Here is a 144179-nt window from a genome sequence, read left to right on the forward strand (position 1 = left end):
CAGGACCCCTAAGAGGAAGGCAACGTTGCCAGCTGAGTCTCCTGAGATCCAACACCTCTGACAGTGGCCTCAGGCGGCTGGAGAGAGGTGGGTGAAGGGACTTCTTAAGGCTTCAGGGAGCCGGGGGGCGGGGACCCGGTATGACGTGGGGCCACAGGCAGGTTTTGGCTGGAACTGCAGCCACCGAGGTCCCACACCAGGCAGCCAGAGGGCGGGGCGGGGCGGGGGTAAATCCTCTGCCTCCCCTCCCGCCCTGAGGAGCGCTGGTCAGGGCTCCCGCTGACAGATTCACTCAGCCGCCAGAGGACAAGGGGCCCGGGGAGGCAGCCTCCAGAGCTCGGCCTCCGGCCACACAGCAGCCCAGAGGAGCGTGGGGAGGAGACCCGCATGTGAGAGGGTGGGGCGTGAGAAATGGGCGAGAACCAGCGCAAACCCACAGCAAGGAAGTAGATGACAGGCTGTGACCTGGTTGTGGCCACAGAACTTGACCCCGAGCGAACCTCCTTCTGTCTGCAGCTGTTGGTAGGAGGGTTGCAGGAAAAGACTCGTGCTGCTGGGTGGTTTTATGAAACTGTCAAAGGATGGTGCTGTGGACTAACTGTATCCCCCAAATCCAAATGCTCAAGCCCCAACCTTCAACGTGACTGTATCTGGGGTGGAGGAAAACGGAATATGTCACCCCAAAATATGCCTCCTTAACATAAGAATTATTTTGAGCTAAAGGAAATTAAGAAGCATCAAATGCAAGAAAAGCTCTCTTTACCTCCCACTTCTGTCTAAAGATGAAATTATAAATGCTTCTCCTTTCCTGGAGATGATCTAGACTTGTTTCACAGCCTCTGGACAAGACCAGAGGAATCTGTACACAAACCTCCCCCCCCCCCCAGTTTCTTCCCCTGTATCTACCCTCCCACAGTCGCCTGCCCTTGTAGACCTGAAACCGCTTTCCTTGTTCTGTCATTTCTCCGCAGTTACCAGACACTCTGGGGTCCCAAGCTGCCTCCTTGAGCTACTCACCTCTGGGGACTCCCGTGTGTAACGTGCCCTTCATACACGTTAATAAACTTCTGTTTGCTTTTCTCTTGTTAATCTTTTCTTACTGGGGCCCCAGCCAAGAATTAGAAGGATGGAAGGAAAAGATTTTTTTCCTCTTCTACAAGAGACAGGGCCTTTTTGGGTAATTAAGATTTGCTACGGTTTAATGTATATGTCCTTCCAAAATTCATATGTTGGAACCGAATGCCCAGTGTGATAGCATGAAGAGGTGGGGCCTTTTGGGAAGTGATTAAGTCCTGAGGGTTCTGCCCTCATGAATGGGATTAGTGCCCTAATAAAGAGGCTCCAGAGAACTGCCTGGACCCTCCCATCTCTTCTCACCTCTCTCCTGCCGTATGAGGACACAGAAATCCCCCTTCCAGAGGATGCAGCAACAAGGCCCCATCTTGGAAGCGCAAACACCACACACAGAATCCGCCAGAACCTTGATCTTGGACTTCCCAGCCTCTATAACTGTGAGAAATAAATTTCTGTTCTTTATACATTCCCTGGTCTAAAGCATTTTGTTATAGCAGCAAGAATGACTAAGATAGGTTAAATGAGTTCACAAGGGTGGGGCCCTGACCCAGTAGGATTAGTGCCTTGATGAGAAGAGGAAGAGACAGACAACCAAGACCTATCTCTGTCTCACAGAGGAAAGGCCCCGTGGGGACACAGTGAGAAGGTGGCCATCTATAAGCCAGGAAAGGAGCCCCACCACACACCAGCCCTGCCAGACCTCCACCCAGGGCTCTGGCCTCCAGAACTGTGACAAAATAAATGTCTGTTGTTTAAGCCACCCAGTCTGCGGTATTTTGTTACGACAGACCAAGCTGACTAAGGCTGATGGAAACTCCCTAGAAGGGCTCAGACATCCATGTAGGAATTAGCTGGAAGTTGTCTACTGGCAAAGCGATGGAGAAAGAAGAGCCTTTGTTGACAAATCCTTTGGCTAATTCTCTTAAAATTCTGAATCTTCTCTCATTCTTTAAAAGGAGACTTAGAAATGATTTGGGGCTCGGCAAAGAAAAAAGGATGCGTTCTTTGACCTTGGTGAAGATTTCCCTAAAACAGGCAAAAATCATCTTCAGGGAGGGAAGGATCCAGGCACCCTGCACTGGGTCTGGGGCATCCCTGGTGGACACAGAAAAGGAGCTCTGGTCAGGTGAGGGCTGGGTGGCCCAAAGGGTCACTGTGACCCCATGAGAGGAGTGACCACCAGGGCCACCAGCTGGTATGAAGATGTCTTGGCCATCAACTCCCAGGTGCGGCTGTGGGGTGGTGTGGCAAGGAGCACGATGGACAGTCCATCCGCAGGGCCTGTCGGATCTCGAGCCGTCTGGAGGTGGCCATGAAGGCATCCTCGACGGACGGCAGCACCGGGTTGCCTGGGGAGGAGTGGCTTGACGGCTAGTTGGTACCTGGGCACTGGAACCGCCTCTCTTGGGCCTTCTTATTTGGGCTCATGTTTGAAACAGTGTCGATTTGAACTATTCACGATGTCTTGATGATACAGCAGATTTCCGCTCATCGACAGTCATTTGGGCCTCTTACTTTTACCCCAGAGTTTGTTACTGTGGAGACAGTAACTGCCCACCTCCTTGAGGTGCCCCTGAGTAACGTACAGTGACCCATACATGTCCCCAGGACCAGACATACCGATATAGCCTCCAAATTCAGTGAAAAAATGACTGCTTGCACGTGATGCAACAACAAAAGGATACCATTAACTTTATTCATATAAATTCCCTGTGATAAAATTCCCATGACAACTCAATTTGGGTTGGATATGCTATTGTTTTAATAGAGTACTTAACTCTTTTGCTAGGAGTCTATTTAGGATGTTTGCTTCTATATTTGTGAATGTGATGAGTGCAGAGTTTCCTTTTTTGCATTGTCTTAGTAAGCAATTGGCATAGGAATTGTGTTAGCTTTGTAAAATTTATTGACCTACGTGAAGAAAAGCTGTAAAACTTCACTGAGGGATAAAAAAGTTAAAAAAAGATAGATTGAGATATCGAATACCGGATGGGAAAAATATTTAAAACGTGTTAATTCTTCCCAAATTAATTTTTTAGATTTCACCATCTCGTTGGAATTACACTTTAGAATTTGGTAAAATAATTATAAAGTTCACATTGAAGGGAAAAATACAGATAGGAGTGATTTTGCTATGCTGGGTTCCCAGGGTATTTTCTAATGGTGCAGTAAGTAGTATACGAATTTTTTTTGTTTAACTTACAGGGGTAAGCTTTCTCTCCAATGCAAACACTATGTGTCAATTCACACTTGAACGTTTGGTGTAACACACACAGAGCCCCTCCCCACCTGGCACATGCTATATTAAGTATAATTTCCATTTTATTTTTTTTCCAAAGGGTAGCTTTTCCTCAGTCGTCAGGGCCCCAACTCCTTGCATGGGCTTTGGTGGAGGTCGCGGGGCAGCCCCCGCGGGTCTAAACCGGGTGGGGTGTCGGCCCGTGCGGGCTTCCTGGGAAGGATTCCTGACTACCTCGCGGCGACTGGCACAGGAACGCAGCTTCACGGACGGCTTGGGAAGCACACAGGCGTCTAAGACAGTCGCTTCAGGAATGTCCCCGACGGCTGTGACCTCCCCTGTGTTCCGAATGACGAAATTCTTTGTAGCTTTGTCTCTAGGCACGCACTGGGCGCAGTTCATGCCGTGAGCGGGTTGCACGTGGCCACGGCCCTTTTTGGCACGACCGTTGTTCCTTCTTTCCTTTGTCATCTTGGAAGTGAGGATGCCAGAGAGGGCGGACTCGACTTTTTTAGCAAATAAGTTTTGTTTGTTTGTTTAGCCCTTGTTACTAACCTCACCGTATGCAAGGCCACTGCGGTGGTGGTCAGGGAACGTGACCTGTGAAATGTCTGCCTTGGGGAATTCGATGAGTTCTCTTTGCAGCCAGAAGACGGCACGTTTATCCATGCTCCTTTGTAAATTCTTGTAGGTAAAGGGTTGGGGTTGTGGTTACACAGGTAGTTTACTAATTAGAAATTTCAAATCTGTCATATTCCTATGTATGTCCTTTCTACTTGTAGGACAGTGGTGTAGGAACAGCTTCCACTGCCTGGTTTCCATCCGATTTTCCTTATGCCTTTGACATCTTCACTGCATGGCTCACGTATTTAAATGTAAAACTCTATGAGGATGAGCCCTTCTATTTATGTCAAATCCTTTACTAATATAAAATTATGTCTTTTGACCTATTTGATTCTTTTCCCTGTATCCTCTTTTGCCCTTTTTTTGAACATTTCAATTCCTGCATCCTTTTCACTTATGTTTGCCGAATATATCTTTCCCTTATTTTTTGTTTTTAAAGTTTCTGAGTCATTTTATTTTTAGATGTGTCTTATAGCAGAATATCTTTAGGCTTAAAAAAGATGAATCTATGTTTGCCCTTTTAACAGGAATTTAATCCATGTGCACTTATCATAATAAAAAAATACATCTGATCTGTTTTTGTCATCTTTATTTTTTACTCTTTTTAAGGTATTTTGATTGGACTTAGATTTAAAATTTTTGGCAAACGTAAACGATGTTTTGTTTAATTTAATAGTCTACAGTAATTTGAAGGTTGGCATCCTCATTTTAATTGTACCCGTCAGGGTCCTTGAAGAGAAGTGGGAAGGATGTTTCTTTAATCGACTGGAACTTCCTGCGACTTCTACTTCAGAGGTTCGGAGACCCGGGAGAGCCAGGATGGGTGGGGGAGAAGACGTTTTGAAAACTTCCAGTTGGATTATGGGTGTGACCAGCGACTCCCCTCCCCCTCCTCTGGTCTCTGCACATGGGCACCTGCCTGCACTCTCCCGGGACAGGTGGCTTGGCTGGCCCCTTGCACTGCCCTCCCAGCACTGTCTAACAGGGGGCAGGACAGGCTTCCGTCCCTCCCGCTGGCCCTGATCCAAACTCCTAAGTCATGCCCGGGGCGGGGGAGTAAGGGGGGCGGTTAGAGGAGTTTTCAGAGCAAGAAAGAGCCCAGGGCTCATGCCCAGCTGCCAGCTCTGATGTGTCAGCACCTGTGCGCTCGCGGCTGTTCACGGAAGCCACTGACCCGCAGACACCTGTGCTGTGCTGGAGACTGCAAATCCGTGACTGGAAAAGCATTGGCACCCTTGGTTTTCCGGGGCGAGGGGATGGCCATTCAGTCTTTCTCTTCCAAAAGGAAGGAGAGGAAGGAGGCGGTGGGGGGGGAGGGGGAAGAAGAGAGGGAGGGAGAAGGAAGGAAGGAAGATGAAGGAGAAAGGAAAACACCAAAGTGCGGGACAAAGGCAGACATGGAACCGGCCCACACGCAGCAGAAGCGGGTGCATATAGCAGGGGAGCACTGCCTCCCAGCTTACGGGATCCGACCCGCCCCCAGGGAAATTCAAGTTTGGGCATCTAAGAGAAAAGGGTGCGAGCACGTCCCGGACCATGTGCCTCACCTCCAGGGCGTTTTCATGGAGACGGCTGGCCTTGATTCCCAGCCTGGCGTTACCATGGCAACCGAGCATCCTCTTCTGGCACTGAGAGGAGGAACGATGGCCACGGAGCTGCGGGATGCTCAGGAGGTTCACAGCACGACCAGGCGCGAGCTTGCGGGATGGGAATGAACTTCTCCGAGCCCGGCTAGCGGAGAGCATTTGTCCGAGTAGCGTTCTCAGGGTGATTTCCCAGAGGGAAGAATTCTCACTGCATCCTTCGTCTGAGGAGACAAATCCTCTATGAGTCTGCTTTCTCCATGTGTCAGAATAGCATGTTTTTCGTTCATATATAGCTAGGTGAAAAAAAGGTTTAAAGTAATTCTTTTGTAAATACAGAGTGGTGCACTGGTGCCTGATAATTGTGGAAAAGAATCAAAAGACTACAAATAAATAAATAGGATGTAAACATAAAACACAGGCGCCACCCCACCACACCCACTTCTGCACACTGCTCTGCAGAGCCCAGCTGTGTGGTTGGAGCTCTGCGATCCCCACTTCTGCCTTGGGGGGTTTGGCCACCGACAGGGCCCCAGGAGCCCGAGGGGAAGCAAAACGCTGGCCACCCACAGAGGCAGGAGCTCAGCCCAGGAACTGGAAGGACAGTGGGGTTGGAAGAAACAATCTTTTCCCCAGGGACTCTGAGCTTCTCTTTGCAACTGCAGATGAAGACCTCATGCCCTGCATCTGCAGCTCACGCCTGCAGCACTGGCCGCTGGGACAGACCCTGGGAAGCTCCTCCTGCCCCTCCCCTTCCGCTCCTCCCTTCGGCGGCTCAGACCATCTTCAGAACAGGGCTTTCAGCTCTCGTTCCTCAGGTCACAGACTTCTCCGTCCATGAGCAAGCCCTCCCCACGTCCCCAGCTCTGCAAATCTGTACAGACGAAATTGAGGACAATGAAACACAGCTGCAGCCCCTGGGGCCTGCGGTGACTCCAGGGAGGAGACCACGGCAGCCTGCAGAGCCTAAGCGGGTTCTCCTGGCTGCTGATAGCTGGCAGGATGGCAGAGGCTGGGCACAGGTGCCTGGGGCCTTGCTCTAAGGGTGGGCGCTCTGAGGAGGCTGCCCCCGGAGGCTGCTGTGGGGAGAACATGGGTTCTACTGAACAGCTGGGGAAAGGCGGGAGGTGCAACCCTCTACGACAAGGAGGGTTTCAGACTACACCGAGTGGTTCTGTGGAATAGATCAGAAAGCAGAGTGTGTTGGAGACGCACTCATAGGACAGGCAGGACAGACAGGGACAGTGCTTCATCTGGAGGGGCTTTGGTTCGAGACCCCTGCCCAGAAGGGCTGTCCTGAGCTGGTTGGAACCCAACTGCAGCATGTCTTGTCAAGTCAGTTTGACACGCGGGAAGTCTCTGTGACCTTCAGATTAGAGTAACTAAGATGTCCACCGATCGATCACTTTATCCCCCAAACAGCGTCAGGCCTCCTGGCATGTGACTGCAGCTGGAATATTTTCAGGGCCATGAGCTAGGTCCACAGATAATTGACAAGAAATGCAAATCAGGTGCCAATTCACAGTGTTCAGAAAATTTCCATTTAAATTGCTAATCAAGCGGAATCCACTTGCAAATGCAGAAATCAACATGTACATAAATTATCTGGAAAACCGCAAAGCTCTGTAGAAGACCTGGCGCCAGCTAGTCCGTGTCATATGACAGAGACATCACAATGTCTCTGGATACGGTAACCCCCCCCCCAACACCATCCAAGCGTGTTATTGTTGAGCTCTCTAGAAAGCCTGGGGGGCCGGCCCTTCCAAAATGTATTTCTCAGAATGAAGATGCTCCATGGGATGGTTATTGGTAAGTGTCTTACACACGCGCTGAAGGAAATCTGAGAGATACAGCATCCCACATCCCCTCTAGGAAAGTCAGAATACGTAACGGTGCATTCCGGATTCCGAGAAGCCCTGCAGGACAAAACCCGACTGGCCCCGGTTGATCTGTTGCCGTGTTTCCGGGAGGCAGTAGAGCGGGGAGGGCGCCTTTCGGGTGACGCGCCTGTTCCCGCCGTGGGCTGTGCACGCTGGGAAGTGCCGCTCTACAGCCAACTGTGAGTTTTGCCATCACCAGTGTCATTGCTTACACTGCCACGGGAGACGACGCCCACACCAGCAAGTAGGGAAACAAATCACAGCTGCTCCTCTTTAAGCCGACACCCCATTGCAAACAAGCAACTGCTTTGCAGGCTTCCCATCTGTTGTCTGTTCACGTTGAAATGAAAACCCCCCGTCGGACTGAGAAACGGATGGTCTGTGTTCAGCCCCTCTAAGAATGGCACTGAGTTGACAGCAAACACCATCCCTGCCCTGCTCCACAACCCTCCGTGGCTCCCCATGGCCCAAGAGGGCACCTCGTGATTCTGCCTGTCCTGCTGCTTCCCCACCCCTCCTGCCCTCGGGAGCTTCAGTCCGACTGCGCTTCTCACTGCCCCTCCACCGTGGGCTCCTCTGCTCCTGCAGAGCAAGCGTCTCTCCTTCCACGTACCCACAGCAGGGTCAGCACACTTTCCCCAGAAAGATCAGACAGCGAATATTTTAGGCTCCGAGGGCCATAGGATCGCTTCCAAAACTCAGCTCAGTCATCGCAATGTGAAAGCGGCCAGCGGTAATACGTCTACAGATGGGCACGGCCGGTCCCACTAAAGCCACTCACAAAAACAGGCTCAGGGGCTGTAGTTTGCTGACCCTGGTCTATACGACTGTCCATTCTTCAAGGATGGTTCCTAGTCTTATTCTGTGACCCTTTCATCCATAACTTTGCCAAACAGCCTTCGTTTTACTTTCTCACTGGTCATAAGGAAGGGGCAGAGATTTTAAAGCGTGCACCTACTGTGGTCTAGTTTTCACATGGGAAATGCTGTTGAATTCTTCCAATAACTGTTTTTTGGGTTTTTTTGAGACAGAGTCTCACTTTGTTGCCCAGGCTAGAGTGAGTGCCGTGGCATCACCCTAGCTCAGAGCAACCTCAAACTTCTGGGCTCAAGCGATCCTCCTGCCTCAGCCTCCCGAGTAGCTGGGACTACAGGCATGCGCCACCATGCCTGGCTAATTTTTTCTATATATTTTTAGTTGGCCAATTAATTTTCTTTTTATTTACAGTAGAGACGGGGTCTCGCTCTTGCTCAGGCTGGTTTTGAACTCCTGACCTCAAGCGATCCTCCTGCCTCGGCCTCCCAGAGTGCTAGGATTACAGGTGTGAACCACGGCGCCGGGCCTGAATTCCCCCAATAGCTATTATTCCTGCCTTAGAGATGACAACCTAGGCCCAGAGTGACATGTCTATGAAAAACAGACTCATCTGCATGATTCCATGCCCCGAGCGTCCCCCACGCCCATCCTCAGGTCACCTCCCTGTGCTGGGCGCATCCTTCAAGTGCACTCACAAACACCACCTTGTTCGAAACCTACAGCACCCCAGGGGTGTAGGGACTGCCCTTAGCCCCATTTGCAGGTGTATAAAGCGAGGCTCTGAGCTCACCAGCAAGACTGCCAGGTCACACTGCCAGCTGCCAGCAAGGCCAGGATTCAAATAACATCTTTAGTCCCCGGAGTTGATTTCACTGCGTTGTTTTCAGTTAGCCCAAACAGCCTTTGGTGTGAGATTCAGAGGTCAGAGGCATTTAGTAACGCTTTCCAAAACGTGCTGAACAAATCAATTTGCAGCCTGACCGAGGGGCGGGGTGGTTAGGACCACTCAGAGGAGATTCATTTGCATTCTGATTCCTAATTTAGGGAGATCACAGAGATAACTTTTGAAAAAAATCAAACCTGGGCTTTCATCTTCAGGAAAGTGCTGGAGAGTACTAATTAAACAAACACACTTTTCCCAGTTTTATGTTGACTGAGCAGACACACGAGCCCGAGAGTTGTGTAGACATTACTGATGAAGCTGCATTAGACAGCTCCAACATCCCTTTCAACCCAGAACTTGAGACTTTATTACCCTAATCAGTTCTTCAGGCACAGGCAGCAAAGACGGAACAAAGAGAGCAAAGATCTGATTGTGTCTGGCACGAGAAGAACTTACTGGGTCTGTTTGCTGCAGAAACTGACGCCCGTGATGCCCTTGGTCCCACGGAGTAGCTACAGCCATGGCTGACTTTCCAGGGGGTGTTAGGCTTCCCCTAGACTAGTCCCTCAGACTAGTCATTGAGCCTTCCTTTGGGGAAGGTATAAAGTGTGTGTGTGTGTGTGTGTGTGTGTGTGTGTGTGTTTGTGTGTGTGTGTGTGTGTCAGAGAGAGAGAGAGAGAGAGAGAGAGAGTTTGTGGGTGCTCCTTCTGAACTGATAGAGGGAACAGGAAATAGGAAGCCAGGGGAATAACAGTTTCCCCTTGCATCAGTTAGCTATCACTAGGTTCTGCTGTGTAACGAGCAGCCCCTCACATTGCAGGACTTACAAGGACAGAGAGTTATTTCTCATGTAATTACATGTGGGTTGGCTGTAGTGCTCTGGCTCCATTCTTGCCCATCCTGAGATGCCTAAGGAAGCAGCCCCTTCTTGGTTCCTTGGAGGAAGGAGCAGATCCAGAGGATTGGTAAAAAGCATGTGTGTGTCTCCATCAAAGCAAGTCACGTTGCCAGGCCCCGCATCGATGGGTGGGGATGGCAGCCCTCTTACAGAAAGGTAAATACTTGGGGATGATAGTGCAGTCCACGTCACTCCTTCAAAGGAACAAATCTGCATTAAAGTAGAAAGGAGACAGGAGGCCCTTCCTCTATGACAAGACAAATTGAGCTGTATTACTTCACTTTCCCAAGAAATGGATTAATGATTAATTTCAGACATGTCAGGAACCACAACATTTGCTATGTCTATTATAAATTAAGGTGACTTCTGAAAGTCTCTTAAATCTGTCCACTGCCATTCATCGCAATGCCCTCATCTTGGTCCCTCTCACTGGAATCTATCTCTGGTTTCCCCTTTAGGTTAGCGCCTCCAACCCAGTCTCAGTTCTGCAGCCACAGTGAGCTGACAACTGTCTGGTCTCTGTGTAAAACCCTTTTATACCTGCAACTTGAACTAAAAAAGTAGAGCTAATACTTTTTGCACTTACTATATTTCAGCCATGTCTCTGAGATAATATTGTGTTATTTTATTTAATTTTCACAAAACACCATTCAATACTATGGTTACGACTAATACTAATAGACTGACTTAATGGGACGCAGAGATCCAGAAAGATCAAGTAAATTTTCCCTGTGAAGTATGAGTTTTGAATCTGAAAAGAGACTCCGTGGTAGCCAGAAAAGGGAACGCTTGCACACTGTTGGTGGAAAGGTACAGCCATTACGGAAAACAGTATGAAGATGCCTCAAAAAATTAAAAATAGCACCACCATATGATCCAGCAATCCACTAGTGGGTGCGTGCCCAGAGGAAATGAGATCAGTATATTGAAGAGGTGTCTGCACCCCCATGTTTATTGCAGGGTTATCCACAATGGCCAAGACATGGCACCTAAGTGCCCATCGGTAGATGGACGGGAAAGGGGAACGTGTATACCCACAGTGGATGCTATTCGGCCTGAAGAAAGAAGGAAATCCTGTCGTTTGCAACAACGTGGGAGAGCCTGGAGGACACTGGTAAGTGAAACAGGCAGGTACAGAAAGACAAACGCTAGGTAATCTCACTGATGCGTGGGATAAAAAAGAGTGAATTCATGGAAGCAGAAAGTAGGATGGTGGTTTCCAGAGGCTGGGGTGGGGTGGGGATGGAGGGACCTGGTCAAAGGACATAAAGCTTCACTTACGGGGAATAGCTTTGGGGATCCATTGCACCGCGTGGTGACCGTAATAACGCATTGTGTATTTCAAAATTAGTAAAAATGTAGATTTTAAACATTCTCACCACACACAGAAAAAATGCTATGTAGGTGAGGTGATGGATATGTTAATTAGCTTAATTTAATCTTGCTACAGTGTATACATAGATTAATACATCACATTGTATCCTATAAACACATACAATTATTATTTGTCAATTAAAAGTTTTAAAAAAACCATCATGTTGTACACTATAAATATATATAATTTTTTATTTTTAAATTTAAAAATTAATTTTAAACTTAAAAAAAAATATCAAACATGGGCTGATCAGCAATAAAACTGAAGGACTCTTCTTCAAAATAAGACTTAGTCCTGCCGGGCAAGCCCACCACGTGTTCCCGGGCCCCTCTGCTGGCTCCTGGTGCCCGTCCCTGAGCAGGTCTCGTGGCTAGTTGACAGTGCGCACCTGGGCACAGGTGCACTTGCTTGTAGGACCCGCCGTGACGCTCCCTCTCAGGTGAACAGTGAAACTTCCCTGAACTCAGCTTCCTTCCCATTTGTGCTTGTTGGATGCATCATGTAGCACGTGATAAACGCTAACTTAATATGAGTAGTTATAATCTTATTAAAATCTTTATTTGGGGCAAAATCTAAAATCTTAACATACTCTTATCGCCTTTTAGATAATATATTCCTGTATTCCATAAGGTGAAAATATATTCTGAGTGTTTTAGAGTATCTTAAAAAAAATAACTGGGTTTTGTTCCTGTTCTAATTTCATCCCAAACCTTGCTGACTTTTGCCCGGCGTGTGACTGCTCTAAACAATGGCAGACATCAACGCACTCTTTATCAAGACAGTCTCTTTCCGTCAAACTGGTTAGCAATTAATACACTCGTTTCTCAGTAGCCAGACAGAGACGCGATAATGGAGATTTAAAAAATAGTTTTGTCCCAAAGCACACCAGTGACACTCATCTCGCTACAGATCTCACCATCTAAAGGAGTTCTCCCTGGTTCTGCTGACACGGCTCCTTTTTAATGGTCTTAGTCACACATGAGTGTCAGTGACGAATGCCATCTATCAGGGACTGCCCTGCTTCCTGTTGGTTCCGCCACGTTGGTGCTAGGGTCTGCCAGGCACCAGGCATCACTACTTTCAAATCAGTCGGTGGTTCCCCAGATCATTCTGTGGCGCGTTCGAGAGGAGATGTTCGTGCAGCCAGGACGCTGCACCTGAAGACAGTCCGGGATTTCCAGGCATGAACACGTGACGGTGGAAAACGCATGCCAGGGACTTCTTAAGGATTCAATCGTATCATGATGTTCTGCAGCCTTTTTGGAAGACAGAATGATGTCTCTTTGTCACCTCTTAGTGGAGGAAACTCTCCCGGAGAAACTTAAGCAGAGCCTGTTAGGGTCACTGAACTAAATGAGATCAAGGGCCCTTGTCACACACTCCAGGAAATGTCAGCGCCCTCCTCAGCAGTTCTGTCCTGTGAACAAAGTGGGGCTGGAGGGATGGGCAGGAGCTTCTCCAATCAAGGCTTTGGGTATTTCTCGACATTGTGCACTTTTCATGGTGGTCTGTGGAGGTGATGTCCCAGGTATGACGTCTGATTGAAGAATAATGATAAATAATTCATCCCCACCTTCAGGCCCCAAAGGTGGGGACGATAGTTGGGGGGACAGTCAGAGGAGAAACCACGGTGAGATGCCATCAATGGTGGGTAATGTGTCCTCTAAAAAGCCAAGTCGAGGAGATGGGTAACAAGGTCAGCTGACAGGGATTGACAAGCAGGGCCAAGTATCATATTAATAGCTCTGGACACCGAGTGCCCACACCCTGTGTGACCAGGTGCTCCTTGTGTGCGTGGCTGCAACTTCTGACCAAGTCAGGGTGGCCCTTCAAGGCATCTGACCAGGGACAGTTGCCCTGGCTCGCTCCTACGCCTCCTCCCTCTCACCTACTCCCAGTGGGCCATCCACACCACACCTTTGTGCTTTCTAGGCTATTCCATACCACTCTGCCTTTATTTATTCAACAGTCCGTAGGCACATACAACCGTCTTACTGAACAGGTACTTACTGAGCACTTACTATGTGCCAGGGAAGTTCTCTAGATGCTGGAGACTCATTGGCCAGCAAAGACTCTGCACCTGTGGGATCTCTGCTCTTGTGAGGGTGACAGAGGATGAACAGAGGAGACCTGCAGAACACTGTATCCTGGCAACTTGTCTTAAGTATAACGATGTGCTAACCAGGGTCGTTCATAGGAGAATAGGAAGATGGACGTGGACAGGGTGGAAAAAATGAGCCATGTGGGAAGTCACCAAGGTGTGTCCTGGGCAGGTGGCCCAGTACTCACTTGGGAAGGCAGGTGAAGAGGGCCCGACGGGCCCAGGAACAGCAGGTAGCAGGCCAGAGAGTGTGCTGAGATGATGAGGAATTTGTTTGTAGTGTAATGGAAACCCCTTTCCTCTGTGTGCTTGTCCATGCCTTCCTGGAAGGTGAAACTCACTTTTCAAAACTCCGCCAAGGCCGGGCGCGGTGGCTCATGCCTGTAATCCTAGCACTCTGGGAGGCCAAGGCGGGCGGATTGCTCCAGGTCAGGAGTTCGAAACCAGCCTGAGCAAGAGTGAGACCCCGTCTCTACTATAAATAGAAAGAAATTAATTGGCCAACTAATATATGTAGAAAAAATTAGCCAGGCATGGTGGCCCATGCCTGTAGTCCCAGCTACCTGGGAGGCTGAGGCAGGAGGATCGCCCAGGAGTTTGAGGTTGCTGTGAGCTAGGCTGACGCCAAGGGACTCACTCTAGCCTGGGCAACAAAGCGAGACTCTGTCTCAAAAACAAACAAAACTCCATTGAGGCAGAGCCTCTCTGCTGAGCAGCGCGCGTGATTGACTTCATGTGCTCACTGTCCCTGGGCCACGATCCCCTGACGTATGTGGGCTCCTGGAGACCAAGGTTAACGCCCCACTCGCCGCGTGCGCGGTGTCCCGCGTGGCGCTAACGCTAACCCCGCACTCGCCGCGTGCGCGGTGTCCCGCGTGGCGCTTGGCGGTCTGCCACTCACATTTGTGGGGCCAGTGACTGAGTGAATGAATGAATGAACCACAGTCTCCGCGCCTCCTGACTGTTCAACAGAATTTCAGTTTCTGGATGTGGCTTTTTGGTCTGGGATGCCGAGCGGGTCGCCAAGAGAACCGAGACGGCGTCTACCCGCGTGGAAGGCAGATCTCCCCACAGAGCCACGCCGCCCAGACCAGCCGGGCTCCCTCCACTGGGGGCCTGCCCCCTGGTGCTGGGGGGGGGGAGCACGCAGGAGCCGGGCCCCGCGGGGCGAGTCTGCGGGGAGGCCCGCCCGGCCGCCGGTCACTGCCTGGGCTGCGCGCTGTGGCTGCGTTCCTGCCCCAGTGGCGCGCGCGGGCCCACCGTGACCTTATTCTAACACGCGGTCAAACAAAATGTAAGCGAACTCGTACAGTGTTTTAAAACTAAATGGGTTGACTTTGATTAAGAACTATTGTGTTCCCAGTTTCCATATTACACACTATCTCACACGCACACACACTGTCACACAACTGACACTCTCTCACACACAGACACTATCTCACACACACTCTCACCCACACACAGACACCATCACACACAGAGACACACACAGATCCTATCTCACACACAGACACCATCACACAGAGACACACACAGACACTATCACACACAGACACACACACTCTCACAGATACTATCTCACACACAGACACTATCTCACACACACACACTGTCACACACACTGACACTCTCTCACACACTACACACACAGACACTATTTCACACATACACACACAGACACTATCTCACACATACACTCTCTCACACACAGACACTATCTCATACATACACTCTCTCACCCACACACAGACACCATCACACACAGAGACACACACAGATCCTATCTCACACACAGACACTATCTCACACAATACTCTACACAGACAGACACTATTTCACACATACACACAGACACTATCACACACACAGACACTATCTCACACACACAATCTCTCACACACAGATACTATCACACACACACACAGACACACAGACACTATCTCACACACACACATTCACACACACAGACACTATCTCACACACACACATTCACACACACAGACACTATCACACACATAAACACACACACAGACACTATCTCACACACAAACACACACAGACACTATCACACACAGACACACACACTCTCACAGTATCTCACACTATCTCACACACAGACACTATCTCACACACACACTCTACACATACACAGACACTATTTCACACACAGACACTATCTTACACACAAACACACACAGACACTACCACACAGACACACACACTCTCACAGTATCTCACACTATCTCACACACAGACACTATCTCACACACACACTCTACACATACACAGACACTATTTCACACACAGACACTATCTCACACACAAACACACACAGACACTACCACACAGACACACACACTCTCACAGTATCTCACACTATCTCACACACACACTCTACACACACAGACACTATTTCACACACACACAGACACTCTCTCACACACACACTGTCTCACACACAGACACTAACACACAGACACACAGAGACACTATTTCACACATACACACACACTCTTCCACACACAGACACTATCACACACACAGACACTATCACACAGACACTATCTCACACACACACAGACACTATCTCACACACACACAGACACTATCAGACACACAGACACTATCTCACACACACACAGACACTATCACACACACAGACACTATCACACACACAGACACTATCACACAGACACTATCTCACACACACACAGACACTATCTCACACACACACAGACACTATCACACACACAGACACTATCTCACACACACACAGACACTATCACACACACAGACACTATGTCACACACACAGACACACAATCACGTACACACGCACACTCACAGAGAGCTGTGTGGTGGTTCCGACTAGACTCAGAACTGCACTGCTAAAAACTCCTCTGAACAGACCAGGGGTTACTGACGCAGAGGACGCCCAGGGTCCCTTCAGGCCAGAAGACTCGCTCCAGAACAGCCTTCTGATGCTCTGATAAACAACAAGTGTCTCCTGAGTATCTGCACGTGCAAGGGAGTGAAAATATTCTGAAAGGTGATGATAAAATATATTTTTAAATCATAATATTTAAGTACTCTTGTGGGCTTTTGTTTGTCTATATTTTCTGACTTTTCACAGTGCATTTCTATATTTCTCACCAATTTTCTTTAGTGAAACACTGTGTAGACTCTAGTGAATTCCAAAATATGGTAAGTTTGAAAAAAAAACCTAATTTTTTTTTAATCTAGAAGAGGGGATAATTCCTCACATTTTCACTTAATTTTCAAAGGATCTTTCTCATTTGCATCCCACCCTCTTCACATGCAGGTATTTAGAAGTTTTGGAGCCCTGAGGACAGAAGCACAGTGGCTGACTCATACTAGACTAAGCTTCACACTTAGCAAGATTGATCTGCGTAATATTCAGATAGGTTTTTATCAATGATTAGCCTCTCCCACTAGGATGCGGGGAAGGTCCTATCTCTCTCCACTCTTCACCTAAACAAGTGAGGTGCAGGAAATAAGGAAGGAGGGTTATAATGAGTCTATACTGTGCAATTATTTCATTACTGGCTGTAAAAGTAATACTCATCATTAGTCAATTATATTATACTAGTTATCTTGTGTGTGTGTACCTGTGTGTGTGTACATGTGTGTGTGGGAGAGAGAGAGAGACAGAGCGGGAGAGTGTCTGTGTGCATGTGTGTGGGGCGCAGGTTACACTGCTCTTACATAGGATGGTTTAAAATACATTTCTTGGCCACTTTGAACGTCTGTATCCTTGAATCTTACCTTCACTTTCTTTCCCTGTTCTACTTAGTCGTCCCATTTGCCTATGTATATCTCCAAATATCAAACATCGTATTCTAAAAGCCCTTCACCAAACCTCTCTGAGATTCTTTCTTGAACAGTTTAAAACATTTTACAGTCCACCCAGAGTGTTTATAAGGTTTGCAGATTTGAACAAATGATCAGCGCCATTGTTGCTTCTTCTGTTGCAAATATTTCCTCCCTGTTACAACTGATGAAAAATAACAGGTGACAGGCATTTTAGAAAGACCCGTCTGCCTCTCTGTATGTGCGTGTGCTAGGAGGCGCCTTTACTCATCAGCCCACCGGAGAGCTCAGTCCTTCCATTGTCCTTCCAGGTGGGCCCAGCAACGCTCAGCACAGGGGAATTGATGCTTTCTCTGTACTTGCCAGACCACACGTAGTGCATTGGGAATGGCTCTGTTCTTCCTTCCTTTTTTCATCCCACTAACCTTTCCTGTGCTTGTCTGACATGTCTTAATGCTGTGGACAGCCGAGGGGCGTGGTGAGGAGGACGGCCTTCCTGCCCCTGGAGCTCACGTTGGAGAGGTGACCAGCAGATAAGAGCTGATCAAACAAGAAGGACAGTGGTGGTGGGTGGCCCTCAGTAGTGTTGAGAGACCTGGCTTTCCTGGAGGAGGGGCTGTCTAAATCTGGCCAAGGAGAGCAGGTGCCATCCAGCAGTGGGGACGGGTTCTGGGGAGGGGACTTCTGGTGCAGGACTAGGGCCCCGGAAGGAAAGGCACATGGAGGGGAGGGTGAGCAGTGCAGGGGGGAGGATGGGTTGGTTCGAGGTGGGACAAGGAGGTGAGACAGGGTGGCCCAAGGAGGAGGAAACAAGGTCAGGAGACATTGAAGAGGTGGGGAATTTGGCCTGGAGAAGAATCAAGGGAGATGAGAGAGCTGCCATCCAATGCCTGAAGTGTAGACGCAGGGGTAGGCCGAGCTGTGTCTCCGTGTGGTGGAAACAGGACTGGCGCTGAAGGCTAGGAGGAGCAACATTTGAGGATAAATATGAGCAAGACATAGCTTTACTAAGTGTGTTACTACGTCTAATTCTCACTACAATGCTATGAAGTGGGAGCCATTATTGTTCCCATTTCACAGAGGAGGCAGCTGAGGCCAGAGCAGTTAAGAAATTTGCCCAATACCGGGGGCTGCTAGTGGATGGAGCTGGGATTTGAACCTGGGAAGGCTGGGAAGTTTCCCCAGCCCGTGCCAGTGAAAATCAACCCCCCATGGAGAGGGCACCTTCCAAGGCAGTGAGGTTCGCATCACAGGAAATGTTCTGGAAGGGGGAGATACAGTGGACATTTGTGGGTATCTGCCTAGCACTTGAATAACCCAACAAGCTCCTCTCCCGTTTCCATTTGGACATGCCGGTGGTCCTGGGCAGGCTGGCCGGCACTTGCTGTCACGAAACACCCGGGCAATTGGTGTACAGAGTGGCCACAGCCTGTGGCACTGGCCAGCTTGCCCAGAGCTGGCCCAAAGCTTGTCGCCTCTGGGCTTTTCACTGCTGTTTCTTGCGGGGCAGGATTGATTGCAAGGAAGAAAGAAAGGCATCGAGGAATCACATTATTAAATTCAGAAGGAAATTTGCAGATCAAACAGACCTCGAGGAGAGAGAAACTGACCTTTTGGGGTGGGAGCGAGGAAGGAGAGAAAGCTGGCAGCTCTGAGCTCGGCCACCTGCTGGGGGGCCCACAGGAGGGGCTGCCTTGCTCACCCCACGGCCCCTCCCTCTGTGATAACAGCCGCAGCGGAGAGAAACCACGAGCACGTCACTAAGCATCAGCTAAGGGGACGGTGCTGCCCAGGAAGGGCCAGGAAGGGACCAGGAGGAGTTTGTGCCGCAGCAAGAGCGATGCCACAAAGAAGAAAAAGACTTTGCTATAAAGGGGTCCCCTGAGCCGGGGCTTCTCAGGGGCTTTGGTCTGTGCTTCCCCTGCTGACTCGAGTGAAGTCTGCTTTGTTTAGAAAAGAAATGGAAGGGTTTCACTGCCACGCTGTCACCTGTGCTCATCGTTAGCACTGTGGCCTGGGGGGGGGGGCTGGGGAGAGAAGGAAGCCAGCTCCCCTGGGGCCAGGGACGCCAGCCTGGGTCCCAGCAGTCCACACTGCTGGCTGCTTAAATGGCTTCTCCGCCCATCCTCTCTCGTGATGATGCAGAGACGGTGACACCGAGCCAACGGCGTCCCATCCCTGATCATTCAGATCATGCTGGTTCTGTTTCATTCAGTTTTGTGTCTTGCAAACAGAAGCATCCTGACGGATTTGGCTGGGCGCTGCCCACCCTCAGTCAGTGGTGCTCTCAAAGGAGCCACCCGAGCAGGCGGTGGGTAGACAAGGCTCTAAGACTCTCTCATTTCCTTAGGATGATTAGAAATGAGGAAGTTTTGTTTTTTTCAGATGCAGGTGGGAATCATCTATAAAGACACGGTCTTAATTATTTTATCCTCACAAACATTACTGAGACAACACGACATGGAACATTTTCACCTGAACTCCTACAACCTAACACCACCAGCAGGGAGGCTGCCCTGGTCTTGGGAAACACACTCGCTGGGGTCACCTCTCAGTCAGACTCAAACCTCAGCTCCAGAGGGCAGGTTCAAGGTCACCGCCAGGAATTTTAAATGGCAGCATGAAGACATCTTCCCATATCCTTGGGTTTAAAACGCAGTAAGTGAATCAGGCAAACTCTAATTTAGTACTCAACTTTCATATATTTCACCAAATTTAGTACTCAACTTTCATATATTTCAACAAATTATGGCTATTTTTAACAGGATTAGGAAGATTAACTAAATCACTTGCGAGTGATTTCTAATCCTCTTGGAAGGAAGTATAAGACACTTGCAAAGATGAGTATACTGAGTGTGGAAAAGGGCAATGAAAAATTAATAGGGTTTTAAGGTCAAAGATATATGCACACACGTATAAAATCCTCCAATTCTTTCTTGTAAGACTGTGTCCTAGCACACTCCTCAATCTCGACATTCTCCAAAGTGTTTCCATGTCTTCAGGACCCCAAGAGAGAAGGGTGCAAACCGCCTCCCTGGCTGGGGGGAGAACAGATAGAGGAGCCCATTCCGTGACTGTTATACTTGAGGGCCGGCGGGAAAGCCCAAGCCACTGTTAATATAATTTTTCATACTACATGGTGGTTGGATACTTTCAGGACAGTTTTTCACATTTTTTCCCCAATAGCTTTAGGGGGTACAATTGCAATTTTGTTACATGGATATATCGTATAGGGGTGAAGACTGGGCTTTTTAGTGCACACATCACGCGGACAGTGTACATTGTACCAATAGTTGATTTTTCCTCCCTCATCCGCCTCTTACCCTCCCACCTTTGGAGTCTCCAATGTCTGTTATTCCACTCTGTGTGACCACGAGTATCCAGAGCCCTGAGCAGGACTCTGTTCTCGAAGTGAAGGTGCTCAATTGCACCACTAGAGGGAGGAAACAGCACACAATATAATCGTGATGGGCGAGGGGGGGAGAGAGAGAGAGAGAAGCTATTGGCTTCCAAAAACCTTCTCCCCAACCCTTGAGCCACGCCCCTTAAGCATCGCAGTGATGTCAAGGGAGAACTGAGAATACCACAGGGCAGGTGGTCTCGTGCAGACGCCCGCTCAGCTCAGCTGGGGGCACTTGCTGTGCCTGCGTCCCGGCGCCTGCATCCCGGTGCCTGCATCCCGGTGCCTGCATCCCGGCGCCCGCCTTACAGGCCCTTCCCATGGATAGTCACGCCTTCCTCGCAAGGTTTCTGTGAGCGTCACTGTTTCACAGAAGAAGCTGAGGCCCAGAGAGTAGCTTGTTCACGTTTATAAGGCAAGTCCTCTGGGTTCCAAAGGTGGTGCCCTTAATGTTTCCAGGAAAGACCCTGAACTCAGAGAGGATGATGCTCCTTGAGTGTTACAGTTTCATGATCTGAAAAAAAAAACTAGCTCTTGCCTTTGGATATTTTGACATCTCAGCTGTGCCTGATAAGTCGTCCACAGCTTTTCATTAAAATTGGCCATGACGTTACCGAAAGAAGAAGAGGATGGAGGGAGGAGGGAGAGAGAGGGGAAAATGAGCAAGCGCCCCCTCCCCTGAACCTACAATAACAGAAGGAAAATCCACTGCTCTGCGGATGCAGTCGCACTGAGACGCACAAGTCATTGCCGGAAACCCTGTTGCTGCTCTGCGCGTAAAGGCCTTGACCAATTTTTGCAAAAGAAGATTTCTGCAATAAATAAGCAAAAAAATGGAATTATAAGAACACTCTGCGTCTATGACATTAAATTGTATTAACAAAAATCAGGGTATGAAAGGAGGTGGTGGCAGTTCTTCCCCTGAATAAATCATAATCAAAAGTTATTTATTTTTTTATGATTAAATAAAGATAAAAGTATATATAAAACTTTGTAGACCTAAAAGTAAAGGCTAATTGAGTTTAAAAACAAAATGTCTCTTCTTTCAAATACAATAGAAAGAAAAAAATCTACATATAAATACATACGTATTAATATTAAGCATTATATTAACATTTTACATTAACATTAATATTATATTATATATGAAATATTATATATAATTCTAAAAGATAGGAAATGAAGGGAAACACAGTCGGCCTCCAAAGACAGAAGTATGAAACCCCATGGCAAGAATGAGCGAAAGAGAATTATTTAAATCCCATGATTTATAAAACAAGACTCAGAACAGATTTTCAAAAATGTAGCCATTTTCAGTTCTTAAAAGGCAAACTCAAAGCAAAAGGTAGGTGAAAAGCGTAAAAATGAACAGCTGGGCAAAAATATATCAGATGAGAAGACAAAGCAACAAAAGAGAAAGAGGAATCAGTGTCAGGCAATACAGGTGCTGTGGTTGGAACAGGCTTCTCCAGAATCCAGGTGTCGCCGAGGGACAGTCTGTGCAGGTGGGTTAAGCGTGAGGCAGCCAAGCACCTCGTCCCTCACGAGTGGGGGCAGGGCCCCCACAAAAGGGGCTCCCTGCAGCCTGCCTGCCCTTCTGCCTCCCGGCCCGAGAGGACACAGAACCCTCCCCTCTGGAGGACGCAGCCCTCGCCAGACAACCAACCGTGCCGGCGCCGTGGTCTCTGACTTCCAGCCTCCGGAACTGTGAGGAATAACTTCTGTTCTTTGTAAACGGCACCCAGAGAGCTGGTGGAGCATCACTTAGTCTCAACGCTCAGCAGGCACCGGGCCCATCCCACTCCTGCTGAAGGCAGGAGCCCGGGCGGTTTGGCATTGACGAGAATGGTGGGGCTGGCCCCGGGGTGTCCGGGAGGGTGTTCCCAGGGGAGACAGGCATGCGAGCAGGTGGACGGAGCGGGAAAGACCCACCCTGGGGGGGCGGGATGAACTCTTGCTCTCTCTTCCAGAGTGGGACGCCACCCTTCTTCTCCTGCCCTTGGACATCAGAACTCCAGGTCCTCCAGCCTTTGGACTCTGAGGGTCCCACCAGGAGCCTGCGGGCCCTTGGGCCTTCAGCCCCAGACAGAGTGCCACTTCCTTGGTTCTAGGCCACCAGACTCAGGCTGTGCTGTGCTGCCAGCTCCCCTGGTTCTCCAGCCTGCGGATGGACTTCTTGTGAGCCAGTTCCCCTAAGCAATCTTCTGATCTCTCTCTATGTATCTCCTATCAGTTCTGTCTCTGGGAGAACCCCGACTAAAACAGTAGCCTTCTCTATACTTTACACTGGTTGACTTCATGTGTTCTCCAGGTTTCAAACACCATCAATAGGCCAGTGACTCCCACACTCTCACCCCATCCAGACCTGCACATCTAACCGCCACCTTCTGTCTCAGGGAACCTCAGAATTCAACCTGTGCACAACTGCATGCTCTATCTCGTCCCCTAAGCCTTCCTTTGCTCCAGTTTCCCCCATTCACTCATTCAACACACACACACACACGCAGAGTTTATTTTTTCCAGACAGAGAGTGACAGTCAACTACGTGACATTTGCACAATTCACATTTTTGGGGGGGAAGATGCATAATAAAAGAATGAACAGATTAACCAGGTCATTTCAGATAAAGATAAAACAGGAGTTTTGGGAAGCCCAGCACTAAAGTACAATAGGCATCTGTGCTTCTCTTTTCGAATTTCCTGGTGATTCCCCTAGAATAAGTTTCCCTAGGTGAGCCCAAGGGTGTTTAGATTAGGTTGCTAAGGAAGGCCTGGCTGAGGAAGTTCCATCTGGCTGCTGATGGAGAAGCTGGTGGTTCCTCTAGGTAGGAGACGAGCTTGCAAAGAAAGGGAATGGCAGCTTCGAGGGCCACAACATGGGACTGAGCTGGGTGGGGACATGGAGCAGGAGGGAGGGTAGTAGGAGAAAACCCAGACTTAGGAGGTGAGGTCTTGGCTTGCAATCTGTGTGTAGCAGTCAGGACAGCCGGGGTTAGGCAGTGGTAACAAACGGTCCCCAAGTTTCAGTGGTTTACAACAATATAGTTTATTTTTCTGCTCACTCCAAGTTCACTGAGGACTGACTGGGGAGTCCGGCTGTTGCCCTCACTCTGGGACCCGTGCAGACAGGGTGGCCTCTCCTGTCGGCGGGGGCGAGGGGGAACGAGGCGAATGGAATCACGTCTTGTCTCTGAAACCTTCCACCCCGACAGGCCACACATCTCCTCCACCCGCGTCTCACGGGCCCCAGGTCCGGGGGCCCAGCCTGCCAGGGTCGCAGTGCCGGCGAAGTGTGGCCCTACCACGTGCATGCGAGGGGGGGAGAGCCGGCCTGAGTCAGATAGCCCCCGCGACACTCATGCCGAGGCAGAGATTCAGAACTTCATTCCAAGTGCAGTAGCGGAATGCTGGGGTGCGCCGGCCGGGCGAGGGGCAGGGTCTGATTCGGGTCTGTAAGAGGACCTCTGTGTGTGTGGTGGTGAGGAGGATGCGATCAGGGGGTCTGAGAGGAGGCAGGAGACCAGCTGGGCAGCCACGACCCAGGGAGGAGGCGGTGCTGCCACAGCCTGCAGTGGTGGCCAACAAGGCCAGCAAACGGGACAGTCATCGGGCCCCGAACCAGAAGCCTGGATCCCATGCCTGGCAAGCCCCGCTCACCGCCTCCGCCGCCTGCTCTACTCGAAAGCAAAACACCGTCTGCTCTATCTGCAAAACAGAGTCTAATTCCGTCTCATCTCGTTCTCACCTGGCCTCTTGCCATGGCCCCCAGGTGGTCTTCTGGGCCATTCCCCATGGAGCTCCGGAACCGTCTTAGGATAGATGCGGGTCCTGTCACTCCCTCTTGCTCAAACCCTCTTCTCGAATTCCCGCTGCCCCTGGGATGAGCTCCCGGGTCTTCGGCCTGGAGTCTTCTCCCACTCACATTCTGCAGCCCACACCCCCAAGAGCCAGCCTCTGGACCCCTTTCGGTGCCTGGATGTGCCAGGTGGGCTTCCTCCCAGCCCGTTCACACAGACTCTCCCCTCTGATGGCAAAGACACTCACCCCTTCCTGCCGACACACACACACACACACACGCACACACGCACACGCGTGTGCACACCTGCCTGCCTCACCCTTCCTCATCATCCCAGCTTCAGTGTTGGTGTTTTAGAGAAGCCTCCCCTGATCACCCTCTCCCTACAATTTGAATCAGACCCACTGCTCTATGCTTTTATAGCACCCGAGGCTTCTCCTTCACAGGAGTTACTGGAGTCTATGACTCTGCGCGCGCGTGTGTGTGTGTGTGTGTGTGTGTGTGTGTGCATGCCTGTGTCTGTGAGTGTATAATGCATAACTCCGTGTGCGTGCCTGTGTGTGCGTGTAATTGTCATCGGCCCTGGGAGAGGACAGCACATGTGTTTTGCTCACCACTGAATCACCAGTGCTGAGTGAGGTGACAGCCACAGGGTTGGCACTCGAGGTTTGTGGAACAAATACATGAAATAAATAACCAAAACAATGACAACCACTCACATTGTATTTCTAAACAGACCATGCAGATTATACCTAGCAGAAGACATAAATATGATTTTATGTTAAATAAACTATAACGAGGTAAATGGGATTTGGATATTACCTTTTAACCCTCCATCCTCTAAGAAGTAGGAAATAGGCAAGTTATTTGCTGCTAAAATCCTCACCGGCCGTTCTAGTCGGTCCTGCTGCGTTCACTCTGTGTCCCAGCTGTAGCCAAGCAAGACGAGAGAGAGTGACTCAGCTCCGGCTCGGCCCATGCCGGCCTGGAAGGAAAGCTGTGACCTTCTCAGCAGTGATGAGTCATTATGGTAACAGGAGTGCAGGTGGCCTGGGCCGCCGGGTCTCCAGCGTGGCCAGCACAGGCAGCATGTGACTTTGCCAGGTGGCCCTGCCTGGCATCTTGCCTCCCGAGCCCCGGCCCCTCTCCCTCTCGGCCCACATTCACACACACGAGAGGAGAAGGCAGCTTGGGGAGGATCAGAGCTGTTCAGGGGTGTGTGTGCTGCCACATTTATTAATAGAGCTGCTGTGAAACTGTTTGGACTGAAAAAGTGCAACAAAGTGACTCAGGTGCAAAATTCCTGCATCAGCAGGTGCTGACGAGGGCTCCGTCTGCAACCGGAGCAACTGGAAATGTCCTGAATTGATCACAGGCTCAAGTCAACGTTTGTACACCCCACCCTGGCGGGTCCAGCGGTCACTGTGAACGGAGCCTGCATCAGCTGCAGTGGGGGACCTGGCTATAGAGACATCGTAAGGTCAAGTCCACCGGGCAGGGGAGGCCAGCCTGCAGGGGGCATGGGGCCTGGAGGTCAGGACAGGAGATGGGTCCTATGGACAGGCACGGCGGGCCCTTTTTGGGTTTCTGGCCCCTGTCTCGCGTTGCTAAGACTTTCTCCATCTTCACACAGACTACGGAGGGGCTTTTCAAGAGCATGTTCAGCCCTTGCACGAGGCCTTCCGGTGGCTTCTGAATGGGGCTGGATATTGTACTCTCTCCAAGTGGTGCAGCTCTGTTTTATGCCAAAGAAAACTATCTACTGGAATGAATTTTATTCTTACGACTACCGAGAATGCTCAAATCTTTCCTTTTATAGAAAACTGTCCAAATATATTAACACGAGGGCAACTCCTAACGCCCTCGTTGTTCAGGGTGATCAGCCCCACAGCCTCCAGCTTTTGTCATAGACCTGGTTTCCCCGGACTTAGAGCCCCACTTTTCAGAGGCAGCAGCTGAGGTTATGAGAGTGGACTTTGGCATCAGAGAGCCCCAACTTGAGCCCCAGATGCACCCAGCTCTGCCACCTGGGGCCAATCCTCATCATCTCCAAGGTCTAAAGCTTCCCCACCTTCACAATTAGAACAAGAGCTCTTACCCCATAGGGCTGTTTTAAAGGGTCAACAGACAATAAATACAGATGGTTGGGATAACACCTGACATCTAGTAAACAGTTGTCTGTGTAAGGAAAGGGGGCCATCCAGTTTGCACAGTGTTCTTGAAGCATCCCGGTCTGAATAAATGAACACGCCTGGGATCCGACTCATACAGAAGGAGCCGGGCATTCGCCCCCTACTCTGAGCCTGCTCTTCAAGGAATGACACCTTAGCGGGACAGGGCCTTCTGGGGGCCACATCACACGGACGGCCACACTGACAGGCGTTGTAGTTAACCAGGTCTGGCAAGGAGTGGAGTTAGCAGGTGTTGGGGCCACAAGAGCCCACTGCTCCTTTATTCCCATTAAATGGCGTCATCTCATTTCTCCAAGTTCCAGTGCGTGAAGGTCCCAGTACAGAATGTGTGATAAATCACCCCAAGTCAGGTGAACATGATTTCTAACCCCTCCCCATCTAAGTTGCTGAGAAACCTTGTGCACGAGGCTCTGACCCAGTGATCCCCATTCTGCAGGAGGCAGACCCCTCAAATCCCTTTCTTTGGGGACCCCAGTCAGCAGCTGTGAGTGTACTGAGGGCACTCGCTGCCGGGCCACAGATTTCTATGAGGACAATGACTGTGATACCCCAGAGGCTTTATTCATTTATTTAATTGTATTTCAGTAGATTTAAAAGGTACAAGTGCACTTTTGATACACAGGCATGTTGTACAGCGGTAAAGTCTGGGCTTTTAGTGTACCCACCACAGTGTACTTGTGGGGTTTTGCCGAATGCGTCTTGAGTCAGGTTATGATCTCTGCATCCCTGTGATCCAACCCAGAGGCTAGAAGTGCCCCTTAATTTCCCATGTGGACTCCAGCCTGGGTTCTCTCATTCATCTCACAGATGAGGACACTACCGCTGTGACCTGTTTACCTGGCCCCAAGGTGGTGGAGCCAGGACCGGTATAGCTGGCTTGGCGCAAAACTTTCTTTTTAAAATTTTTATTTATATTCAAAATGTATTTTATCAAGTAAATGTTACAAGCACAGATTTTTTTTTTTTTTTTTTTTTTTTGAGACAGAGTCTTACTCTGTAGCCCGGCTAGAGTGCCATGGCGTCAGCCTAGCTCACAGCAACCTCAAACTCCTGGGCTTCAAGCAATCCTCCTGCCTCAGCCTCCCAAGTAGCTGGGACTATAGGCATGCGCCACCATGCCCGGCTAATTTTTCTATATATTTTTTAATTGGCCAATTAATTTATTTCTCTAGTAGAGACAGGGTCTCGCTCTTGCTCAGGCTGGTTTCGAACTCCTGACCTTGAGCGATCCTCCCGCCTCGGCCTCCCAGAGTGCTAGGATTGCAGGTGTGAGCCAACGTGCCCAGCCAGCACAGATTTTTTTTTTTTTAATTAACAAGTATTAAAAGACTTAACAGCAACAACAGCAGTCAGGTCTCTGCCTTACCCCTCCACGCTCCCCAGTCCAGAAGTGTGGGAAACTGTTTTGCTGTTTCTTCTGATATATTTTGTCTCATATATACATAATAGGCTTGTGTTGCTGATCCTAATTTATTCATTTTTAGACAATGTCAACTTCCTGGTGAATATTTCATTTGCCAGCATAATATTTTGTTACATATTCTCCCACAATATATCATCTCCCTCTGTATAACTTTGGGCTGCCGTAACAAAATGCCACAGGCTGGGTGACTTAATGCCTGTGGCCCACAACCCCGAGGCCACAGACCAGCACCAGTCCCTGGCCTGTTGCAAACCGGCTGCGCAGGGCAAGGGAGCGTCTCGTCCGTATCTGCAGCTGCTCCTGTTTAGCTGCATCACGGACTGAGCCACGCTTCCCGCCAGGTCTCCCACTCTCCCTCCCCCACGACACCCCCAGGGCCACAGAAAAGTTTTATTCCACGAAACTGGTCCCTGGTGCCAAAAAGGTTGGGGACTGGTGACTTACACAACTTACACAACAGAAATTTATTTTTGTACAGTGCTGGAGGTTAGAAGTCCAAGGCCAGGGTGCCAGCACAGCCGGGCTCTGGTGAGGACTCTTCCTGGCCTCTGGATGTCCACCTCCTTGCTGTGGCTCCCCTGGCCTTTCCTCCGTGCAGTGCAGGGAGAGAGCTCCGCCTCTCTCGTCCTCTCCTAATAAGGTATTCATGCCGATCTAACCCTAAATATCCCCCAGAGGCCCCATCTTCAAATATCACATTGGGGGTTAGGGCTTCAACATATGAATTTTGGAGGAACACCAACATTCAATCCATAACACTCTACTATTAATGTCCGGTTGTTGGGGAGAGGGTTAGTAATATTAAAATGCCCAGATGAACACGGATATTTGCCAAGATTTCTGATTTATTTTCTTATTTTACGACTTCATTGAGGCATAACTGGCAGTGAACAGACCGCGCGTGCCTTGACCGCACAGTGTGATAAGTGTGACACATGCGCACGCCAGGGAGCCATCGCCACACCCAGGACAGTCCCTGCGGGAGCCTCCCTTGTCACTGCCAGTTGTCGATCCCCTTGCCCCCAACCCGGCCCCAGCCCATCCTCAGGCAACACTAACCTCGTTCTGTCACTACAGACTAGTGTGCATTTTCTAGAATTTTACATAAATGAAATCGTACAGCATATACTCTTTTTTTTTTTTACAGCTTGTTTCTACGAACATTTTCTGAGATCCATCTGCGTGGTCGTTTGTTATCGGTAACTCATTCCTCCTCATTGTTGAGTGATATCCCATTGTGCTGCCGACCGTAATCTGTTTATCTCTTCTCTGTTGATGGACATTTGGGTTGTCTCCAGTTTGGGGCTTTTACAGAGACAGCTGCCGCGAACAGTTGTCTGCAAGCCTCTGTGCAGACGTGAGCTTTCTTTTCTTTTGGGCAAATGGTAGAAGTGGAATGGCTTGGTTGTATGGTAGGTGTGTGTTTAATGTTTTAAGAAACTGCCAAACTGTTCCCCAAGTGTTTGCACCATATTTGCATTCCCTCAGCAGTGTGTGAGTTAGTTCTGCCGGATCTTGATATGGCTGGTGTTTTCAGTTCAGCCATCCTAGCGGTGATGTAGTGGTATTTGACTGTGGTTTTAATTTGCATTCCCTGAGAGCTGAGTTCTCAGTCACTGCTGGATTCTGCCTCTCCTGATCTCAGGATTCTGGTTGTGCTTCTTTCCAGTGACAGAAAGGCAGAGCCTATCCTTGGGGAGTTCGTGACCCAGAGGGAAGCAAACGTCTACTGCAGGTGCAAGACACAGCAGGCCCCGGGAAGCACCAGGCCTCGAACTCAGAGAGTCAGGGAAGGCTTCAAGGACTAGGAGACTCTTGAAGAAGGGGGGAGGGAGTTTTCCCAGTTGAGTGAAAGGGTAGAAAAGTGGGACATTCCTGGGGTGGTACAGTGTGTGAAGGCAAAGTGGCTGGGGGAGCCACGAGGGGCAGATTGAAGGCTTCTAGGCTATGAGAATATTATTGATTTTATCTTATAAGAGAAGGGACATTTTTGTGCATTTTGAGTATGTTTTAGGAAGATCAGAGTGGCAGCAGTTTGCAGGATGGGAGAAGGGGCTGGTGCCAGGGAGTGAGTGACCAGCTGCATGGTCTAACCCTCGATCACATGCAGGGCACCAAGACTGCTGCAACTGTCCTGGGGAGAAGCTTTGTGGTCCTGCACTTAGTCAGTTACAGAGGAGAGGGAGAGACAGGAGCTGGTTAGGCTTTGGTGACTGCCACCTGAGCAGGTACAGGGATAAGTTTTTGCTTTGGATGACTAGATAGCTGCAATGTAAAATGCAGAACTTAGGGAAGGACATCTGTGGGGAAGAGGTGATGAACCTGGGTTTGGGGTGTATAAATTGGGAGGCACCAACAGAACTTCCACTGGACAATGGCACGGGGACTGGACTGTTGAGAGTCACAGAGCACATGAGCACGGTGACGCTGAGGCTAAGGATGAGACTGCCCAGGGGCATGCCCAGCAAACCCACCACAGTTAGCAGGACGCCAGAGGAAGAGAAGCGCCCAGACGGCTTCAGGAGGCAGCGGTGGGAAACAGAGAGAGACCACCATGTTCCAGTCAGCGTGGGGGAGTCGAGGTTAAAACAGACTCTGTAAACCATGCGTGGAGGGAAGCACAGAGAGGTGAGCTGGGACTGAAACTGTTGGCCCACGGGCACTGGGAAGGAGTGTGCAGGGGCGTCACTTCAGCCCCGTGGTGGGGGTGATGAATATCCAATGATCCTAGGGAGGCTGGAGGGCAGAGCTAGGAACCCCCCATGGGATCCATGAAAGAGAACTCCAATGCTCTGCCTACCCGGGATGGCAGCCACACAGTAGCCGCTTGTCGGCAATGAAGGAGAAAGCAGGCGAACACCCGTGGGCCAGGACCCGGACGCTTGTGCTGCTTTCCAGTTCGGGCATTGGGTGAGAGCCTGAACTGCTAATATACAAGCTCGTTCTCTGAGCTGCGGTCTCTGGGAGATCCGACTGCGGGTACCATGAGAAACAAGGAAGGATGAAGACTGGAGGACAAGAAACGCAACCCCTATGCCAAGTGGGCATTACGTTGCACATTGCAAATGAACACTACAAAGCACCCTTGGAAAGCAGGTGTCTCAGAAGAAAGACAAGAAGGTAACAAATTAGGGAATACATTTTCATTAGCTGGAAAATGAAAAAAAAAACAAAAACAGAGAACACTGCAAAGGACTTTAGGAGTATATGTTTAAAATCCTCAGAAAGGCAAAAGAAGTGACAGCAACTGTAAACAAGAACAGGCAGTTATGAAACAAAAAAATGTCAGTTAGGAATCAAGACTAATATGGATAAATGATCAATCTCAAAATCTGGAAAAAAAATATAGCTATTGAAATACAAGCCTGATTAAATGAGATCAACAGTAAGCTGGGAAAAAATTTGATGAGTGCATTTGGAAGACAGAATTGAGGAAATCAATCAGAATGCAGCACAGAGAGATCAGGAGATAGAAATAGGAAAGAGAAGTAAAGGAAGGTGGAGAAGATACTGAAAAGGTACATATGGATCAAATGGAATAGGGAAGAGGAAAGTAAACTGAGATCATGGCTAATTATTTCCAGACGGGAAAGAAACTACGAGTGCCTCAGAACCAAAGAACACATTGAGGGCCAAGTAGGGTAAACATGCAAAAAATCTACAGATTTAGATGTTTACAGCGAACCCACAGATCAGAGATGAGAAATGAAATTTTTCAAACTACTAGAAGGAAAAGACTCTTTGTACTAAGGAATGGCTATCAGCTAGACTCTTCCTCAGCAAAAGAGAGGCCGGAAAATAACAGAGCAAAATGTTGAGGGAAAATGACTAACAATGTAATATTCTATGCTCAACTGAAACATCTTTTAAGAGTTATGGCTATATGTAAATATTTCTAGACATGCAGGTACTATAATTCTGGTCAAGGTGGCAAAATGAGCAGATATCAAACAGTAGTAACAAGATAAGGAGAATTTGGAGGAGAGTTTAAAAGTCCTTGACTTTCATTTGGGTGAAGAATTCAACTTTAGTCTCATTTATGTATGTTGTTATAGTTCACAACAAAAATGGTTTTTGTTTTTTAAGTTAGGATCCTTGTCTTACTCAGGAGAGTTTGATTAAAATTAGATTTTGGCTTTAGGAAAATATTATCGCGTTGGAGCATGTATTTCCCAACGTGGCTCTTTTAATAATGCGAACCTCTCAATGGAAAACAAAGCTGCTTCGCTCTGGGTTCTTTCCTCCTTGAAGTGCTTTGAATTGGATGTTTTTTTCCCCTTTTCGGTAATGCCAAGATCTAGGCTATAATCACATTCATTTTGCACATGGCAATAAACATTCAATTAAAGTCCCAAGCGCACAAGATCAAAATCCACTAGCTAACACACAAAGCTGACATAATTACTTCCCCTAGAACACTGGTTTAGAGGAACAGCAAATTACAGTTGTTAAATCATCCACAGGAGGGCTCTCCCAATGTTCCAAATGCAAAAAGGGAAGGTTGGAAGTATATGGAAATAATTTGGGGGGAAAATGGACTGAACCTTCACAGTTTAAACAGCATTTCAGTGGATTATAAGATTCAACAGAATGCCACATCTGGTAGATACGAGCTTTGTGCTGCTGTACTCATAGCAACATGCGAAAGACACACTGCTACGAAGGAACAAAATGTTTTTTTTTTTTTGTTTTTTTTTGCAAAGTATAGTCTGAACATAAATGGAATGATTTCAACACAAAGATCAGCAGCAACAACCTGGTTTTCTGATTATTTCATTTGCCCAGTTTTACTTAAACGACCTAGTAGCCAAAGAGAAGGCGCCTGGGAAGATAAAAATTGGTAAGGAGCGGTTATTTTCTCATTCTCTCTCTTTTTCTTGGCCACCTACTCCTTTGCTAACAGGGCTATTAAAAACAAAAACTACTATTGGGAGGCCGGGCGCTGTGGCTCACGCCTGTAATCCTAGCTCTTGGGAGGCCGAGGCGGGCGGATTGCTCAAGGTCAGGAGTTCGAAACCAGCCTGAGCAAGAGCGAGACCCCGTCTCTACTATAAATAGAAAGAAATTAATTGGCCAACTGATATATATAATTAGCCGGGCATAGTGGCGCATGCCTGTAGTCCCAGCTACTCGGGAGGCTGAGGCAGAAGGATCACTCGAGCCCAGGAGTTTGAGGTTGCTGTGAGCTAGGCTGACGCCATGGCACTCACTCTAGCCTGGGCAACAAAGCGAGACTCTGTCTCAAAAAAAAAAAAAAAAAAAAAAAAAAAAACTACTATTGGGTTTCAATCACAGCTTCCTCTATCTGGAGCTCTGAAGTTATAGGAAAAAAAAAAACCCCGAAAGGTAAAGGCTCAATACAGTATCCTATTTATGATGGGGACGCTGGGCCCGAGAATGCAACTTGGATCGAGTGCAAGATTGCGGTTTCGTACCCCTCCCAGAGACTGAACCTTCCCACTCAGTCAGGGGCTGCACAGCTGCGTCTGCAGACTCCTCTGCATTTGCAGTGAAGGGCTATGGACTTTGTCCATTGACAGGCAGCTCCGAGTGGGAGTGCAAGCCAGTGCCTAGCCCAGGCAAGGACAGTTGTCCAAATCATTCTCACTGTCGGGGGATGAGCCCACCAGAAACCCGAAGAGGAAGAAGGAAGCCACCTCTCCTGTACTTCCTTGATTGAGCAGAAGTGTTGTTTTTATGGGGCAAGGAGGAAATAAGAATGTTCCATCTATAGCATCCATGGAGTGGCTGGACAGCTTTACGTACATACATTATCCCGAAGGTCTAGGTATAATAGCAAGTTTTTATATTCGCTCAGATTATTTTTCCTAGTTCTCACTTGTTTGGCTACTGCTCTATAGCTTCGCACTACCAACAACAACAGTATGCACACCCTCAGCCTTCCTCAAAGACCCGGCATAGCAAACTAGTGTAGTATTTTTCCTTTTTTCTGACAAAACTTCCCTCGCATTTCTGTTGTATTATTAATAGTGAAAGGAGTCAGAGTAGGAGAGGCAGAGAAGTCAGAGGCAATAGTCAGCCCATCCCTTTGGTCTTTCTTAACCAGGGAACAGAACAATGACAGTGCCGGAGGGAGACGAGTTCCCAGGGAACAGTGACCTAAATAATGGTGACAGCTGGTGAAAATGTTGAGCACTCAGAGCATCTCAGGCTGGGATGAGGTGGATGGTTTACTGTCTGAGCACAGCCACAGTCAGACTTATAGCAATTCAGTAATATTCCTACCTGCATTACAAGGTGAGTGGCAATATCTCAAATGAAGCTTTTGTGTAGACTTTTAGAAATCTTGCTGTGTCTATTTTCTTTTCAAATACAAAGTTTTTTTTAACTTTTTAATTTCAAAATAATTATATATTCAGAGGAATTTGCAAAAATAGTACAGAGAGCTACCATATACCCTTCACCCAGTTTTCCCAAGTGGTAACAGAACTATGTGAACATGACAATTTCAAAACCAGGAAACTGATGTTGGTATCACTAGTTCACGTGAACCTATCTATGTGTGTGTGTGTGTGTGTGTGTGTGTGTAGTTTTGTCATGTGTGGATTCACGTACCCACCACCACAATGAGCATACAGATTGTTCCATCACCACCGTGAACCTATCTGTGTGTGTGTATGTGTGTGTAGTTTTGTCACGTGTGGATTCACGTACCCATCACCACAATGAACATACAGATTGTTCCATCACCACACAGATTCCCTTCACAGTTGGGCTGCTAAGTTTCTTAATATTTTAATGTTCACCTAGTTTAGTAAAAGACTGGTTTTTTAATGAAATAGTATATTGAGCACTGTTCTTATAATAGACATCAGATAAAATGCTTTGCCCTAGCATCAATGTGCTTTTTCCTGCTTGGAGATGGTTTATCCTAATTCCAGACAAAGATTAGAAAAAAATAATCAATCTTGGGATTCTTGTTTTCACAAGTGAAAAATCCACACGGTAAGTAAGTAAGTAAGCCTCATGTGTCCTTTTCACCTGGAACAATGCCGCTTGTGAGTGGTCATTAGAAGTTAGGGGCATGGGTGGCCCTCCAGAGACACCTGCAAGTCCACTTGGCTGGCACTAATCTCATCTTCCCAGCCCTGGCCCGGCTCCACCCAGCCTCTTATGAATACCAGAGGAAGGTATTCATAAGAATGAAGGAATCAACCCTATGACCCTCACATTAGGTTTCTTCACATAATTCCACATCTCTTGTAGGCTTTGCTCTTTTCTCTTGTTTCTCTGCTCTATCTCTGTGACTGATTTATTTAACTGGAAGGTGTTATCTTCAATTTCTGAGATTCTTTCTTCTGTTTGATCTACCCTGTTCTTGGGGCTTTCCACTATATTTTGTAGTTCCTTGAATTGATTCTTCATTTCCAGGAGTTCTGTTAAACTTTTATTCATTGTATCAATTTCTTTAGTGAATTTTTGTTCCAGGTCCTGGAGTCTTTTTGTGTTTTCTTTGTGTTGGTTATCCAATTGTTCTTGCATGTCGTTGAATTTTCTTATGATCCACATTCGAAATTCCTCTTCTGTCATTTTGGTTGCCTGATTTTGGTTGGTGTCCGTTGCTAAGGGGCTAGTGCTTCTCTTTGGGGGTGTGTTTTCCATTTGGTTCTTCATATTTCTGGAGTTCCTTTGCTGATTTCTTCCCATCTCCATCAGTTGTTGCTTCTTTCCTTTAGGTTTTCGTTTGGGTATTGACACGCTTTGTTCAGTCTCTGAGCCAGTAGGTGGTGTCTGTGGTTAGATTTCTCCACTACCTGTATGACGAATCAGTAGGTGCTTTGAAAAGGGTGTGCAGGATGTCCTCCCTGTCAGTAGGTGGTGCCTACTTGGAGGAACAGGCTACACTATTGTGTTTGAGTCCTGTAACCAGCTCTTGTTCCTCTAGAGAGGCACTCTAGTGCCTCAGGTGGTCAATTGTGCCCTGGGACTTCCAGGTGTGTCCTTTTCTCCCCCTCAGTGAGGGCTGGTCTAGGAGAGGGTCTGGGCGGAGCTGGGTTGGGTAAGCCTGCCCTCAGGCACCACCAATGTCCTTAGCAGGGGTCACAGTTTTGTTCTCTGCTCCTGGGAAAAGCCGTCAGAGAGGGGCTGGAATGGCCCCGCTCAGTCAGAAAGTGAAAGTCTGCGTGTGGGGGTGGGGCTGTCTGAGACCTGCAGTCTGGAGCGGGCCTCGCTGCTTTCCACCCTCCCCAACTCCGCAGCTACTCCTGGGCCTCTGCCAGCAGGCCAGACCTCACGCCACCAGGCCTCCCCTGGCTGTGATGCCGGCGGGGAGGTTCCCTGCACAGGATCGCCCCTCTTATATTTTCCTGGATAGAGCTGGAACCCATTCTACTAAGTGAAGTATCTCAAGAATGGAAAAACCAGCACCACATGTACTCACCAGCAAATTGGTATTAATGGATCAACACCTAAGTGGACATACAGGAGTAACATTTATCGGGTGTCAGGAGGGTGGGAGGGGGGAGGAGGGGATGGGTATATACAGCCACAACGAGTAAGATGTGCAATGTTTGGGGGATGGACAGCTCTTACTCGAGGGGGGAGGGGGGCATGGGCAATATATGTAATCTTAACACTTGTACCCCCATAATACCCTAAAAAAAAAGAATGAAGGAATCAAGTCTGTGTTAGATGAGGAAGTGCTGCACAATGATAGTCTTGAAGATGTATTTCCCCTTAGGGGAAAGGGATTTGACTTGTGTTTAGAGTCTCAAGGAGCCAATCCCTGGGAGAACACCCAGGGTGTCACATTTGGCTTCTAGAGAAGACAGCACTTTCTAATAGGGGGCCTGCCTGGAAAGGCAGGATATCTTTGGGGAGGAAATGATCTTAGCGTCACTAAAGGTGTTTACGAACAGGCTGGATGGCCACTTGCCAGAGAGGTAATATCGATAACAATTTGAGCACTGGGGAGGGCTAGGTGAAAGGGCAATCTTTAAAAGCCTTAAGACAGCAGGATTTTCACCAACACTCAGAAACCTGTTGCTGTAACCACATATACATGATCTGTAATGAGTTGACCATTTAGAGTTTTCCTAACAAGTACTAGGGGAGTATTTGCCTTACAAATGAAAGATATACAAAGCCCTCTATGCCCCGTGCTGTCCTAGCATGAACTCCTCCCCCATCAGCACTTCATGCAAAGCCAACACCAATTGCATCTGCTGGGTTGGAAGCTATGTTTACAACCTCTAATTCTGCAGAGAGTAGCACAAGACAGAGTGTCTGTAAATGACATATATACAACATGTGTAAGGAGCCCAGGGAAGTGCTCTGCAGCTTCCTTGTCCTGACGTACCAGTGAACTATCCATCCAGTAGAGCCTCTTCTCGCTTCTCTTCTCTGCATAATGGTTGGATGGGGGAGTGGTTTGTACCGACAGGTATAGTGGAAAGTGAATTAGCCCATAAAAAAGCATCTTAGTCACTTCACCTCTTCCCTTCTTGCGTCAGAGTGAGTATCAAAGGAGTTAAGTTTGAAAGAATAAACTCAGCTTCATCTTATCAACAGGTTGCTTTAGTGATGTTTCCAGGGAGCCAGCATTCAATACTTTCCTCTCCCTAAAGGTCTGGCAACTTCTTCTTTTAGAGTTTCAGCAACAAAAGTCCTGACTTTACCCACTCTTTCTGACCATAGACCTACCAGTCTTGTGTGCCTGGAAGTCTCTCCTTCTCCCCTCTGGTGTGGGAGAGCAACCTGCAGTCGTGGGGAAATGATCGACTTGCCTTAAGCAATTAGGATGATATTCCTCATTTTTTTAGAGAAGGAGAAATAAGACATACTGAGGACTTCCTGTCCAGACATGATGGCATAAAATAATTTCTCCCTCTCCTCCCTGCTAAGCATGACTATAAACTCTGGAGATAACTCAAGGGGCCACCAAAGAACACTGAAAGATGCTAAGAAGAAAAGTTGAATAGCGAACCAGGAAACAGAGGAACAGCACAGCAATAGGGTGTTTTATGTCCCACACGCAACAGAGAAGGTGACCCCAACCTGGCCCTTCCTCACCCCAAGCTGGCAACAGAAAGCAGTGCAGGTGGCCTCATTCCTCCCGAGTCAAATGGGAGTCCTTCTGACAACATCCCCGCGTGACACTGCAGGAAATGCGGGTCGAGCCCCGCCAACACTAAGTGGCAAGGGAGGCTCTCTTCTTCTCCTTCTTGGGCCTGAGCTTCCCCTCTCGTGGGGAGACACCAGAGCAGGCGGGTGAAACGGGAAAAGGGGCCCAGCCCCATAAAACGGCCCACAAAACCATTTCACCTCCGCGAGTCTGAGACTCTCCTTCCTCACTGAAGACGCCTGGAGGTCTGCCCGGGGGAAGAGCTCTGCCTTCTCGGGCAGCATTAGCGGGAGCAGTGAGGGCTCCTACACCACCAGATAAACTAACAAGGCGAAAACAACACTGCAAAAGCTCTGTAAATCGAACTGTCATTATTGAAACTCCAGCTGGTAAAAGTAGCCCAGGCCCTGCGTGCTACACCTAAGCAGGGGGCTGCCTTCTACTCAGCCACAAAAAACAACGGTGATCTGGCACCTCTTGTATCATCCCGGATGGAGCTGGAGCCCATTCTTCACCTTGTGTATACACCGTCAAATTGGTACTAACTGATCAACACTTAGGTGCTCACTTGGAAGTAGCATTCATCGGGTGCCAGGCAGGTGGCAGGGGAGGGGATGGGTAAATTCACATCTAATGGGTGTGGAGCACACTGTCTGGGGCTGAGCATGCTTATACTTCTGGCTTGGGCAGTGCGAAGGCAATATATGCAACCAAAATGTTTGTCCCCCCATAATAGTCTGAAATTTAAAAATTTAAAAAGTTGCTATTTTAGTGGGCACATAAGACAAACCCACAGCCAGGCTGCTGGTGACTTGCCTTGACGCATTCCCTGAGCAAAGCTTGCTTGCTCTGTTTCTACACTCACTCAAGCTAGCACTTTCTGGGCTAGCACTTTCTGGGCAAGGAAGGCCCAGAAATGCCGAGGCCACTGTCCCACGTGCCAAGTGAAGAATGTAACATGAAGAATGTAACATTATTCAGTACCTTGAATAATCCGGCCTAGTCGTCCCTTTTCATTACAAATACCCTCCCTAGAGTCGAAGAAATTACAGCTCATTATCTTGCCTAATTTGCATGCTTACCAATTATGTACCTAGCAATACAAAACACAAGAATACGAATGTTTAGCAGCAAACAATGATTTAAATCTGGAATATACACTTTTCCTCATTCTCATCACCAATGTTTTCTCTATCTTGCTGCAGACACAAACAGGAGAGTGAATCCTTTGCGGACAACGGTCTTTGGGGGCCTCTTTTATCGCCTAAAGCTTTGAGCCAAGGAGAATCATTTGGAAAAAAAGTCCCCACAATAAAAATACTTTTCTGCTGTTAATTAGAAATTCAGACTGCTCCACTGCAGGGATTTTGTTCTTGTTGGGAGCTTCCTGATCCCAGTCCTTCAGTCCTGACAATTCTGGAATATGAGGATAAGGAGACGTGTTGCTGGTTGGGGCTGGGGCATTAAACAGAGGAGTAAAGGAGTCAGAGGGCGATCATCCCTGGGCAGGGAAACCAAGGAAAATGCTGCACTGTACTCCCACCCTGGGCCCACCGAGTCCCACCAGGGAGGCTCGTGCTGACGCCCTCCCACTACCCTACACCCCCAGACAGCCCTGGACCCACGGCCCAGCCCCGAACTCATCCACGACCACACAGCCAACGCTCATGCCCTTTTCTTTCTCCCCAGTCTGCCTACCAGACCAGCTCCAGAACTTTCCAAACATCTGCATTCTTTTTGCTGGCTGCCATTGAGGAAGAGCATGAGATGAAATTACCCAACACTAAGGCCAGTCACGCTGACAGCGACGTCTCCTTTCCTGTCTCAGCTGGGCCCTTGGTGTTGCCTGGTAAAATTTCTTTCTTATTTGTCTCCATTTCTCTTTGCTCTCACCACCACCAATATTCCCAACAGTCACCATGCAGAGTGCCAAACAGGTGTGTTAGTTTCCGAGGTAGGACTGCAGTAACAATGACCACGAATGGGGTGCCTTCAAACAGCAGGGACTTACTTGCCCACAGCTCTGAGGTCTAGAAGGCCAAGGTCAAGGTGTCAGCAGGACTGGCTCCTTTTGTAGGCTCCGAGGGAGAAGCTGCTCCCAGCCTCTCTCCAGCTCCGGGGGGCCGCTGGCAGCCCTGAGCAATAACTGGCTTGTGGATGTCACTCTCATCTCTGCCTCTGTGTCCACACGGCCTTCTCACCTGTGTCTCCTTTGTGTGTGTGCCCCTGTTTCCCTCTTCTTATAAGGACACCAGCTTTGGGTTAAGGTCCACCCTAACCCAGTATGACCTAATCCAGACAGACCTCATCTTAACTTGATTACATCTGCAAAGTCTCAATTTGCAAATAAGGTCACATTCTTGGGTACCAGGGGTTAGGACTTGAACATACATTTTGGGGGGAGACAATTACACCCACGACCGTAGGCGTCTGATATTGAGAAAGCACACACTATTAATAGATTTTAGTTTTCTTTCTAAGAAATCATTATCCAGGCCCTATACTCTCACCCGATAATTTGCATTTTCTTCCTTAGAGGAAAAATCATTAAATACGTACTTCCTCAACTTTCCCCACCTCCCCCACATCCTCACACCCTCCCGCTCTATCTCACAGGGGCTGCTCCTGTTCCAAGCCCAGCCCTCCATCTGACTCTCCTCTATGCCTCGTTTCCTGACTCCACTGAAAACCATCCTCACACCTTCCTGATTAAAAAACTACTGAAGTACCTATTGCTTCCAGGAACCGTCATTCTTTTAGGAACTGCTAATGCGCAAGTCCTTGTTAGTAAGCCAACCTCCTACCTCCCCAAAGAGACCTTCCACTTTGGCTTTAAGGCACCCAGAAGCTCTCCATACCTCTCTCCCAGGATAGTCCTGGGGACGGGCCGCTGCAAAGGTTCAAGTTCATTTTCCTGGCACCTGGTGAATGTGCTAGATCTGCTCCTTCTTAAAGAAGCCCTGCTACTAATTTTCAGGGTTATTGTTGGCACATTGTATTCTTTGGCCATTTCTGGGGAATCCTTCACTAAACACATTCTTGGATATAAAGTCTCCCCAAGCTTCTGATCGGTTTATCACAAATTTCACACACATTCAGTCTACAGTTAAAGTAAATCCTCATGAGGTTGGGCACGGTGGCTCATGCCTATAATCCTAGCATTCTGGGAGGCCAAGGCAGGAGGATTGCTCAAGGTCAGGAGTTCGAAACCAGCCTGAGCAAGATCGAGACCCCATCCTCTGCTATAAATAGAAAGAAATTAATTGGCCAGCTAATATATATAGAAAAAATTAGCCAGGCATGGTGGCGCATGCCTGTAGTCCCAGCTACTCGGGAGGCTGAGGCAGAAGGATGGCTTGAGCCCAGGAGTTTGAGGTTGCTGTGAGCTAGGCTGATGCCATGGCACTCACTCTAGCTGGGGCAACAAAGCGAGTCTCAAAAAAAAAAAAAAAAAGGAAATCCTCATGAAATTGTCAAGTAGCTTGCATTGGGTTGTAAAGGCCATGGAAGCATCACAAGAAATGGGAAGGACTGGGTTTGCACCGTCTAGGAGATGAGAGGGTGTTAGATGGACCGTGGAGTAGGAGACCTCTTTGAGGGGTTGCAGAGACCAGGGGTAAAGGAAACTGGGAATGAGTAACTGTCATTTTTATTTGTCATTTTAATTTCCCCCCAAATGTCAATAAAGTGGGCTTTGCAAACTGTATCTCAACGAGCTCGACATTGATCCTGGAAATAATTCTAGCATAGAATGTATGTGGAAGGAGTATTTAATGAATCCCACACAAGAAATCAAGGAGAGCTTTACTAAACCACACTCACCTCCTCTTGTGAAAGAAACCCTTCTGCTAGGGTTTTAAAGGAAGGAGATGAAGTGGCTTTAGACTCACGGATTTTCAATCTGGTGTGTTCCACGATGTCACCATGCTAAGTGCCCTCCTGCCTCCAATCAGGCACCTTCACTGATGGGGACTCTTACCTTCGAGGGCAAGTCATTCCATCTTGGAGCTGCTCAGACCACAAAGAAATTTCTTTTTTTCCCCTTCTATCATGCCAAAATTGGGCACCCTGAGGCTTCATCTTATTGCCATTAATTAATTTAAGTATTAACAAGTTTATTATGTGGAAGCCGTCACCACCCGCACCCTAACACTGAGCTCTTCACCTAGCCTGACATCAAATCAGCAGTGCTGGCAGCCACATCTCTCCGTGAGCCGCTTACTGGCTTCCTCTCAGCCAAAACACCAACATCCTTCATGTGCAGCAGGAGCTAAGTCATGCTGCCATGTTTCATGGGTGCCACTGGATTTCTTATTCAGCGCAGGATCTGACATTATCCTTGTTGAATTTTCTTATATTCAGTTCAGTTTCTTAATTAGCGGCTCTTAATTAGGAGTAGGTGCCAGAATCATATGCAGAGCTTTTCCCAAATACGGAGGCCTGTTCCTCTCTTCACACGAACTGCATGAGCCCATGCAGGACAGGGTGTGGTGCCCACAGGGAAGATGGACCATTTTCTCCATTTGTCCTGGAGCCCAGAACATACAGAGCAGCCTAAACACAAGGCGTAAGCCAGCATGCCGAAGATTTTGCAACAGAGGGTGAGGTGGGTTCAAGAAATATAGTATTATTATTATAATCCTATTATCATCCTTGAGCTGGTATGTTCCAGAAAAGCATGATTAAAATTAAAAGGAAGACAAAAACAACTCTTTGCAATAACTGTAAGAGGGAAACAGCTAATATTTTAATACAAACAGAGTTCATAAACATCAATAAGAACAGTAGAAATCCCACAGGTAAACATGCTAATAATGTTAATAGATACTTACAGAAATAGAAAGAGAAATGATGAATAAATATGGAAACAAGGTCAATGTGTACCTAGTAATCAAAGAAATGCAAATTAAAGTAATGCCAAGATAATTTTCAGAGTTTTTTTTTTTTTATTTTGTTAAATGCTCTCTGAAATACAATAAAGTAAATCACTGAAAGTGCACTAGCAGTAATTTCCACTCTGGGGATTCTATCGCAAAGAAAAACAGCCTTAAGAAAAATATGTATGCCCCAAATATTAATTTTAATAATTTTTAATAGTATTTTTAATAATGGACAAATAGAAATAACTGAAATGTTCAGAATTAGAGAAATAACTAAATATGTATAGCTATCTCCTGCAGAAAGCTGAGTCCCACCTCCACTGTGAGCACTCAGGATTTCTCTACCAAATCTCCAGTATTCTAGGATCACATCACACTGTGATTGTCTGTCTCTGTGTCTGTCTTCCTCCCAGGAAAGAATTCTTTGTGGCAGGCATGCTTTTTGTTCACCTGTCTATCTCCACTACCAGTGTGGTGCATAACTTGCAGTAGGTGTTCGATAAATATTTATTAAATGGAAAAGAGCAAAATATGTGGATTGTCCTGTACTCATAAAAATAATATTGGAAGTATGTCATATAATTAAAAAAGGCTTATGTGATAATGATAGGCAGAAAAGGGCAGAGTGTATTCTTGTATCCATAATAATGAAAGAGCTCATATTTGTTAAGCGCCTTTTATGCTAAGTGATGTGTATATACATATATGAATTTATGTATTTGTATGTATATATATATTTTTTTTTCTTTTCATCCTTTTAATGATCCTTTGAGTTTCCATCTACTCTTTTGTTTTAAGGTAGACAGCATTACTATTTCCACTTTACTGGTTAAGCAGCCAAGCCTTTGGGAGTTAAGAAACTCAGTCAAGATGATACTGCTGGAAGGTTTAGTGAGGCACATACTCATGCTGCCTGACACTGGAAGCCAACCATGCTATACCCTGTCTAGTGTGAATGTGGACAAAAAGACTCCAAATCTTGCACTGAAAAAGTGACGCACAAAGCTCACCCAACTATTAACCATGACTGGCTTTGCTTAGTAGGATTACAAGGGTTAGTTTTTCATTATTAAAAAATGTTCTACATTGATCCAATATAATAGTCATAGTGAGAAAAACAATAATTATTTTTAAAAAGCAGTGATAGTTAAAGTGGACATGTATTCACTATAAAATAAAAATCTGTCTTAGAACCCACCCAAAGGGTCCTGTTTCCTGAAGTATTAAAAGGAACTTGCCAGTCACCCAGAGCTGATGGTGGCTCTGGCAGGTTCCCGTGCATTCAGGACACCAGCAGAACTGAGCAGCAGAATCAAGAGACAATTTCAGCTTGAGTAACTTACCCAGAAATCAGGAAATCTAGAAAAAAGCTATTTACGTGTCCAAATACACATCAGGATTGTTGCACATTTTGGTGTTGCTTTTATTTTTATTCCATATGAACTTACTCTTCAGTACGCAAGGCCCAAATGTGTTTTGCGTTCAGACAGGAGATGTGCACTGTACAAGATGAGTTTGCAGAATGGCGTCGAGGAGAGCTGGAAGTTGCAGTGTACTTTCAAACCACACAGCCAGACGTGGATGGTGCAGAAGGGGAGTGAATGAAGGGACATTCCTGTCAAGTGTGCGAGATGTCCTGGCACAGGCCCATCAGTGTTTCTCTGATGTTATTAATTGGGGGAGCAGAGACTTGCCTTTGAAGTGCATCATGCCAAGGAGCTGAATTCGTGTCAGCAGGACACAGCTGCACAGGCTCCAGGATGGCCAAGTGGTTATTGGACATGACATAAGTAGTCCTGTTGGCATTTCTTTGTAATTCACCATTAATTTCAAGCTGATGCCAATGAAATAGGACACTGTGACAGACTAATGGCTTCCTGCCCCTTGCCGATGGCAGCTGAAGTGTTTATTTTCCTAGCTGGAGGCCTTGATCCCACGGCCAGAGGTCAATTACAGAGACTACTGAGTGAATTATGATTCATTTTTAAATATTTTGCAAAAACATAGTGGGGTTTTATAAAAATGTAATAAATGTCCATGGAGTCTTTGTTCAACACTGGGATTCTCAGTACGACAGCAAGAATAAATGCTGCTTGTTTCAGACAAAGAAACATGAGCAGCCTCCTACAAGTGACCACACACTCTACCAAGGCTCCGGAGTTTAGCAAAGAGACGTGTGCATTCATTTTGTTAACATGAGCTGGGAAGGAGATACAGGAAAAAACAAGCATGAGATAAGAGCCCCCAAAGGCCCAGTTCTGAAATACCTAGATCTTTCCTAATGAGACACTTAACCAACAGGGGACCTGAGGGTGGGTCTGAACAATCACTAATCTCTTACATAGCAGATTACAAAACAACATGTGAACACACTTTTCACTCTCCTGATCACTCAAATGAATACTAAAAACCTCTTTCCAGGCATTGTCCAGAACCACACGCCACATCCTCTACCTCTGCCCCTCCCGAGCTCTACATGAAGGCACAAAAGTCACAGGACACTCCTTTCAGCGGAACGTCTAGAACACCAGGGAATGCTCTCGACACGCGACTTACAGCCCAAGAACTCGGGCAAGTGCCCTCGTGTGTGGCCACATCACAGGACTCCCTGGCTTGTGAATCTGATCTTTTTCTAGCACGTGGTTCCAGCAGACTGACCCATTATGTCTTCCATTTAAATTACAAATATGTCTATATGCCTAGGGCCAGTTTCCACAAATTGGAATTTTTTATCCCACTAGTTGTTTTTTTTTAAGAAATTAAGAAAGTTGTTGGAAAAAATTATTCCCTTTCCATTTCAAAAGACATGGCCAGAATATTTCCACAACTCATGAACTGTGATTGTTCAACACTTTAAATTTTTTTCTACTTTAAAATATTAACGGCGTACAAGTGTTTTTGTGACATGGATACCTTTTTAATGCTTAAGTAGGGGTTTTTAGTGTGCCCATCACCTGAATAGTGTTCATTGCACTGGATAGGTACATTTTTACCGCCCCCCCCTTCTTGATCTCCAATGACCTTTACATCTCTCCGTGCCCGTGTGTGCCCACTGATTGGCTCCCAGTCATTAGCTCCCAGTTCCCTTCTAACCCCTCTCTCTCCTCACTTTCCCACCTCTAATGGGACAGGCCCCTTCAGCATGCCACACATGAGCTAAGCGATTAGGAAGCAATCAGCATCAAGGGATGACACGCGTGTCTTGTAATGCTCCACTCTGGAGACGAGGACCCAGGGCAGCGTGACTGCCAGGCTTGGCCACAAAATGCAAGCGGGATGTGCAGTCCTGGTCCACAAGGAGTGGGGACAGCTGAAACTGGGACTCTGGCGGGAGAATGTGGGAAAAGAAAGGGAGTGGGAACCTAGTCAGAGAGGGCTCCCAGGCATGTGTGTAAGGTGGACACGGATAGTCTGTAAGGGGAGGAGACAGCAACAATAAAGGAACATTCCCACCATTTCCAGCTGCCTGAGTATGTTCCGCCTTCAGGCAGGCAGAGTCCTAATAATAATGAACTTGGCCAGCAGAACTTTGGCACCACTTAGACTTGATACACACACATATGTACACACACACAATGTACAAATGCATACATGCACATAGCACACCACATACACACAATGTACAAATGCACACAGCACACAACACATACCACACACACAACATACACCTATAACACATTCACTCTACAGTCTTTTTCTGAGTCTCTCTGAATTGTCTATTCTCAGAGCCAACCTCAATGCCATCCAGAGCTCCCTTTTCCAGAAAGCCCAGAAGAAAAACCGGCAGCCCTTCTGTGCTTTGTGAATTATTTAGCCCTCTCCCTTTCAATCATAAAAGTTCCTGGAATGGTGTCCTACTGAAAAGAAAATAGTTGGTGCTTGGTGTAGGCAGCAAAGATGAATGTTACCAGCCCTGTCTGTCTTTGGGGAGTCATTTGAAATTGAGAGAGAAAGTGCTTTGAGCTTTTCTCTTTAGACAGCCAACCTGCAACGTGACCTGCTTTTTAAGCTTGTGGGTGGCTCTCTTCATTTCTGAGGCCACATGCCTGTCATCCACAGCCCCACCCTTCTGCTTCTGACGGCAACTGTGGAGAATGTCCTTTTGCCTTCTTGGCCCCTGCACTGTAAGTCCCGGCCAGAGACCTCATGCCTTGTCACAGGCATGGTACCTGCCCTGCCGGCTGGAGGAACTTCTCCCTTCCCCTGCGTTTGAAGTAGTAGCTGTTATCCAGTGGCATGATGCACATCAAATCCTTCCTCCAAACCCGCAGCTAGTTTTAAAAAAATCCAGATAGGAGGCAGCTCGTGAATATGCACACATGACTGTCCTCCGTGACAAGTCCTGAGGCCCTGTTGTCCTGGTCAGGCACTCCTGCTTCATCAGACACTAGCATGGGACGCCTCCTCTAAAAACCACGTTTGTGGCTAAGGAAGCATTTTTCTGGGTTTCCAAATGTTCCTGTGTCTCCAAATTTTCATAGACTCCTCCTTTGGAAGAAGGGCCAGTTAGTTATCTAAGCACCACCATGGAGGTGCAAAGACCTTCTTTTGAGCTTCCCAAAATCTTTCAGTTAGGAGCATTCCCTCAAGCAGACTTCATGTCACATCAGAGCTGGGGTTCATCCAAGCAAGTGTGGTAGCAGGTGAGTGATACGGGATTCACCTATGAAAATACATGAAATGAGGAGGTTCTGGTGGTCAGAGTGGAAGAAACTCAAAGTTAAAATGAAAGCGCAGAAAAGAAGCACATTGGGGTCTCCTAATGGGAGATCCCATGAGATCTTTCATATGATGATAAAGTTACAGGAAATGACTATTTCTAAAGGGGTGAATTTAGATGAAAAAATATTTTACATAGACCTAAACCATTTTATTTTCTTTAAAGCATCTCTTTTTGTGGACACGATATGGATCATTTTCCACACTCCACCCAGATACCTGGAGTCTCACCTACTTTCTGAGAATTGTGACCCAAAGACACACTAGCTGAGCCTGCATGTTTTGTACCTAGCCAAGCGTTCTTCCTAGTCAAAACCTCCCCTCTCCCTCACTGCCCAGGCAGGATAACAGAAAGGAAACCAAGGCCGGGCGCGGTGGCTCACGCCTGTAATCCTAGCACTCTGGGAGGCCAAGGCGGGTGGATTGCTCGAGGTCAGGAGTTCGAAACTAGCCTGAGCAAGAGCGAGACCCTGTCTCTCCTATAAATAGAAAGAAATTAATTGGCCAACTAATATATATAGAAAAAAATTAGCCGGGCATGGTGGTGCATGCCTGTAGTCCCAGCTACTTGGGAGGCTGAGGCAGGAGGATCGCTTGAGCCCAGGAGTTTGAGGTTGCTGTGAGCTAGGCTGACTCCACGGCACTCACTCTAGTCCGGGCAACAAAGCGAGAGACTGTCTCAAAAAAAAAAAAAAAAAAAAAAAAGAAAGGAAACCAATGACAGAACAGTAACCACGTGCATCCCCAGAAGAACCTGGGAGTGGACAGTGGTGGCCTGCAGTCTCCTCCCAGACTCTTCTCAAACACACTTTTCTGCTTTATATATTTGACTTCTACACAAACATTTACATGAAGACAGAGTTCTGGGTCACTCTCCTATCCCCTTGATGAAAGAAACTACTACCCTAAACCTCTTAAGCTCAGTGTTTCACTCATGAACTGTGTGGACAGGTACTAGTTGCCAGCTAATTTCTTAGTTCAGAATGCCCCAAAGGCAGACCCATCAGGAAAACTTGAATACAGGAAGGGGCCATGAGGGCCATGCTGGGATGCTTGAGGGAGGGACAGAGGACGTGGGACAGAGGAGAGGGAAAAGCACATAAAGGGTGCATTGCTAAGTATGGCAGCAGCAGGCAGCCAGGGACCACCCCTCACCACCAGGTAGAATATGGTTCAGGGCTACTCCTGATGGAAGGAAAGCTGGGACATTTATCTATAACTCTCATCCCTCATTCGTGGAGGGTTTATCTTAGGGGCATTGGATCCTCAGAATTTCTGGGCTCCTTGAGCTTGAACTGAGCAAGGCCCACAGTGCCAAGCAAGCCCATGGGCTGGGACGCAGTGAGACACAAATAAGAAGCTGTCAGTTGTCAGAGACCCAGCTACTGAAGCTCCAGGGACACTCAGGTGTGTGTGTTGGAGGGGGACGGGGGTGGGGGGGGTGGGGGGGGTGTGGTATTGGGCAGTTCATCACCAGCACCTGCTGCAGCTAATTTCCATACAATAACATAGGTCCTTGGTTACTGATGTTTATTAAGAACTCGTAAGCTAATCATATTCAGAGCCATAGAGAAAAAATCTCATGCATAAATTAGGAAAATAAAACTTTCCAAATTGAAAAAGAAGAAAAACAGGGCTGTTTTCTTTGCCCCCTCCTTTTAACTTTGACATAATGACTTGCTACCACTTCAGGATGTTTTGCCTGGAAGATATTCATACTTGCTCTAGCCCCAAACCCTAGCAGACCCTCCTCAGTCTGGGGAACAAAAGGGTGATTGGAATGGGAGGAAGAGTTTGAAATTATTAAAGCTTTTTCCTTTTGTCTTCCTCTGAGTATGGCATCCTTCTGCCTTGGCTCCCAGAGAAATAGCAGGGGTGGAATTAACATGAAAACAGAGGGAATGCAAAGAAAAGAAAGTAATTTCAGCTTATGAAATTCAAAATAGAATTTCAGAGGACTAGTGCTCTCTCTGAGGCCAGGCATGATTGTAAGAAAGGATTAGCATAACCAAGAGCCAGGCCAGGCCTATTAGGCCATTATTATGATGATGATGATGCCATTGAATTTGAGGTAAGGAGAGTGATTGGTCCCTTTGCCTCACCAGTGGGAGCAGTTTATATTTACTGCAGTTCTGATTTCTTTTTCCCAGACGGGACTGAAAGAAGGTATACTAGACAGACGATGGGTAGCCCAACGTATTTCAGAGGGTCGAGGGGCACGGACAGAGAGAGTGCTGTAGGTTTGATGGTTGAACGTCTCTCAGATCCCAAGAGGCCACAACATGTGGCTGAGGCCAGCAGGCCCGCGAGGACCCATCATAGCGGGATGAGCAGGGTCCTCCAGCGTGAGCTGGAGGAGGACTTGACAGAAACACAGGGAGTTGAGAGCCTGGGGGAGACTCGAGCACAAAACAGAGCCCTGACTAGCAGAGGGAGAGAGCAGGATGGAGCCTGTCAGCTCTAGATGTCAGCAGAATGCCCAGGGATGGGACAAGGACAACCTTACCCCAGGGGACACCAGACCTACTGCACCTTAAGCAAGAGCTTCCTTCTACCTTCTACCACCGCGGGCTCCCCGGGCCTCCCGCACCCAGAAGTCTTAGAGAGAAGCCGTGGGGCGGGGCTCCAGAAATCAGAGGAATGAGGAATTCATCCAAAGACTGAGCATCCCCTAAAGAGATTCCATAAAAGTTTAAATCAAACGCAGTTTAAAGCCAGATTAGACATTGAGTTCAATTTAGTCTAATTTTTTTCCCAGCTAAGTGCTCTGAATTGAACGCTGTCAGAGAGCAAGGGCAATTCTATGACAGCACATTATGAGAAATCTTATCAAGACAGAGCACCACCCAGCTAGGCTAAAGCTGGGATTAAAGAGACAACGGTCACTCCTATTAGCCAGGAGGGGGTTGTTTGTCATTTTGTGGTTTGCACAATGCTCTTTGGTTTGTCTGTGTGCAGACACGCTGTGGGCTGGTTTTGGTCTCGTTCCATCACCCTGACAGTTTGAGGCTGATGTTCTGTGAAATCACCTGTGCTCGGCACGTCTGGCTCCCCCATGGCGGATGCTGCTTTTTTCTTTTCAATTAGAATCTGTAATAAAGGTACAGTAATAAAATTAGCTTCCTGTAGACAAGCATGCCAACACAGTCCATTAAATAGCTCAAAAGCAGACTGTACTAGAGAAGAAACTGTAGCCCTTTAGGAAGAAGGAATATGAATCATATAGAAATAGAATCTTTATTCATCAAATGGCTTGGTCTATTTGTTAATGATTTGTAAAAGAACAACTGAGATCCAGACTTAACAACATGCTGCACAATAGAGTTCAGTTAGATTAGAGAAAAATATGCTTCAAAAAATCTAAGTGTTAACATTTTAGAAATGCACATTAAATATATTCCTCAAATCCACGAATGTCATAGGACTCTCCAAGTTCAAAAACTAGCATTTATTTCAAAGACTGTCTTCAGTATAGCTGAATCCATAAAAATGTAAAATAGTATGTGTCAAAGTATACTATAAATACAACTAAAAGTCAGACTTCTAATTTTGAAAAGTGTTTTAAACAAATATGAAAAAGAAAATATCAATATTTAAATGGCTCATATACATTAATAGAAAGGCATTAAAACTTCAATAAAATGGGCAAATGTATGATCAAATATATACAAATGACTAATAAATGTTGGGACAAATGCCTTGTTTTGCTAGTAGCCAAATAAAAATTAAATAACAATAATATATGATTATAAACAATCATATAAACAACAATAAAGTACAATTATATGCCCTAAACCAGGGGTAGGGAACGTGCAGCCTGAAGACCACATGTGACCTAGGCCCTTAAGTGCAGCCATTTGACTGAATCCAAATTTTACAGAACAAATCCTTTTATTTTTATTAACACATTTTTGTTCATCTTTTATATTTTTATTTTATTTTTAAAACAAACATATTTAAAATACCAAAGAATAAAATAAGTTTCAATGAAATAATCCTCCCAGATTGACCTACACAATTTGAACATTAGTAAGCCATAAGGGCTAAATTGATGGCTGCTATGTTCATGATTTAGTTCTAACTTTCCCTGCCTGACTGGTGCCACTACCGCACAAGGCTGGTTGGCGAGTTTACAGCAGATGAGTACGCCAGTCTGTTATGGACTTTTGACAGTGGTGCACTGTGTTTCTGTTTGAACTGGAATTTGTGAATAGTTGCACAGTTCAACAGTATTCTTTTAATTCTGTCTGCTTAACAGTCTATCATGTCAAAGAAGACCAAGAGAATGCTGAAGGAAGAAAATAGGTTTTTTAATAAAGACTGGGAATTGCAATATTATCTTGTTTCTGCTGAAGATAAGATGTGATAAGATAAGATCGTGATACTACAATATCAACAGTAAAGAAATTCAATGCTCATCAGCATTACAACACTCACAAGAACCACAAATATTTTCAATTAGAGGGAGAGGCACAAAAGGTTGTATTGCAGAAATTGAAAGATGAAAAGCAAAAGCAAAGACTATTCTTTTCAAGCGGCAATAAGACCTGGAAATAATAACACTGAAGCAACTTACAAAGTAGCTTATCTACTTGGGGAAAAAAGAAAAGCCATTCAGTGATGTAGAAATTGTGAAAGAATGCACTGTCAAAGTTGTAGGATACTTAGAGACTGGCAACATTTCAAAGTACAAACAACTGCCTCTTTCAAGGAGAACCATAACTGATCCATAGCATGAATTAGCCTTCAACTCAATGGAACAACTTTATACAATACTTCAAAAGGAAAATGTTACATATAATTTAATCACTTTGGATGAATCAACTGATACAACTGACTCAGCACAGGTTTTATACTTCATTCGGGTCATAACAGATTATCTTTGCTATGAAGAGTTACTCACTTTGGGCACTCTTGCAAACAGAACACGGGGAATAGATAACTTCAACAGCTTTTAAGATAAATGTCATGAAGTTGGACTGAATTTGGTAAATTTAGTGAGTATGTGTATAGCTGGTGCACCTTCCATGACAGGAAAACATGAAGGATTTATTGCATAGATTAAAAAAAAAAGTATTGACAGATCCAGATGCTTTCATTTCTTTTCATTGTAACTTGCATCAGCAAAATCTCTGTGCTAAATCTACGATTTTAAGTGACATTTTGCAACAAGTTATAAGTATTGTTAACTATATTGTGCAAACACCACACATAGTTTCAAAACATGCTAAAATTGAAGGACGAGGTATTCAGTGTGGATTTGTAGTATCATTCTCAAGTGTATTGGCTATTGCAGGGACAGGTGTTAGCTAAAAATTTAACTCTTCAAGAATAGATAAACTTTATGAAGAACAGAATCAGCAACATGAATTATTGAAAGAAAATTTCTGTAGGAATGCAGCATTTTTGTGTGATGTCATGTCAAATCAAAATGACTTGAATATTTCTTTGTAAGATAAAACTAAGTCTATATATGATATGTGGGAAAAAATCCAAGCATTTTGAAAAAGGGTATCTTTTTTCAAAAAACTTCCTCAGAAATTTCGCATGAACATTTTCCTCAGTTAGCAAAAGTCACTGATGAGCAGGATGGGATATGCGAATCGTTTGAAGAATATGCAGCTGTTGCAGATCTATTAGTTGGAGAATACAATGAAATTTTCACTGACTTTGAGAATCATGACATCACACTCAAATTAGCACTTCAGCCTCACCTAGTTGATGTCACCAAGGCACCTAAAGAACTACAAATGGAATTGATTGCACTCTCAGTAGATGACTTTTTAAAAAGTCATTTAATGTTAAGAAAGATCCAATAGAAATATAGGAAAATGCAGTAGAATACTCAGGCCTTTGGCAACATGTCCCCAAAATGCTTTCTTGCTTTTCAACTTTTTATTGCTGTAAATCTACATTCTTCTACCTAACCCAAATCAAGATGCCCTTAAGGTCACAAATGACCGATAACCATCCAGAGGATCAACTGAAACTGTGGACCTCCATGCTGCAAAAAAATATTCAAATGCTTTCTAACAAAAAGCAGACACAAAAAATCATTAAAAGGTTAGTTAACTTTAAAATTAACAAATAGTTTTCATTTTTGAAATTATTAAGTATATAGTAGTTAGATTTTTACAAAATAACTTACATTTTTAAGTATATCCAATTGAATTTTCTTGAATAGGGCCTTATTTGATTACAGTTAAAAATTTTTTTTGGAGACATAGTCTTGCTCTGTTGCCTGGGCGAGAATGCCATGGCATCAGCCCAGCTCACAGCAACCTCAAACTCTTGGGCTGAAGCAATCCTTCTGCCTAAGCTTCCTGAGTAGCTGAGACTACAGGCATGTGCCACCACACCTGGCTAATTTTTTTCTATATATTTTTAGTTGTCCAGATAATTTCTTTCTAATTTTTTAGTAGAGACTGGGGTCTTGCTCTTGCTCAGGCTGGTCTTGAACTCTTGACCTCAAGCAATCCTCTTGCCTCAGCCTCCCAGATTGCTAGGATTACAGGTGTGAGCCGGAGGATTACAGCTAAATTAATGTGGCCTTCCAACATGAAAAGGTTCTCCACCCCTACCCTAAACCATGAATGAGTTTTCAAAACTGAAAACGCCAAACAATCATGAGAATTTGTTAAAATAAATTCTCTCTCATACTGTCGGTATGGTTATAAATTATTCCAACCTTTCTTGAAAATAATTTGGTACTAGACATGTCCATATCTTTCAAACTTCTAATTCCACTTCTAGAAATCTAACCTGAGAAAATATTTGAAAATGCAAAGGTTTTTGCATAAAATGGTCAGAATATTGATAATTGAAAAAATATCTGGAAATAACTTAAAAAAGGTAACAGGGAGGATGGCGAAAGGGATTATGGCTTTTTATAAAATATAATATTATGAATCATATTTCACAGAGTTCATATGGCTTGAGGAAATCTTTCTCTTTAATATTTTTTTTGCTCCCTTCAAAAAATACAGTATTGCATGGTTGTGGTTGAGCGTTAAGATATTAAAGATTTTTTTAAAAGTATAGTTACTGGTTGTTATTATGTGAGTGGTAAATTTTAATTTGTTATATAGTGAAAAAAACTGCTGATTTAAAGAACTCCAAAGTTTTATTTTTGAGGACATTTTTTCTGTGCATTTGAGGCAAACGAGGGAGCCCTTCCCATCCTAAGCAACTAGACTCTACATTCAGATTGAACTACATATTCAGAAGAGTTTTAAAATAATTATAAGTGATTCACTGTGTTAAGCAGCTTGTGGTTTTCATTGTGACATATACATAAATCCCATGTTTTAGGAAGAATAATTTGCTCTTTATTATTCCAACACAGAGTGGGTATCTGTCGGGAATGAAAATGTCAGTGCGTTTTCCTAACAGAATATAACTTTTCATATTGGCAAAGAAATTAATTATTCATCACACTCAGCTGCACCGAGAGGCGTCTCTCGTCCCGTGTGATGTGTGAGCCTCAGCGCTGCATTATTAATGTGCACTATTTACAGGCGTACAGCGCACAGAGCAATTTCCCATAAAATTGCTGAGTGTTTTGTCTCGTTCATTTGGAATGACTTGAAAATGGTCATCCAACCAGATTATTATGGCAATGTTACAAATTTATGTGGTATTTTAGAAACAGTAAAATAAAGTTTTGTGACACAGTGAATTATGAGAGCAAGGTGTTTGAAAATCACCACCAACTCCTCTGAGTCAAAGATGGAGAACTGGATTCCTACAGCCACAGGTGGCTCCCTGGAGTTCCTTGTCAGGCTAGAGACGCCTGCTGTTGCCCTCTTATTTTGCGTGCTGCAGAGCCTGTCGCAGTGCGGCAGTCCACCCCTTGGACTCTGTGCTCCACAGTCTCCCACCTTGCCCCACCCTGGCCACACATGCAAGCTGCCTATATTCCCTCTGAGCCAGTTTGATTCCCTACCCAAGGAATTTGGAATTTGAGACTTTTGGGCAAGTTGGCATGCAGTGTAGGGCCCTGGAGCTGTAACCTCACTTGGATCCTCAATAAGTTAAACATAGAATGACCATATTACCCAGCAATCCCACTCCTAGGTACATGCTCAAAAGAACTGAAACACATGTTGAACTGAAACAACGTTGTTCATGAGAGCCAAAAAAGTGAAAACAATTCATGTCTATTAGTCGATAATGGATAAACGAAATGTGGTATACCTGTATGATAGAATATTATTCAGCCATAAAAAGGAATGAAGTACTGATAAGTGCTACAATGTGGATAAGCCTCAAAACATTACTCCAAGTAAAAGAAGCCAGTCACAAAAGAGCACACATTAAAGGATTATATTCATATGAAATTCCAGAATTGGCAAATCCACAGAGACAGAAAACAGACTGGTGAGTGGCAGAGGCCGAGGGGAGGGGGCTTAGGGAAAGTGACTGCTTAATGGACATGGGATTTTCTTTTGGGGTGATGAAAATATGTTGGAATTAGGAAGAGGTGGCGGTTGTACAGCATTATGAATGTACTAAATGCTACTGAAGTGGACATTTTGAAATGGTTAATTTTACGTTATGTGGATTTCACTTCAATAGAAAAAATTAATGTAAGGTTGGGGTTCAGAGTTGGTACCCTGGCATTGCCAAAACACATGCTAGATGAAGTTACACTGGGGTGTAGTCAGGAGGCCAGTAGAGGAAGAGGGCTTCAGGGGGGTATCAGAGCTGGCAGAGGCTGCAGGGGGTGGGGCAGGGGAGCCAGCATGGCTGTGACATCTCAGTCCCTGCAATCAGGTTCTTGAAGAGTCCCCTGTATCCCTCACAGTGAACACCCTTGTATCTCTACTGGAATGGATTTCTGCCTCTTACAGTGCAACAGTTTCAGTCTAAGATAGCCTCTTTCCAGCAAAACCATGGATGGATGTGCCTTGGTCAATAAATCAGGCCAGGATCAAACATGTGACCCAGAGATTTGGTCACCAAAGGCTCACTTGCTAAATTTAGGGATTAACTAGATGCTTCATTCGGGAGTAAGAAAGATTAGCCCTGTCACTGCTGCAAGCATCTCTATGGCTTTCTGCTGTTGATTACGAATGGAACAATAGCTATACTTTTGGTGTAGATCAAGATAAAAGACCCTCTTGAGTGGGAACAAGAGGGTCTCACTAACAGAGAAGTTTGGCGGGTCCTCATTGGGAGATGCCCATCTGCCCCAGTGCAGATGGGAAGCCCAGGGAAGACCCCTGTACTTAGGCACACCAAAATGACCAAAGCAACACTTGCTCGACTCCCCTGCATACTCAGTTGCATTTGTAGGAAGGACCATTTTGCTTAAAGGACTGTAGAAGAACTCTTTGAGCTTTTTCTTCACTCACCTGATGGCTTTGAATTGATTAAATCAATTTGGTGCCTGAGCACGACCCCTCAACCGAATCCAAACTTTAGTAAAGGCATTTGTTCTGTAAAATTTGGATTCAGTCAAGAGGCCGCACTCGAGGAGCCAGATGGCCATGTGTGGCCCCAAGGCCCCAGGTTCCCCACCCATGCATGGCAGCAGGGTAGCAGCTATTACTTTTGAAATGACAATTTTTTAAGAAGTGGTTAGTGATGGTTTTAACCTTAACTGATATTTCAAATGATTTGTCACATCCTCCCACAGTTCCTACCCATCTGTCAAAGTAATGTTGCGAAGCCTAGTAAAACTCTCCAATATTGTGTAGGGCATCAGACAAAGAAAATGAGTCCTGCTTAAACATATGATCCTGACATATTTTTATAAATGTAGATTAGACCATGTCACCTACCTTCTAGACCCCCTTGGATGGATTTCCCTTTCCATCCAGAATAAAATCTACCCCCTTACCTGGGCATGTGGTGTCTTGACCCGCGGGACCTTGTTACTCGCGGGGGCGAGGGGGACCGTGCCTGAAAGAGATGAGCGAGAGAAAGAAACGAGACCAAGCGAATGATTGTCAAGGTCTACTTTACTTGGATTTTTAGTAGGTTTTATATACAGAAAACAAGGAAGTAGAAACAGAAAAATAGAGTGGGGGAATAATGAGGCTTTCCTGTGGGCTAATCAGCCCCAATCAGCATCCCAATGGCACCGGAAGCTCTTTGTGATGGATCTTGCAACCCCAACCTGGCAGGGGGTTGGGAACAATTGCAGGTGGCATGCCCTGGAGCAAGCATGGCATGGAATGCATTCTTTTTGGAACTACAGCTGGGGAGCTGGGTGCTATTTTCCAGGACAAGGAGGCCCGTGCATAGGGCAAGTCGTTGGAATATGAAGGGTCTTAGTCTCCAACATCTCCCCCTATCTTTATTACTATGAGGGAGATTTATACAGGCTGGTGGAGAGCCTGTCTTAGGCTACGCGATGGGCTTCCGGGACCAGCACCCCAAATATAAGATTGATCTGGCGATCGAAATGTCGGTGAGGCCTCTGTCTTAGGCTATGTAGGTGGCATCTAGCTCTGGCACTTCTGATTATGAAGTGTGCCCCCGGGCATGGACCTACAATATTCCCGTCATGGAGTTACCTCACAGCTGGCGGGGTGTGCACCTGGTACGCGGCATCGCGATAATCCCGTCATGGGCGTCTCTACAGCCTTTGGAACCAACTGCGTTCCATGTCTGAGGCAAGGTCTGAGAAATTTAGACCTTTAGTGGGTGTGTTGGGAGACTCTTCATGGAGGTCTTCTCTGGAGCCTCTTAGTTCTAGCCGTTGGTAAAACACGGAGACCGATTTTTGTGTGGCTGCGTCTACCTGCGACTTGACAAAGTTGGTTAGTTTTTTGAATGCCCAAGGCCCAAAAGTGAGAAGCAACAAGAAACCTATAAACGGCCCTAAGACACTGGGAAGCAATGTGGATAGCCAGGGGGATGTGGAAAACCAATTTTGATACCATGCCTCACTTTGTTCCCTCTGTTTCTTTCTATTTTCAAGGCTTTGTCTAACTCTCTCAATACTATCTTTTACCAGGCCTGTTTTGTCTGCGTAGAAGCAGCATTCTTTTTTGAGTGCTGCGCACAAACCTCTCTCTTGGAGGAACACTAAATCTAAGCCTCTTTTATTTTGTAACACTACCTCAGAGAGTGAAGCGAGGGACTCCTTAAGATATTTTAGACCTTGCTGTAGCTCTCGGAGGTCATTATCGATGGCTACAGAGAGCTGTAGGTATTGTTGATTGGAGGTGACTAGAGAGGCTATGCCTGTTCCAGCCCCTGTGGCACCAAGGCCTAGAACAACTGCGAGTGTTACGGCCGTGATGGGCTCTCTTTTTTCCCGGGGCATTGTGGTGCCTCGCTCCCAAAACTGAAGTAACTCATTAGCAGGATGTACAGTGAGTCTGGGAAAGAGCATGACTAATACACAATACTCTCTATGCTCAAGAAACGTTGCAGAGACTACATACGGGGTAAGGCCAGAAGAACAAGCAAAATAGGAGGTGTTAGATGCCTGAATATACTGAAAAGTGGAGTTGACAGTAATTGACTGATTGCATATTTTCTCTAAGGGTGCGGGAGGGAGCATCCTTGGGCTAAGAAGGCAAAGACCTAGGCCTGTGACTTGGCTGAGCGTCAGGCCATCATGGGTCTCTAGACCCCATCTGAGTCTGCTGGTGTCATTAGTAAATAATGGCTCACCAAAAGTAGCGATGCCTTTATAGAAGGGAGGCCGGGGGGAGTAGCATACCCAACACTCCTGATATTCTGAATTATTGGCCTCTCGGATGGTCCTGACAGAGGCGTTGACTAAGGAGAGAATTAGTTCTGCAGAGGAAGGGGGCCCCTCGGGCAGGGTAGGTTGGTATAGGGAGGTGCTGAGCAGAGGAGGGGACACAGTTGGGGAGGAGGGTAGGCCCCTGGAGGGACCGTGAGGTCGAGGTGGGTGAAGGTTGTTATTAGGGCCTAATGCGACCGTAGGACCTCTGGGGAGGCTTTTAATTAACTTGATTTTAAATGTGAGACCAATATCTCTCCCAGATGTGTAAAGTCTGAGCCCCCATTCAAATCCCCTGGACTGGTCCCAAGAAGCCTTTTTTCTAGCTTCAGTGAATGAAATTAACAGGGGGTTGCACCACTGGTTGCTACACTCTTTTTTAAAGGGGACCGGACCGCTGTTGAGGTGGTATGGGGAAGGGGATTTTCTTTTAACTGTTATATAGTCCCAGGAGGAGGAGGGGCTCCAGTAGGTATCGCCCGTAGTCTCACAGCCCCAGGAGGCACAAAAGAAGTCAGGGGCATAGCCACACGCTTCAGCAAGAGAGCGGTCTCAATGAGCCCCAGGGCAAACATATATAGGGGCCATGGTTAGATAGGTTCTTTGAACCCCAGAGCTACAGCCTGGCCTAGAACTGGTGTCTGGTTTTCTCGTGTTAATGGGTTTTACCTGTGGTGCAAAATGTGAGGGCGTGCCCCAATAGTCATGGGCTCTAAGGGCCAACACGCATAGGTCAATTTCTAGTGGATCCCATGGCGTAGTGGCAGAGAGGTGCGAGGAGGAATTGGCAACGTCTCCTGCCTCATTAATTATTTGCCATGTATAGTTGTAGACCTGGTGGATGTTGGCTGCGGTGGTGTTCTTGACCGTGGCCAGAACTAGGCACAGGAGGATCAGCGTCTTCTCTCGGGGAGTCATTGTATTTCTGGAAGAGAACAGAATTAAGAATTCTTCTCAGGGGATTCCCTGGGTGGGTTATATAACTTAATTACTCTCTCTGGTAGCCATCTGGCATTTCCTGCCTGGGTATCGTAGATGCAGGCATGTCCTTTTCCCCATATGAGGACAGGGTCAGGCCCCAGCCATTTGCCTGTAAGCGGCTCCTTCCATAAGGCCTGTGCATAAGTATCTGTGGTGGATGGGTGCCAAAGGCGGTCGGCAGCTGTTTTGCCGGCAGTGTCAAAGGTGAGAAAGTTTAAAATGAACAGGGCATGATTAAGCAGGGTTTTGGAATTACCTGTCAAAGGGTACAAAATTTTTCCTCCCGATTGTAGTTTGGAGAGCATATTTTTTTAACGTCTGATGAGCTCTCTCTACAATACCTTGGCCCTGAGGGTTATATGGAATGCCTGTAATATGCTTAATGCCTAACTGAGCACAAAAACTTTTGAAGTTGGAGCTGACGTATCCCGGGCCATTGTCAGTCTTAATAACTTTAGGCTGAGGGAGGGAGGTGAGACAGGCTATAATATGGTTGATAACGTGGCGGGTGGCCTCGCCTGTTTGTAGGGAAGCAAAGATAAATCCACTGCAAGTATCTATAGAGACATGTACATATTTAAGCTTTCTGAAAGGGGGGTAATGAGTGACATCCATCTGCCAGAGCTCCCCAGGGATCAGGCCGCGAGGGTTGACTCCTAGGTGTGGCTCAGGGAGAAGGGTAAAACAAGCCCTGCATTGGCGGACGATTTCTCTGGCCTGTTCTCTAGTAATGGAGAATTTAAGCCTGAGGGTATGGGCGTTGAGATGGTGTAGATCATGAGCCTGGCGTGCAGAGCAGACAGGATCAACAGTGATATTGTGAACAGCACCTGCAACGCGAGTCGCCTGATCAACAAGATTATTTCCAGCTACTAGAGGCCCAGGAAGGCCAGTGTGGGTGCGAATATGGCCTATAAAAAAGGGCGCAGAACGGGAGTGAATGAGCCCTTGTAGTTGCTGGAACATTTGAGTGGTATTGTTGGAGGGCCGAATATGAGGCACAGTTTCTAAAGCGGCGACAGCATGAGCAACATAAGAACTATCAGTATACAAGTTAAATGGTGACTGATCTACGTATTTGAAGACTGCGACTAAGGCTGCTAACTCAACGAGTTGAGCAGAGGAGAATCTGGTGGGAAAACTGCGGACCTGGCCATTAATGCTATAGGCCGCGGTGCCTGAGGAGGATCCGTCGGTAAAGACTAAGACGGCTCCTGGAATGGGGGAGACTCTTGTTTTTTTGGGAAATATTACAGGTGTCTGATAGAGGAACTGAATTAGTTTATCAGGGGGGTAATGATTATCTAGTTTGCTCTGGAAAGACGTACAGTTAACCGCCTAATCATCATCATTTTGTATTAGCCACCGAATTTGAGAAGCATTATAAGGGAGTATTATGATATCTGGATTTTTTCTAAAGAGCTTAAGGGAGTTTTCTCGTCCCAATCGTATAATCTTAGCTACTAAGTAAGGGTAGGTGGGAAGGACTTTAGGGGAGGAAGCCGATAGGTGAACCCAAAAAAGAGGCTTGCCCTGCCAAAAGAGTCCCGTGGGTGAAAAGGGGGTGGGGAGGACAATAAAGTACAGGTGTGAATCTGGGGAGAAGTAGCCAATGGCCTGGGCATTTATGGCCTGCTCGACCAGATTAAGCGCTTGCTGCCCTTCTTTAGTTAGGGAGCGGGGAGAGGTTGGGTCAGTATTTCCCTGCAGGATGTCAAATAGGGGTTTTAACTGTCTTGTGGTGAGTTTTAAATATGGGCGAAGCCAATTAATGTCGCCTAGAAGACGCTGAAAATCATTAAGGCATTGAAGAGAGTCTTTCTTGATCTGTACTTTTTGGGAGAGGACCTTATTGGGGAATAATTCAAAACCTAGGAACAGGTGAGGGGGACAGACCTGAATCTTTTCGGGGGACAAGCGGAGGCCTCGAGCTTGTAAGGCCGAGACAACCTGCATAGTAACTTGATGTAAAGTTGCCTCGTCGGCTCCGGCAAAAAGAATGTCATCTATATAATGAATTATATATATTTGAGGATATTGAATTCTAAAAGAATCAATTGTCTGAGCTACATATTTTTGGCAAAGGGTAGGGCTGTTGGCCATGCCTTGAGGCAATACTCGCCACTGGAAACGCGGGGAGGGTCCTATACAATTTACTATCGGAAGACTGAAGGCAAAGCGCTTACAGTCATCTGGGTGCAATGGTATGGAGAAAAAGCAGTCTTTTAGGTCAATGACTATCTTATAGTAGCCTCTGGGGATAGCTACGGGCGAAGGCAAACCAGGCTGGAGTGCCCCCATGGGAACCATAGTTTGATTAACAGCCCGCAAGTCTTGTAGCAGCCGCCACTTGCCAGTCCTTTTTTGAATGACAAAAATAGGGGTGTTCCATGGTGAAGTAGAGGGCTCTATGTGTCCAGCAGCTAATTGTTCCTGCACCAACGCTGTAGCTGCGGCTAGCTTGTTAGATGGGAGGGGCCACTGATCGATCTAGACAGGTGAGTTACTTTTCTAAGTGATTTTATCTGCCTGAAGTGCAGGGGGATTAATGGCCCTTACAAAAAATGTTTTTTGAACCCTAGTCCTGATCTGTCTGATTTAGGGGGGGTGGTCAGGGGTGCTCTTAGTCCCTGACCCTCCTTGCCTAAGCCCTGTCCTGGGAGGAATCCCTGTTTAAGCATTTGGCTGGCTACAACTTCATTGGGGCTACACATAATGACATTCATCTGTGCAAGGATATCACGCCCCCATAAGTTAACAGGCAGGTTTGGGACTATAAAGGGTTGAGTGGTGCCTTTGTTTCCCTCAGGGTCTTTCCATGTTAAAATTTTTGAGCTCTGGAGAGTATTATTAGACTGTCCTATACCTTGCAAGTGCGTAAGGGAAGGCTGTAGTGGCCATGATTCGGGCCAGGCGTCCTGGGCAATAACTGTGGAATCGGCGCCAGAATCAAGAAGGCCTTCAAAAAGTTTACCATCTAACTTTAACTGCAGGGTGGGTCGTTTTTTGGTGATAGCTTGGACCCAATAAAGATCAGAAGAGCCAGGGCAGGAAGCACCTCGGTTAGAGGCGATGGCTGGGAAGGATGTATTAAGGGGCAAGGGCAATGCCTGAGCTAAGCGCTGTCTCTTAGAGACACACACAGGGCCAGTAAGCGCGCTGGCTAAGATGTTAATCTCCCCGGTAAAGTCACTATCTACTATGGAAGGGTGAACTATGAGCCCTGCAAGAGTGGAGGAGGCTCGGCCTAGAATAAAAAAGAACATATTAGCCGGTGGGGGTCTAAATGAGCCAGTAGGCAAAATTTGAACACCATCTTCAGGTTTTAATATTGTGTCGGAGGAGGCACACAAGTCCACTCCGGCACTCCCTGTGGTGGCTCGGAGCAGTCTAGGGGCTGGGGATCCTCTTGTCGGCTGTTCTCCGAGGCCAACTGAAATTGAATAGGACGAGGGGCCCGGGGCTGGCCCCTCAGGCCGTTTCCCGAAAGGGGTGGCAAGGGATTTCCAAGGGCATCGGTCTTAGAGCGGCACTCACTAGCCCAATGGTATCCCCTCTTGCAGCGAGGACAGAGGGAGGGAGGCCGAGTTGGCCTGCCTGGTGGTCCACTGAGGTTAGGGGCAGCAGAGGAGGTGGCTAAGGGACATTGCTTTGCAAAGTGCCCTGGCTGACCGCACTTAAAACAGCCTCTCTGTGCTGCAGTGCCTTGAATGGCAGCCCCGACCGCAAGCTGCACAGCCTGCGACACTTTATGGGCGAAGGGGTCAGCATCATTACACATTCTAATCATGTCATTAAGGTCTTTGTTTTTAAGTTTGCCCCTGAGGATGGCCCTGCAAGCGCTGTTAGCATTTTCATAGGCCAATTGTTTAATAAGTTTATTATCGCCATCCTCCTGTCCGAGGGTCCTCTCAGCAGATTCTAAAAGCCTACCTACAAATTCACTAAAGCCCTCTTGAGCTCCCTGGGTGATTTTTGTCAGGGGAGTGAGAACAGATCCCGTAGAGGGAAGTGTTCGCCAGGCGCCGAAAGCGGCTGCGGCGGTCTGAGACAAAAGCCCGATTGGGAGTCCCCTTTGGCGCTGTTTAGTGGCAAACTTCTCTTGTCTGCTAAGTTTTTCAAGGGTCCAAGAGGCAGAATTGGGGTTTTTTAAATTATTATTAGCCGTAGTTTGACAACGGTCAAGAAAATCGGCTTTCTACGAGAGGAACTGTCTGCGAGAGAGGACTGCCTGAACCAGCCTGGTCCATTCTCCGGGGAGCAGGTAGCCGCCTCCAGAGGCTGCCTCTAGGAGGGAGTAGGTAAAGGGTGCATTGGGCCCATATGTCCTAACAGCAGAATTTAATTCTTTTAAAGTCTTAAGTTTGAGTCTGCGGAACTCAGTAGGCTCTGCAGTGGGCCCCGGGACTGTCTCCTCTGGGGGGTCATCACTATTACTTTCCCTTTCTCTCCCTTCCGTATCCTCATTATCTGAATTTTGGGGCGGGGACTGGCTCGAAGAAGGGGCGGTAAGGTCTCCTCGCCTATTAGACCTGGTAACTACCGGGAATGCTAGGGCTTTATGGGAGGATTTTAAGGATTTTTTATTTAAGGTGGCGTGTGACTGGGCGGTCTCATGACGTGGGTGGCTAATGAAGACCGACTCTTTAAGCGTATCTTGGAGGGAGGACAAGTCTTTGGAAAGCTGGGCAAACTCTTTTTGAAGTTGTAAAACATTCTTTAATTGCGTAACCCTTTGACTTAAGTCTTCTTTGGTACGCAAAAGTAAGGGCATTGTAAGGGGAGGCATTAACGAAGGTGCGCAAATTTGGGGCGCGTAAGGAGGAGGCCATTCGGGATTGTGATATTGGGCCGCTTCCTCTCCGAGGGTTGCCTCTTCGGCGGGGTCGAGGGACTCTCGGAGGGGTTGTTTTTTGAATACCGGGTAATTAAATGCATGAAGAGCCATAACCTCGGGTAAGGGAGGGTAAAGGGCTTTGGTGTCTGGCCTACTAACCGGGGGCTCCTCTCTAGATGTCTGGAGCTCAACTGATGGGTCTGGAGGGGGCATATTAATACAAACTGAAGGGCAAGGGGAAGGACATGTTGATCTTTTAGGATTATCAGGGGGGGCCGACCCTTCGGCCGCTCCTAAAGATGTTTTCGAAGCGGACCGTGACACGGGTCGGAGGCAGAATTCTGCTACTGAGAGCAGCTGCTTTTTGTTGGGGTCTGAATCTGCCCCTTCAACAATATCTCTGATTAGTCCCCAGTACGAAAAAACAGATACAGGGACGGCATCTGGGCCCTGACTTAGAAGTAAATTATTTAAATCTCTACCTACTTTTTGCCATTTGTGTGGGTGAATCTCAGGTCCACCAATAATAAACCAAGGACAAGCACGATCAATGAACACAAAAAACTTTACTAGATCCTTTTTCTTAACTCTAATTTCTCTCTCTCTGAGTGAGGCCTTGAGATCCTTAATAAAAACGGCCTCCTTAGACAATGAATGGCCCATCTCGATGGGGTGACAATGTAAAAATTTACTCACCAGACCGTCGACTCTGTGAGCGGCAGAACGAGGGTCTCTGTAGGGTTTCCTTCGGCCGAAGAGCACTCCGTGGCGTCACCCGACAAAAGTCCGTACCTCGAGCCCCACGTTGGGCGCCACTTGTCCCGACCCGCGGGACCTTGTTACTCGCGGGGGCGAGGGGGACCGTGCCTGAAAGAGATGAGCGAGAGAAAGAAACGAGACCAAGCGAATGATTGTCAAGGTCTACTTTACTTGGATTTTTAGTAGGTTTTATATACAGAAAACAAGGAAGTAGAAACAGAAAAATAGAGTGGGGGAATAATGAGGCTTTCCTGTGGGCTAATCAGCCCCAATCAGCATCCCAATGGCACCGGAAGCTCTTTGTGATGGATCTTGCAACCCCAACCTGGCAGGGGGTTGGGAACAATTGCAGGTGGCATGCCCTGGAGCAAGCATGGCATGGAATGCATTCTTTTTGGAACTACAGCTGGGGAGCTGGGTGCTATTTTCCAGGACAAGGAGGCCCGTGCATAGGGCAAGTCGTTGGAATATGAAGGGTCTTAGTCTCCAACAATGTGGGACCCCAAGTGGCCCAGTCCCAGCCTGTGTCTGACTTCATCTCCTTTGGCACTTTCCCCCACTCTGGTCCTGCCGGCCTTGGCAGTGGGTGTACCTGTGGGTTCCTCCATGGGACATGTCTGCTCCATTCTTCCCTGGCCAGATCCCACACAGCCAACATGCTACATCTTCAACAATTCATTCCCTCGCCCCAGCGTGCCAATGCTGAGAACCCATTTGTTCTCCACCTCAGTGTGTATCACAGTTTTTAATTGCCTATGTGTGCTCATTCCTTTAATGTGTATCTCCCAGCGCACCTGCAGGCCAGGTGCCAGCTCCATTTTTTCTCCCAGAGTCTAGCAAAAAGCAGGTGCTCAATGGCTATTTGCGGATTCATGGAAATGAGATTAGGAACTTTACAGAGGACCCCTAGATGGTGGCCATTCCAGACTTCCCAGAATCTAAGGTCAGAGACTCAGACTATCAGGGTCAGAGGCAGCCTCAGAGCTGAAGGCTGGCCGGGCCCTGCCCCTGCCCAGCGCTGTGTGCAGAGTCGGCTCTGGAAGCAGGCGGGCTGCCAGGCTGGGGGCCTCCCATTGCTCTTGCCTGGCAGTCATGAGCAGCAATGTCATCTACGGTGGCCCCTAGGGACATGGGAAGTACTCCCTGTGGTGAGCTTGGGGCACTGGCGGGGAACCCCAGCCTGGCTGCTTCCACTGGGCCGCCCACCCAGCTCCCTTGCCCCCTGCAACTGCAGGTGCGCAGAGCAGGACCGAGATGGCCAGAGCTTGAAATCCCCTCTGGCTCTCCACGCCTCTTCCGCAGCCTCCGAATTATCTCCCTGCTCTCCAGGGCCCAGCCCTGGGCACTCTTCTCTCCCCGCAGTGTCCCTGGCCAATTTTCTCTACTCCTTGCCTTAATTAACATCCAATTGCTGAGGGTAATTAAATGTCGCTGTGGTCCAGCCCGAGCTGCAAACCGCAGAGCTAAGCATGACCAACCACCGGACGAGCCACACAGAGAAAGTTCAAGCCACACACCTTAGCCACCCAGCAGACCTGGTCCTCGCCTTGTTTTCTCCACTGGCCAATGAGAGATCTGGGTGCAACCCTGCTCTCCTCCCCCTCCTTTACCAGCAGCCCCCCACACTTAAGTCGTCAGTCAGTGTAGATCAGCCTTTGAACATTCTGGGTTCTACCCGGCCCCTGCGCCCTCTCTGCTACCACCGTAACTGAAGGCCTCCTGCAGTTTTCCACCCAACGGTGCCGTGAGAGAACATTTTAAAAACTCAGATGTAATTCCCTGCTTGAAATGATCCAATAGTTTAATACAGGCTACTGAGACAAGTGCCAGCTCCGCTGTCTGGTGTATTTGTGGCTCTCCTTATACTGACCCCTTTCTTCTTCCCCGTGTCTCCTCGGCTGCGAGGACAACAGTGCTGGGCAGTGCCTGGGCCTCTGCTCCTTTATGTGACCTAGGTACCAAAACCACCTTGGTACCATTATGATGGGGTAGGGGACATACTCAAAAGGAATACAGAAGTCCCCAAGGTGATTCACGAGGGCATGGCAGGAGCGAATGCCATGGCATTGTTGTGGCTGCCGGGATTTCATAGCCATTCCCAGATGCTGGGGAAGTGGCCACTCCAGCCCAGCGGTTACGTCGCCTCATCCAGGTATACTTCTGAGAGTGGCAGCAACATCTAGGGATTCATAGAGAATGTGCTGTTTGTGACATGCGTTGGTCCTCAAGTAGACTGGAGTGCTATCTGCTTAGACTGTGAGCTGCTTAAAGACACATACTCTGCCTTAGACACACGTATATCTGTGGCGATTCACAAAGCACCCAGCTCAACCAATGCTGTGTTGATTAGGGAAACCCAGGAAACAATCGCAAAGGTACTCATCTGCATGTAAAGACCGGTGGACACAGCTCTGGCTCAAGCCCAGCTCTGTGTGTGACCTCAGGCAAACCCCGCACTGTGGTGTGACACAGGTGCATCACCTGCAACATGTGGGGGGAGGGGCTGATGGCACTCCCTTACCACCTGCAAGGTCAGGTACCATGGAAAGCACTAGAAACGAGGCCATCTGTTTCGATGTGCTCTCCTCTCCCGAAGCGCTGGTGAAACTGCTAAAACTTTACATGAATCAGAAGGATATCAAAATTTTGTTAACTGAAGTATGAGAATGGTCACTGAATAACTATGTTCTTATTATTTAGGTTTTCTCACATTCTGTAAACTCAAAAAAACCACAAAACCTTCAGGAAAAGTAAAATAGGAAAGATCCCATTAAACACATCATCCAACAGTGCAGGACAGGTTTATTTTTTTAATCTCTTAGGAATCTCCCCTGGGAGGCCTTTTCTAACTAATACAATTAACTTGACCATGGCTTTATAGCCCAAAGGTACCCAGAGGTACCTTTAACTGTAATTCCCTTCTTACTCGAAATCAGAGAATTCATAGTAGACAAACTCTATTAATGTAATAAATGAGGAAAAAGTTTCATAAAAAATATACAAATTAGAGGGGAGTTTGTTTTTTAAATACAATCCTGTACAAGGTGCCAGTTAACATATATACATACAGAGTTGTCGTATGTGTTAGAAATCGCCAAAAATGTCCCTTCCTCTGGTTGACTCAGCCCTAAGCCAGGGAACATATTAATAGCAAGCCAACCATGAACTGGATTTTAGCCCTTATTGGCTTTCCCTGTCAGATACCTTTATGCAGTGCACAAACTTCACAACTGTGCATGGAAACCCTGTCCTTGAGTTCCCTGCCAGATTCCAATTTAGAGGGTCTGGAGGAAACTTGAGACGGATAATGTTAGCAAGTTCCCCAGGTGAGTCTAATGCATAAGCACATTTGAGAACCACTGCCTTATTATGTATTTCCTCAGCAATCATGTTTACAGTGTAGCTCCATACTTATGTAGTGGTGCATTATTATAGCTCTCTAGTAGTTCCTAAATGTGGAAGAAGATAAGTGTGACTCTTGGTTGAAGATATTTGAAAATTTGCTACTGTGTTGTACAAAATGCAGAGGAGCACCATATGGGTGTCACTAGAGGCAGACTCTGATAGGAACTAACTGGGCTCAATGAAGGAGCTGGCAGCAGCCTGCCTTCCCAGCCCCAGGCACATGGCCCTGGGGCAGAAGCCCTTCTCAGCACCACTCAGCACAATTCCGACAGTGCCCTGCTCTGCACCTGCCCCTCTGCGCCAGCGCCCACCTGGCATAGGTAGGAAAAATGCAGCGTCATGAGCCTGCCAGGTGAGCACAAGCCATCCCTGAACATCGGAGCACAATATGCACGTCTCTGCTTCTCTGCCTTTGTACACGTTGCACTTTTTAAAAATCCATAAAAAACTGTGGTCTGCTCTGGCAGTGGAAACACCAGAGCTGGCCTCTTTCCCCTCAGCCCCCACCTGCTGTGGGCAGCAGCAGCTGCTGTGTGGACCCGGACCGGCAGAACTCGCGGCAGTCAGCAGGGCTGTGGACCCAGGGGCCTCCGCCAGCAGCCAGCAAGGGCAGAATTGAGATGGTGGAAGTGAGGCTTCGGTGAGTTCTTTGCCCATATTTTCCTAGAAACGCTGCTCGTCCCGAGAAGGTGGATGCTGTGTGCCTCACGCTAAAAAACGTGGGGGCAACTTGTGGCACACCCAGGCTGCCTCCCACAATAGGTGTGAAAGGCACAGTCACATCTCATTCACAGCACTCATCTCAACCTGAATAACAGCATGAGCTTGTCATCTATATTAAATTTTATCTGGGAAAGTAGGCTAGAAGTCCCTTGTGCATGCATGTACTTTACTGAACTCCCCCTGCCCCCCCATGGCTGCTCGCTCCCCAGGCCTCTCCCTGCCCCGGTCACTGACTGTGACTGCCACCTGCTCCCGTCTATTCCAGCCAGCATCTCCTCGCTGCACTCGCCCCTCCTCTGCAGCAGCACAGGAAGGGCCCTGACACGTCCACGGAAGGCATGCATGTTCCAGGGGGCCCTGCTCACAGTCCCTCTCTGCCTAGTCCAAGGTCACTCACCTTACACCAATTGGTGAAAACACCAATTTTCACTTCTCTCAGAACAAAAATGATAATAACAAATTGTGACTGTTAACCATTATTCTCAAGCAATTTTTACCAAGAACTGAGAATGTCTTTTTCAGAAAGATAAATTTTACATTATTACAACATACGGAACATGTAATAGCTGCTGAGTCCTAGTAGGAAATCTTATGCCTTCAGATGGTGCCAGCTTGCTGCCTAATGTTGCTACTAAATAAAGGAGAGAGACATCTGTCTTTTAAGCCCTAAAACTAAATATGCATGGAGTTACGACTGGATGCCATTGCTGTCAATCACTTCAATTCAAGGTCAGGTTTTAACAGCACCCCTTGCCCCCAGATCTTGATTTCTAGTAACATTCTCCAACAAAAGGAACCAGGGATCCATAGAAAAGTAGAAGCTTTTAGGTCTGCAGCAGGAAATATATAAGATGAGCCTGGAGTATCTTGTAGTGCCAGAAAGTAAGGAAGTGCTTTAAAAAAAAAGTAGTAATGATAACAAATATAAAAGCAGACATTGATGTCAAAGGGGTACAGGAGCCCAGAAACCCACTGAAAGAGCTCCCAGTGGCCAAAGCTGGAACAAGTAGAATAAATAAGACAGCATCAGATTATAAAACAAAGTATAAAGTAATATCTATGACCAAACTTATATAAATGATGAAGTAAATTAAATAAATGAGGGAGAGGGGGCAATTCTATTTAGAAGAATTTCACATAGTATGTGGATACTCCACCCTACAGCAGGGGAAATGTAACTCCCTATTCCGTAAGTGTGAGCCATACACGGTGATTTCTTTCAAAGAGTTCAGTACAAAGGAGATGCAATAAAGTTGTACCAAAGTCTCACTTGCGTATGTGGGTGCTGCGGAAACTGCCACATTTAGTGCTTACTGGTAGCAGAGACAGTCTTCGCATTAGATTAGATCTGTGAAATGATTTTGGCCATCATTTCTGGAAACTTAGCCTCAAGTCCTGTTCTCTATGCCTCCTCATGATTCTATAAACAACCCAAGGTCTTTTAAATAAACCTCTTTAATTAGCTAAAGCCATTTTCTGTTAAATTTAACTAAAAACATCGATACATTGAGCTAGAAGAAAAGTGAGCACAGAAGGATGGCATGGCCTACATGCAGTAACAATGAGCTCAGAAATTCTTAATAATATAAACTATAAGGCTGGGCGGGGTGGCTCACGCCTGTAATCCTAGCTCTCTGGGAGGCCGAGGCGGGCGGATTGCGCAAGGTCAGGAGTTCGAAACCAGTCTGAGCAAGGGCGAGACCCCGTCTCTAGTATAAATAGAAAGAAATTAATTGGCCAACTAATATATATAGAAAAAATTAGCCAGGCATGGTGGCACATGCCTGTAGTCCCAGCTATTCTGGAGGCTGAGGCAGTAGGATCGCTTGAGCCCAGGAGTTTGAGGTTGCTGTGAGCTAGGCTGACGCCACAGCACTAACTCTAGCCTGGGCAACAAAGTGAGACTCTGTCTCAAAATAAAAAAATAATAATATAAACTATAGCAGCAAGTATAGTCCATCATTGGCTATAAAAATAGTGTGCGCATGTGTGTGTGTTTTAAAAGAGGGTAAAATAAAAAGGACAATAATAAGAGGGTGGAGTTTTCAGTGGGTAGAAACATAATAAGATTCTTGCCATAATTTGAGGGAGGAGAGAAATAGTAAGTACTATAAAATCTGCTAGAAAAAAACCTTATAGTTAAAAACTTTAATGGTAACCACTAAATCCATGAAAATAAAATCTTGGTTTCTTCATCAACAGAGGACATAAGAAAAGAGAAGGGTGAATACAGAAAAATTCATTAATTCAACAAAAGGAGAAAAGGGACAAAAAGAAAAAAGAAAGGATGATAAACAGAAAATGCATAAGATGGGAGAAATGAGTCTAAATATATTATAGTCTCACTAAATATACATGGACTAGACTCACCAGTTAAAAATACAGAGACTATCAGGTAAGAGAATTAAACATCTAGCTAACACTACTTGTAAGAAACACACAGAAAAGCACAAAACTGCATAGAAAAGTTTAAATTAAAAAAGATAGGAAATAGTATACCTTACAAATGCTAATAAAAATTAGTATAAAATATTAATATTAAACAAAATAGAGTTTAAGGTAACTAGCATTAGTAGAAATAAAGAAGGACTATATATAACAAAAAGGAACAATCTAACCAGGAGAATCATATATTTGTATGCCCATAATAACAGTGCTTCAAAATATGCTGAATTTTAAACCATTGTGATTTTGGCACATCCATATTAGAAATTGACATATCGAGTATTCAAGACAAAAATGAATAACCAAAAAATTTAAATTAGTAGAAAATCTCTTATCACCCCAAAATATGGACATTTTTTTCATGAAAAATTGATCATGCCTTAAATTACAAAGAAATTTTTAATACATCTCAGGGAATCAATAAAATACAGATGTTTGCCAATCATAACGCAATTAGACTGAAAATCAAAAGAAAAGATGATCTGTTAGGTCATCTTTTCCCCTCTCCAGATATAGAGACACTTAAAAACTCATTTTTAATAACTCAAAAATTAAGGAGGAATTCACAATGAAAATTACAGATTATCTAAAACTGAACAGCATAAAAATGCTATGTACTCAAAACTTGAAGAATATAGCTAAATGAATACTTGGGATTTAAATTATAGCTTTAATGCATTTATTAAAAACAGCATTTTTAAACAAATGAGTTAATTTATTCCAAGTTAAAAAAAGAAAAAACATTTGAGCCTAAAAAAGTAACATGGAAATAATAAGTACAAAAGCAAATATTAGTAAAATGAAAAAGAAAGAGACAATAGAGGATCAGCAAAATGAAAAGTAAGTTCGTTACAAAGTCTGTAAAATAACGCTGATCACTAAAACAGCAGAAAGGAGGCACAAACACGAGACAAGGAATAAAAATGGGGCTATAACAACATCGTGGTAGAGTTATTTAAAAACCATAGAGGCTGCTATTATGCAACTTTATGCCAACAAATTTGACAGCTTAGTAAAAATGGAAACATTTCTAGAAGAATACAATTAAAATGTAAGGTTTGGGGCACATTCCACAGTGTCCCAAAAATAACTTAAAAATTTTAAAACAAAATAAAATTCAGAACAAAACAAAAAACAGAAAAGAAAGAAGCCTCACAGTTCCCTGGCCTCTCACCATCTCAGAGCTGCACATGGGGCGGGGGTGGGGAGGCTGATGCTTCTGGACAAGCAGTGAGTTCATATTTTAGTGAGGGAACCTGCCTGTGCTTGTGATACCTTGCATGGAGCAGGAGCAAAAGCCACCCATGATGTGTGGTATAAACAGAAAGGTCTCAGGTATCAGGCTCTTGGGGGATGCAGGCTGGCTGGACAGGAGTTTTGGAGATGCAACTGGTAGCATGCTGGTCCTCATGCTACCCCACTGGGAAGGGGAGCCCCACATGTGGGGAGATTGACTTTGAGCACAGACCCTCCCACCAGGAAGGGAGAGCTACCAGGTGCTCGGTCAGTCTGCTGTTAGGCAACCTGGGCTTCAGAGGTGATTCAGCTTGCTTTTCTTCAGGTCATCAACACTGATCCACAAAGGACTGAGAATTCATATAAAAACAGTACACAATGAAAACAATGAATTGATTTGTAATCAAGATTCCTGCTTACGGCCGGGCGTGGTGGCTCACGCCTGTAATCCTAGCAATCTGGGAGGCCGAGGCGGGCGGATTCCTCGAGGTCAGGAGTTCGAAACCAGCCTGAGCAAGAGCGAGACCCCGTCTCTACTATAAAATTAGAAAGAAATTAATTGACCAACTAATATATATATAGAAAAAATTAGCTGGGCATGGTGGCGCATGCCTGTAGTCTTAGCTACTCCGGAGGCTAAGGCAGTAGGATCGCTTGAGCCCAGGAGTTTGAGGTTGCTGTGAGCTAGGCTGACGCCATGGCACTCACGCTAGCCTGGGACATAAGGCGAGACTCTGTCTCAAAAAAAAAAAAAAAGATTCCTGCTTAAAAAAAATCCAGCAGGATTGGATACTTTATGGTACATTTCTGGCAAACCTTTAAAAACTAACTATCTTAAATAACTGTTAAAGAGATTTTAAAAAAGAAGAGAAGCCTCCTAGCCCATTCGAAAAATTTAGCACATATTGGTTTTACCAAACTGGAATAGAGGAGTAGAAGAAAAGGAAAATATAGACCAGTCTTGTCTATGAACATAGATGCAATAACCATAAATGAAATTTTGGCAAATCAAACTCAATATTGCATTAAAAATAATGCCTGTTTATTCCAGGAATATATGTTTCAAAGCACAAAGACTGTTATTAAAATATGCCATATTAAGGAAATAATAATAAGAAAGCAAAGGAAAATCTCAATGGATGCAGCTAGGTCAGTCACAAAATTAAACACCAATTTATGGTTTGAAAACTCTCACAGAATTAGGAAAAAGAAGGAACTTTAAAAGCCTACAGTATACATGAATCCTAACGGTTAGTCTCCAGATGTGTTGAGAACAAGGGAGTGATGGCTTCTATTACCACATTCACCAAAAATGTTCTCTAGTTACTAGCTAAAGAAATAAGAAAAGGAAAAGAAGCAATAAGTGTATGAGTTGGAAAGGAAGAGATTACACCAACTTTATTTGCAGATATAGTTTTTTGTATAAAATACTGAAGAGAATATCCAGATAAGCCATGAAAATTAACACTAGAGTTTGGCAACATTGCTAGATACAAAATCTATATTCAAAAGGCAGTAACATTCCTATATCAGTAAATATAGTCAAAATATGTATTAGGAAACCTCCAGACTTCTGCTTCTGGCCATAGGGAGGAGGTCACCCTCCTGCAGTGGACAACCCAAGACCTGGGCCCAGGGAAGAGCACGGCTATCAGACACTGGACAACAGACAACACAGGAAAGTGGGGAATGACATGAGCCGGCCCCTGACCCAGGTCCCTGCACTGCGACTCACAGGGGGAACCCACCAGAATCTGCCATTCTTACTGAGTTGAAGCTACATGAGCCTGGAGTCCAGGGACTACAAAGTAGCTAGAATTTGCATGTCAGAGCAGCTGAGAGGAAGAAGCTATGCACAGTTCCTGCACAGGTCCCCTGAGTCTTTGTCTGAAAATCAAGCTGCACTGTGTATATAGGGTGAAACCCACAAGGCTGGACAAGAACAATTTCTGAATAAAGAGCAATCTACAAGGAGTAATAAGAAAATCCCCAGAGCTTTTGAACTCCTGGGAGCATTCAAGTTTCCTCTAGCCAGAGTGAGGAGACTTTGTTGCACTCATGGACGCCCCGGAGAGGCTGTGCCTTTGAAAATGGGGCTAATGAGCCCAGGAACGAAAGCTTCTTTAGACCCTTCCCAAAGCAGTTTAAAAACAAGCCATGAAAGGATCACAAATCCACTAAGAAACTGACTGCCAGAAACAGCCTAACCTCTTTATAAGGAATACAAGAGAACCAGGCACTCAGTAGCATAGGAGAGGAAGGAGACTCTGCCCCGCCTGGGCAGCGGGGGCAGCAGCTAGGGGGCACACACAGGGAGAGATTCGAGGGTTCTTGATCAGGAGGTGGAATATAAGGTTGCATGAGGAAGGGCTGGTCGATTCATGCTCCATGAATGCAGGATTTAATACCATTCCAAGGACTTTGAGGGATGGTATAAATATGCTGCTTGGATGGCTTTTAGGAGCATAAAAAAGTGGTCTATAATAAGTTAGGTAGAAAAATCAGAATTACTGTGGCAGAGGCCAGAAAAAGGATAAAATGGCTCAGATAAGTGAATGTGCTAAAGGGTATATATATATATATATATAGCATGTAAGTCCAGAAAACCTATCAGAGTACTGTGTGCCCAAAAAGGTACACAGCTCACCAACGCTGTAAGAAATGTGGTGGTATGCGGGGCCCCGGGAACACAGAGAAGTCCAGGAATGATTCCCTCTGTGTGCAAACGGTGGTGGTAGGACACACCATTAAGAACTGGGTTTACTAGCAGCAGTGGGAATGGGAATGAAAGGAGCCCCAGTTATAAATCTTTTATCTAACCTCCCTAAATCTCAGGTTTTTTTCATCTGTAAATACGAGACACCACCACTGGCTTTGCAAGTTTGTTGCAAAAATTAGAAAGCGTTGATGCACAGCGTGTAGCAGGGCGCCCACTGTTATTACTGGTCAAAAAGCTGCCCTTCTGCTATGAGTGTGTTCTCTGGGGTCAGCACCCCGTGGAAAAAAGCTGCTAATCACAGCAAAAATCGAGAGGCGGGAGTGAGCACTGTCGCAGGCCCAGCGTGCCCTGGGAGCTGTGCTATTCACACCTCCCAGCAACACAGCCTGTAGCTTCCAAATATGAAAAGCAATAGTAACAATCACTAAATCACAAACATGTATTGGGTGTTTACTACGTCCCAAACACCCGCCGAGTGCTTTGCAAGAAAGGATGCCATGTATGCACAGCACTTAGCCTGTCTGGCGCCTGGCAGGTGCACTACATGATGTCATTATTGTCATTGCTGCTGTTATTTTACAGGCAGCATCGCATTAAATGAGCCCCGTGGAGCACTCCTCCACTTGCCAGCAGACGGATAGGGAGTATGAACCCACCTGTGTATCCTGCCTTCCATCAAGGGGCCTGGAAAAGCTTCCTTCACTCCATGAGTCAGCAGGGACAAAATGTAACTTCACAGACAGTTCTGCCTCGTAGGAAAAAGCTTCTTTGCTAAGTCTTAGCTAAAAACTAGAGGCCAGAGGCAGAATGCTGGCCAGGAAGCACGTTGGATTTGGCCTTCCTGGAGTTGGTCTGACATTGACAAGTCAACCCATTTCACCTAGAAATTGGGATTTTCAGCTTCTGTGGACAAGTCAGATGAGCAGTTCTGACTGTCCTTGCCCTGACTGTCCAATGATGCCCCTCATTGTAGATGCCTGCCTGACCCTAAAGGCCTTTGGGTCCCTGACCCCTGACCCCAGCTCTCTGTCCTCAGAGATAAGGTCTCCCACGAAATAGATGTATTTTACTAAACAGAGGGCATTTTTAGAAAACACCCACTCAGTATTCTCTATGTGACTCAAGAAGACACAGCTCTTATTTAATTCTCCAGAGTAATATGGTATCAGTTGATACAATACAAGCAGAGCACAGTCCTAGGAACGAGTTTATAGAGACAAAGAACAGAGGCAGATATAAAATCCACACCAGTAAAAGAAAAACCAGGCTGATCCTGGAAGGAAATCAAATGCATAAAGCCGAAGATGAACTTGAGCAACCTTGTAAGATCACAGAGGAAACGAACAAAGAGATTGAAAAGATGAGAAAAATAAGATAATAGAAGCAGAGGACTAACCAAGGAGACCCAATCCATGAATAAAAGCAGCTCCTGACAAAGATCACCCTGGAAATGAGTAGGATGCAATAATGAAAAGTATTAGAGAAAACTCTCCTGACCTGGAAACGGACTTGCCCGCCAGAGGAGGGGGTCCCAGTCTCCAGGCAACATCAGTGAACAGAGATGAGCACCAAGATGATGGTGGCAATTTTTAATATTTCAGAGACAACAAAAGACTGCCTTCGAGCTTACCCTCAAAGACATGAATGTCAGGTAGCTTGGCCTAAAATTTCTCCCCTGCTGCATTAAACACCAAGAGGCGATAGAGAAACATCGCAGAGCAGAAGCTAAAAGCTCGTGGGCCAGGAACACAGACCATGAATCACACTCGGCAAGCAGCTCAGTTCTCAGCTTCTCCAGGGCAGGGGGAGGGCCGGTTCATCAGCACACCACTAAATTTCACAACTTGAACGGCAAACGTCTCCTAACCTCCCGCACCCAGGATGCAGCTCCAAAAGGGAGACCCGGAGGCCTTGACTGAAGAACCTCTGACTCTCCCTATCAGACGGCCTCACCTCCCTGCTGGAATCTGATGGCACCTGGCCACAGGGTTTGCACAGTCGTTGGGATTGGAATCACAAGTTGCAAGACCTGTGTCACAGAGAGGAGAAATCCAGTTTCCACTGACACAATGAGCCAGACACTTGGTGGCTGAAGTTTCATTTGGACACAGACACAGGCCACCACGGAGTGCCAGCCCCAGCGACACCTGGGGGAGCAGGCTGGATGCAGAGCTACCTCTCCATGGATTCCAAGTCCTGGTGGACCCAGTGCTCTCTGGCTCCCAGGGTCTCCCCCAGGGACTGAGCACTGCCTTTGATCCCCAGCTCTGTTGTGGAGTCCCAATATCCTGTGCTCTAGAAAAGCCAGAAGACCAGCCAGAGTTCTGGGAAGCACCTGCTGGGTTCCCCTCTGTGTGTTCCATGACATGCACACTGTTGCCTTCTGCCTGTCCCTCCCAGACTCAAGGAACAGGTCATCTGCTTGGCTGTGGCTGGAGGAGGCTGAGGCCCTTTGTCTTGTCCATGAGGCAAGATCTCAACTGTCCGGCCCTGAAGTTGGGGCATCGCCAGAATCTCCATTTGACCCTGCCCATTGGCAGCATCAGTGTCTTCAAGATTTCCTTTAATAGTAGTGCTGACAACCTGTCTTTCTTTCTGTTGACACGTGACTTCCTTTCAAACTGCCATCCTGTGCTGGTGTTTTTATAGTTTAAAATGTTTCACTTCAAAGGTTTATTTTGGAGGTAGGAAAAGCAATTGAGCTTTGGATATATTTAAGCACTGGCTTATTGATTTACCCACCACTGTACATATGCCTTCTATTCTCATTTGCCATGTTAGTTCCTAATGAGTTTATCCTTAAATAGGTATTTATTGATGTTTTGATAGCAACAATTTCAAGATGCCCAGAGGCCCACCCAAATATGAGCCAAACTAGGCTAAGTTACTCAAAATTCAGATAGGACCCAGGTGTTGCATTTCTTGCTATCTTTACAAGACAAATATGAAAAGAATTTGAAGATTAGAACCAGGTTCTGGTTTTCTATGTATCATAAGTGAAAAAGTGCTTTTAACACAATCAAGTCTATTCTGACAGTTAACACTTGTGTCCCACACACTGGGTGTCATTTAATACGTAAACTGCTGCACTTTTTAATGAAGCCAAAACGATGATGAGAATCACAGTTATATCCCCAGAAATGAGGGAAGGAAATGTTAATTACAAAGCAGTTCACATGGCAATGGCCTAATAAAAATGAAGCTGAGAAAACGATCCTCTTGCTCATTCTCCTTTGACCCTGGTAAATGAGAGACTTAGAGATTTGAAAAGGCAAGTTGACATCTCGTTTTTGGTGTCCGATCGTCCTTTTTTTTTTTTTTTTTTTGAGACAGAGTCTCACTTTGTTGTCCAGGCTAGAGTGAGTGCCGTGGCGTCAGCCTAGCTCACAGCAACCTCAAACTCCTGGGCTCAAGCGATCCTCCTGCCTCAGCCTCCCGAGTAGCTGGGACTACAGGCATGCGCCACCATGCCCGGCTTATTTTTTTATATATATATATCAGTTGGCCAATTAATTTCTTTCTATTTATAGTAGAGACGGGGTCTCGCTCTTGCTCAGGCTGGTTTTGAACTCCTGACCTTGAGCAATCCGCCCGCCTCGGCCTCCCAAGAGCTAGGATTACAGGCGTGAGCCACAGCGCCTGGCCTGATCGTCCTTTTAAGTTTCCCTTTGTAGACCCATCTGTGTTGGTGGTTGGGACCAACACAGTGGACAGAGACAATAAAAGAGGACGCCTACAGGAAGAAATATTCCGAGTCTCTTCCTGCCTTCTTCTTCCACGTGGCATTGTTGCTGGCTTGCTCCCAGGGATAGTAAAGTCAAGATCCCTGGATTTCGGGAGTAACTCAGTACCTTGAGGGCTAAGAGAGTAGTCTAAGGTGGGTGTGGCAGCTCCGGGATTGGGCCGTGGGTATTGAGGGGCACCAGGGATACCATTCCCTGTCCTGACACTGCCGTGGAGCCAGGAGACTCCTGAGAATGCTCCACTCTTCTTGCTGGTAGCTTTGAGAGCATCTGAGCTACCTGCTGCTGCATCGGAGCCCACATCTATTAACTTTTTACTCCTCTCAGGTCACAGATTTTAGATGAGGCTGCCCCTGTCTCACACTCCAGGACTGGAAGGTGGTGCCTAAAGGAAGCCAATGAACATCTCCCACCCCTGGTCAGTGATTGGCTTAGGAGTGGACACACTACTCAAAACAGGCTCATCATGACCAGTGAGATTCACTTCCTGATGGACCAGGCAGAAGACTTCTTCTCCAATGGATATGTAGCCTGAGGTTTGAGCAGCCATCTTTCAATATATTTGTTAAAATTCCTAATATTACTAATTTTTGCTTCTCTTTTGTCCTTGTCAGTCTGACATATGTATTGACTATTTTAAAGAATAAGCTTTTGGTTTCATCGATATTCTCTGTAGTATTTCTATTCTTAATTTCACTGATTTCTGCTGTTCATGTTATTGCTTTTCTTCTGTTTGCTTTGAGCTTAATTTTCTCTTCTTTCTCTAGTTCCTTAAAGTGTAAGCTTATGTCATTGGCATGAGACATTTCTTATTATCTAATGTGAGCATTTAATGCTATAGATTTCCCCTCTAAGCACTATTTTAGCTGCATCATACCAATTTTGATATGGTTTTCATTTTCATTCAAAGTATTCTCTGATTTTTCTTATGACTTCCTCTTTGATCTATGAATCATTTAGACGTGTGTTATTTAATTTCTAAGCATTTGTGGTCCTGCTGTTGATTTCTACTTCCTGTTAAGATCTGTACTGGAGGCAGGAGGGGAGGTCCAAGGCAAGCTTCATGCCTTTATCTGCGAGGCTGCTGCCCCCTCCACCAGACTGCACCATGGTGGTGGTTTTCTCATGCCTCTCCGCCTGCTCCCCATCTTTCTGGTGAGCACCCAGTGAGGTCTCTGGAGAAGAGTGGCCTGGTGGCTGTGAATTGCTCTGGTGTCCGCCACTGGCACGGGTTCTCTGAGCCTCAGCCTCCTCCAGCTGTCCCTTGGCCTTTAGTGCTTTGTCAAACATTTTAGCTTGTTTAACTACCATCTGCTTTTGCCCAGGTAAGCAAGGACTTGCATCCCATCTCTCCTTGGGGGCTCTTCTCATTTGATTTTTAATTTTTTAACAGAGTTAAAATTCACATAAAATACAATCAACCATTTAAAAAGTAAAATTCAGTGGCATCTAATGCATTCACAGTGTTATGCACCCATGGCCTCTATAGTTCCAAACATCTCCATCATCCCCAAGGAGATACTGTGCCCATTAGCCACTTCCCACTCCCCACTCCAACAGCCTCTGGCAAACAGCAATCTCCTTTCTGTCCCTGTGGATGTGTCTATGCTGAGTATTTCATGTAACTGAAACTATACAGTATGTGACCTTGGTGTCTGGATTATTCCTCCGTGTTAACAGTTTGGCTGTTCTGCAGCCTCAGCTTTTAAGGAAAGCAATTTTTGTAGATTACCTGGTGTTTTGATGTTGTGGTTGTACAGATGCCCTTTCCAACTCCTGCATCCTAAGCAGAAGCTGGGAGTCCCACAGTTCCCTTTTGCAATTTCTGTGAGGTCCACATAATCTTCCTGAGTTGCCAGATTAGCTACTGTTACTTAAAGCAATTTCTTAATTAAGTCTTGAGGGGGTTTTTTTGGTGTTTTTCTGTTGTTTTGGGGGAGAAGTTATATAATCATATAGAATATTTCTCTATTTTTTGCAAAATCACAGTAAAAGACAGTGTCTGATAATTTTTCTTATGTGCCTGAAGGTATCCAAAGATCAACTAATTAGATTCTACATAGATATTTAGTGTCAGAAAATGTTTCTTTTCAGAAATCCTATTGGCTTTGCCTTATCACATAATGAGAAATGTAAAATTTGTAATGGTTTTCTTATTTTCTTGGCTGTCAAGATGCTAAATTTAGTTTTCAATTGGATCAACTAACAGATTGTATATTTCTAGAATATTTATTTTCTCTTCTAAAAGATTTCTGATTTTTAATTTTGTTGAAAAAGAAAGTTGTGAAACAAAATATATAGTATGATATCAAATATTTATATTTAAATATCTGCATATATAAATTATAAACAAAATTATAAAAATTAAAAAATAAAACTATATAAAGTTGTCATGGACATAATTCCATATCAGTACATGTAGAACTAACTTTTCTATAAATTTTCTCAAGAAATCTATGATTGATTACAGCGTATAGAGTAAAACAGACAGGCCTGTCCAACGTGTATGGTAGGGCAATCAAAATAAAATGTAAACTATTTATGAAAATGGTCTGTGAGGATATATGAAAACTGAAGGAAAGGTTGGTAAAAGTTTGTTTCCTTTATTATTCTTTAAATTTCTATATTGTTTGAACTTGTAACCATATGTTGCTTTTATTATAGTGAAAGAAAGAAGATAAAAAATGCAAGAATACACATATATAATAAACAATCTAACACATAGCTAGCTTGAACTGTTCAGAAACATGATACTGAATTAAACAGTGGCCACTAAATATCCTCATCTTTTGCTCTTGCAGAATGCTTTTGTCTGAAGGATGGCTTTTGTCAGCCAAAAAAATCACAAGATCCATAAATTTAGAAATGAGAGTTTCTAAAAGGGGATATTACAACTTGCAGGTGGGAAGTGGAGCCTCCGGCTAAAGCAAAAATCAGGCACTTCAGAGGAAGAAAGGTGAGACAGGAATTCATGCTGGACGCGTTGGCTAAGACACATGTTCAACAGGTTATAAGAGGAGCTGTGAATGGTCACGAAGGGGGGCATGCACATGTGCAGTAAGCTAACATGTATGTCACAGGTGTCCCATTTTCACTTTTGGGTGAAGACTTAACACATGTTAGGTATCACAATTAGACCCTATACATCAAAAGGTGAGCAGAGGACACGGAGGCACTCAGTGTGCAGCCTCCATGACTGGCCAGAACGCTCCATGGTTGGTGGTCTCTTATAGGAAGGAATGCTGGTCAGCTGTGTAAAAGGTGTGGTAGCATTAGGCGGTTGGTTGAAATCAGTGGTAGAGCAAGTTTGTTTTGAAAGGGCTGGTTTCTGTTTAACCCTTATAAAAGAAAGCCTAATGGTGGTTAGTGAGGAAGAGACCTACCTTATTACCCTCGTGGCCAGAAATTCAGTTTTTAAGGTTTCTCTGTAATCCCTTTGGCTAAGAAGAGGGTCCTTTTGGTGAGTTGGGGGACTTGAGAGTTTATTTTTATTTCCTATTTTCTACCACCTAACAACATCTGAGATTCACCAAGTAATTCCTTGACTGGTTAAGTACTCAGGCAGAGGCTTGCTGTGGGTACCACTGCAGGAGGCTGTCAAGAATGAGCCTTACGATGCTTTCTAAGATTCTAGGGCCTGATTCTCACTCTACTGACAATTTCAGAATTGCTCTCAGGGGCCCACACATAAAGGTCACTGTCAAGACCAATTAGACACAAGGCCTGTTATAAACAACATTTCTGTATAAAATGAACATGGATTTTAATTCTATTACATAAATTCCATTAAAGCGATATTCTAAGGGAAGAAGTTATGGAGCAGACTGCTAAAGCTGAACAGTATTTTCAAAGGCAGGCCAAAAAGATATAAATTCCTTTTTTAACTTAAAATCATGGTCAACTTACTATTCTGTATTTATAAGCATTCACCATAAATCTTCCCTTGGATGATTTCTTTTAGTTTTTATTAACTCTGGAGTCCATTTTGATGATTTCCTTTTCAAAAAATTATTTAGTTTGGTTGAGTGTGCATGTTTCAATAGTTGGCAAACGCACACACAAAAACCAATACAACTTTTCACTCTGTAACATATTGCTATTGTCCAAAGGCACAGTTCAACCTTTATTATTAAAGGAAGTATTTTTAGTTTGGAATTATTATTTGCATTCATGTATAATTCAGAGCTGCCTAACTGCCAGGTTTTCTACAGTGACAGAGGATACGATGGAGATGTAGAATTTGAAGGTCAACCTTGACATTTTTAAGTGAAATTGCATAATGGGGGAAAAGGAGGCACAACAAAATAATTTTTCATGATTGCCATAGTACAAACTCTAAGAAATTTAAAGGACATTTGCAGGAGTGTGGATAACAATAAACCTGAGCACACCTGCAATTATACATGGGTGATGATGTCAAGGTCAACCCCCCCCCCAGTACTGTCTGACCTAGAATGGTGGTTGTTTTCCAATTATCTAAGAATTTAAGAGACCCCCCCCATGCTCTGCTTAGTAAGTTTATACAATGTAGCTTCCCTAAGGCAATAGATGTACTTTATAGTTTTGAAAAAACAACAGCTCATGAATAAACAATGGGTCTAATGCAAAACACCTCAGGCTAGAGATGCAATTCACAGCCAACCACTCTCCTGACCTCTCAGCATATTAAGAAAAAGCAAATCCTGGTCAACATTCAGCCTTTTCTCAGCCTTAGAAGCAAGTTTACTAGGAGATCCCACAAAGAGAAGGAAACAGTTGGTGGTAAAGTAATAAGTGGACAAAAGAATAATAAATGTTTCTAGTTTCTGCTTTCATTTCCACTGCTGGTTTTAAATTCCAGGAACTAGCCAGCTGAAATTGTTCATTTCATGATTTGAAATACAGTTTCTCGTTACAGCTTTCTTAAGTGGTAACAGGCTACGGTAAATTCGCCCTCATGCTAAAATGTATTTATTGTGTTATGTTCCCAGGGAGTGGAGCCCTGAAGGTCTCATGTTTTCTAATCAAGAAAATCTAAGTGTCTTAAGGCTTAACCCAGTGGCTTATGTCACTTCATAAGAGGATCTCCATTAGAGGTGTCCTGGAGCATGCAGAACAGCACCTACCAGCTCACAAGAGCAGACTATGAAATGCCCAGAAATTTGGCAAGCTGGTTATTAAATGCAGCTGTTATGAGGAATTGAATAATATAAACTTACAATTAAATAAATTATATTAAGAATGAGGGTAAATATTCAAAATTCATCCCTTTCTAAATATTTCACTACAAGTGAATTATCTCTGCTTCGAGGTTACTTGTGTCTGTCATACGTGTGCAATGATGGCAAGGTGTGCGGCATGGTGCTCGTCTCCTCCCAACTCTGCAGTGAGGGTTGAAATCAGTCTGGGTGGGAGTATTTACACCACAGTCACCAGCAAGTGCTACACACCAATGCTCCCCCACCAAACCTAGCTGTTAAACATTCCCTAGCACACAACTGATCTCCCTTCTTCCGCCTCCAGATAACTACAGCATACGGGCCACAACTTTAGAAATAAACCTGTATTCTGAGAGAAGAGCTGCACTCCCACACACCAAACTTCTGCCAGCACAACAGTTTGTGGGTGGGACTCTTAGGTCCCAGTAGTTTCTAGTATAGACAAACAAGAAAATGAACAACTTTGAACCCATTTCTTCCCCACCCAGTGTCGAAGGCTGACACAAGAGGCAGGAATATGAATTGGCTACAATCAGTGCCTGAGAAATGGATGATCTCTTTTCACATTGACCAACGTGCAGCCTGGCAACTTTTTTTTTTTTTTTTTAAACAAAGGATTTTCCAGAGTTGCAAGTGGAGCAGCTCCATGAGAAAGTGGGAGGGGGTCAGAGCCCCCCGGCTTTCGTTTCTTTTCACTCCCAGCAGCACTGAAAGGGAATTCCTCAGCAACTGGTCATCCATCACGGAAACCTCCGCACAAAGCAGTGAAAGCTGAGAGCAGATCATTGTTGATGTTAAAACTCACATGCCAGCCTTGCTTCCTTCCACCCACAAAAGCAGTTTTCCCCAGAAGCTATTTACAAGGCAGCTGGTTTCACCTGAGAACCTGAGATTCTCCACAATGAGGATCTGTTTTGAACGAAAGGAGGATTTTGCTCAGTGACTTCTAGACCCACGTCAGCAGCCTGGCTCCCACACGGGCAGCAGGAAGAGGCCCTCGGTACAGCATCCTCCGTCACAAGTAGGCGAGTGAGCAGGAGAAACCAGGAGGGACCAAGGGGATGGTTTAAAAATCTTGAAATGCCTTGTTCAAGTGTGTCGCCAGCACCTTGTGAGAAAAATCCCTGCCTTGCCAATCGCCCCCGTGAGATCAATAAGATCACAAATGAGCTTTCCCTTTGGGCTTCTGGAAAATGATCCAGGATTCTCAGATGTGCCAGATCTACGAGTGGGGAGAGTTAACCCCAAATCTGTCTGTACAGGAAAGAGAACCACGCAAATGTGTGGAATGCTTCCAAACACTGGCATGGCCATACTTTCGACAGTCATCATAAAAGCCATGTTCTTGGTTAATCTGTGGGGTCTGTGGCTTTCTTCCAATACTTTAGTAGTCTTTAATCTCATACCCTTAAAGCTGTAAGAAGAGTCTGTCTATACTGTCTTCATAATTACCCAGGTACACATAATTCATGGCTCCTATGTTTTCTGCCAGTTCCAAAACATTCCAGTATGTAGACTGATCCCAGTTGAACATTTGCAAATGTGTTTATTTTCTTTGAGTCGCCTTCGGCTTCTTACACCAAGTCCTCACGTGTCTCTTTGTGAGCTGCTTGTGCACTACAGCTGTTCAAAACTCTGATCCGGCCTCTTTGTGAACATGTCACCATTTATGTAGCCAGATTCCCTCTCCCACCAACCAACCCAATCACCCCAAATTCCTATGCTCAGTCCCACTACTGCTGCTGCTGGTGTCAGTTCTCAACAGGACAAAGACTTGGGTTGGGCGAGGTGAGAAGAGGTGGGAGGTTGTGAAGGGTCAGTCATGTCCCATCCAACTTCCCCACTATAAATTCAGAAAGAAGCACTCTAGTTTTATAAATCAGTCTCTTGTGAGTTGGAATAGCATGTGTTACTTTACCCTGTCCATACTGTCTGCTCACTTCAAGTAAAAAAATTCCTTTCTAGGGCAAGTGGAGTCAGGGTTCCCTTGTAGAGGAAAACTCTATTAATATCTTTGTTAATTTCTCCCTTTACAGCATAGAGTCTTGCCCCAAAATTTAGACTCTTGGGGGAGTGAAAAACTGCACTTAGGCCTACAGTCCCGGGTTGAATTCTTCATTTCAGTCTAATCAAAGAAACCTAAATCAAGCCACTGAACCAGGTGCTGGCCTGGCCACAAGGATGGACTTTCATATCCAGTGGGTTAGTGTGCTTCACGGTTTCAGTTTCCTGAAATGGGACTCAAGTTACATAGGCCAAGTGTTAGAAATTGAACTCCCAAACCCCTAGCTCCTATCACAGACAGATACATCCAGTTCCAATTTAAATAGAATTGCAAGTAAGAAAAACATTTTACCCTGAGGATAGGAACATGCAAAGAAGGTGAATCAAAACAAAGAAAACCTGTTTGCCTTGTCTTAAACATCCAAGCCGATTTAACTCTCTCATCATTGATGAAATCTCTGTATAAATATTTCCCCAGGAGGCCACTTTCTGGTGACTCACAAACCTTCTTCCATTAAAGGAGGCTGAGATGTTACCTTCTTTTCCATCACCATTCTGTTCTCAATGGGTATAGTGATGTCCATGAGGTGCACCTGTCCCCAACAGGTGAAACCCAGAACTGACCACATCTGTAGTTCCCAACAGGCAAACCTGGAACAGAGGACTCTCCTCTCATTTCTCCTCAAAAATACAAACAAGTTTCATGAGAAATTGACAAAATGAGCAGAGCACCAAGAGGTCTGGATGACATTTTTCAGTACTGTCGTTAATGTGAACCTCATTCCTTTTGTATACTACTCCAAACACTTCTGTTCTACTTGCAGCTCTGTTGCATGATTGCTGGAATATACAAGGTCTTAGATAAATCCAAGAAAATGTGTTGGAAATTAATTTAAATCTTCCTAAAATAGTAAACCAATTTAACACACTTTCACCAATTCTAAATAATGTATCTCATTAACAGTATGGAAATGCCAGATCTGGTAACCTGGTCATTAATGGAGCAGCAAGAGATTGGATGAGGATAATGAAAGTGGGGTAGACTTATTGACTTTCAAGAAAGAAAACAGGTGACAAATTAAAAATTGGTGATAGAAGTCTAACATTTGTGACAACAATTCTATAAAACTGCCTATGTTCTAGGGCTCTCACAGTGAAAGCCAAATACCCCCTTATTTTTCTCGTCCTTTACTTCCATCATTTTTGGAAAAGTTTATTGCCTCTACATTCTCATGTATTTAGCTAGAGTGAAGTCTGTGTGTGGGAAAATGAAAAATAAAACTAGAAATGTAGGTTGCAACTAGATTTTGGGAGTCTTGGCATGCAAAGCTGAGGAGCTGAATTCCCTCTGTGGACCACTGAGACAGAGGCTGCGATTTGCCAGCTCTGGAGATGTCCTTCCCTTCCTCCTCAGCAGGAGGATGCAGACTGTATTCGGGTAACGTTACATCTCATTTAAACACTGTGTTCCCAGCTTCCCTGGCAGCTAAGGTAGTCATACGACAAAGGTCTGGACACATAGCTGCAGGTGGAAGTGTTGGGCTGGGTGTCCAGAAGGCTGCTGAATGGGCTGATTGAGCCCTGCGATGTGTACCTTTCACCCTGCTGTATCTCCTTTTCTCTTGTCTGTATTCACATACCTGGAGATACCTGGAGAAATGCCAAGAGATGGTCTTGAGATAGATGCCAGGTACCAGGAAGGTGGGAAAAAATGGATAAAACTAGGCCTCCTCGTGGCCCTGTAGAGCTGCATGCCAGCCTTGGGTGGCCTAGATTGTGTGTGAAGCATAGTTATTTTGTACTTCAGTTTTGACTGGGTGTGATAAGACTTAAACCGAGTGGATACAACACAGCATCTCTAAGAGTGTGTTCTCTTCAGACCTTTGTGTTGCTCAAGAGCTCTGTGCATAGCCAGCAAGTTGAGAAAAAGCTGCTGCATTCTAACGATTACTGTTGTAAGTTCACAATGTGCAGTGGCATAGTGAAAACTCAGCGTGAAAGGTGTTTTCAGCATAAAGCAGGGCCAGTATTGGTGGAAAGTCATTGAAGGTTTTGAAGCAGAGGAAAGCCATGATCCAAGTAACAGGGGTGTGCATAGTGATTCTAAGGGGAAACTTAGAAACAGGAAGGGCAGGTTGGCAGCTGAGAGGAAAAAGTCAGAATTCTGGGGGTTTGCATCAGAAAGGAGACAAAATGCTTCCGAAGACAAAGTGAGATGAGCACTTGCATTGCTAGATGTGAGGGCGGCTATCACACCGTGTTGGGATAAGATGAAGACAGGAAAGAAATGCATGGGAAAGAAGTCTGGTGGAGACTAAAATAATTCCATATGTAATGAGGTTAGGTGTCAAGGGGAGACCCAGGCATAGCTGAACAGTAGACGACTGGAAATACAGAGCTAGAAGTTGGGAAACCACTAGGTTTGCATTTGAGACCTATGTTGAGGACAGTGTGGAGAGAAAGAAGAGCAAATTGGAGGACGTAGAAAAACATGTTGGTTATTTCTACATTATAAAAGGAATGCTGTTGTGTTGTGCCATATCGTCTCACAGATCCAGATTCACACCTTCTTTGCCCTGTTTTGTGGCTCTGGAGCTGGGCCCTGTAACATTTCTCCCTTCCCAGCTGCTGGAAGGTTAGGCTTCACCAACAGAGGGCGCCAGAGTGACCCCGTGAGGCCTGGCGGCAGGAAGACTCTCCCATTCTGCAGCCGGGTTCTTCATTATTACTCTCCAGCGTGGAGCCGGGCAGCCCATGGCCAGGCTCTCCAGCCTGCCCACACCGTCAGTAGTGGCTGCTGCTAAAGACCAGCACCAGCCTGTGCCCTCTGACAAGTTTCCTGCATATATGTAGCAGTGGTGCCCTCTTCAGTGGGGTCTGAGTTTCACTCTTAGTGTTGGGGCGGGGCTCGCCTACTACTTTCTTTGTTTTTGTTGTCCTCTCTTCCTTACACTGGAGGCTGTACTTGTTCCTCTGCACCTGCTTCTCCTGGACCCCTTAGAATCCTTTTACAAAGTCTTTTAGTAATTAACCATCTTCTATTAATTAGCAATTCATGGCTGGGTGCACTGGCTCACACCTGTAATGCTAGCACTTTGGGAGGCTGAGGTGGGAGGATTGTTTAAGGCCAGGAGTTTGAGACCAGCCTGGGCAGCATAGTGAGACCCCATCTCTAAAAAAAAAAAAAATTTTTTTTAATTAGCTAGTCATGGTGATGTGCAACAATAGTCCCAGCTACGTAGGAAGCTGAGGCAGGGGGGTCACTTGAGCCCAGGAGTTTGAGGTTACAGTGAGCTATGATGATGCCACTGCACTCCAGCTGCCTGAGGGACAGAGCAACTCCCTGTCTCAAGAAAAAAAAATTAGCAATTCATTATATTTTCCTTGCTCAAATTAATTATATGATTTCCATCTTTAACTAATATGCATGTGGAAGAGAGATTAGATTTTTTTCTAATTGCTTATTTAATATATAGTTGCAGCCTATAAGTATAATAGAAAGTACAGAATCAAAATAAAGAATTTTGAAAGGTCGGCACCACAAAGGTTAGCATAGACTATATCGAACTGTAATAATTTTGCCATTGGTGGTACAGCCCCCAGCAGGCAGGCTATAGAGAGATCCAAGAATCAAGGAGGAGCTGGACTGGGTAGAAATGGAGGTTATGTCTAACCCTGAGAGCCTATGATTTTATAATGCATTCTGAATCTTAGTCTTGCATCCACTAATAATTGACTCTTCTAATTTCCATTAGTCTCCCTGAGGACATGATTGTAGTTTGATGTTATAAAGCCATGGACTCCATGTCAGAAAGGCACAAACAATTATTGTTAAAGTGTTTTCTTAGGGATTTTTCAAATAGTCTTATGACATTCCATATCAATGTTATCTCCCAGGTAAATATGACATTGTACTACACAAGCACCAAGATTGGGAATTTCTAAAAATACTCTTAACAACCAATAGCTTAATATCTCAGAAGTGAAGTGGCCATTGAATCAGATTGTTCTTCAGCTGAAAAACAGCCTTCAATGTCATTCACCCACTTCCGTTCCAGTCCATATATTTCATCTGTGGAGCACAGGTTGGAGAAGCCAAGTGAAATTTAAGTGAATTATCCAAGGTCATGCTGGGGAAAAAAGTCTCCTTAATATCTGATATATCTTCATCCATTTCTCCCATAAACGAAAAGCTAATAATATCAGATTCTTTTTTGTGCACATTAGCTTCAACTTATGGGCCTAGAACATTCTACCTCATGGCTGAAATTCTACCTCATGGTTATATGAAAGTCTACCACTGCCATTTAACTTCTAGCTTCTGCTTCTTGATTTTCCAGCAATTTGACCTTTAATTTTGATGTGTTCAGAGAAAGATTCCTAGCAGTTGTATATCCCTATGAATTGTATCTTTTAGCAATTGAAAATGATCCTTTGGTCACACTAAGTTTTCCTCAGATTTACTTTCATGTATTTTTTTTTTCCTGCTTTCTTTTTGTTTGCATTCAATGTTTATACCTTTGTTCTTTCATTTCTATTTATTTTTTTTTTTTGGAATTATTCTTAAGCTATTTCATTTTACATTAGGCATTTTAGATGTGTCACTTTTGTTTTTGGTGGATCTCTTATAAACATATATAAATGGACCTTGTTTTTCAATAAGCTTAAGAATTTTTAAAAAGGTATTGAACACATTTTTATTTAATTCATTTTGGCATTATGTTCTTTTTAATGCTTTCCTTATGATTCCCTTGTTCCCTGCCTTTTTCATGTGATGTAAGTCTCATTTCTGTTATCCTTTGCAGCATCATACAGGATGTGTTAAACTAATCTGTCAGTTAAAACAGTGGGGATGTAGCCTTTAAGTCACTGGAATAGAGGTGATAGTTGAAGTGATGGGAATGTTTGACTGAGAAATTATAGAAGAAGAAAGGAACAGAGGACATGGGGCCAATCCTTGGGGAATGCCTGCATTAGACAGAGGAGTGGAGCTACACCAGGAGTGCCTGGAGAGCCAGGATAACATAAAACCCTAGATACAAAGAGAAGAGAGGGGTTTGAGAAGGAAAGTCTGGTTAGCAATCTCCCTGGCTTCAGGGAGACCAAGTAAGATATCAACTAAGAAAAGATCTTTGGGTTTGGCAACTAAGACATCACTTAGGGAGCCCTGAGAAGTCTTTTTACCTAAGTGGTGGAGGCAAAGGCTACGGCTAAGTGAGCCCTGAAAAAGTTATTGTACGTAAAGTAGACGAGTCTGGCAAGATATCGTGCAGGGAATAAGAAGAGAAAAAAAGCTTGCATCACCAAGGGACAGCAGGTACCGGGACATGGAAGAGACCAGGATATGTGTACAAATGCAGTGAAACAAGACTGAGATAAGGCAAAGCAGAGAAGAGATCCTTAGTCTGCAAAGAGAAATGTTAATAGCTTTGAGATGCCACTGAAGAGTGAACACCGTTCTTCCCTCACTCCTAACTTGAGGGTAAGCATTAAACTTGGAATATGTAATAGGCCAGACTCCATTAAGCTTCCCCTGCTGATGTCAGGGGCTCATAGCAGGGACTGCTAAAGCAATCTCAGCGAAAGTCAATTATCAGCTTGGCAGGGAGCGGGGTCATCTGCAAGTCAATGGCTGCCTATCTTAATCCATTAATTCAATGAAGACGTACTGTACAAGTCCAAGGATGAACTCAGCATTTGGGGGTGAGATTCTTCATGTTTCTGTCTCATTTGTGTCTCCAACCACCCTGTGAGATTTTTAATTTAACCAACTTAAAAAAAAAAAGTAGATTTAGAAGTTGAGTGACCTGCCCAAGGAAGTGGAGTTTTAGGTTACGGAAGCAGCATTCAAACCCAGATCTTTTAGCTCTGAGTTCAATGTTCTCTTCACAACATGACACTCTCCTTTTCAGCATTCATCTCTTCAACAGCCAGGCCATGGAAGGGTGAGAGAACAAGAGAATCAGCACAATAGAACCTAAAAGTGGAATAACTAAAGGGGCTCCTCACCCTTTTGCACTTCATCCCCCATTTTGAGTGATTCATCCAAAATGTACTATCTTTATTCCTGAAGAGAGGGCTCTTGCCTGAATCCTGCCTCCTTTCCTACAACTAGAGAACTCTGTGGAGCAACCTATAAGAAATCCCACTGTCCTATTGCCCCTTTTCTGGAGGTTAAAGGCAGCCCTCAGATCCTGCACCTGATTGTTCCCCTCTTGGTCTCTCTCTTCTGTGGCCACAGGGCTGTCAAGCGCAAGGCACCCCAGGTCCAAGGGAGGAGGGAGGGGCTGAGGAGAATGGAATGGCAGAATGACCTAAAATGCTCTCCCCACAACTCAAAGCCACATAGGATGTCCAAAATTAGCCAGATAACTTTTAAAATATCCATAAGCATTGCAAAATTCTAAGAAAGACATCAAATTCAAATGTCTTTAAGTCCAAATAGAAAATATATATACATAATTTAGAATCTCATAAAATTCAAAAGTCTGTTTACCTTAACTGAAAATGTATGTAAATATCTTAAAAGTGAAAAAGAAGTAAAATCCAAACAAGTAATTATCCTGGATGGGAACTCTGGACATCTGACATTTGAATGGGGAAAAAAAAAAAAGAAGTAATGAGCATATCTTGACTCCTGGCACAATGGCTAAGTGAGTTTTTAGATCAACCTCTTTATAAGTTTGAAGCTCATGATCCAGTGACTCTAACAAAAGGAGTTCTTTTGGCTCAATGAGTATATAAGCAGATCTCCTACACAAATAAAATTTCTGGCTCTATTTTATCTCAGTTAACTAAAATGTTTTCATGTATCAAGTTTCATTTATTTTATACATTTTTAACTCCAGAAGTATTTAGAATTATGTGGCCTCAGTTAAATAGGATTTTAGTTATATTCTTTAGTGTATAAAAAACTTTTAACTCCAGAAGTGTTAGAATTAAATGTAAAATGGATTTTAAAAATTAAAACCAAATCTGCAAATAATTGATAACTTAATCTACCTGTAATATTTAAAAGAATGTGATCTATTAGTGTGACCACACTGTTTCTATCTTTTACACCCTAGATTAATGAATTAGTTTAGACCCCTCATTTTAATTTTAAACCTTAACAAATTTATCCACAGATTTAGAATGCATAAGAGAACTTTAGGGTATGTGTGTGTGTGTGTGTATGTAAAATAGGATTTAAAAGATTATTTATACTAGGAAAGATTTTTGTTATGATTTTACTTTTAAAGATACAATAAGACAGACAACTGATTTCTCAACCAATACAGTGTGAGCCAAAAAGCAATGGAATGACATTTTTAAAGTGTGGAAAGAAAACAGCTACTAATGTAGAATTCTGTATCTAATAAAAATATTCTCCAAAAATGAAGGAGAATAAAAACATCTTTAAATGAATATTGACAGAATTCATTGTCCACTGTTACAAAATAACACAAATATTAAGCAGTGTGCCCCTATAGTCCCAGCTACTACTCAGGTGCATGAGGCCAGAGGATTGCTTGAGCCCATGAGTTTGAGTCCAGCCTGGACGACATAGCAAGACCCTATCTTGAAAGAAAGAAAGAAAAGAAAAGGAAAGGGAAGGGAAGGGAAATAAGGGAAAATAAAGGCTAAAAAGAGTTCTTTGAGCATAAGGAAAATTATTCCAGGTAGATGCACAATAAAACATGAATGAATGATGAACATTGATATAGGCAAATATGTGGGTAAACTAAAAAATGTCACCAACTATATATGAAACAATAATAATGTGTCATGAGACTTAAAATATAAAATTGAACAATATTATCACAAAAGGTAGGGTGGGGTAAACAGATTTAAAGTGTTGTAAGCTCTTTCCATTATCCTGGAAGTGATAAAAATACTGATATATATTAGATTCTAATAAGTGAAGGATGTATATGATAATATGTAGTAACCATTAAAAGAAATATAAAGAAATGTATAACAAAAAAGCTAATTGATAAGAACAAGGGAATAATAAAAATATTTGATTGATCCAAAGAAGGCATAAAGAGAAAAAGAGAACGATTTTCTCCTGTGTATAATTTTCAGCAAATTTTATATTTCTACTGATTTTGCTCTGTTTTGTCCATTGTAATAACAACCTACTACCTATGGTTAGATCTGAATCATAGCTGTGAACACCACCACCTTTTCACACTTTTCCTACTTAATCTTTATAAAAACTCTGGATGGCAAATATAATTATATATATATTTTACTAATAAACTAACAATTGAAGTAACTTGCCCAAGAAGTCACAATTAAGAAAAGGTTTTATCTTATCCGATAACCTCACCCTGTTCTGTCCCCACAGAGGCTGGGTGAAGGGGTTAGCGTCCAGGACACAGATGGTCAGTGGACAGAGCCCTTCAGTCTGTTCTGACTTATGACCCATTTTGCACTGGCTATTTCAATCCAACATATTAAACAGGATTCTATGCTAGGTTCTAGAAATGTCAGAACTATTTAATCTGGCTGACCACTCTAGCTGAAAGCAGAAGAATGAGGTTCGCTTTTTTTTCTTTAAATTTTTTTTATTTTGAGATAACTGTAGCCTCACATGCACATGTAAGAAATGATACAGGACCCCCTCCCTACCCCCACCGTGCCATGGTAGCCTTTTGCCAAACTACAGGACAATATCATGGCTTAGATACTGACATTGATACAGTCAAGATGCCGAGCATTTCCATCTCAACTGAGACCCCTCAGGTTGTCCTTGTATAGACACTTCTCTCCCACTCCCTCTGCTGCCTCAACCCCTGCAACCACTAATATGTTCTCCATTTCAATAACTTTCTCATTTCAGGAATGCTACATAAATGGAATCATACATTATATAAACTTTTGGGATTGGCTTTTTTCACTTGACATAATTCTCTAGAGATTCACCCAGGTTGTTGCATGTATTAATAGTTTCTTCATTGTTTTTATTATTGTTATTCTCGTTGAATGGTGTGTTCCATGGCATGGATGTCCTATAGTTTGTTTAATCATTCACCTGTCAAAGGGCAGCTGGGTTGTTTCCAGTTTGGGGCTGTTACAAATCAAGCTGCTATGAACATTTGTGTACAGTTTCTTGTGTGAAGTAAGTTTTCATTTTACACTCCCACCAGTCGTGTTTGAGTGATCAGCTCCTCTGCATCCTCGCTGGCATTTGGTGCTGTCACTATTCTGGTGTCAGTTAATTCTAACGTATTTGTCATCTCAATTTTGGCAGGTATTGATTGCTTATTTCCATTCCATCTGACATCTTCCTGGTTCTGGGTAGAATGGTGATTTTTGATTGAAACCTGGACATTTGGAGTAGCATATTTGGAGACACTGGATCTTTTTAAACCTTCTGTTCAGCTGTCTTCCTCTGACATTGCACTAGTGAGGGAAGCAGAGGTGCCCTAGTTGGTGATCCTGGATGGGGAGGGCTCCTTGTCACTACTGGGCAGGGTCAGGAGCTCTGGCACCCACAGGCCACCCTGATCCCTCCCCGGCTAGACAGTTAGTAATGTCGCGTTACTGCTCCCCACACAGTCTCCACTGGCACCAAGGGGAGGATGGCTTCATGACCCCAGGTGCTGTTGAAAGTCCTGCCCTGACACCAGCCCAGTAGGGGCACAGAGTCTCGTTTCTGTTGGACGGGGATGTAGGTCCAGCCTTCTCTGAAACCACCCTGGTGTGGAACTGGAGCCTCTTGTTACAGGCACAGGTGGAAGTCTAGGCTCCTCACGCAGCAGCCTTTGCTAGCAGGATAGGTGGTGGGGCTGCAGTTTTTCTTCTGCGGTGTTTGGTTGGAGTAGTCAGTTGTCATCTAAGTTTTCTGTCTTCCTAGGTTGCCCTTTCCTGGTCCTTTGGCCAGAGAGAGTAGGCTTTTGTTGGGATTTTTGTTTGTCCTCACCTTTCCACGTAACTGACTTCTTTATCTCTAAATCTGATACGTACAAAAAAGATACATACAAAAAAAAAAAAAGAACTCAGGAAACTGACCACTATGCCGTGGGTCCCTATCTGACCTGCCTTTTCTCCACCTTCCAGAGTCTCCTTATGTTTGTTTTATATGCAGCATGCAGGGTTGTTTTAGTTGTACTCAGCAGGAGAATAGGAAAAAGTACATCTACTGCATCTTCCCAGGAGTGGACATTTGGCAAGAACTGTGTTGTAACAGTTCAGTTTAACCCTGCAAGTACCCACTGGACCTGCAGTTAATGGGGAGTTTAGTCCTATCGAGGAGGAGCCAGGAAGGAAATGCTTAGGTCCTCCTTCTCAGGGGAACAAAAAACTTCATCCTTGACCTTTACTGTTCAACATTCAGTTCCTTCATTTCTTAACAGCCTCTAGAACAACATGAAAAATGCCAACCAGAATGAATTGCTTGGATGTCTTGAAATTAGCATTTCTAATTCAACTCCAATTCTCCTAATGAATCTCAAGCTGTCTTTATGGCAGATTTAACCACAATTTGTCAATGCATTATCTATCATGCCAGGAAAAGTAGCTGTGATACTCTTGTCCTAAAAGAGGGAAAGGTCATTGTCCTAGAATGAATGCCAGCAGCCTCCCAATCAAGGTCCACACAGCCACCACTCGACCACGGGACCTGAGCCCTCAGTGTGCTGTGATTTCCCCAAGTTTAAATATATTATCCCTGTGTCCCCCTCCAGACCTTGGATTCTATGGCATAGGATACAGGATCTCTAATGTGATATAACAACCATAAAAGTGTCAAAGGATTTGAAGCTAATCTTGAGTTGGGTTACATTTGCGTACCGGTTTCTGTGCAATTTCCAAGGGGGTAAGTGGGTTGGGTTTGTATTTCCAGGCACAAGGGATTATGAGAAACCCATACTCAGGAGAACCCAGTGCTCAGGAGAACACAGTAAGTCATGTCCATTTGTCCTTATTGGCATTAGCGATAGGAGAGGCCTCTTTCTAGAAATGGTGGTCCAGCACCCCTCCCCATTCTCCTGGTAAAACAAGCCCTTCTGTGGGGAGCCTATGTCACACAGATGGTGGGGCCAGTCCCATTCTTCTTGGTCATGGATGTGCCATGACCCAGGCCGGATCAATCTGATTAGCCCATTCTCCTGGTCATGGTGATTGGTCAAGAAAGGGCATGTGACCCCAATGGGCCAATCAGAGTCTTTGCTTAGTCCTGATGTGTGAGCCTAAGACAGATTGAGAGGCCAGAGCTGCCGATCCACGCCTCCTGCCACACATGTCAAGAGAGCCCGACTGAGGACAGGGCCAGCATGGAAAGTGGAAAAGGCTGAGACGGGGGGCTGATTGTGTCCTTCAAATACTATGTGTGAGTGATTTCCTAGAAGGAATTTAAGGAAATTCCTTCTAATAATGAGGCTTGTTGCAGGGAACTTGGTTTTATGATGATGAGCTTGTTAGAAACCACCAATAGAAGTTTTCGTATTCTTCTAGCTCTTCCCATGTATGTTCAAATCCATTTCAAAGTTACTGTATACAAGTATCAGAAATAGTCCTGTCCTTTGAGGGCAAGGCTTAGCAGAGTAGCCAAAGCATTGATTCTCTGAAAGCCATTATCTCCATTTCCGAAAGGCCAGACAGACCCTGTGGCTGTTTCTGGACACCACCTTGCTGCAGGCCTAAATCTTCTGTCCAGGAAGCACCAACTCAGCTGTAATAGAGAAAGATCTCATGGAATCTGTGGGTACTTAGGAGGGAAATCATCTCTGTTCACATCCAAATTCCAGCAAGATTAACCTCCTGAAGTTCTCGTTCCTAAGAGCTACAAGGCTCTGTCCATTTTATGAGGTAAATTCTTTCAAGGAAGGTGAGACAAAGGTAATTTCATAGAGAACAATTTTCATAAGACAAAGAAAGATAACACAATTTCCTGTCCTGGAGACAGACCGGTCACACATTAATTCTCTAGTCATGTTAGAAGCATGAGCAAAAGTGTTAATGAACTCAATCCCTGCATGGGGAGGGGGAGCCCGGCTGTGTATTGTTCATAGCTCCTGTAAAATAAGCTGATCGTGTAGCCATCAGTGATGGGAAATCGCTGGGAGAGAATGCATGCAGTCCCCGTGGGACAGGGTGTTGACCGTGGCAATGTCCGCTCTGGAGGCACATAGCAGGTGGGCAGCAATGCCCCAGGTTCTAGAATACAGCAAATGTCTCCTCACGCCCAGTTGGCTTTTCTGATCCTATCTGATTCTGCAGATAGAGATGTTTGAGTTGACTTCATGCACATCCAGATGTTTGTGGGGCAAAAGTCCCATGTGCCCTCTGACTACAGGACATCAGCAGTCTCATGAACAGGCAGACACACAGAATCTCCTTCGTAAGACTCTGGTGTGATTGGGTCCAAGCTTGACGCTCTTGATGATTTGCTGTGCAGAGGACCCAAGCACCAGCATTTGGTTCCCCTCAGACAGGCTTGCTTTTTGGGGTCTTGGCTCTGGAGCAATAATGGAGGTTTGGGGATGCGTTTCTTTACCAGCCTCTTCCTCCAAATTTTAACGAACTAAGAAGAATGGACACCAGGAACCGGCTGGGATCCAAGCATTACCCTTTATCTGCTGAGCAGAGACTTCACAGCCAAATGCAGGCCCTGTTGGAAGGCCCTTCCACCAAGTCCAGGTTGGAGCTTCCCCCGCCCTTGTCCTTGAACTGAAGGTAGCAGGACCCCGAGCCACCCAGGTTGCAGGTGAAGACTCTGACACAGGGGCGCAGAGGCAGGGACCTGCCCCAGTCAGGCCTTTGCTGTCCACTCACTGCGAGATGAGGGGAAATGCCTTCAGGCTTCATGAGGCCTGGTCCCAGACAGGTCTTAAAGATCTGGAAGTGGAAGTGGGAAAGAGGAGCAAGACTTCCTTTTTGACATGCCCTCCAAGTAAAATGAGCCAATTGGATTTGCACACCTGCCTCTGAGGGATAGGGAAGACTGAAGATTCCTCTCAGGTCTTCTTAGAGCTGTCCATGTGAGAGGTTCTTATTTATGGGCAGAAGAAAGAACATGGGAGGGAAAGCAAAGTGTTTCCCTACAGGAATCAATGACAGCTTAAAATGGGGAATCCAGGCTTACTGTCCTCTTGTCCTGTAGCTGCAGAATAAGAGGTGAGGCTCAGGGAGGGCTGCAGCCCTGTGTGGATGGGGCCAGCTCTTCCAGGCTTATTCCCCTCCCTGCAGGGCTCCAGAAAGCACAGTGTGCCCCACATAGTTCCCTAACCAGAACCCCTTGGAACCTGAACAGAAGGGCCCCTGCTCCCTGCAGCAGGACAAGGAAGAAAGACAGGTTCCAGAGGGTCTGGGACCCCGCCTGAGACTGCTCATCATGCAGGCAGTCTTCCAGGTGGTTCTGTCGTGGTAACTTTCCTAGTACACACTTTCACAAAGGCCATTAGAGTCATATTCACAGATATTTGGAAAAGATTTCAAAACTCAGAAATCAGGCAAAAAAAAATGAGCTCATTACCTTTTAGTATCGGGCTAAATGATTTTCTAATGAGCCTGTCTGAAGGTCATCTGACTCTCAGAGAATAGACAGGCTTCATTAACAATTGATTCAGTCCAGGTTCACCTGAAGAAAACAGATGAGGTGTAGTAACTGATCCATGGGACAAGATTACCTTGAAGGTTGTGGTTTAATTGCCCTGTGCGAATATTAACCAGTTTTGTATCTATCTAAATCCCCAAGTATTTTTCAGCATTGTTCTCCCCACTATGTGTCTCGTGTCCTCATAGCCTGTGAGGCACCTGTTATTCCCCTGGCTTCTTCAGGAGTTAAAAGCAACTCTGCTATGTGCGTGTTTTCTGTTTGCATTAGAACTATGATTTTAACAACCTAAGAAATATCTTTAAAGGTTAGTAATAATTTGAGAAAATGCTTAAAATGCAATATTAATTTGTAAATCTATCCATATAATTGAATATGTTCTCTCTTTTGTTGAGGTATATTTATCCATCTGTGTATCCCATTCTTCATCCATCTGCCCATCATAAGCATCCATTAAAGAAGCATTAAAGAATAGCAGTAAAGAATGCTTTACACCCTGTTCCGAATTCTGCCCCTCACTAACCCCATGACTTTGGGTATGTCATATATCTAAGAAGTGTTTCCTCATTTGTAAAGTGCAGGCATCATGAGGTTGTGGAGAAAAGTAAGAAATTGTATACATAAAGCAATTGGGGCAGTGACTGGTTTATATCCTCAATCAATAGAAAATAATTACAAACGTGGAAGATACTGATCCAACTCTATCAATAATTAAATATGTATGGCCTAAATATACCAATTAATGTCAGAAGGGTTAATAAAAGCAAGACTCAACTAAACGTTGTCTATAAGAAACCCACTTTAAATATAAAAACTCAAATCAATGAAAAGAGCTGAATTCTCCAAGAAGACATAGTCCTGAAAATATGCGTACCTAACAACAGAATGTCAAAATATCTGAGCACTATCTCTGGTTGATATGATTATGAGTCATTTTGTTTTATTTTCCAGGTATTCACCAGCAAACATGTATTAGTTTGAAAAAAAGAAGCAAACTTCTCTACTCCCCCATTTTGTTTGCCCACCCCTTCCACCTTTAGAAAGTGGATGAGAGCCCAAAGAGCTACAGGAACAGAAGCTCAGGAGGTGAAATGTCCGTTCAGAGACACTTTAAGAGCTATTCTTTGCATTTGCAAGTTCATCTTGTCTAGAAGAAAAACCGCAGAAACTCAGCCCGAACAGATGGCCTCTCAGAGGGTGCTCAGTGCTGCAGAAATCTCAGAATATCATCTTCAAAACCAAGTCTTCATCCCAAACTTTCCTGTCAATTTAGAACAAAGGCCCCAAGGACAAGTTTTTAGGAAGAATTTGGTACCCTGGCCACTGAAGCTAAATCACAGAGTGAGGATTTGAGGAACGGAAATGTGTTGATCCGCACATACTTGACCTCCAAAGGGATTCTAAGTGCTAACGAAAGGATGGCATTTAACCTTCAGGTCTGGGAAGGAGCTGGCTGGCCAGTGGCTTGGGCAGTTGATCTTTTCACAGTCTTCACCTGGGAGTCAGGAGGTGTTAATTAAATGGCAAAAGCTGGTTCCAGGTGCATTTACAATTCCTGAGCAGTCTTAAACTTTGAGCTGTGATGCCAAATCCTAGCTCCGGTGAAAAGCAGCAAACCTTGTCTGCAGAAAAATGCTATACAATATCCTGTATTATTGATATCCAATATCCTGGGTTTGTTTTTAAAATGTTAGGATATATATCTTGTATAATAAAATTGGGGTTATTAGGAAAATTTGGAAATTAAATTTATAAGGTTAAGATAGGTTTCTATTCAACTGAGTGTTAATGAAAAGACATTTCATTTTAGTTCATGTTGACTAAAAAAAATTTCTTTCCTGCCTTTTTTCCCAACATAGCTCACCACCAAACTTTTGTTTTTGTTGAAGAATTAAGTTCTTGCAATGATTTGTGGTTGCGGTTGCCATGCAAAATATACATTTTTCATCATACATCTCAATCCATGAGAATGAAGGGAAGTTAAATGAATATATACTAATCCCAGGATATACACACCATGAATTTTTTCTAAATTCCTTGTATCACTGTATTCAGTTATAACTCCTTTTTATCCTAAAAGTGTTGTAGATTGCAAAGTTTCCAAATCAGTAATGGCATCGCTCTACCATTGTCAACAGGGTCTTTTCATACATATGTGTCCAACGGTCTCAGGCCTGGACAGAGTATATGCATTCATCCTCAATCCACGCCCAGGCTGCAGCAACTGTGAGCTCAGATGCCAGGTGAGAATGGAGAAGCTTCTGGAGCAGACAGCTGGGAAGAGCTTCCTTCCCTCCTGCCCACTCACACACATGCACACACCTCACAAAGTTCCTCTCCCTGTCCACACCTGCCTGCCAAAAGACCACTGTCTCATCTGTTTTTGAGCCTGGCCCTCAGAGAACTCAAAACCATTCCTTCATTTAGCAAATACCCAGCAGGCAGCTGCTAGGTGTGAGGCAATGTTTTAGGCAGTGGAGACACAGTGAATGTGACTCTTGAGGCCCCTGCTTTGTGGAACTTCCATTCTAGCCAGAGAAGGCAGATTATAATCTATTCAGTAAACCAGTAAAAGATGATTCCTAATGAGCACCACAAAGGAAATTAAACAGAAAGGGGACAGAGACACTGTGGGGGGACAGGAGATGCTGCCTCAGGGAAGATGCTCAGAGCGGGTGCTCAGGGCAGAGGGATGGATGTGCTGGCCAGCTGCAGCGGCCATGCGGGGATGGGGAGAAAAGGAAAGGAAAGGAAACCATGCGTGCTGAGGAACTGCATGCACAAACACCCTGCCCAAGAGCGGGCTCCCCTATGTGAGAACCTGGCAGGAGCCATGAACAAGGGAACAAGTCCAGAGGGCCCTGGGCCCTGGGAAGGAGCATGCTCAAAGCTTGGGTGTCTATGTTCCTCAACGTACAAACCATGAAGACATTAGACCATGATGAACTTGAGATCACACAGGGATGTGGGAGTCGCCAAGAAAAGGCCAACCAATGGCCAAAAAAGACCTCATGGGACAACATGACTTTGGAGACTTGTGCACAGTGTGTGGTGTGGGGGGAAGAAGTGGTCTCAACCAGTGGGGAACAGGAGAGAAGCAAACACCCCAGCCCTCCTTTTTCTTACTGTTTTGACATTTTGGTTATAACCTTCTCGTCTTCGAAATGGGTTTGTTTAGCCCTTTGCATTTGGTTTCATTTTTCTGTTCACCTCTTCTCCCTGGAGTCTTGCTGGTTTTCACTGTAGCTTCCCATCAGCCCCTCCATTGCTTTATCTATTTAACATTTATTTTATCCAGTTACTGTTTCATTATTGCATAGAGGTTTTGTTCTTGATTTGGGGATTCTGACCATGGATAAGGGGACAGGTGTCATGGTAACAGACAAGGCCTCATGGAGGCCATGTGGCTCCGAACAATGTCATGCTCAATCCATCAGGAGGCCAAGTCAAAGCAGAAGGAGCAGACACTTGTCACCTATACCCAGAATCTCAGAAATAGGTCCTGATAATGACTGAACAACATTTATTCTCATGATAGCCAGGGAAAAAAAAGGAGAATCTAAAGAATTTGTTTTTAGAACTCTAGGTTTTGAAAATACATTATATTAATATTCAGGAGGGAAAACAGGAATGTCAGGATCTTATATCAAAATGTCTCATGGTGGTACAATGTACACTACTCTGGTGCTGGGAACACCAAAAGCCCTGGCATCAGCATTATACAATTCATCCAGGTAACAAAAACACTGTACCTCCTTAATATTCTGAAGTTTTAAAAAAGTTTAAAAAAATGAAAAAAAAATGGAAAAAAACCCTACAAGTATATCATGTGTTGTCAGGAAGAAGACATCAATAACCAAATGTTCTTCCTTTTAGTCTATTAATTATGGGATTTAGCTGTTATCTGAACAGAAAGGGGCAGAAACAGGAGGAGATAAGAGAAGTGATTTTGATAAATGGGCAATAGCTCACTCATAAAATCCTGAGCATAGCTCTCCCTCTCCAAGTCATATTTTGAATGGGACAGTCTACTTTCCTGCTACTAAAGCCACCATGAGTTCAGTAAAACCATTGGGACGCTGCAGGCCAAGCCAGCATCACCCCTCTGATCAAGCTCTAAAGAGGCCTTTGTCAGAGAGGGAGGCTCCTCAGTCACCAGCACCTAAACCATTTTCAATTTTGACCCTTGATCAACAAACCTTAGACTGAGTCCAACAGGACCATTCCTCAATGCTGGACTTTAATTCCCGAGAGAGGTGAGAGTCTTTGGAAATCTTGCTAGCAAGCCATGATGTTGAGGAAGTCAGCCATTTCCAATCTGTACACACGTATTTATAATTGTCCAATGTTTCCCTGTGTTTCAGCAGAGTCTGACAGCGATTAAGATGGTAAGAAAAATGCCATAACCATAAAGGTGGAGAAAATTGAAGTGAAATGTGGTTTGCAGACAGCAAATGGAAAAATAAATGGCTCAGATTCTCACTTTGCCAATTCAAGGGGAAATTTTTTGAAGTAATGAAGGGAACTAAAATTAGATAGGATGAGAAATTGGCTCATGAATTGAAAGGCATCAGTCTGTATCCTAACTAATATGAAATTCCAGACATTGGTTAGAGTGTTCACATTGCCCCCATTCCATCTCAACAGAGCCTTCAAATGTTTATTACATAGAAATGAAAAAAAATTTTATAGGCAAAATATATTAGAAAAAAGAGCACTGGATTATAACAAAAAGGAAAACCGCCACTGTTAAGTCTGTAGAGTGCGTCCAGCACTTTCCTACACATTTTAAGGTGATTGTGTGGTTTCATCCTCTCAACAATTCTTACTACAAACAACTAATCTGAGGCTAAACATTTAAGCTCCTCGTTCAAGATCGCACAGCTAGGAAATGGCACAAGTGGGTTCTGAAGCAAGGACCTCCAAAACCAGATGCTTTTCCCTTTGGTCCCACCTTTCCCGGGATTCCCAGTGAGGTTCAGCCATACGCAGGCACCAGCGGTGTAACCTGTTCTGCTCCTGGTCGCTGCACACCTGCATGAGCTGCCCACAGCTGGAAGCAGGACTGGAGGCTGGGCTCATGGCACTTACAACCCAAGGGGCCTCCAGCAGGCAGGAATTTGCCATAATCTATCAGTTCACCTTCAGGGAAGTCACTTAATTTCTTTATCCACGGAGCAAGGAATTTCTAAACTTTCAGTAGGTTGGAACTAAAAGTATGCAACTAAATCACTACAAAGCTTTTTAAAAATTTAGTCATCAAGGCTCTCTCCCAAACCAACTGAATCAAATTTGGGTTGAGGCCTGAAATGTGTCACTTGGAAACTCTTACTCAGATGGTTTGATGTGGGAGGACGGCAGGCAAGATTCGGAATTTACAGGAATCACTGAGTAGGAAGTGAACTTCTTCAGATCACGCAGTTGCGGGGATAAGCCAAGCTATACTGGTTCTTGGATGGGCAGGAAAGCTCCCCCAAATCACCCAGGCCATGTGTGTAAAGCACATCATCTTAGAAAACGTATGCAGCAGGAGTTGCAAAATCAACTTCTATTTCAAACCAAAATCTCTATTTCTGAGTCCTCCACAAGAATCCACAGACTTTGTAATAGGGAAGGAAATTGAATATTAATATAATAAATACAGAATTCCATCTATACCAAAAATTCATGGAAAATACACTTCAAAATAAAAGGAAATACAATAGTGAGTTACAATTCGAATTAATAAAAATAGTATTAAAATAAAATTATATAAGTTTTATTTTTTCTTTTGGATTTTATTTTTCCATCTTTGCTTCTATAATCTGAGTCTGTGAGAACAGGGGCTGTCTTGCTTCAACACCTGGGCCTAAGTTGGCACGTGAGAGTCTACAAAGGGAAATTGGCCCTGCAGCAAGGAAAATACAGGGAGACTATGGATTAACCCCCCAGCCATCTTCCTCCTTCGCCTGTTGCCTCACCTGTTCCCTCACAGCCCCTTTATCCTCCATGAACCCAAACAGCTGTCTGTAGGTTGGCAAATCTTCCCAAAGTGTCACTACTTGTGGATCTACAATGAGGCACAGTGACTCAAAGTTGACCATAGGAGATTCTGGCTTGATTCCAGGAGACAGCAGGACCCTCAACATGTCTGGGCTGTAGATGCTTTTATGAAGATGGACCTGTGTGTTTCCTTCAGCACTGCTGGGCATATTGCAGGCTCCACGTGGGGTCCTGCTTCTGCCTGGCACCTATGGTCAAGCTACCCCTTTGCACAGGGACCCAGACTCAGCCTCCTGACAGGCCTCTTCAGAAAGGTGCCCAACAGCTACATTGGAACTTCATTGTTACACTTCCCTTTAAGTCTGTGCTATTTTATGAAGTGAAAATACCTCTTCTTTGTCATTATTTGAGGATATGTCTTAACTTCCTTATAAGATTATAAAGTTCTTGAAGGAATTAATTTTTGTCATGTTCATTTTTTTATTAATCACAATCCCTACACAAACTATAAACCTGAAAACTACTGGCTGAATAAATGCACACAATTTCCTTAGAGAAATCCAAGGATTTTCACTCAGTTGCTAAAAGTGTGGTTCCCAGTAAAACATTCATAACTCAGATTCCAGCTCCTTGTAGTCTAGAAGGATCCCAGGTGAAATATTTCCTTGCCTTTTAAATAAGCATGCAGAGAGGATCCAGTGGAGAGACAAAGTCAGGAGGGAAGTCCACTACCCCTCTCTGCAGCATCAACTTTTTGTTCACACCGCACATAAATACATTCTCTGTATTATTAAAAAGACAGAAATACATTGAAGAAAACACACAATTTGGCTGGACCCAGTGGCACATGCCTGTAATCCTAGTAGTCTGGGAGACCGAGGTGGGAGGATCACCTGAGCACAGGAATTTGAGGTTGCAGTAAGGAATGACCATGCCACTGCACTCTAGCTGCAGCAACAGAGTGAGACTCTGTCTCTAAAAAAACAAATGAAAAAAACCCACCACAATTCCACATATTTCTAGTATCAAACATGAGTCATCACTGGGGTAGACTGTCACTATCTCAGTTTACTCTGTTCTGCCAGTAAATAATTCACTGACATATGTGACCCTCAAAATACAGAAATGATCACTGGACCTGAACTTTACCAGATAAGAACTCAGAGCCAGGGGCAAACAGATCTGGATTTGAATCCCAGATCAGCCACTCAGTATCTGTGTGACCTCAGCAGGGTACCTGTTATTTCTAAACCTCAATTTCTTCATCTGTTAAGTAGGAATAAATAGCTTATAAAAGAGTCTACATGAGGTCATTCGTTTACACAATGCTGCTTTACAAAAAAACGAGACACCAGACCACCCGGGGTTGTGGGATCTGAAGCCCAGAAGAGAATCTCTCAGAGGAGATTAAATACACAATCTATGTAGAAACCTTGTCTCATCCACATTGCTCAGCCCCTAAGAAGCCTTCAGCAAGGCCCCTGCGGTGCCATGGTCACCTCATTGCTGTACGGAGTGCGCTGCTGCCCCGCTGGGCCCAACTCGAGTCTCCCCACCTTGACACCCTGTGTTTGGTTTGTGCAGGGACCAATTCTTTCACACTTTGTCTTAAGCTGCAAGGCAAGTGCCTAGGTCTAAGATAAAGGTGGAATTGGCAACAAGACCACCCAGGTAACGAGCAGGTAGATCAGGACCAGTTTTGCAAGAGGGGGGAGAAGGTTGCTGTGGATTCCAGCTCCTAGGATAGCAAACCCACGCGGGGTGCAGGGCATCCCATCTAACTCTAACTTGTTTCACTTGGGAACCTTTCAAATTAAGGACTCCTTCAAGTTGCCTTCAGCCATGATGGCGCAATCACTTTTTGCATGTTAAACGTTTTGTTTTTAGTATACATAACGTAAAGTAGGTGTAGTTAACCTGTATTTGTTTTGTGTTAACATGATATATTTTTATGGGCATCAGAGGATTTCACAGCCGGCCCTGCCAGGCCCCCAGAGACCTGCTGCTGGGAAAGGCCCAGCACTCACCCCGCCAGGCTGGGCCTCTCTGCTGTGCGCTGTCCCACATGTTGAGTTTTCTTAAAAGGTTCCCTTTAAATAGAGGTTCCGCCCCTAAGATATGGGAAGCACACGTTGACATGCGAGGCCTGTGCTAACACAATCCATACACCTGCCTTCCCTCTCTGTCCCCACCTGGGGACCTGAGAAACCACAGGTGAAAACTGTGGCTGGTGCTCTGATGTTTCTTGAAGGTTAAGCATAAACCCTTCCGAGCCCCCGCAGAGCACTGATAACAAAACCCACACGAGAAAGACGCCACCGCCTGGCGCGGGCAGGCTGCCTATTGGCCTCTACCCTGGGGCTCTCAGCACAAACAACAGAGCTCTGTGGAAGGCTGATAATGTCATTTTTATCAAAATTTCAGGGCCAAAGACTCTGGGAAACCCGACAGCTTTTCACCCCGCTCTGTTGCAGCTCGGCTTGTGCATGTGACCACCCTGCAAGTCACCAGCAGGACTGCATCAGTGACAGTGAAGTGGCCACAGACACCCCTACACTCCTTCCAACAGGCCTTTGAGTTCCCAAACCCTTGAGCTGTGTGTGGACATGGCTGAGATAATCAAAGGCCCAGAGGTCACCCCTTAATCCTCACATAGTGCAGGTGACAAACCCAGGTGCCTAAGAGGGACCCAGGAAGCCATGAGTCCCTCGTAGGTCTCACGGTCTCCTTTGCTCAGAGGGACCGAAGCAGCTCAGTGAGGGCTGGGGTGGATATAGGATAGCACGGTGACTCTGCTCTGAAACTCCAGCACTGGGTGGGTCTTTTTGGCTCCGGTTACAGGCCAAAGCCACAGGGGAGTGGAGAGGTGCCCGCTTGGGGTATTGCCCCCGGTGAGTTTTGTTCTCATGCCTTGAGTCCTATAGGATGACAGGTCTCCTCTAAGTGGCCTAACTGCTCATCATCCCAGGCTCATCACTCATTAGGGGTTTGATTTGGAACAGAAAAGACCACGGCCATGCATTGACCCTCTGGAATTGGCCGGTCAGTGTGTGCCGACCCCAGCTCTGAAATGGAATTGTGTTCTTGTCACCTGCGCAGAAGGTGCCCAACTCTTTCCTTTAGGAACTGGGCATTTATTCATAAGGAAGCAAGACTGACCCCCAAATACATAACTGGAAGCGAATAAAAATCATGGGCTCTAACTTTGGTGACTAGTTGGGTTCCAAGGGATATGGCTTGGAGGATCCATGAAGATTCCTTTGGTTACAACGAACAGAAATTCAGATTACACCAGTCAGAGAAAAAGGAGGAATGTAAGAGCAGGAGATTGAGTTGTCGCGTGCAATGAGGTAAAGACAGGCAGGCATCAGGGACAACTGCACAGGCCCAGAAGCCCCAGGCCCAACACTCCCTCTGGAATCTCCACTGTGCTCTGAGCACCAGCAAGACGAGCTTCCTCAGCAGGGCCTGGGCTTCGTATCTTGTGGCTTCTACCACCAAAGATCAATGGGCTGTTTCCTATGTCCATTTCAGAACATTCCTGGAGGAAAGGCCCTCTTGGCCAGGCTCGGGTCAGGCCAAGCACGAAGGCCCTACTCAGAAAGGGACAGCCACCCCAGAAGAAGGGGATACAGTCTGGGAAGACCAAACAGGAGGGGTCCTAGCTGCTAGGCTCATCCTTCATGTGCTAAAGCAGAGATCAACAAAGGACAACCAAATCTGGTTGACAGCCTGTTGTTGTAGGTGAAGTTTTATTGGAACGCAGCCACACCCAGTGCCTTCCCACAGCGGCAGAGCTGAGGAGCGGTGGCAGAGACCTTATGACTTGCAAAGCCTGAAATGTTTTCTGTGTGGCCCTTCACAGAACAAGTCTGCTGACCAAGTGCCAAAGGGTAACACATCCCTGAGAGAGCCAGCGGTTGTCCCCAGGGCTGGAACAAGCTCACATTCATGCTGTTTAGAAGGATCCTATTAAATAATAAAGGGGAAACTTTGAGACTTGGGGTGAATTTGGTGGACATGAAGCCAGCACAGCAATTTCCTTGCGCATCCTGAATCCTCCGGATCTTTGCGAAAGACAGGGGAAAAGTTCGATGTGGGCATCATCTGCTCTTGAGGCTGTCCAGGAAATGTGCCATTTCCAGTGGTGTGGAAGAAAAATGCAGGTTACAGAGTGAAACCCATTTGTATCTATTTGATGACTTTTCATGAGGGAGGATGACAAAATATTAAGTTTTATGCAATAGCAGCTGATCTGCATCCTTTTTACTGTACAGAAGTGCACTGTGTTACTTGCGCTGTCACGTGCTGGGGCTCACCGGTGTGACTCTCCCTGGAGGGGCTGCGAGGATGGGGGACAGGGAGGCCTCTGCTCCAGTTTGGGTACAGGGCAGTCGTACCTGGAGGCATGGCCGACTTGAACGCTTTCTTCACAACTATCCAAAGGCATTCCCGATGCTTATGGGTATGAGGCAGGTTGGTAAGGACTGGGGAGGCTGTCCCGCCAACGTGTGGACAGAAAAGCTCCCCTGAAAAGCTGCTCATCTCCGCATCCAAGCATCGAGGGAAAAGTGATATACCTGCTTGGACTCCCAGAGAGAGAGAACAGGGAAAGGGCTGCTGACTCAAGCCTCCTCTCCCCCTCACATCTCCCACCACACTGTTGACACCGTAGCTGCAGGAGAAATGAGCAAAACCACCCCAATCCTAGCTCAAGATCAGCAAACTAAAGGTCAAGCACAGGTCTGGATTCTCTCTCTTTGGGAGGTTTTCCTTGTAGTAGCTTGGCAGGATTCTAGACTCTCTCTCCTTGGCTTTTCTATACACTCTTTGTTTCTCCTCATGTGGCCAAAGTTAAAAGTTCATGTGAACTTTCCTGGCCTTTGGGTGGTCTGAGATAGCACCCAAGACCAACTAAGCATTGGCCTCAGGGTGAAATGGTCTCCTTGGCTGGATCTTTAGGGCCAAAGTCTGCTCATCGCGTGGTCTAACCCTTTCTAGCTCCAGAGACATTCTGGAGCTAGTGCCTGGGCTAGAGCTCTAGTTAGCCATTTCTGTCCCCTGAAACTGTCCTCTGGGTGTGGCCTCCCTTGGAGGCCTCATGGGGTAGGAAGTCAGAGTGATGCTGGAAGTAGGGTCTTTCTGGGTCCACTGACCCAATATTTTCTTACAATCTCACCTCCTCTGTACCAACCCAGGTGCCTTACCTCAAAATACAGTGCTCCAATTACAGCCCAGAGTAGAAAAATCACTGAGCCCAACTCACTGTCAATGTCTTCCCAAGCAGGAGGATGGGTGAGCTCTCCCAGGAAAGTCCTACTCTAAAGCTGTGATGGGTACTCTCTTCCAGAAATGCTAATATTTTGTCATAGAAAGCAGTGTGGAATGGAGGATCTCATTAGGACAAGGCCAAAATACATTCCAAATTCATTTTCTGAGACTATAAGACTCCTTTTGAGAAGCTTTATAGGAGCTTTTCATGTCATTGAGCTCATCTAATCCGAATTACTAAATTGTTTTCTGCTCACTCATCATCATTCTTAGCATTAGTCATGAGGACAGAAAACAAAACAAAACAAATCAGAACCACAGCTAAACACTGCTAGGAAGCAAATCAAACATGTTGTACAACGGAAGGTGGCATTTAGCCGCCCCACATAATGGGGAAGATGCGCAGGGAGCTAGCTGTACTGGCACCTCAGAGTGACACTCCAGTTATTATAACGCTGATGTGTCAGTGTGATCTGCTGGTGAACACCAGGGTCCCCCTGGAGTGGGGCACCAGACAGCTGGCAATTCAGGGAAAGAGACCAGCCCCTCCTTTCCAAAACCTCCCAGCACTGACCACTTATCGTTTCATCGCAGGGCCAAGTTGCAGGTGAACCCTTTCATTATTTACCTTTCCTCTATAATAAAGAGTACCAGCAACCAGAGGTTTCTTTCATTAATCTAAGCAAGCACAAAACCCAGCATGCCTGTAGCTAGAAATAGCTTCAGGACAACGGAGCCGAATTTGACTTCCTTCAAATCTCATGGTAGGATGATCACTGAGCCTCTATCAGCCCTCAAAACAGGGATAAGTGACACCTATTACTTCCCTGATAAAGTTCTGATGTGTGTGCTCATGGGTGAAAGCTAGGCAAATGACTGGGAAGACTGCTTTCCAGTCCCCAAATAAGACCGAATCTCCTTTGGGGAGATTGGCAGAAACAATGGAGTCGTCTAAATGGACAAGGGCAGCATTTGTTTACAAATTATTCCACTTTTTGTAGTTGTTATAATTTTAGTGGCCAGCACCTTTTAAACTTGTATTTGCTCACCACTGAGGTTGAAGTCCTGATAAAAGCTGGGGGAAGAGGAGGCCAAAGAGTTGCTCACATAAGAGATCATTGTTTCCAAAGCCATTTGATATGTTTTCTTCCTGAGCCAAACACCACACACCTGTCTCCTACAGGAAAGGCAGAGCCTGTTTAACCAGCACAATAAGCAGGTGTTCTCCTGCTGTTCTGAATGAACTGCTTATTCTTGCAAGCAGAAACATGCTGCTCTAAACAAATGCCACCCAGTTTTTCCTAAATCTGCATGTCTGAAACAACTGGGGGGGTGGTTTCTATAAATACACACTCCCAGACTCCTTCCCCCATTCCCTCCAGATCCTGATCCAGTCAGTCTGGGCTGGACCCCAGGAATCTGAATGTTGAGCAAGCACTTCTGCTTGTTGGGAATGCTGGGAGCTGGGCATAGCAGTTATTCTATATTCCCATACCCAGTGTTAGCACTTGAAAGTAGAAAAAAGGAATCTGGAGGTTATCAAAATCAGTCTATTTGTTTTGCACAGAAATAACACTTAATCGGAGAGAAAGGACCTGGTTTGACCAGTGTCTTGCCAGAGAATCGATGACCTAGGCTGTTTTCTACCTAATTGGGAATTTAGGGTATGTTTCTGCAAAGGTTAGAAACAAATAACTTACAGGGGAGGAAAAAAGATTTATTAGGAGTCCTCTGTATAGAAAGGAGCCTTTGTTCAGAAAAGATGGCTTTGAAAAAGCAAATGTTGTTGTAAGACGCTGTACTGTCCGGCCTGGGGCCACTCTTTGTATGGCCATCTGCACTCTGTGTCTGAATGCCCCACAGAGGGAGGAACTCCATGGCTAATGGCTTTGGACTCCAGATAAAAGAGAAACAAAGCAGTTCTTAAACAAAGGGCTGCAGTCTGAAAATAATTCTTAAAGAGAAAGGACCTAGTTGAAGTGTATTCCTCACAAATGGAGCTTAATTAGGCCACACACGCTAATGCCCTTTGGAGATACCTCAAAATCCAATTCCCTCTGTATTCCTAGATCAAGGGGGAGGTTTGGGTAGCTTAAGGTGCCCCATGAGCTATGTGGATTGTCAGCAATATCAGGTACATAATTATGGTGCCTTGGAGTTACCTATAATGACATGTAAACCCATAACCGAACAAGTTTTCTGGGTACCCTGTCAACGCTTCACCCAACTCTTACTGAACCACAGGATCCGGATGCAGGACAGACCCTTCTGAGCAGCTCGGCTGTGGGCCTGTCAGACAGTAATGCACAGATTGTGGGCTCAGTGTGGGCTGATAGAGGTTTCTGGCACATTTTAAACCTAGCGAAGGTGAACATAAATAATTATTTCTAAAATTCTGGGCCTTTCTATCTTCATTCCACTGAAATTTCATCACAAAATGAGGGCCCTTTGAAGAACTCTTAACTAAAAGGAAACAGGAAGAAGTAGAGTCTCTTTGGGCGCTTGCCCACAGTTTGCGAGTTCCATAGACCAGCTATGGTGCTCTGGGTTCACCACTTCATTCATTTAGGAATGTTTGCAGTGCACTTATCCATGGGTGTCCAAAGCCCACTTTGCAGAGTTGTCAAAACAAAAAGGCCCTTGGTTTGCCCTCAGGTAGTTAGGGACAGAGCCGAGACAAAGACCCAGGTGAGCTGACGTACAATCTAGCGGCCCTTTCTACAGCAAAATACAGCCCTGGTGACTTCTGCTCTGTCGATGGTGATTTCCAGATTATTAGATCTTTCCTGAATGATCAGTGACTTCTCATCTACCCTATGTTTGCATGGAATCTTCTGGAAGATTTTGGGTAAGTCTCCATAGCAGATGCATGTTAATATGATACGCCAGTGAGTCACGAGTTGTGTAACCCCCTCACTCCGAGGGAGGGCAGAACCTGAGATTCGGTTCTAGCCAACAGGATACCTCAGAGGTGATGGGGTGCCCTCCGGGAGGAGGTTACATCATACAGCGAAGGTGGTGGAAGGGACTGTCGTGATTATGTCATGCTGGAGGAGACTCCCTCCCAGCTGACCAGAGGGGAGCGAGCTGCCATCCTGTGAGAACAGCACAAGGCAGAGAGCTGCAGGCAGCCCCTAGACCCTGAGAACAGCCCCAGCTAACGCCGGCTAGAAAACTGGACCTCGGTCCTAGGGCCACGAGGGACTGGAGGACTCTGCCAACCACCACATGGGCTCGGAGGAGGAACGCAGATCGGCCAGCATCCGACTGCAGCCTTGTGAGACTGAGCTCCCAGCTGAGCTGCATGCAGACTGCTGACCCACAGAAGCTGTGAGAGAACAAACATACAGTGGAATCTCATTATTTATAGTACTTATGTCCCACGAAGTCACGTGAACACGGAACTAGTGAATACAGAACCATTGCTGCTACGGGAAATACAGGATGAGGTTCCTGTGAGCCTGTGGTCACAGCATTTTTGTCACCTAGTCCATACATAACCTTGTTTTATGTGTTTCTTTTAAAGGCACCTTGCTTAATATATTTTGTTGATTCGTTAACATTGAGCAACTATGGAAAACTGCATGGCGACTCCTGCGGGAATGAAGCTTGTCTAACAACACGTGTGTTTTCTCCACAAGGCACAGCACAGCCTTCCTGTGCTTAGGAACACCAGACAGCCCTTCAGCACTGCACACAGGGGCCACTTTCCACAGTGAAATCACCATCAAACAGAGGGGAAACAAACAAAAAAAGCCCATGGCATTAAATAGACTGCAGAAAGCACAATCATCTGTAGCATGAGCCGAAACCAAAGGCAGAGCATTGCTTTGTTTGACTCGGTAGAAATGCGTGTGCCGCGGGACTCAGATGTTTCAACCCTCGGTGCACATCCATGGGTGACCATGAGAGCACCATGAGCGTGGATTTGGGGTTACATGTCAATTTTAGCTGTCAGTGAATTCACCAACACAGAAGCTGTGAAGAAAGAGGACAGGTGCTACGTTGCTGTACGCTGCTCAGTCTGTGGTAATTTGTCAGGCAGCAGCAGCTAACTCGTTCAGATTCTGACTTTGCTGGTCCACCTTGCAAAAATAAAATTCTGTTTCTGTTGAATATGTGCTTTCATATTCCCGACTTTCTTTGCCATTCCCCTCAATGTGGCTCATGTTCTGCACATATGGGGACGATAAATAAACACTGCTTTTCTGACATAAGCTTTTGGTTACTTGAGTGCTGTCTAGTACATTCCCAGAACTTTTGTGGTTTAAAAAAAGCACCAGTAGTTGGAAGGCTCTGCTGTACTTCATAAGGATGTGCTCTCTATAACAGACACAATCCATTTTCTCAGCCTGCCTTAAACATTAGGTCAAATCTCCTTTATTCTTATTCTTTAATCATCAAATGGCTTAAGCCTTCTTATCCTGTAAGAACATTTTTCTTTCTTTTACAGGGCTCCCACTTCCTTTCCCTGACAGATCAAAGAATTCCATGGCTCACTGGCCATGACTCATCCATGCCCCAGCCAAGTTCACCAGAGGTCAAAGAAGACCAGGAACGCTGGTCAGCCCAGACTGACCAGCCCAGACTCTGCCAGCCCAGACTCCACTGGTCATTGCCTTGCTGCCTGGCTCCTCAATCCCAGGCCCACTGGCCACCAGTAACTTCCCCTTTGTTGCCTTCCATATGTTTGCAGCCGGTTGGATTTATGCCTCAGTGAGACTGAAGCAAGCCCTGTCCTCACTCACATTCGGCCCCTCAGTGCAGGCCCATTGGACATGACCCTACATACCTGGCAGATGTGCCCCTGCCTTGGTTAGCTGAACTGTAGCTCAGGGACCCCCAAGTCTAAGCCCCACAGCCTAGGCCCAGCTCTCTCTCCACTAACTTGGCTGGTTGGGTTGACACCAATGCATAAAAGCCATTGCTTTTCCCAAGGTGCAGTGGGTTTCTAGCACTTTCTATTCTTAGCCCAACATCATCTCAAAGATCCTCATCTGATTCTTCACATGTGACCTTCACCCTGTGTGAAGGCTGCCCCTTCCTCAAACACTTCTCAAACCCACATGCTCTCATGAGAAAAAAAAAATTCCATATATAGATGCTTCTCAACTTACGATAGGGTTACGTACTGATAAACACGTTATAAACTGAAAATGTTGAACATTGAAAATGCATTTAATACACCTACCGAACATCATAGCCTAGCCCACCTTAAACGTGCTCAGAAAACGTACATTAGCCTACAGTTGGGCAGTATCATCTAACACAAAGCCTATCTTATGATAAGTATTGAATATCACGTGTAATTTTTTGAATAATGTACTAAAAGTGAAAAACAGAATGGTTGTATGAGTAGCATCATAAAGCCAAAAATTGTAAGCTTAACCATCGTAAATTGGGGACCTTCTGTATTCAAAATATTATATCAAAGGCTCTTGGAGTGAGACACAAATATTTCTGCTGCACCAGTGCAGCACAGGACTTAGATACACGAAGAGAACTAGGTTACCTTTCTAAAACAGGGATGAAAATCTGATTCTCCATACACAATTAGCAATGTCTCCCCCAGTCCAGGGACTAAGAATGCCTTAGTTATTACCCTACGCTGCTGGGTTAATAATCATCATCTGCTTCAATGCAGCAAAACAGGAGGAGAATTAATGATCCATTTCACAGTAAGCACTCGCTGCATCTCAGCATAGGCTTACAGAGCAACCTCGAAAATAAATCGCACAGACCTGCTATATGCTTGCAGAAAGTAGGGAAGATCTAACAAAGCCATAATTTTTGCTTCTTTTAAGCCTCTGCCCAAAATATATAGTTTTCCACTTTCATTAATTCCTCCAGGATTTTGTGTTGGTGGTGACTAATTTTCTTCCTTTGTCATTATCAATTGATGCTATGTCCTCAGATCACTGAGCATTAGAGATGTTACAATTTCATTTAAAGAAAGCAGTAAAAGGTTAAATTTGGAGAATGAGGGACAATACATAAAAGGCATTCTCAAGTAGATAATTTTGATAATTCTTAACATAATGCTGCTTAAGATTTCATTATGTTATGACTTTGAGATTTCCTCTTTCAGAATTTATAACTGCAATAAATCTTAAAACAATAAATGAATCAGAGAACAAAAGCAGAAGAAAATCCTTGATGTAAAAAATATATAACCATGAGATTCTTCCAGGAAAAACACAGAATAGGACAAATCTATGCACCAGTGATTACTCTCAACTTAGTCATTAACTCATTTGCATTACTTTACAGCACATCACCTGCTGGTAATGCTCCACCTGGCTTCCTGCTACAGAATCTTCCTCCCTCCATGGCTGAAGTGATTGACATTGTTCTCATTTGACTTATTTATCCTAGACTTCCCTTTAATGGCCACATTCCAAGCTAATATTAAGAACTGTCACAAGATACCATTTTAAAAATCATCTGAACCACTCATGGAAATCAGAAGGGAGAATGTAGCCGTCTCCAAAACATTTCGTTGGTGTTCTTATTTATGCTTCACCTTACTCCAACAAGTATTTGAGACATCCCACATGAATCAAAATAGGATTTTTTTAAGTAAGGGAGGAAAACAGCAGGAATAATGGCAAACAATAATACGAGAAGTAAGATAAAGTCAGTGTACCTGCATCAGTCTAGTACTACAGAAGTACTGTGTAATGGACAGTTACAAAATCGCAGTGGCATACGTACAAGTGGAATACAAGCTTTCCTTCCACATTAACCTGTGAGTTAGCTGGGAGCAGCTGTCACTGCAGGCTCCACTGAATTCTATCAGCAATCCATGTATTATTTTGATTGACAATCTGGATTGTTTATATTCAGTCATACTAGCTGCAAATAATAGTTTTATCTTTTGCATATCAGATGTCTATTCCTGTTTCTGTCCTCTGTCCAGAGCCTCCAAAACAGTAACATTCTAATATGATGATAATGGAGATCCTCATTTCTCATTTAGAAGTTTCTTTTGCTTTAGTTTCTCTATTTCTCGAACATACTGTGGCAGTGCATCCCAAAGGCCATCCAGACTATATCTCTAGGCTGGCTAAAGGGTAGCCATTTTTCTTCCACTTTGCTTTCGGTTTGTTCTGTCTTAAAAGCTCAGAGTTAACCTGCTGCTTGCATTGCTTACACAGCTGCTGGGGCATAATATTAGAAAGTGACCTTGAGGAAAAACAGGAGTTCGGAATAGGCCAACCACAGACTGCTGATGACAAGATCCACCAGATGACCTACTGTTTGCTGATAACCATTGAGTAAGTCACCATGATGTGTACAACGCTTGCTTTCTGCCACCAACCCCCCACCCCTCCCTTTATAAGTTGCTCAGTAAGCAGAGGAGATGAGATGGTCTTTGAGACAACAGTCTGCATTGCCTCAGGCTGCTGGCACTTGAATAAAACACTTTTCCTTCACCAACACTCACCTTTTGTGTGTGGTTCTTGGGTGGCGGGCAACAACTGGGCAGAGGTGTTTATTATCTCTGCAAATAAATCACTTTAATTACTTTTTGTTTCACTTATTAATTCTACCATCTTCTAATTTATTCATTTCTGCTTTTATGTATATTATGTTCTTTCTAACTTCCAGCATCGAATGGTAATTTTTATATATATATATGTATTTTTTAATTTGGTACTAAAAGGATTTAGGGTTAAAAATCAACCTCTCCAGATACCCATGACAGCCTTAGTTATGTTATATCCTCCTTTCTTATGATTTTATAAACAATCTGAAATAATATTTGATGTCTTACTAGTTATTTGGGAGTGCTTTTATTTTATTTGTAATATCTAAGTAATTGAGTTGTTCTTTCTAAACATGTGCTATAAGTTTTGAATTTTAGAAGATTGTATCAGCAAATAACAATTATTGCTTTGGGGACTTCATAAAGCCAAATTTATGCAACTTTTGTAAATGTTCCATAGACACTTGAGAATAAGTAGCCCTATCAGTATGAGCCTGATCTTTATCAAGTCTTACTATTATCATTGTGATAGGCTAAACAATGATTCCTAAAGAGAGCCAGGTCCTAGTCCCTGGAACCTTTGGATATTACTGCATAGAATAAAAGAGACTTTGCTGATGTGATTAAGGTAAGGATCTTGAGACGGGGAGATTATCCTGTGCTGACCTAAAAGAGGCAAAATTAATTTACGTAGAGAGTTTATTTGGGCAAAGTTTGAGAACTGCAACCCAGGAGCATAGATTCAAGTTGCCCTTAGCAGCAGTTACAAGCAGCCTTTAAACAAAGAAAGAAGAGGCTGTTCCTAAAAGAAGAGGCAGTTTCTAAGTTGTTTATCAAGAATTTACATTAAAACAACATAGGCAATTGTTTGTCTATACATTGTTCTTTGTATAACAAATTCCAGGAACAGGAAGATAATGGGTGAGGTGGTTAGTCAGGACAATTTAGACAATTGTCCCTGGGCCTGAGTGGGGGCAAGGGGTGTGACTTAAGTCCTATATCCACATCCCTCTAAGCCTAATAAATTTTGCATACCTCACATAGCTCAGACTGCTTTGAGCTATTTTCTTTTTATCACTTGGCTTACCCAGGTGCACATAAATGCCGTCACATAAGTGGGAGCCAGAGAGAGATTTGATATAGAAGAAGAGGACAATGTGACCACTGAGGCAACATGCTGTGCTGCTGGCTTTGCAGGTGGAGTGAGGGGCTTGAGCCAAGGAACGCAAAGAATGTGGCTCTAGGTTAGAAAAGGCAAAAAAGGCAAGAAAATGGATTCTCTCCAGAGCCTCTGGAGCAGGTGAGACCCTACTGACACCTCAATTTCAGCCAGGGGAACTGACTACAGACTTCCAATTTCCAGAAGTGGGAGACAATAAATACGTGGCCTTCAATACCACAAGTTTGTGGCACTTTGTTATAGCAGCTGCATGCAACTAATACTATCACATAACTTTATTCCCTTTTCACTGTTTATCTATCATAGAGTAGTGGTATTGATAAATTCTCCCTAATGGTTGTATTTTTGATCATTTCTTCTTGACTTTTAAAACATACATTTATAAATGCCAATGCTATGTTTATCAGCACCAGAAGCCTAAGTGATTGTTTTTGGTATTATTACCTTTCATAGCACAAAAAGGCTTGTACCTAGACTTTAAGGCTTCTGATGCCTGTATTTTCTTGCTATTGAAATCATCTTTCTGCCCCCTGTCTTTCCCCAATCTTTTATTTTAAATTGTAAAACAGCTCTTCTTCATGTCTATGCCTTGTATTATATAGTTTGATTTTTGCTTCCTATTATAAACTTTGCTTTGAAAAAGGAGAATTTAAACTTTCACCATTTATTATCATAACCAGCATGTTTTGCCCAATATCTCTCACCTTGCTTTGTTGTGCTTTCTGTTTATGCTTTATTGCAGCTTTCTTTTACATTTCATGTAACATGTACTATGGTATTTTAAAATATTATACCAATGAATACTTTAAATTTTTTTCAGATATCTCTCTAAATGTATTGAATTATCTAAGTCAAGAATAAAGCAATTACTTTGGCTCCTTTTTACATAAGACTTAAAGTTCAACACACTTTATCTACTCCTCTGCTCTCGATTATTTCTTAGTCTTTGTTAATTTAATTTTGCACTATAGACCTAGATTAACACATTACCATTGCTATTTTTAATAATTTAAAGTAGAAATTATTTTTTTCCTTCTCTCTTTATGGCCATTTTTTAACAGCTCATTCATTCAGTCAACACATATTTGTTGAGGGCGTACTATAAGCAGGCACTGAGCTAAGAATTGGTAGAACAGTAGTGGTCTGGACCCACATGCCTCTGCCAGGGCCTGTGAGCCTTGTCCTCAGGAGCCGTGCTGCCATGTGGTCTTCATGCTCCATCAGTTTCAATCCTCACCCACCTGCATTCCAGCCACACTGAGCGGGGCTTGGTTCTGCAGAACCACCATACCCTCTTCTTGCTCTTGTGTCCTTGATCTTGCTCTTCCCTGAGGTGCAATATTCTTTCTCCCAGCTCCTCTTCTACCTAATGCTTCCTCACCCCTTAGGATTCAGACTACACTACTTTTTGCAAGAATCTTTCCCTTGACCACAGCAAGATGTGCAGCCTTTGACTGTGGGACACTCTCACGTATTCACATTCTTAAAGCACAGGGTATCTGTGTGTTGTTGCCTGGAGACGTCCCACCTCTGTTAGGACTCTTAGGGTTGATACGAAATGCAAATGTGATTTTTCTATCCATTAGGATGGGCCTGCAGTGAGCCATGGGCAGCTCTGCCAGCTTGTCTGCAGCAGGAAGCCCAGCACCCGGTTCCACAGTCAGGCCGTGGCATTTGGCCATTCACCAGCCATACAAGCTCAGGCAGGTTACTTAACCTGTCTTAGTTCCTGCTTCTGAAAAGTAAAGATAAGCAGGCCTACGTCATGAGATTACCGGAGGATTAAGTAAGATAACAAACACAGGCAGCTGACATCGAAGGTGCGTTTGAATTGGGGATGGCTCCCTGTTCCCTATTTTTGTAACCTGAGCTGAGCCTCTGCTTACCCCCATGTGACAAAGGCTGGCTGATTTTCAGTAGATCAAATAGGTCCGCGGCCGCTGAACTCCTCATTTCTAAACCGTTTGAACAGGAAACCTAAGATGAGAGAACGTTTGAATTGGCTCATACAAAAAACAATATTTGTTTGAGGTCAGCTCCTGCATTATGAATTTTTAACCTCACATAAATCAAACTGTAAAAGTGGACAAAGCCTGAATTTCCTGTGCCAGGACCAAAATAGAAGCTGCCTGTGTTTCTTAAACAATTCCGATTATGTTTCTGTAACCAGATCACGCTGGGATGAATAGCTGGAATATTTATATTTAGGTCTTAACGTATAATGTAAAATAAATGAAAATAGTCTATCTTCTGGGCACTGCAGTTGTGCCACCGTTTCCATTTACCAAGACAGCAAGTGGAAGGCCACTGTGTGCCTGGGGCAGGATTGCTTCTCACTGTCACTGTGTCTTCCTACAGCTGTAGTCACCAGAGCCCTAGCACCAAATGATCCATAGAAAACCCCAGGGGATCAGTCCACAGCAAGCGTTAAAGTGGAGCTTTCCATGGGTGCCTTATACTGAGAAATACAAACACTTTAAAAGATCCATGAGACAGAATCTTAGAACAGCAGAAGACAATATTTTAATTAAAAAATGCTTTTTTTAATTCGACAAACATACCTTTCTTTAGCAAATCCTATACGCTGTAAACTTAGAAGAATATAAAAATTACTAAGAGATTTTCCTTCTTTCAATCTAGTGGAAAAGGAAGATACTAAAGCGTCTGATTTACTGTAAGGCAGAAAAAAACGTGAGCTCAGGAGCATCACAAGTAAATGTGGAGTTGGAAGTATGGAAGCAGCTTGGGGTAAGGCAGACAGAGCCTTATAGGAAACTGGAGGCTTTTAAAGGCATATAGCAAAAGGGTGGCTGTGATGTCCACAGTGTGAATGGATCCATTCATTCATTCACTTAACAAATATTTACTGAGATCCTCAATGAGAGATAAAGTGGTGAGTAACAAAACTGACAGGCTCCTGTCCCCGTGGGCCTCATGTTCTCATGGGGTGACCAGCATTAGCAAATGTACCTGTAAATAAATGCACAGTAAGAAGCAGAAGTGAGAACTAGGCAGGAAAGGTGCTCAGGGTGCTGTCCAAGGGTAGCAGGAGCTCTGACTTACACTGGGGATGGAGAGAGGGAGGGAAGGCACAGCCGAGGAGCTGACATCTGCACTGGATCCTTAGGGATCACTGGGAGTTAGAAAGCAGCGTATATGTTGGGGCTGGGCCTATGGCACAACTTGGGAGCTTTCCGAGTACAGAAAGACTAGGAGCAAAGACCTTTAGGTAAATGACAAGGTTGGCATTTTCAAGAAAGCAAAAGAGAGTGACATGAGATGACTCCAGAGGGATGAGGACACCTGCAGGGTCCTGCAAGGTGCATTCAGGATTTCAAATGCGAGGCCACTAATGTGTCTAGAATGATAAGGTCGGGTTTATTGATTAAGGTCCCCCATGGCTGCTGTGTGGATGGTAGATCTGATGGGGCGGGTTTGAAAGTTACTGTGGTGATTCAAAGGAGACACACACGTAGTTTGCACAGAGCAGTTCTGGTGAACCGGGAGATAAGAGGGCAATGTGGGACCTACTTCAAAGGCAGCCCTGACAGCTCTTGTTGATGGGTTGGGTGTTGGGAGCAGCAGAAAAGGACTTGACCCACTGGGCAAAAGGGGGTATCATTTTCTGGCAATGGAAAAGCCTAGAGTAATTTTAATGCTTAGGTGGCAGAAAAAAAGAGATCAAGAAATAAGCTTGGGATTTGGAAAAGTTGAATGCCTGTGAGATACACAATGGAGGGGCAATTGGACAATTTACCATACGGGGCAGAAGCTGAGAAAAGAAACAGGTCATCCAGGAGGAGGGCAGAGGGGAGATGACCACAGTTGAGGGCAGTTTTCCAATTCTGCACCCTGTCCCTGGGTCTGCCCCAGCCGGCCACATGAGGAGGGCTGCAGGTGGTCACATGCTTGCCTTATGACAAAGCTCTCCACACTCACCTTAATTTGTGGCTCAGGTTTGTCTAAGAGGAAAAACAGTAGGCTCTCTGCAAACACCCCTTTGAAATCAGTCACCTTCCCCAAGTCCGTGCCCCAGACAACCATAGATTTACTTTCTATCATGATAATTTAGCTTTGCCTATTCTCCTGGGTTCTTTGGACTTGCCTGTAATAATCTCCGATAGGTTTCTTGTTTGATGTTATGACAAGTTCTAAATGTATCCTGTGTTTTCCTTGTCCCTAGAATCCATATTAACTCTTCTCCAAGAGCCCTGGTTCCTTTTTGGGAAATGGTATTTAGAGACCACAATCAGGGCTTAAAGGGTGCTAATTAATACTGGCTCAGTCATTGTTTCTAGACCTTTTTATAAAGCTAGGAAAATTTTTAAACTTAAGATAAAATGCATCTTGATTCATACTATAATACTAACTTCCAATCCAGATTCAGAATATGGATTTTTACTCAAATTCGCTAATATTACTTTCATCTCCTTTCCCTCATACTGAAAATTCTGGCCCTCAATGCCACCAACACCACTCCTCATTTGCTTTTCACTAACATACAGACAACAGCCTCAGAATAAGAATGCCAACACTACCACCAAATATGTAATTGCTGAAAATTGTTCAAGATCTTTAGCAGTGTTTTTTGGTGGTGGTGGTGGTGGTGGTGGTGATGGTTTTTAGTCTTGGGTTTTATTTATTTATTTATTTTTTTATTGGTCCTGACAATATGTCCTACTGGGGTACATATAGTGCAACTACTGTGTTTTGAAATTGTTTGACATAGTTCCTCTTTGGCATGGTCATGACATCAAATGCCTCATTTGTTCCATTTTGCCTTCCATTTCTATGAATTGTTTTAATTGTGATTTTGTTTTATAATTTTGTAAAAATATTTCCATGGTTCCAAAGTTAAATACAAAACAGGATGCATTCAAAGAATTTTAGCTTCTCTACCTGCTGCCCCTTTCCTCCCTAGTCCTTCCCTTCCCTTACAGACAATTTTTTTAAAAAAGTTTAAGGCTTATGCTTCCATTGTTTTTACCAGCACACACACACACACACACACACACACACACACACACACACACACTCACACACACTCCTCATCCCTTTCTTGGGTATATGTATGCATATTGTATGTGCATATTGTATGTGCTGCTGTGCCCTTTGCTATCACCCTCACTGTCACTCTGGGATCACCTGTGGGCATTTTTTTCTCTCCTTCCACGCAGTATAGTCATGGATGCACCACAGTTCATTGAACCAGTCAACTATACATGAAAATTTGTGACTTCTAGTCTTCCATCTTTATAAATAGGGTTGCAGTAAATAGTCTTGCTCATCTTTCATTTTGTATTTTTGCCAGCAACACATATTTTTTGAATACCTGCTTCATTCCAGGCCTTAATGATGTATTAATGGGGAAAAAAAGAAACCTCTACTGCTATGATCTGAATGTTTGTGCCCCCCACCCGAAATTCACATGCTGAAATCCTAACTCCCAAGGTGATGATATTAGGAGGTGGAGACTTTGGGAGGTGCTTAGGTCAGGAAGGTGGAGCTCTCATGGATAGGATCACGGCCCTTATAAAATAGACCCCAGAGATCTGACTCGCCCCTTCTGCCATGGGAGGACACAGCAAGAAGGTGCCATCTGTGAACCAGAAAGTGAACCCTCGCTAGACACCAAATCTCCTGCTGTACTGATCTTGGACTTCCCAGCCTCCAGAACTATGAGAAACAAATCTCACAGTTGTGTAAATACCCAGTCTGTGGCATTTTGTTACAGAAGCTGGAATGGACTAAGACAACTTCCCTCCAGGAGTTGGCATTCTACTGGGGCTGGGGGAAGAAAGACTTTCAAAATATAGAATCAGTTAAAGACTCTGGGGAAAAATGAATCTGGGTAAAGGGGTAGGGAGTGATGGGATGGGGCTGGGGGTTCTTTTCTACTCAGATAAGGCCTCTCAGATAATACAACAGTTCAGCAAAGACCAGGGAAAAGTGAGGGAGTAAAGCCACAAAGATCTGTGGAGGAAAAGCCTTCCAAGAAGAAGGAACTACATGCACAAAGAGGAGCACACCTGAAAAAGGAAGCTCATGAGGCCAGTGCAGCTGGAATACAGTGAATCAGGGGCAGGAGCAGGAGACAGGGTCAGAGACACAGTGTCAAGACATGGTGAAGGCAGGTAACTCCCGAAGAGCCATGGCACCCATCCCCAAGCACTTTGCCTACAGTGCCAACCCCTGGGCAGTACCCCAGGCCTTTGGAACCTGAAACCTATCCCCATTATCTGTAGCACTGGCTCTGCCTGCTCAAGCAGAGGTCTAGGTGGCAGAGAGCCAACTACCTGGAATGTCTGAGCAGGCCACCATGGGAACCATGAGAGAAGCACATTGGGACACTATGGCAGCTGAGAATACTACAGACCTTCTGGACACTGTCCTCATCTCCTTCCCAGAGCTGTCTGCTTGCTCAGTGTCCAACTCTGCCTTCCACTCCTGAAGAGTCCCCCTTTGGCTTGCTGACCTGGTTGGAGTATTTACCTTGGCTCACACCTTGTATTCCTTCAGGTAATTAAAAGTAATTATCCACCAACTCCACATGCCATAACCCTGGGTAAGAAGTGCCCCACCTGGTTCACTCCCAGGCCCCAAGCCCTACCTTAATTGGCTATGCAAGGCATTCTCTGCACCCACCCACTCACTGTGCCTCGATTCCTACCTGTAGGTTAGAGAAGACGTCATGGGACACTAGATAAGAGTGACTGTGTTGAAGAGGCAGAGTTAAAGCCAAGGAGAGAAATTGAAATAACACAAGGATAGCCATCCACTTGTTCAAAGGTTCTCTGACCTTTGAATCATTTTGGCTCCACTTCCTTGCTTAAAGGGATGAGGATAAGATTAGTTCCTATATCATGGATAAATATGTGGATTAAATGTTAACAATTAGTACATATAATAGAGTTGTGCCTAATACATATTATGTAAGAAAATATGTTAGATGATTATTATCATTATCATACTTGGTATCTTAGTTCTTTTGGGTGGCTATAGCAAAATAACAAAAACTGGGTAGTTGATAAACAACAGAAATTTATTTGGTATGATTCTGGAGGCTGGGAAGTCCAAGACCAAGGTTCTGGCAAATTTGGCATCTGGTGAAGGCTCACTTCATGGTTCATAGAGGGCATCTCCCTGCATCCTGACATGGTGGATGAATTGAAGAAGCTCTCTAGGGCCTCTTTTATAAAGGTACTAATCCCATTTGTGAGAGCTCTACCCTAATGACCTAATCACCTCCCAAAGGCCCCACTTCCTAATACCATCACTCTGGGATTAGGTCTCTACACTTGGAAAGTCAAAACACTAGATTTGTGAACTAGAAGACATTCACAAAATGTTGCAAAGTCTGCAATGTTCTGATAGTGCTACTTATCTCCTCCTGGGGGTTGTGGACAAAGCCACAACCACTCTGAGGGCCAGTGAGGTGGTCTTGGGAAATGTGAAGGAAGAGCAAAGCTGAGGGGCAGCATCTGATTCCATGTTGCAAGAGAACTCCATGGACAAGAGAGTAGTATCATGCTCTTGACAGGTTTTGAGAAGGAGAGAGGGAGTGTAGCAGAGGGTGGAGCAGCCAAGAAAAAGATTTGCAGGTGTCTTTTAAAGGCTAGATGTATCTGTCAAAGCCACATCAGCAAAAGCAAAACCAGATGACGCCATTCCTGGAAAGGTAGCATGATTTCCACCATTGCTCACTTCTGCCTTCCCTCTTTCCCTCTCTTTTAGGAAACTACATATCTGAAAGTGGTGATTAATGCAAGTGGTAAACACATTTGCATGTTATTTATTGCCTGTCTTTCTCTGCAGTGAGAAAATTCTATGTGGAAAACGCTAGGACTGTCTCATTTGATGGGCTGTCCCTCAAACCTAGCACTGTTGGGGGCATACAGCATTTGTCTGTTGAATGAATCCATTTGCATATAATTGTCTATATTTGCACATAAATCCATGTAAATCTTTGAGGAGTGTATGTCTGAACACAACAGCAAACAACCCATTTTTGCTCTTCTCCATGGGCTCTTTTTATAAGAAACTACTTAGGAATTTAAGAGACACAAGATCTCAAACAAGAAAAAATTGTTCAAGTGAGAACTAATTGTTTTTCTCTGTATTTTTTTTTTGTTGTTGTTGTTTTTTGCTTGTTTGCAAACAAAACCTCTAAAAAAACTCAAGTTTTTAGTGGAATTAATTATTTTGTATATTGTGTTCACCGTGAGTGTGTGTCTTTAGCTTTGCCAGCAGATCTCTTTCCAGGGGTGTTGACATGCCATCCAACTTTGAATGGCCATCAGTGTTTTTTTCTAAAGTTGATAAGACAAACCCATTCACAAACATTCTTGTTCATGAACATGTTAACTTTTCCCACTGAGTAGCAGGATCTTACAGTCTGCATAAGGAGGTATGGTAGGCAGAGCCTCCCCTAAATATGTCCCTGTCCTAATTCCCAGAACCTGTGACTGTGATCTTATATGGCAAATGGGACTTTGCAGATGTGATTAAGGATTTTGAGATGGAGATAGTGTGCTGGATTATTGAGGCAACCCAATGTCATCACAAGGACCATTAGAAGACAGGTAGAGAGAGAAAGTAATGTGAGGATGGAAGCAGAAAGGAGAGAGGGGGAGGGAGGAGAAGGAGAAGAAAGGGAGGGAAGAAAGAAGAAGAATTGCAGGAGAGTGGGGGACGCCATATTACTGGCCTTGAAGATGGAGGAAGAGCCGTGAGCCAAGGACTGCAGGAGGCCTTAGGAGCTTGGAAAAGTGGGAAAAACGTTCTCACCCTAGAGCCTCCAGAAAGCTCTGCCAACCCATTTTACAGCCCCTACTCCAGAACCATGAGAGTACATTTGTGTTTAGTCCACTGAGTTCACGTAAATTGAAATAGCAACAGGAAAGTAATACAGGAGTTGAGAGGGCGAGCTGATTCTTGCCAAAATCCTGAAGCATGGTTTGCTTTGCTATTTCTGGCCTCAACTGTCTGATCAACAAACATTTATGGAGCGTCTGCTAAATCCCACCCGCTCTTTTGTGTGCACCCCGCCCCCCACCCCTTCGCACCTGATTCTGCGAAGGCGCCTCTGGCCAGTCACCCAAGTTTCAAGGCGAGTATTCTGACTCTTTAGGAGGAATCTACATTGGCCCTCCCTCAAGGACAGTCACAACTTTTGAAATAATGTTTGTCCTTTAGCTATGAAAGGAATAAGTGCTTATTTTCAAAAACTTAAAAATACAAAAAAGCATAAGGAAAATATTTAAAGGATCAATAAGCCCACAATAAAGAGAGAATCTTTCTTTACATGATGATACATTTCCTTCTAGTCTTTGTTCTAAACAAGCCTTTCAAACATTCCTGGGTCTGCCATGCCTTTGGGTTCTCAGGTGGTACCAACACCATTGGCTGTTAATCTTTAAGAGCCTTTAATTCAAAATATTCTTTATACCATTTACTATACTAAGTCATAGCCCAATTCCGTACTCCTCTTTGAGGAAAGATGGAAAAGTCCTTTTTCCCAATCTCTTTTGAACTTTGTCATCTGCCTTTGGAAAAATAGCCCTGTCAACTTTAGCCTGACCCCTCTCCCCACATTCCCTGCTCATGGGCCTTCCTAATGACTCAGACAAAGTCATACTGGGTGGGAGCACCCCCCACTGGCTCCACATCAATCTCCTTTCTTCCTCTTTTTAATTCTATTTTTAACTTACAAATAATCATGGTATATATTTATGGGGTACAATGCAATGTTTTGATATATATATATATATATATATATATATATATATATACACATTATGGAACCATTTAATCAAGCCAATTAACATATCTATCACCTCACCTACTTATTCTTTTTTGCCGTGCAAACATTTAAAATTTGCTCTGTCAGTAATTTGGAAATATAATTATATTGTTAACTATAGTCACCATACTGTGCAATAGATTTCCAAAACATTCCTTCTGTTTTACTGAAACTTTGTGTCCTTTGGCCAACATTTCCTCATACCCACCTGCCTCCAGCCTCTGGTGGCCCCCACTCTACTCTCTCCTATGATTAGACTTGTTTAGATTCCACCTGGAAGTGAGATGATGTATTTGTCTTTCTGTGCCTGGCTTACATTGCTTATTCTCCTAGGTCATCCATGTTATCACAAATGACAGGATTTCCCTTTTTCAAGGGTGAATAGTATTCCACTGTGTATCTATACTGCATTTCCTTTGTCCATTCATCCATTGGTGGACTCCGGTTGTTTTCATATCTTGATTACTGTGAATAATGCTGCAATGAACATGGGAATGCAGATATCTCTTTGATGAAGTGGTTTGAATTCCTTTGGAAATATACCCAGTAGTGGGACTGGACAGCCAATCTTGATGTGGCTGAGAATCAAGCTGTGTGTGCATGTGTGCTTGTGTGTGCATGCATGTGCATGTGCGTGTGCATGTGCCTGTGTGTGTGAATGTGTCTATGTGTGTGCATGCATGTGCATGTGCCTGTGTGTGTGAATGTGTCTATGTGTGTGGATGCATGTGCATGTGTGTTTGTACATGTTACATAATTGTAACCTGGTGATAAACACAATTTTATGTTATTTGCTGCTTCATATCACTTAAGAATATATTATGAATATCTCTACATGTTAAACTTGGGGGAACACTGGTAACCTGCTGCATATATGCCAGCGCATTGATATGCCATGCTTTGTTTCCCCATACTGGGCACTTGGGTGCTTTGCATATTTATCCATTTAAGATAATCCTGCAGGGAATGTCTTTCTATTATCAACCTTTGCTGTTCGCCTTAGAGTGAAATTACTGGGTCAGAAAGCATTTACATTTTAAGCCACAACTCTGCTTACGGAATAAAAGGCTTAAGCACCATAGGGACTTTCCAGGCAAAGCGTGTGCGATTGTCCTTTGGGGGCTGAGGACAGTCTCCCTGGACTCACAGCAGGTAGGTGGCTGTCTACCACACTTATCCATCTACATGCACATATATATGATACCTCTATCTTAGAAATATTTATGTTAGAAACAGCCCAGAAGCTTTAGCCTGCATCTCCTCCCCCTTCTTCCCAGAGATTTCTCTTATGCGTGGTGGGAATACATCATGTAACTGCAGTTAGGCAAGACAGTCCCCAGCAGTGCCAGCCAGCAAGTGACCCTGAAAGGAGCCATTAGGGGTGGTCGGATGAACACTCAGCATTGCAGCAGCACATAGCTCACCACCAGTCTATTAGCTGCTGAATTCTAGGATGCAGCCCAGGATGCATTCAGTTGCTAAAAATGTCACAGCACTTTTTGCCAACTTTTAGGCAAGAAAATGTGTATTCCCTCAGAAATTCAAGAAAAGCCTTTGTCTCCATAAAACAGAATACCAAGTCCAAAGCAACTGAGCAACTGCACAATGTTCAAGTCCCTGGCACTCAGCATATTACATGGATTCTTCTCACATCTGCCTCTTCATTCAGATGTGCACAAATTATCCTGTAGTTCCAAACTGGGAAGCCCACTGTACTGTAAGTACCAGGAACTCAACAGGAATTTTTATATCATATTCAAGAATGTCAAGTAGTACCAGGACATTGCTTTGGCTAGCATAAATGTTAGAATTTCAGAATACATGAAGTCAGACTACCAAAGAATTCATTTGTTTTATTCAATAAACATTCATTGAACACAGAGTCTCTGTGAGACCCTGTGCCAGACCCAGTGTGCAATAGAGAAAGCCCAGCGTGGCTTTGCCTGACACATTATGCTTCCCACCACGTACGCTGGGCACTTGCTCAACAGCAGGGTTATGGCCTGCCTTAGTCCTGAGCATAAAGACCACTGCTATTAATCTTTATAATCAAGTCCTGCAGTAATGGCAGTGAGAGCCAGTCTTGCTTCTGACATTCCAACTCACGTCCCGACATTTCCCCCAAGGCTGGAAAACAGAGAACAGTCCACAATTGTGAACCCAGAGACCTTCTATCAACTTTGAGGATTTGATGTGAAATACAGTATAGATAGATGCTCCTCAGATTATCATGGGGATACATCCTGATAGACCCCCCCCACAACCTGAAAATAGCATAAATTGAAAAGCATTTGCTACACCCAACCTACCAAACATCATAGCTTAGCCTAACCTACCTTAAATGTGCTCAGAACACTTACATCAGCCTATAATTGGGCAAAATCATCTAACACAAAGCCTATTTTATAATAAAGTGTTGAATAGCTCAGGTAATTTATTGAATACTATACTGAAAGTGAAAAACAGAATGGTTGTATGAGTACTGGAAGCACAATTTCTACTTAAAGTGTATGACTTTTGTACCATCATAAAGTTGAAAAATCATTAAGTCAAGCCATTGAAAGTCAGGGACCGTCTATTTAGGTAGAAGTAGGCTGAAGGCATTCCAGCCACTCTGATTCCACACACGTGAGGGTGAAGCCTCCTGACAGCATGTGGACAGAACGCCTGCAGATTTCTAAATGCAGAGCAGCAGGGGCTGACCATGAGGGGGAGCTGGTGGCTGAGCAGTGGAGACAGACCTGCTGGCCACAGCCAGGGCTCCAGGGACCTCGCGCCAAGCAGGCTAGTCGGGGCTCCTGGATATCCCTGAGGCACAAGTGGGGATGCCCCAGTGAATGGAGCCTGTTCCCCACACAGGGAAAAGAAACTTAACCACAAAACTCTGTGTTTTGAGAGGAAAATCCACATCTGATTTGCTCTCTGATGTAACTCCAGAACCCAGTTAGAAACTGGCACAGAGCAGGGACTTGGGTGCTGGTTGAATTCATTTGTTTCACACATATTTGCTGAGAGCCCAGAAAGGGCCAAACCGTGGTTGAGTGGCCGGGCACACAGGAGTGAACTGAACGTCAGAGTCTCCCCGTGGGGCCATCATTCTAAGAGAGGCCACGAACAGACAGGCACATCCCGAGTCAGATGGTGACGAGCGCCAGCAAGGACAGGGAAGCAGGTGAGGGAGGGAGCGTTTGGGGGGAGGGGAGCATGGCTGCTGCCTGCATGAAACCGTCGGGAGAGTGGCTCACACACGTTGTGGCAGCAGCAGGGCACTGACTGAGCGAGGGCAAAAGTCACATGGACGCCCGAGGGAACAGCATTGCAGAAAGAGGGAATAGCAAGGCCAAGACCCTGAAGAAATACACAAATGGATGCACCAATGGGCTTATGGGCTAACCTCCATGTTCATCCAAACCCAAACTTCCCAATATCTACTTCACCTGAGCCTAGAGATTTGAACACATTGTCTCTGGAAGAAACGTCCTCAAGCCCCTGTTCTGAGCAAACCCTACCCTCCTCAGGTGAGAAGGAAAGGTGGGGAAGTCACCAGATGTATGAAAAGATGAAGGAGTTCAAGAAAATGGCACGATTCTGGTGAATTAGAACAAATGTCCCTCAGAAGTGGACTCGCTCCAGGGAGCAGGAGAGAATTATCATCGAAGTGGTTTTTCATACATAATTTTTACTCCTGACATGACTGGAGAGAGAGCGCAGTTCTGGAGAGAGAACATCAGGTCAGGGAAAATTGCTTTTGTTGGAAAAGCTATTACCAAATTTTAAAACACAATAAAAGAGTTTAATAAGGTGTATAGTTACAAAATAAATCTATAAAAATCAACAGCTTTGTTTTACACCAACAATAACCCGGCAGAAAATGTAATGGGAGGAAAATTCCATACACAAAATAACAATAAACATGAAATACACAGGAGCAATCCTTGTGAGGTGTGTGGATGGCCTTGATGAACACTTTAAAACTAACTTGCAGAGAGAAGACATATCATGTTCATTAAAGAGAACAATTGATATTGTATTTTCCATTTTCCCTGTTGTAATTCTCATTACACTTATATTAATTTGCCCTGGTGTGCGTATTCCCCACTATGCTGTAAAATTAATGATGGCAAAGACTCTGTTTCATTCCTTGCTGTGTACATATCCAAGTACATAGCCAAGTTCTCGGTACACAGCAGGTGCTCGATAAATTGGTCGGATTAATGAGTAAAAGAGGGAGATAACCACAAATCTAAGTTGTTTTAAAGGGATCTCTGGAAAATACAAGATTAAGCCCCGAAATCCAAAAGAAGGGTTTTAAACCACTGGTTCTGAGACAACTGGGGATTTGCTTCTGTCAACATCATGTTTCTGGAGCTGCAACACAGTTAGGCATAGTTCCTGGACTTGAGTAAAAGTGGCAAAGATGCTTCCGAGGAAAATGGCCATTCCTGTGAAGCAGCAACAGCCAGAAAGCCACCTCTGGCTTTCCTCAGCCAAGGCCCCTCGAAGTACTCTAGAGACCTCTTGGAGAATGGCTCCAGGACTTCCAGTGTTGAGCACGTTGACAAGGTAATGGAAGGAAGCATTTGTTACTTGAAACCAAACCTAACCTGATAACTACAGTCTTTTCTGCCTTCTTAGAGGATGGGAATCAGAGAGCATAACCCATCTAGCTGTGGAACTAAGTCTTTATTCCGCCCCTTCTTCTTGACATTGGGAAGGAAGGGAGAAGGGGCTGCTCTTGAAATGGATGCCCCATTGCTCAGTGGAGGACACTGATGAGCCTTCAGTCGGCAAAGGCAGGGCCTGATCGTAGCACGTGGGGCTAAGAACAGAGAGTGCACATATAACCTTTCTGCGTGTGGAAAGGATTTGCTTTGAGGCAGGAGACAACATGAGCAGAGGAGAAAGAAAGAAACAAAGATGCAGCAGGACACTGGAGCCCACACTGGAGAGAATCCTGGCGCTCAGTCAAGTCAGGCCCATAAACATGTGGTTGCACAAATAGACAAAGAGGGGATGATTCCCACGGGTAGATCTGTGTGAAGGCTGGGAAGCCACAGTGGAGGGAAGAGGCCAGGGAGGTTCTGAGTTCTGCCAGGAGCCAAATACTGCACAGCAATCACTGGAGACCATGGGGGCCAGGGATGACAAGTGGATTACTTGGTAAAACTTGCAAGGCAGTGCCAAGAAGGCTCATCTGAGCCAGAGTCTCCCTTCCAGTGGCAGGCCTCTGTCAGCCACGCAGGGGAACAGTTGCTGCTCCACGTGGGACAGACCCCCTCACAGTGCTAGATCTCCAGGCATCACAACCTGGAGCTTGCCTGTGAGTTACCAAGAGATGAGGCAGAGTGAAAACACAGCAGAGAAAGGCTGATCAAAAGACTTTGGGGTGTTTAGGATAAAAGGAGATGGCCTCAGGGGGAAAAATGGTTACCTCCAAAACATGGACAGGGGTGTGACTGTGCTTATTATGATGATGATTCTGGAGGGCAAAATTGGGGTCAAAAGATGGAAGTGGCAGAGAGAAATAACTTGACTCAGTACAGTGGGAATATTTCTGGTATCGGAGAAGACTGAATATGGAAGTGACTTTCTGTGAACAACCCAAGCTCCCCTCCAACTAGGTGGCAGGGGTAGGGAGAGCAGGGCAGGTGGGATCCTGACTCCCAGTGTTTGGGGAGGGAATCAGGATGCAGTGTCCACACTGGGATGAGGCGAGGTGCTCAGGGATCCCCGGATTGGCATTCCCCAAGTGTCCCAGCATGGAAAAAGAGGCTCCTCGCTCTGAGGGGCAGCTTCTTGTAGCAGCAGTAGTAGAACATTTTGGGGAGCATTTCTCGCATGAGAACAAACACCCTGTAGCAAACTCAGGGATAGTCAAAGACCCTTACTGCCTGTCAGGAAGGCTCTTCTCAAAGGGAGAGGATCCCAGAGCACCAGCTTTCCCGACTCACTGACTTCATGTCCTGGAATGGAGAGCACATGGGGCACTACCCTCTGCATAATAACTCACTGTGCTCTCAGACACATCCAAGGGGCATTTGTGCTGGGAGCCAACAGGGCTGGGCAGAAGGGCTGCAAGAGCAAAAAGCCCGAGTGCACCACTAGCGGGGCCTTCAGAAACTAAAGGTGCCAAGGGACGTATCGTGACTGACTTCGGTGAAGGTCTCCTCCTCCCTCCAGGTGCGGCAAGGGCTGAGGGAAGTATCAAAACCAGTGACTGTTGACGGTGGTTATGATGAGAGGATGGTATCGGCTCCATGCTCGGAAGCCCAGCAAGGCCAGCGTCCTTTGCCCAGAGTGACCATCCAGGTGCCACTGATGCCACCATGGGACCAGGAGCAGGAAACCTGCAGTCTCTGATCTCAGAGAGCAGTTTTCATGGTCACAGGCAGCACAATGGTGACCTCAGCCTGGGCCTAATGGAGAACTAGACTCCAGTGGGAGGCTTCCAAAATGCCACTGAGGACCATCGCTCTGACCTTTTTGTGTTGCGAATGCCCTTGGCTTTATTTTACCTGTCCCCAGCACCTACTCCCTGCCTCAAAAGCTGGGTTAAATAATTTTTGAGTCTCACAAAGTGTTCAAGCATCACGCTCCAGGGTAAAACCAGCTCTCAAATGATCCAAGGCAAGGAGGAATTGAACAGCTAAATAGGATTTGGAAGTTCCGAATAGCAGGCTGAGTAACATATTTAGAACACTGCCATAGACAATTTTCTGGATCCTTGAATATAATAGCATAGGGAAAATGTGGTTTATGTAGCTAAGCATTGCTTACATGGGTGTGAAAAGAATATTGACTTAAAATTTGCCGGCTCACGTTAAGAGGAATTCTAAAGCAAAAGTATCTCATCAACACAAAACTGACGTGAGGCTCTTTTAACATGATTGAGTTGGATTCCGAAAGAAAAGAAATGAACAATGCAATTTGCTATTATTGCTCCTACTATTATACTTAAAGTGACATGTTTATTTCTATTTTAATAAAAGATAGAAGCTAAAATTCTCTTGAGCACAAAACAGCTGGGTTTAGAGAGGGTTTGATGAATTGAGCAAGTGAACGCTTCATAGAAACACTCTACCATTTGCCTAAAAGACAGTCACTGCTCAGGAGAGGACTGAGGCTATAACAATGAAAAATACTATTTCACTGAAAACAGAGCATGTTGGTGGAGAGCAGAATGAACCCCTCAACCATATTTACCATTTTAAAGTAGGCTGGTTTTTTCTCTTTTCAATCCGCAGTTAAAATTATCTTCATTTCCTCCCAGCCCCACAGCTTTGGGGAGAAGGCAGGAGTTTTAGGGGCAAGCATTGTGCTCCTCAACCCATGGATCCCAACACACTGATACACAATCAATCTCAACTTGATGAACTTAAAAAAAAGTATATAAGCCAAGATTTTGCAAGGGACAAAAGCCAACTACATAAATTAAGTGGAAAATAATTATTTGCTTATGAACCCATAAAATAGAGTGAAGCCAAACATAGTTACACTGCATTCAGGCGACTTCTCTCTCTCTCTCCCCCTCTCCATCATACACACACACAGAGCACACTTGTGCACACACTCACATGCTCTCGCTCTGGGTTGGCCTCATTCCCTCTGGCCAGCTGGCCCTATAAGTCCACCATATACCACAAAACACTCTGTTTTACAGCCTTACTATCTCTTGACCACACAAGAAAGAGGCTTCTTTCCAGTTTTTAAAATCACAGGGAAGGACTCTAATTGGGTAGCTGAGGGCATAAGCCCGTGGCCGGATTAATCACCAAAGCCAGGTGCAAGGGTTCCCTAATAGGACACCCCACTGGAAACACATATTTCAAGTCCTCTACAAGATGGGTGTGATCTTCTGAGAAAACAAAACATTACTATACCATGCTGGCAAAATTCTCATTCTACATTTCTTCTGGGAGCACAGACGAAAAAGGCACCAGGAGCCAAGATGATCACTCACTCCCTGGGCACCAGACACCTGTGGCTTTGAACCCTTGAAATGTACGTGAGATGTGCTGTTGTGCAAAATGCACACTGGATTTCAAAGACTACGAAATAAAAATATAAAAATCTTATTAATAATGGCTTATAAATAATTACATAATGAAATGATAATATTTTGGATATGTTACATTAAATAAGATCTATTATTCAAATGTTTAACTTTTTTAATGTGGCTACTAGAACATGTAAAATTACACGTTGCTTGTGCTCTATTTCTATTAGGGATGGCTGCTTTAGAAGTTGAGGATCCTAAAGGCCTTCGGGGCTTGCCTTACCACTTGAGGCAAGTGCAGAAGGGTAGGCAGCATGGAATTAACTTCCATTCTCACACAAGTGTGTCGCTAGGGTGCCCAGTATGCTTGGCTGGATGGGAATGTCTTTATTTATACCCACAAGAGTCCCTGTTTTGGTCTCTCCAAGCCAAGCCCCTCTGGGAACTTTATCAAAGATCATTGTCCATCTCTCTCCAGAGGCACAAAGCAATACCCAACTCACAGTTATACATCTTTGTCTGGGTACCAAAGCCAAGGCATAAATTCACAAGCTATCAAGCCTTCATGTCATCCTATAAAGCAGGTTGAGCAGCCTGAAGAGTGATTCAGGGTAAAATGTGCACTTTGTCAATGCCATAGTGTCACAGAGATGCCAGATCGTAGATGCAGCTACCTCCCGGCCGCAGCCTCTCCACGCACCAGTGAATCCATGCATCCGCACGGCCTTCCTGTTTGATGCTAGCCCATTTTCTGTCATGACCTGTTTTTCTGCAGGAAGCCAATTTAGGGTGGTGAAGAGAATGAAAGTCTGAATTGGAAAATTCATTGCCTTTCACTCAGAAAGCTTTAGATGGGAAACAAATTTAGATAATACAGCCTTGTTTGTTTCTGTGTACGGAAAGCACACTGGACATTGCATATCTCACCGAGAGCCCCTCTTGGCACCCCCGAGAGAATGCACACAGGTATCTGCCTCTGGCTGGAAGGAGGATTTAGAGATGTCTATTTTAGTCAAAACCTGCCCCTAAAAGCTTGTGACCTAAAAGAAGCCCTCCAACCTTCCTGCCTGCCAGCTCCTGTCTCAGTTATGTAATAAGGCATCCAAGGACACTTAAGAATATATTCGCAAATGCAAACTACAGTGCGCCCTGCTTAAATCCCTCCAGCGTTGCCCACACCAATGAAAATAAAACGCAAAGGCTTGCCATGGCCTCTAAGACCTGCAGATCCCCCACCGCGCTTCACCTCTCACAGCCCCTCAGCCAAGCAAGCCTTGCTGTTCCCTGAGGAGATGGGGCTGGTCCTGCCACAGAGCCCTTCCCTCTGCGCACCATACTCTTCCCTCCCGCCTGAAAAGGGTCTTTCTAGATCAACCAGTCTAAATAAGTCCAACCCCACCCCACTCCCAGCCAGACTCCAGGTCACCCTATTTTCTTCAGGACACATAGATTTCTAGACAAAATCATCTTTCATCTGCTTAGCATCTCATTGTCTTCCTTCCCCTGATGAGGAGTGTGCTCTGTGAAGGCAGTGACCCTGTTAGGATTGTTCTCTCCTCAAGTCTCTGTGTCCCCAACTGTGTGTGATAAGGGAGTGAATTACATTTACACATGCACATGCATGCGTGTGCACACACTCACACATGTACCCGACATGTGCCCCCCCCAACACACACATAGGGGCCAGGAGGATGGAAGGTAAATAGTACCTAAAGGGCAGTTAGGTAGGTGTTACGGGTTGAATTGCATCTCCAAAATTTGTATGTTGAAGACCTAACTCCAAGGACCTCAGAATGCAACCTTGTTTGGAAATAGGGTGATTGCAGATGTGACTAGTTAAGATAGAGTTACACCAGAGGACAGTGGGTCTAATCCGATATGACTTGGGTCCTTATACAAAGGGGCAATCTGGCCACAGACAGCACTCACAGGAGAACGCCACATGAAGATGAGGGCAGAGGTCAGGGTGTTCTCTGCACACTGAGGAAAGCTGAAGACTGCAGACTGCCAGCACCCCCAGAAACTTAAGGAGAGGCCTGGGGCAGTCTTCCCCCCAGCCCTCAGAAGGAACCCACCCTGCCACCAACACCTTGACCTCAGACTGCCAGCTCCGGAACTGTGAAAGAATACATTTCTGTGGTTTAGGTCACCTGGTTTGTGGTCCTTTGTTCTGGCAGCCTGGGAAACTATTACAGTAGGTCTAATGAGATTCAAATAACAGACACAAGTGCTTTCTTATGGTGTGAGGGGACAGACCAATCCTCTTTCTTTTGCTCACGGCTTGCAGCTAGAACAGACATCACTGTTGCCCTACAGGACCAGTGCAGGAAGCAGTTGGGAAGCTGTGATAGGCTGTCCTGCTGAGACCATGGCCATTACTTCATCCCACCATGGAAAGGCATAAAGACCACCCCCTTCACCAGGCCCAGGCAGCTGCCAACCTCTCTGTTTATCAGCTTAAATCCCAGCTCAGCATGTGACAGTGTCTTGAAGAGGCCCTGATCCATGGCAGTTGCTCAGCAAACATGACTTCCCTTCCTTCCTGTCCTGCAGCAAAACAGACCCGTTCCTAAAGCGGGTCTCACATCGCCAGGCCCTATGAGCTACTGTGTTCATTTGTTCAAGTACTCATTCACGATGAAACAGTCATTGAAGGTTTACTGAGTGCTAAATTCATTGCAGGGCCGCAAGAATGCAAGGACAGACGGTGCACTCTCTCCACCCACAGACCCTGTGTCTGGCGCCAGCGCAGCGCCAGCAACAGGACAGGACAAAGGCTGAAAGAGCCGTGGTCTCGGGGATGGGGAGCGGCCCGCACACCGAGCCACCAGAGGGGGAGAGCTGCCAGGTGGAAGAATGTCTGTCTGGGGGACTGAGAGACCTACCCACACAGCCAGGACGGAAGAGCCAGGTCCCCAGAGCAAGGCAACCCTCTGAGGGGAACCCGGAATCCTACGGTCCCTTCCTTCCCTCCAGGCGTTCGCTGACTCCTGAGTGGGGAGGCCGAACTGGACGTGGCTGCTCAGAGAGAGAGAACCGAGCCGTCTTCTATAGTTTCTTGGGTTCCAGGAGCCAAAAGCCGTAGTTTAGGGCCACCAAAGAGGTCAGGATCCCAGAGTCAAGCAGAAAGGCGAGAGTCTAAGCGTCGCAGCCCCTTTTCCCTCAGAGACACCTGCCTGCTGGTCAAAGGCGTGAACGGACACGGAGACCCAGGAGGAAACCGCGGGAAAAGGCTGAGGAGCCACTCTGGAGGACGGAGTCACGGTGCGGAGGACACGGTGACGGCGCGGGAGGACAAGGTCACGGTGCGGAGGACACGGTGACGGCGGGGAGGACAGAGTCACGGTGCGGAGGACACGGTCACGGCGCGGGAGGACAGGGTCACGGCGCTGGGAGGACAGGGTCACGGCGTGGGAGGACAGGGTCACGGCGCGGGAGGACAGGGTCACGGCGCGGGAGGACAGGGTCACGGCGCTGGGAGGACAGGGTCACGGCGCGGGAGGACAGGGTCACGGCGCTGGGAGGACAGGGTCACGGCGTGGGAGGACAGGGTCACGGCGTGGGAGGATACGGTCACAGCACAGGGAGGACACGGTCACGGCGCGGGAGGACACGGTCACGGCGCGGGAGGACACGGTCACGGCGTGGGAGGACACGGTCACGAGGCGGAGGACACGGTCACGGCGCGGGAGGACAGGGTCACGGCGCGGGAGGACACGGTCACGGCATGGGAGGACACGGTCACGAGGCGGAGGACACGGTCACGGCGCAGGAGGACACGGTCACGGCGCGGGAGGACACGGTCACGGCATGGGAGGACACGGTCACGAGGCGGAGGACACGGTCACGGCGCGGGAGGACACGGTCACGGCGTGGGAGGACACGGGCACGGCGCGGGAGGACAGGGTCACTGCGCGGGAGGACACGGGCACGGCGCGGGAGGACACGGTCACGGCGTGGGAGGACACGGGCACGGCGCGGGAGGACAGGGTCACTGCGCGGGAGGACACGGGCACGGCGCGGGAGGACACGGTCACGGCGCGGGAGGATACGGTCACGAGGCGGAGGACACGGTCACGGCGCAGGAGGACACGGTCACGGCGCGGGAGGACACGGTCACGGCGTGGGAGGACACGGTCACGGCATGGGAGGACACGGTCACGGCGCGGGAGGACACGGTCACGAGGCGGAGGACACGGTCACGGCGCGGGAGGACACGGTCACAGCGCGGGAGGACACGGTCACGGCGCGGGAGGACACGGTCACGCGCGAGAGGACAGGGTCACGGCGCTGGGAGGCGCGAGAGCATCGGCCTCGGGGGCTGACGAGGAGGGCTGCTCCGCACACGCCCCAGGCACTCTGCCGGAAGCCCGAAGACCCTTATCCTAGCACAGCGTTTCTCTAAATGCAGTCCGTGGATCCCCGGGGGCTCCAGATACTCTTCCGGACACTTGCCCTTTTTGCTGTGTTGACCTTTGCCCTGACGGGAGAGGAGGGGCCCGGTGCACCGCAAACCACGGCAGTGGCACCAACGTGTATCAGTCGTCACCGCATCCATTACCACCAGGCTCTGGCAGGACACCAACCAACAGGCAAAGCCAGTTCCACAGAAGAGTACGCTTGGCGATGCAGCAAAATACATTAATTTTGTGAAATCTTGACTCTGCAGTAAACATTTTTTGTAATATTGCGTGGCAAAATGGAAATACACAGAAAGCACTTCTAATGCAAACTGAAACACAATGTGGTCTCCAGGAAAAGGGACTGTGATTTTTTGAGTTGCAAGCCAAATGAAGCTCTTTTTTCATGGAACAACATTATTACTTAAAGGAAAAACTGACAGACAAATTATGGTTAATCAGACTTGAATTGGCCGACATTCTCAAAAATGTAAAAAGTGAACCTGTCTTTTAAAGGAAAAATACTGACAGTACAGTATGTAAAATTTGAATTTAAGTGAAATTTAGAATTTTTGAAAACTTGAATCTGCCACCATTAACTTGACAACATTCACATATTTAAAGACTTTTCTGATAAGATTGATGATGATATTAATGAATGTTCTTTTTTGATATTATATAATAAAATGTAGCAACATGTGCAAGATTTCTATAAATCAATGACCAATATTTTTCAAATGACTAACACATGATATATATAACATCATGCATGGATAAAAGTTCCATTCAAAGGACAAGATATAATAATGGATTTTCATGTAATAGACTACAAAAAGTTCTTTGATGTGGTTTCATATTTCACATTGTGACTTATCTTTAAGAAACTACTACTTGTGGAGTTCCATTGTAATATTAAAGAATGACCATAATCATCTCAAAAGGATACTAAAATACTCCTCCCTT

At 45.3% G+C, this 144179-nt stretch overlaps 1 pseudogene; it reads right to left on the minus strand.

Annotated features, from left to right (window-relative positions):
* Nucleotides 1-3373: 3373 nt before the first annotated feature.
* Nucleotides 3374-3784, minus strand: LOC105865008 (small ribosomal subunit protein eS26 pseudogene; annotated as a pseudogene).
* Nucleotides 3785-144179: the final 140395 nt, after the last annotated feature.

This window comes from Microcebus murinus, chromosome 8 (genome assembly GCF_040939455.1).
Source record: "Microcebus murinus isolate Inina chromosome 8, M.murinus_Inina_mat1.0, whole genome shotgun sequence".
Taxonomy (NCBI): Eukaryota; Metazoa; Chordata; class Mammalia; order Primates; family Cheirogaleidae; genus Microcebus; species Microcebus murinus.